The sequence below is a fragment of the Aotus nancymaae genome, unplaced genomic scaffold, assembly GCF_030222135.1.
Source record: "Aotus nancymaae isolate 86718 unplaced genomic scaffold, 86718_ANA_hifiasm-v0.15.2.pri h1tg000348l, whole genome shotgun sequence".
In the NCBI taxonomy this organism is placed as follows: Eukaryota; Metazoa; Chordata; class Mammalia; order Primates; family Aotidae; genus Aotus; species Aotus nancymaae.
In genome coordinates this window covers 733,300-875,417 of record NW_026988763.1, presented here as the reverse complement: position 1 = coordinate 875,417, position 142,118 = coordinate 733,300, and the positions used below count along the sequence as shown (strand labels likewise).

The 142,118-nt window shown below is 51.0% G+C and overlaps 1 protein-coding gene, 1 long non-coding RNA gene and 1 other non-coding gene across 7 annotated transcripts; 2 read left to right on the top strand and 1 right to left on the bottom strand.

Moving 5' to 3' along the window:
• The first annotated feature begins 50,701 nt into the window (after positions 1–50,701).
• Positions 50,702–50,808, top strand: LOC135273195 (U6 spliceosomal RNA). Its single transcript, XR_010341007.1, has one exon. It is a non-coding gene; the product is annotated as a U6 spliceosomal RNA (small nuclear RNA).
• A 2,241-nt stretch (positions 50,809–53,049) lies between these two features.
• On the top strand, positions 53,050–109,226 carry LOC135273192 (uncharacterized). Of its 5 annotated transcripts, none has more exons than XR_010341004.1 (6): positions 53,050–53,096; positions 67,917–67,954; positions 85,349–85,478; positions 87,082–87,165; positions 88,094–88,215; positions 106,812–109,226. It is a non-coding gene; the product is annotated as an uncharacterized LOC135273192 (long non-coding RNA). The 5 variants fall into 5 exon arrangements; XR_010341003.1 differs by lacking the exon at positions 53,050–53,096 and adding an exon at positions 55,142–55,219; XR_010341006.1 differs by lacking the exons at positions 53,050–53,096; positions 85,349–85,478 and adding an exon at positions 54,099–54,129.
• An 8,457-nt stretch (positions 109,227–117,683) lies between these two features.
• On the bottom strand, positions 117,684–136,144 carry LOC135273190 (rho GTPase-activating protein 22-like). Its single transcript, XM_064372106.1, has 8 exons — positions 135,862–136,144; positions 133,300–133,386; positions 130,506–130,713; positions 126,338–126,470; positions 125,481–125,554; positions 124,721–124,842; positions 121,870–122,737; positions 117,684–118,260 (listed from the first exon to the last, which is right to left on the bottom strand). The coding sequence occupies exons 1-8, from the start codon at positions 136,142–136,144 to the stop codon at positions 118,032–118,034; spliced, it is 2,004 nt and encodes a 667-aa protein (XP_064228176.1). The 3' UTR covers positions 117,684–118,031.
• Between the last annotated feature and the right edge of the window lie 5,974 nt (positions 136,145–142,118).

Below are 142,118 nucleotides of genomic sequence, written 5' to 3'. Positions count from 1 at the left end.
CAGTTGTGAGAGGGGCAGTGAAGCCTGGCCTGGTGCCGGGAGCCCAGTGTCCTTCACCTGATGGTCGCGAGCAGCTGCTTCCCCACCCCAGACGCCACTCCAGTGTCACTGTGGAAAGCAGCTGAAAGGGCCTCCCAGGTTCCGCAGTGGTTCTCTGAGCTTCCTGCCTGTCAGGAACCCTCCAAATCTTTCCTCTAGCTGTCTCTGATGCCCCTCGGTTGGGTCGAGGGACCTCCAGAGGCTCGTGGCATGGATGGCAGAGGAGCAGGGCAGGGCTGCAGTTCATCCAGAGCTGGAGTCAGGCAGGGCGAGAGGGCTGCTGCCCGCTCCTTTTAGAAGAAGAGCCTGAAACCAGCCCCTTATCTGTTTACTCAAGGAGGGGGAGCCACTCCCATTTCCCCAAATGAAACACTGTAGCCCGACACTTCTCCCTTGAGTTCACTGCTCAGCATCTCCCCCGGGTTAGGGCCAGACTGAGCAACGTACCGTCTAGAAAGGCTGGGTAGCAGGGCTTTTAGGGGACTGGCAGACAGTGAGCAAGGCCCACGTGCTCAGACTTCACCTGGAGAGGGCTGCCTGGTCTGCACTATCAAGCAGCTGGGGAACCCCACAGGAGCGGGGGGATAGCTCCAACTTCTCTGTTTGCCTCCTGATCGCTTTTCTCTTCTTGTGGGGACAGGGAACTGCTTTTATGTCAGCATGCCAGCAGGACCCCTGGACTCAAGCACCGACCTTTCAGGGGCATTCACGAGCCCCCCCTCTGCCTGACGGCCTCCCTGCAGAGCAGATAGAGCCTCAGCCTCAGCTGCAGGGAGGCAATGGAGATCCAAGACGCCCCAGCCGCTCTCCCCAAAGCCTGGCCCTCAGGGACGAGGGCATGATCTTCCGTACCATCGAGCAGCTCACCCTCAAGCTCAACAGGCTCAAGGTGAGGGAAACAGGGCTTGTCCCTGCAAGACTCCAGTCCGTCACCCCAAAACCATTCCCTATGAGCTCTAGATCCTGTCCTGGCCCAGGGATCTTCCCCCAGCTCACCCAGCCACCCTTAAATCACACCCCCTTCCCTAAGGCCCAGCACAGATCAGAGTGTGACCCCTTCCCCAGGGGCCTTAGCTAGAAATAGAAGGACTTGAGCAGACAATCCCCCGCCGACTCTTCCAGGACATGGAGCTGGCCCACAGAGAGCTGCCCAAGTCCCTTGGGGAGAGTCGTCTGGTGGCAGCACGCCTGTGGGCAGTTTCCACACAGAAGCAGCTCGTTGGACAGATGGCTCCCTCTCACCTCCCACTAAGGAGCCCCTGGCTTCTGACTCCGGGAACAGCCATGAACTGGGGCCCTGCCCTGAGGATGGTGAGTGAAGCCAGGTCCCTCTCGGTACCTACCGTCAGGGAGAAGTCCCCCAATTTGTGAGGACACATTGCCAAGCAGTAAGAGATGGTGGTTCTGAGAGTCTGGTTTCCCCTTGAGTGAAATGAATTCATTCCCTCAGCTTCAGAGAGGGACCCCACAGACGCTTCCCTGCAAAATGGGGAGCTTAGAATTGAGCCCTCTTATTCCTTGTGCTATGGAGGTAACAAACCAGGAGGAGCCTGGTCTCACATCTGAGACCTTTTTCCTTTTCTTAATTATTTTCATTGTGTGTGTGTGTGTGTGTGTGTGTGTGTGTGTGTTTATATAATATTTGAGATACGGGCTTGCAGGTGCACACCGCAGTGCTGGCCTAAGACTCGTGCTTATTAAATGGCACAGAACCATACTGGGTGGGCCAGGCTGTGTTGTAACTCAGGAAGACTTGGCACATACCTACTTGACCTAAGGGCTTTGGGGGCTGATGCAAGTGGAGTTCGGTAGATGGCCCTTTTCAAGCCTTACAAGAAACTAGGGTTTCTGGAGGAGAGGGAAGGTGCTGAAGGAGCTCCTCTCATGAGCCTGAACACTTTCTAGACAAAACGTGGAAGCGGTGGCCTCAGGCTGGCCAGTTCCTCACCTTCATCCTCCCCCTGCAGGCTCTGACACCCCCCTGGAAGAGAGCGCAGCAGCCGCAGCCGCGTCACCAGGACCATAACCGTGCAAACCACCAAATCCCCTGCGTCCCCACTCCTTCAGGGACTGGCCTGAGACCGGACCCAGGGTGGGGGGATCCTAACTGTCCTCACTGTGGAGGAGGCAGTTGGGGAAACTAGGATCCAGCCAAGGCCTTGGGGGAGACCGGCATGTTGCTTGGTCTGCTCAGATCGGAGTCAAGTTTCAGTGTCGTTTCCCTCCCTCAGCCCAACCCTCTAAGGCCTGGTGTCTCCTAAGGATGCTGACAGCATCTGAAAGGCCCCCAATCACCACGGCTGCCCTCACCCCACACACGTGCATACGCGTGCACGCCTGGACGTGTGCTGCCCTCAGACCTGCAAGTGAGAGGAGACGTCTGTGTAAATGCACTTTCTTCCTCCCCTCTTTCTCCACAAGACCCCAGGCGGAGGTGGGTGCCTCCCCTCCCCGTTGTCACTTTGGTCCAATAAATACGTATTTATTGTATGTGCATCTTTGCTGTTGTAAATAACTTTGACCTTTTTTGTTCCTGTTCCTGGAGTACTGGTTACAGTTATGGAAGGAGCTGCTAAGGGAAGAGGGGGTTCACTTGTATCTCCTAGTTAACCCAGCCCCAGGATCAGGACTAAACGGGGAGCCAGGCCTGAGTGTCCCTGTCTCTGTGAGTGAGAAGATCTGGCTCCCCATCCCACCTGGCTCCCCGTCCCACCTGGCTCCCCGTTCCACCTGGCTCCGGAGCCTGCCCTCCACAGCTTGCTGCCGAGCTGCTCCCTCCCTCCCTGGACTCCTGATCTTTGCAAGATCTGACCATGGGAGTTTCTCGCCCCACCTATGTTCTCTCTTCCCCACCCTGTCCCTGTAGAAAACCAGTGAAGCAGGTACGGAGCTGAAGACTGGGCCCCAGGAGGTGGGGAGAGGAGGTCTGAATGCTAGGTCCCTGAATTCACCCAGGACCATCCGAGGGGCCGCTGCAGCATCAGACCCATCACCACGTCCTCACCAACTCTCCCTGATGAATAGAATATACACACTGTGCTAGGTGTATATACACACACATGCATATATATATACACACACACATATATATATAAATATATATACACACACATATATATAAATATATATATACACACATATATGTAAATATATATATATAATATAGATATGGAAATGACTGTTTTGCTGTTAAGATGATGTATACTCTTCTATTTTCTTCCTTTCATGGTTAAGATTTTTTTTTTGAGACGGAATTTTGCTCTTGTTACCCAGGCTGGAGTGCAATGGCATGATCTCGGCTCACTGCAACCTCCGCCTCCTGGGTTCAGGCAATTCTTCTGCCTCAGCCTCCTGAGTAGCTGGGATTACAGGCACACGCCACCATGCCCAGCTAATTTTTTGTATTTTTAGTAGTGATGGAGTTTCACCATGTTGACCAGGATGGTCTCAATCTCTTGACCTCATGATCCACCCTCCTCAGCCTCCCAAAGTGCTGGGATTACAGGCGTGAGCCACCGCGCCCGGCCAAGATTTTTTTTAAGAAAAGTTAAATATTATTCATGGTGGTGTGTGTGTTTCTTGGAATCGCTGTGATAAAAGACACGGTGTTTGTTCCCTGTAAGCCTGGTTAGGATTGGATAGTAGGAACCAGAGGGAGCCCTCCCACCCCTGGACCCTGATCTTGCCTCTTCCCTCCCAGAGCTTCAGATGTGCACTCACTGAACTGGGGGCTGGGCAAACTGAAGTTATACAACCCCATGGAGAAAACCTGACAAAACACTGAACTCAGTTACACACACACACACACACGTGTATATATATATAAAGGAGCTAGTGGACCCCGAATCAAGAGGTCTCATCAGCTGCCCTCAATGAGCTTCAGTACTTTAAAAGCCAAACCTAAGCAGGAGGGTTCCCTCAGGCCCAGCCAGTTCCTCACTGTCATCACCCATCCACATCCCACAGACACAGACACATCACCAAGATTGTAGCCATATCACCTCTGTCTCCCGGCATTCAGTGTTGGATTCCAGTGACAAATTCGCTTCCAGCCCTAAATATCTAATACCCTGACTCTTGTACCTCTCACAATCCTCAGCTGTGTCCTCATTAGGGTACAGTCTAGTTGGGCATCAAAACTGATACAGGAGTCATTACTGGTGAAGGGTGCAGATAAGGATATGGGCTTAGGTGGATACACTAACATTAGACACAATTAACTTTGAGAACTGTTATAAAAGACTACACAGGACATATATATTGTTAAAGAGATTTATTCAGCAGGAAATTATAGAAGTTATAAACATACATTTACTAAACATCAGAACTCCAAAATATACAAAGATAAAGTGAGAGAAATTAAAAGAAGAAATTGATAGGTGTATAATAAATGCTAAAAACTCAAATACTTCACTCTCAAAAATGGCTAAAATAACAATTTTTAAAAAACAGAGGACTTAAATATATAAGCCAGTTGGACCAAACAGACAAATACAGAACACTTCACCCAAAAGGAGCAGAATACACCTTAAAGTTTTCTCAAGAGAACATGGAAGAATACTCTCCAGGATAGACCACATATTAGGCTAGAAACCAAGTTAATATATTTTCAAAGACTAAAATCATACAAAGTACTTTCCCAATCACAATAGAATAAAACTGAAAACCTATACAAATCGGATCTAATTAAACTTAAGAGCTTCTGTACAGCAAAAGAAACAATCATTAGAGTGAACCAGCAACCAACAGAATGGGAAAAAAGTTTTTTGCAAGCTACCCATCTGACAAAGGGCTAATATCCAGAATATACAAAGAACTAAAACAAATTTGCAAGAAAAAAAAAATCCATCAAAAAGTGGGTGAAGGATATGAACAGACTTTTCAAAAGAAGACAATTATGCAGCCAACAACCATATGAAAAAATGCTCATCATCACTGGTCATTAGAGAAATGCAAATCAAAACCACATTGAAATACCATCCTGTGCCAGTTAGAATGGCGATCATTAAACAATCTAGAGACAACAGATGCTGGAGAGGATGTGGAGAAAGAGGAAAGCTTTTACACTGTCAGTAGGAGTGTAAATTAGTTCAACCATTGTGGAGGACAGTGTGGTGATTCCTCATGGATCTAGAAATAGAAATACCATTTGACCCAGCAATCTCATTACTGGGTATATACCCAAAGGATTATAAAACATTCTAACATAAAGACACATGCAGACATATGTTCATTGTGGCACTGTACAATAGCAAAGACTTAGAACCAACCCAAATGCCCATCAATGATAGATTAGATAAAGAAATGTGGCGCATACACACCATGGAATACTATGCAGCCATAAAATAGGATGAGCTCATGTCCTTTGCAGGGACATGGATGAAGCTGGAAACCATCGTTCTCAGCAAACTGACAGAAGAACAGAAAAACCAAACACTGCATGTTCTCACTCATAAGTAGGTATTGAACAATGAGAACACCCGGACACAGGGAGGGGAATGTCATACACTGAGGCCTCTTGCGGGGTGGGGAGCTAGGGGAGAAATAGCAGGAGGTGGGGGGGATGGGAAGGAATAACATTAGGAGAAATACCTAATGTGGGTCACATGGGGATGGATGCAGCAAACCACCATGGCATGTGTATACCTACGTAACAATTCTGCACAATCTACACGTGTACCCCAGAATTTAAAGTATAATTTAAAAAAAGAAAAAAAACCTGTAATCAAATTAAAACTGAAAATTTCACAGATTTGTGGAAATTAAACAATAAATTCTTTTTTTGTTGTTTTGAGATGGAGTTTCACTCTTTTCTTGCCCAGGCTGGAGTGCAAAGGCATGATCTCAGCTCAGAACTCTCTGTCCTGGAGATGAAGGCAGGAAGTATTTATCCATAGTCTTCTTTCACTTCCCTTCACTACCATCATTTGTCAAGTCTGGGCCCATATGCATTGACTCCCCTATGCCTCCCAGTTGTACACATAGAAGCATTCCATGAGTGCCCTGTACTGCAGAATCATAGGAGCCCCAGACCAAAAAGAAAGAGGTATGCAGTGTGGTCCTGCAGAGCAACTTTATCAGGTATCTCCTGTACAAAGCCCATCCAAGCCTGCATGAAAAGGGCCATATGACAGTGTATGAATAAGAGGTAGGGTGGAGAGAATTTGTAGGGATATCCAGGAGGTGTCAGGTACAGTTAATCAGCAAGTCCAAGAAAGATCAGGCTTTGCTATTAATAAAAACAATTAGCAGCATTCTCTCATCCTGAGGACAGACATGAAAGTCAGAGGCATATGGGGAGATATTAGTTGCAATCAGCAGCCATATGGCTTCCCAGCAGATCCATGGCTGATTCAGCACTACGGATGAGGAAATTGAGCTTTCTTGTAGCGTGAGAAAAAAAAATTGGCCGGGGGCAGGGTGTGGGTGTGGGTCTTTAGACAAAACAGCAGAAGAGTAAAATGAGAAAGTCTAGAAGCTAGAATGAGAGCAGTGCTGACGGAGGGAGAGGAGAGAAGTCAAGTGGGTGCATCAGGTCGACACCTAAAGGGCATCTTGAATGAAAGTTCCTCCAAGACATACGGGTCTAGGAAAGACATGAGAGCCTCAGAGCTGAGGTTCAGGTTAGCCAGGTCCTGGGCCTGTTGGCATGGAGGACCGAGAAGCAGAAGTAGGTTGCCTTGGGCCTGATGATCCCACCATACTGGAGACAAGGTGTGCTTAGAATTCCCTTTGTAGGGTCTACAGGGAGCAGGTCTGAGGAGAGGCTTGTGTCCAAGTCTAAAGAAGAGCTCAACTGAGGCAAGTGGCATGATGATGGAAGTGGCCACAGACCAAAGCGAGGTGACTACTTAAACAGGTAGAGAGAGAATTAGATAAGTGAATGTATTAGTTCATTTTCATGCTGCTGACAAAGACATAACCGAGACTGGGCAATTTACAAAAGAAAGAGGTTTAATGGACTTGCAGTTCCACATGGCTGGAGAGGCCTCACAATCATGGCAGAAGACAAGGAGAAGCACATCACATCTTACATGGATGGCAGTAGGCAAAGAGAGAGCTTGTACAGGGGCACTCCTCTTTTTTAAATCAAACAGATCAAAAAACATCAAAAATAATTAAAACTATCAGATCTCATGAGACTTATTCACTATCATGAGAACAGCAGGAGAAAGACCTGCCCCCATGATTCAATTACCTCCCACCGGGTCACTCCCACAACATGTTGGAATTAAAGATGAGAGTTTGGTGGGGACACAGCCAAATCATAGTGGATAAAGTAACAAAAACATCTGTCTCTTGCTAAGCTTTTACAGCTTTTCTCAGCTTTTTTCTCATGAGCCTGCTGCAAGGAAGAATTTCCCCTATAAAAAATGTCCTGGTAGTTCTCAAAGCAGCCTCTGGTGTCTCTTTGTAAATAACATCATCCATCCATCTCTCCACCCTTCCATTTACTCATTTGTTCTACAATTGTCAATTCTCTGAGCAGCTACTACACAGCAGGCATCATGTGAGCATGGAAGGTAGAACAATGGCTAAGCAGAGGAACCTCTAGTGGTGGCTGGCTGGTCCTGGGCTCAAGTTTATTAGAAGTGACACAGCTGTGCAGCCAGCAGGTGCTCTACGAACATTTAAGTAAGAGGAAATAATGAGACCGGGCGCGGTGGCTCACGCCTATAATCCCAGCACTTTGGGAGGCCGAGGTGGGTGGAGCACGAGGTCAAGAGATCGAGACCATCCTGGTCAACATGGTGAAACCCCATCTCTACTAAAAAATACAAAAATTGGCTGGGCATGATGGCGCATGCCTGTAGTCCCAGCTATTTGGGAGGCTGAGGCAGGAGAATTGCTTGAACCTAGGAGGCGGAGGTTGTGGTGAGCCGAGATTGCGCCATTACACTCCAGCCTGAGTAACAAGAGAGAAACACTCCGTCTAAAAAAAAAAAAAAAAAAAGAAATAATGAGGGAGGGACCACTCAACACCTGGATTTCAAGGATACTTTGGCTTCTCCAAAGACCATACTTGCAACAGGTTGCAAACTGCAGGCAGTAAGCTAAGTTTCATCTTATCTTGAGTAGAGTAAACTTTGATACAAGGGCTGAGGGAATCCCAGATCCTTTGTTCCCATGTTGACTGCCAGGGTCTTCAAGGCCTGCTGTCACATTTGACAGAATAAATGGATGGGCTGAAAGGGCCAGATTGCTCCAGAGCTTCCAAATGTGACTATTCTTCCCAGAGTTTCACTGCTTGGAACTCTCCATTGATTGAGGTCTGCCTGCCCTTATGCTGTTTACTCTGAGTTCCTCCTTGGAGAAAAGGCTTTTTAGAACCAAAAGAATCATTTTAGCTTCTTTCCCCAGCCAGGCATGAGTAAACTGAGTGAGGGATTAACAGATATTACTTTTTTACACCTGGGACAATTCAGGTCACCATGCCCTTGGCCTCCCAGAAATATCTATTGTTTATCTCTGCATCCACTTCAAATATTAAATAGCCCCACAAGTGTCACCTGTGCTAAAGATTAGACCCTTCCAGAAGATATGACTGTTTCTGGTTCCGGCAGCCCCAGAATGTCTTCCTTCTCTCTCTTTCAGCCCACACCCTTCCTGTAAACACCACACCTGGGAGCAAAGCGTACTCAGGGGGATAAAGCCCAGGTGACATCCTTGCCAGACAGCAAGGGCCACAAGTTTCATCACAAAAGTTGAGTCAACAGGTGGATGAGGGAAGAGGGGTGAATCATGTCTGACAGCTAAAGAATGAAGGCATAGCAGCCCAAACAGATCCTGTTTCCTTGAGGCAGGGCTTGCTCCCTGCATAAAAAGCCAGTTGGCTGGGAACACTATTCCAGCGTTGAGGGACCATATGGACTATCCCTCTCTGCACACCAGGTGAGTCTCTTTACTTGGAACTCTTTACCATCCATTCTAGGTATTTAATTTCTATTAGTGTCTCATTGGCATTTTTGGTATCTTTTTTTCCCTCATTACTGAATTTGGTCATAGCCATGCAGACTGTTCCATTGAATTATAATCTCTAGGAATATCCTTGTTTTAAAAGTAATCATACTGTGTGCTTGAAGAGACTACAGATATTATCAGTTCTTCTTCATTCATTCTTTCTGTGTCAGCAAGCAGGGGGTTGGTTTGTTCAAGGATTCATAGTACGTTTGTAATAAGACAAGGACTAGAACCCAGGTCCACAGCACTTTCCCTGACATTATAATTCCTTCTTATTTATAATTTTAATACAGAGAATTTTATTTTTTAAACAGATACTTTAGTGAGAGCTTGCTCTATTTGGCAATATGGTTACAAATAAATAATTTAAGCAGCAGAAAATGTACTCTATGACACTACAATTCATTCAGCAAATAAGAGCTAAAATGTAATGTACAATAGTAACTTATCAGTGCCAGGTGATTAGGGCAAGTGCTGTAACCGTTTGGGAATACAGAGATTTCTGGAAGTTTTTCTCTAGAGAAGCCACTAAAAATCCCATATGAAATAATGTGTGGTGGTTGGTTAGTGCTTGAACAGGCAGGAACAAGGAAAACATTTAAGACAGAGGAGCACTTAAGCCAGGCCAGAGGTGGAATTGTGTGGGGTTCTAGAGAGGTCAGAGTTATATAATAGGTGATAAGCCATGCTATGTTTCCGAAATGAGTGGGTAGATTGAATTTATTGTGTTTTTTTTTTTTAATACCCGCACATTTCCAATGATCCAGCATTTCATATTCCTGCTAGAAGCCTGTGCTGTGCTGCGTAGGAAGAAAAAGAGCTCCAGGAGAGACCCTGCTCCAGTGGAACAAGAGCAAATCATCTTTAAGAACCTACCCCGTCCAGAGACAGAGGACCCCTGGCACCTACCACTGTCCAGAGACCCAGGACCCCCCGGCACCTACCCCTGTCCAGAGACCCAGGCCCCCAGCACCTATCCCGTCCAGAGAGCCAGGACCCCTGCACATACCCCTGTCCAGAGGCCCTGGACCCTGGCACCTGCCCCTGTCCAGAGACCCAGGCCCCCCGGCACCTACCCCTGTCCAGAGACCCAGGCACCTGGCACCTACCCCTGTACAGAGACCCAGGCCCACTGGCACCTAACCCTGTCCAGAGACCCAGGCCCCCTGGCACCTACCCTGTCCAGGCCCCTGGCACCTATCCTGTCCAGAGACCCAGGACCACTGGCATCTACCCCTGTCCAGAGACCCGGGCCCCCGGCATCTACCCCTGTCCAGACACCCGCGACCCCGGCATCTACCCTGTCCAGAGACACAAGACCCCCGGGACCTACGCTTGTCCAGAGACCCAGGCCCCCCGACAGCTACCACTGTCCAGAGACCCAGGACCCCGGCACCTACCCCTGTACAGAGAATCAGGCTCCCGACACCTACCCTGTCCAGAGACCCAGGTCCCCCAAAACCTACCCCTGTCCAGAGGCCCAGGTCCCCCAAAACCTACCCTTGTCTAGAGCCCCACACCTACCCCTGTCCAGAGACCCAGGCCCCCAGCACATACCCCATAGAGAGACCCAGGAACCCTGGCACATACCCCTGTCCAGACACCCAGGCCCCCGGTACATACCCCTGTCCAGAGGCCCTGGACCCCGGCACCTATCCCCATCCAGAGACCCATGCCCCCCGGCATCTACGCCCATTCAGAGACCCAGGCCCCCGGTACCAGCCCCTGTACAGAGACCCAGGCCCCCCAGCACCTGCCTCTTGTCTAGAGGCCCTGGACCCCGGCACCTACACAGGAACAGGCCCCTCGGCACCTATCCCTGTCCAGATACCCAGTACCCCGGCACCTACCCTGTCCAGAGACCCTGGACCCCGGCACCTACCCCCATTCAGAGACCCAGGCCCTCCGGCACCGACCCGTGTCCAGAGACCCAGGAGCCCCGGCACCTGCCTCTGTCCAGAGACCCAGGCCCCCCGGCACCTGCCCGTGTCGAGAGGCCCTGGATCCCGGAACCTGCCCCTGTCCAGAGACCGAGGACCCCCGGCACCTGCCCCTGTCCAGAGGCCCTGGACCTCGGCATCTACCCCAGTCCAGAGACCCAGCACACCCCGGCACGTACCCCTGTCCAGACACCCAGGCCCCCCAGCACCTACCCGTGTCCAGAGACCCAGGAGCCCCGGCACCTGTCTCTGTCCAGAGACCCAGGCTCCCCGGCACATGACCATGTCGAGAGGCCCTGGAACCCAGCACCTGCCCCTGTCCAGAGGCCCAGGACCCCACACTACCCCTGTCCAGAGTCCCAGGTCCCCCAACACCTTCCCCTGTATAGAGGCTCAGGACCCTAACACCTATGCCTGTCCAGGACACCGCACATACCCCTGTCCAGAGACACAGGCCCCCGGGACCAACCCCTGTCCAGAGACTCAGGTCCCCTGGCAACTTTCCCTGTCCAGAGACCCAGGACCCCCAACACCTACCCCTGTCCAGAGGCCGAGGTCCCCCAACACCTACCCTTGTCCAGAACCCCACCCCTACCCGTGTCCAGAGACCCAGACCCCCAGCACCTACCCCGTCGAGAGACCCAGGACCCGTGGCACCTACTCCTGTCCAGATGCCCAGGCCCCTGGTACCTACCCCTGTCCAGAGGCCCTGGACCTCGGCACCTATCCCCGCCAAGAGAGCCAGGCACCACAGTATCTATGCCCGTTCAGAGACCCAGGCCCCCGGCTCCTGCCCCTGCACACAGGCCCTGGACCCCGGCACCTACACAGGCCCAGGCTCTCTGGCACCTACCCCTGTCCAGAGACCCAGGACCCCTGGCACTTACCCTGTCCAGAGACCCAGGCCTCTGGCACCTACCCCTGTCCAGAAACCCAGGCCCCCCGGCACCTGCCCCTGTCCAGAGGCCCTGGACCCGGCACCTACCCAAGCCCAGGAACACCGGCACCTACCCCCTTCCAGAGACCCAGGCCCCCCGGCACCTACCCGTGTCCAGAGACCCAGGCCCCCCGGCACCTACGCCTGTCCAGATACCCAGTACCCCGGCACCTACACCGTCCAGAGGCCCTGGACCCCGGCATCTACCCAGGCCCAGGAACTCCGGCACCTACCCCTGTCCAGAGACCCAGTTCCCAAGCACCTGTCCTTGTCCAGAAATCAAGGCCCCCCTGCACCTGCCACTGTGCAGACGCCCTGGACACCGGCACCTACCCAGGCCCAGGCCTCCCGGCACCTACCCCTGTCCAGAGACCCAAGACCCCTAACAACTTCCCCTGTCCAGAGACCCAGGACCCAGGTATCTACACTGTCCAGAGGTCCTTGACTGGGGCACCTACCCCTGTCCAGAGACCCAGGCACCCCGGCACCTGTCCCTTCCAGAGATCCAGGCCACCTGGCACCTACCCCTGCCAGAGACCCAGGCCTCCTGGCACCTGCCCCCACACAGAGGCCCTGGACCTTGGCACCTACCCAGTCCCAGGCGCCCCAGCACCTACCCTTATCCAGAAGCCCAGGTCTCCCAATAGCTACCTCTGTCCAGAGGCCCAGGTACCCCAACACCTACCCCTGTCCAGGAGCCTGCACCTACCCCTGTCCAGAGACCCAGGCCCCCCGGCACCTACCCCTGTCCAGAGACCCAGGTCCCCGGCACCTGTCCCTTCCAGAGACCCAGGCCACCTGGCATCTGCCCCTGTCCAGAGGCCCTGGACCCCGGCACCTACCGAGGCCCAGGCGCACCAGAACCTACCCTAGTCCAGAAGCCCAGGTCTCCCAATAGCTACCCCTGTCCAGAAGCCCAGGTACCCCAACACCTACCCCTGTCCAGGATCCCACACCTACCCCTGTCCAGAGGCCCAGGCTCACAGGCATCTAATCCTATCCTGAGACCCAGGCCCCCGGCACCTACCCCATCCAGAGACCCAGGACCAATGGCATCTACCCTTCTCCAGAGACCCAGGCTCCCGGCACGTACACCTGTCCAGAAGCCCTGGACCCCGGCACCTATCTCTGTCCAGAGACCCAGGCCCCCCAGAACCTACCCCCATTCAGAGCCCACCCCGGCCTGGGAGTCAAGGGGCAAACGGTGCTGTAGGGGCTGGAGGAGACCAGGCATGGTGAGCCAGTCCAGACGGGGGAGTCCAGGGGCAAACGGTGAGGGGGTGGCAGCAGGAGACCAGGGACGGTGAGCCGGCCCCAGCGTGGGAGTCCACGGGCAAACGGTGCGGGGAGGTGGGCAGGAGGAGACCAGGGACGGAGAGCTGGTTCCGGCGGGGTAGTCCAGGGGCAAACGGTGTGGGGGTTGGACAGGAGGAGACCAGGGACGGTGAGCCAGTCCCAGCGTGGGAGTCCAGGGGCAAACGGTGCGGGGGGCGGCAGGAGGAGACCAGGGACGGCGAGCCAGTCCAGGCCGGGAAGTCCAGGAGCAAACGGTCCGGAGGAGTCAGGAGGAGACTAGTGAGGGCGAGACGTTCCCCTGGCGGAGTCCAGGGGCAATCGGTGCGGGGGGCGCAGGAGGAGACCAGGGAAGGCAAGCCCGTCCCAGCGGGGGAGGAGACCAGGCATGGTGAGCAGGTCCCGACAGGGGAGTCCAGCACCATACGGTGCGGTGGGGGGCAGGAGGAGACCAGGCATGGCGAGTGGTCACGGCGGGGGAGTCCAGGGGCAAACGGAGCGGGGGGTGGTGCAGGAGGAAACCAGGGACAGCGAGCCAGTCCCGACGGGCGGGCGAGTCCAGGGACAAATGGTGCGGGGGGGGGCAGGAGGAGTACAGGGACGGCGAGCTGGTCTCGGTGTGGGAGTCCAGGTGCAAACGGTGCAGTGGGGCAGGAGACCAGTAACGGCGAGCCGGTCCCGTCGCGGGAGTCCAGGGGCAAACGGTGCCGGGGGGGCAGGAATAGACCACAGAAGGTTAACCCGTCCCAGCCCGGGAGTCCAGGGGCAAACCGTGCGGGGGGGGGCAGGAGGAGACCAGGGACGGTGAGCCCGTCGCGGCCCAGGAGTCCAGGGACAAATGGTGCGGGGGTGGGGCACAGGAGGAGACCAGGGACGGCGAGCTGATCCCGTCGGGTGAGTCCAGGGGCAAACGGTGCGGGGGTTCAGGAGGAGACCAGGGTCGGCGAGCCGGTCCTGCCGGGGGAGTTCAGGGGCAAATGGTGCCGCGGGGAGTAGGAGGAGCCCAGGGACGGCGAGCTGGTCCCGGCGGGGTGTCCAGGGGCAAACGGTGCGGGAGGGGCAGAAGGAGACCAGGGACGGCTAGCCGTTCCCAGCAGAGGAGTCCAGGGGCAAACGGTGCGGGGGTGGGGCAGGAGGAGACCAGGGACGGCAAGCCGGTCAGGGCGGGCATTCCAGGGGCAAATGGTGAGGTGAGAGGGGCAGGAGGAGACCAGACACGGTGAGCCTGTCCCGACGGGGAAGTCCAGGGGCAAACGGAGCCGGGGGGTTGCAGGAGGAGACCAGGGAGTGCGAGCGGGTCCCGGCGGGGGAGTCCAGGGGCAAACGGTGCGGGGGTGTCAGGAGGAGACCAGGGAGGGCGAGACGTTCCCCCGGCGGAGGCCAGGGGCAATCGGTGCGAGGTGGGCCGGAGGAGACCAGGGTCAGCGAGCCGGTCAAGGCCGGGGAGTCCAGGGGCAAACGGTGCGGGGGTGGCAGGAGGAGACCAGGCAGGGCGAGCCCTTCCCGGCGGGGGAGTCCGGGGGCAAACGGTGTGGGGGGTGGGCAGGAGGAGACCAGGCATGGCGAGCTGGTCCCGGCAGGGCAGTCCAGGGGCAAATCGTGCTTGGGGGGCAGGAGAAGACCAGGGACGGCGAGCCGGTGCCGGCGGGGGAGTCCAGGGGCAAACGGTGCGGAGGGGGCAGGAGAAGACTAGGGACGGTGAGCCCGTCCCAGCCCGGGAGTCCAGGGTCAAACGGTGCGGGGGAGGCAGGAGGACACCAGGGACGGCGAGCCCATCCCGGCCTGGGAGTCCAGGGGCAAACGGTGCAGGGGGGGCAGGAGGAGACCAGGGACTGCGAGCCGGTCCCATTGGGGGAGTCCAGGGGCAATCGGTGCGGGGGCGGGGCACGAGTAGAGCACAGAGGGCGAGTCTGTCCCAGCCCGGGAGTTCAGGGGCGAACGGTTCGGCGGGGAGGGGCCGGATGAGACCAGGGACAGCGAGCCGGTCCCGGCGTAGCAGTCCAAGGGCAAACGGTGCGTGGGGAGCCCAGGTACGGCGAGCAGGTCGTCCAGGGGCAAACGGTGCGGGGGCAGGAGGAGACCAGGCACGGCGAGCCGGTCCCGGCGGGGGAGTCCAGGGGCAAACAGTGCGGGGACAGCAGGAGGAGACCAGGGATGGCGAGCCGGTCCCGGGGGGCGAGTCCAGGGGCAAATGGTGCGGGGGGGGCAGGAGGAGACCAGGGACATCGAGCCGGTCCCGGCGGGGGAGTCCAGGGGCAAACGGTGCTGTGGGGGGCAGGAGGAGACCAGGCATGGCAAGCGGGTCCCGGCGGGGGAGTCCAGGGGCAAACAGAGGTGGGGGTGCAGGAGGAGACCAGGCATGGCGAGCCGGTCCAGACGGGGGAGTCCAGGGGCAAACGATGCGGGGGGAGCAGGAGGAGACCAGGGATGGCGAGACGGTACGGCGGGGGAGTCCAGGGGCAAACGGTGCGGGGGGCGGCAGGAGGAGACCAGGGACGGCGAGACAGTCCAGGCCGGGAAGTCCAGGAGCAAACGGTCCGGGGGGGTCTGGAGGAGACTAGTGAGGGCGAGACGTTCCCCCGGCGGAGTCCAGGGGCAATCGGTGCGCGGGGCGCAGGAGGAGACCAGGGAAGGCAAGCCCGTCCCAGCGGGGGAGGAGACCAGGCATGGTGAGCTGGTCCCGACAGGGGAGTCCAGCACCGTACGGTGCGGTGGGGGCAGGAGGAGACCAGGCATGGCGAGTGGTCACGGCGGGGGAGTCCAGGGGCAAATGGAGTGGGGGGTGGTGCAGGAGGAGACCAGGGACAGCGAGCCGGTCCCGACGGGCGAGTCCAGGGGCAAACGGTGCGGGGGAGGGGCAGAAGGAGTACAGGGACGGCGAGCTGGTCTCGGTGTGGGAGTCCAGGTTCAAACGGTGCAGTGGGGCAGGAGACCATTAACGGCGAGCCGGTCCCGTCGCGGGAGTCCAGGGGCAAACGGTGCCGGGGGGGCAGGAATAGACCACAGAAGGTTAACCCGTCCCAGCCCGGGAGTCCAGGGGCAAACCGTGCGGCGGGGGGCGGGCAGGAGGAGACCAGGGACGGTGAGCCCGTCGTGGCCCAGGAGTCCAGGGACAAATGGTGCGGGGGTGGGGCACAGGAGGAGCCAGGGACGGCGAGCTGGTCCCGTCGGGGGAGTCCAGGGGCAAACGGTGCGGGGGTTCAGGAGGAGACCAGGGTCGGTGAGCCGGTCCTGCCGGGGGAGTTCAGGGGCAAATGGTGCCGCGGGGAGTAGGAGGAGCCCAGGGACGGCGAGCTGGTCCCGGCGGGGTGTCCAGGGGCAAACGGTGCGGGAGGGGCAGAAGGAGACCAGGCATGGCGAGCCGTTCCCAGCAGGGGAGTCCAGGGGCAAACGGTGCGGGGGTGGGGCAGGAGGAGACCAGGGACGGCAAGCCGGTCAGGGCGGGCATTCCAGGGGCAAATGGTGAGGTGAGAGGGGCAGGAGGAGACCAGACACGGTGAGCCTGTCCCGACGGGGGAGTCCAGGGGCAAACGGAGCCGGGGGTTGCAGGAGGAGAACAGGGAGTGCGAGCGGGTCCCAGCGGGGAAGTCCAGGTGCAAACGGTGCGGGGGTGTCAGGAGGAGACCAGGGAGGGCGAGACGTTCCCCCGGCAGAGGCCAGGGGCAATCGGTGCGAGGTGGGCCGGAGGAGACCAGGGTCAGCGAGCCGGTCAAGGCGGGGGAGTCCAGGGGCAAACGGTGCGGGGGTGTCAGGGGGAGACCAGGGAGGGCGAGACGTTCCCCCGGCGGAGGCCAGGGGCAATCGGTGCGAGGTGGGCCGGATGAGACCAGGGACAGCGAGCCGGTCCCGGCGTAGGAGTCCAAGGGCAAACGGTGCCGGGGGAGCAAGAGGAGACCAGGTACTGCGAGCAGGTCGTCCAGGGGCAAACGGTGCGGGGGCAGGAGGAGACCAGGCACGGCGAGCCGGTCCCGGCGGGGGAGTCCAGGGGCAAACGGTGCGGGGGGAGCAGGAGGAGACCAGGGATGGCGAGCCATTCCCGGCGGGCGAGTCCAGGGGCAAATGGTGCGGGGGGGGGGGCAGGAAGAGACCAGGGACATCAAGCCGGTCCCGGAGGGGGAGTCCAGGGGCAAACGGTGCTGTGGGGGGCAGGAGGAGACCAGGCATGGCGAGCGGCTCCCGGCAGGGAAGTTCAGGGGCAAACAGAGGGGGTGGTGCAGGAGGAGACCAGGCATGGCGAGCCGGTCCAGACGGGGGAGTCCAGGGGCAAACGGTGCGGGGGTGGCAGCAGGAGACCAGGGACGGTGAGCCGGTCCCAGCGTGGGAGTCCACGGGCAAACGGTGCTGGAAGGTGGGCAGGAGGAGACCAGGGACGGAGAGCTGGTTCTGGCGGGGGAGTCCAGGGGCAAACGGAGCGGGGGGTGGTGCAGGAGGAGACTAGGGACGTAGAGCTGGTTCCGGCGGGGGAGTCCAGGGGCAAACGGTGCGGGGGTTGGACATGAGGAGACCAGGGACGGCGAGCCAGTCCAGTCCGGGAAGTCCAGGAGCAAACGGTCCTGGGGGGTCTGGAGGAGACTAGTGAGGGCGAGACGTTCCCCCGGCGGAGTCCAGGGGCAATCGGTGCGGGGGGCGCAGGAGGAGACCAGGGACAGCGAGCCGGTCCCGACGGGCGAGTCCAGGGGCAAACTGTGCGTGGGAGGGGCAGGAGGAGTACAGGGACGGCGAGCTGGTCTCGGTGTGGGAGTCCAGGTGCAAACGGTGCAGGGGAGCAGGAGACCAGTAACGGCGAGCCGGTCCCGTCGCGGGAGTCCAGGGGCAAACGGTGCCGGGGGGGGGCAGGAATAGACCACAGAAGGTTAACCCGTCCCAGCCCGGGAGTCCAGGGGCAAACCGTGCAGGGGGGGGGCAGGAGGAGACCAGGTACGGTGAGCCCGTCGCGGCCCAGGTGTCCAGGGACAAATGGTGCGGGGGTGGGGCACAGGAGGAGACCAGGGACGGCGAGCTGATCCCGTCGGGGGAGTCCAGGGGCAAATGGTGCGGGGGTTCAGGAGGAGACCAGGGTCGGCGAGCCAGTCCTGCCGGGGGAGTTCAGGGGCAAATGGTGCCGCGGGGAGTAGGAGGAGCCCAGGGACGGCGAGCTGGTCCCGGCGGGGTGTCCAGGGGCAAACGGTGCGGGAGGGGCAGAAGGAGACCAGGCATGGCGAGCCGTTCCCAGCAGGGGAGTCCAGGGGCAAACGGTGCGGGGGTGGGGCAGGAGGAGACCAGGGACGGCAAGCCGGTCAGGGCGGGCATTCCAGGGGCAAATGGTGAGGTGAGAGGGGCAGGAGGAGACCAGACACGGTGAGCCTGTCCCGACGGGGGAGTCCAGGGGCAAACGGAGCCGGGGGTTGCAGGAGGAGACCAGGGAGTGCGAGCGGTTCCCGGCGGGGGAGTCCAGGGGCAAACGGTGCGGGGGTGTCAGGAGGAGACCAGGGAGGGCGAGACGTTCCCCCGGCGGAGGCCAGGGGCAATCGGTGCGAGGTGGGCCGGAGGAGACCAGGGTCAGCGAGCCAGTCAAGGCGGGGGAGTCCAGGGGCAAACGGTGCGGGGGTGGGCAGGAGGAGACCAGGCAGGGCGAGCCTTTCCCGGCGGGGGAGTCCGGGGGCAAACAGTGAGGGGGGTGGGCAGGAGGAGACCAGGCATGGCGAGCTGGTCCCGGCAGGGCAGTCCAGGGGCAAATCGTGCTTGGGGGGCAGGAGAAGACCAAGGACGGCGAGCCGGTGCCGGCGGGGGAGTCCAGGGGCAAACGGTGCGGAGGGGGCAGGAGAAGACTAGGGACGGTGAGCCCGTCCCAGCCCGGGAGTCCAGGGTCAAACGGTGCGGGGGAGGCAGGAGGACGCCAGGGACGGCGAGCCTGTCCCGGCCTGGGAGTCCAGGGGCAAACGGTGCAGGGGGGGCAGGAGGAGACCAGGGACTGCGAGCCGGTCCCATTGGGGGAGTCCAGGGGCAAACGGTGCGGGGGCGGGGCAGGAGGAGACCAGGGATGGCGAGCCGGTCCCGGCGGGCGAGTCCAGGGGCAAATGGTGCGGGGGGGGGGTGGCAGGAGGAGACCAGGGACATCGAGCCGGTCCCGGCGGGGGAGTCCAGGGGCAAACGGTGCTGTCGGGGGCAGGAGGAGACCAGGCATGGCGAGCGGGTCCTGGCGGGGGAGTCCAGGGGCAAACAGAGGGGGGGTGCAGGAGGAGACCAGGGACGGTGAGCCGGTCCCAGCGTGGGAGTCCACGAGCAAACGGTGCGGGGAGGTGGGCAGGAGGAGACCAGGGACGGAGACCTGGTTCCGGCGGGGGAGTCCAGGGGCAAACGGTGCGGGGGTTGGACAGGAGGAGACCAGGGACGGTGAGTCGGTCCCAGCGTGGGAGTCCAGGGGCAAACGGTGCGGGTGTGCTATAGCTGGCCTGGAGCCAGAACCTGAGCAATGCCATTTTATATGACAAAGATGAATCTCCAAAAATGAGTTATAATAACTGCCCCATTCTCTTTGCAATAACTGCTGACTTGGTTTCTGTAAATAAGACTGCTAGTCTGCTCTGGATAATGTCCACCAGGTGAAGTTGTTTACCTTTCTCATCAGTAACTGACAGAATTGCTGGCCTTTGCTCATCAGAATGCGCAGCCCAAGCTAATCTCATCTTGGCCCCTGTGAACTAAGATCTGTAAATTCCACTGCTACCCAGATAATGTGTAAACTAATGTTTGTCTTGACTTTTGTAAATCATTTATGTAACAATTAGAGTGACAATAAGCCCCCGAGCCCTCGGAATGTCCGGAGGCCCCCACCCCCGTCCCTGCCCAGGAGATGATTTACAGAACCCACCAGCCCTCGGAATGTCTGGAGCCCACTGATCCCCCTCCCCGCTCCTCAACCCCACTTCCAAGGTGGTCTTTCGGGTATAAAAAGCCTTGACACTCTCCCCTCAGGGCCGCGGGTTAGAGAGACGTGAGTCCTCCGCGGTCGCCGGCAATAAAGACCCTGCAATTTGGCATACTTTTGTCTTGGTGAGTTATTTTAATCTCGCATCCCAATACTACACGGGGAGGGGGGCAGGAGGAGACCAGGAACAGCGAATTGGTCCAGGCGGGGGAGTCTAGGGGCGAACGGTTCGGGGGGATCAGGAGGAGTCCAGGGATGGCGAGACGTTCCCCTGGCGGAGTCCACGGGCAATCGGTGCGGGGGGCCAGGAGGAGACCAGGGTTGGCGAACCGGTCCTGTCGTGGGAGTCCAGGGGCAAATGGTGCGGTGGGGAGCCAGAAGGAGACCAGACACGGTCAGCCGGTCCCGTCGGGGGAGTCCAGGGGCAAACGGAGCGGGGGGGGGGGTTACAGGAGGAGACCAGGGAGGGCGAGAAGTTTCCCCGGCGGAGTCCAGTGGCAGTCGGTGCGAGGGGGGCCAGAGGAGATCAGGGTCGGCGAGCCAGTCAAGGCGGGGGAGTCCAGGGGCAAACGGTGCGGGGTGGGGGGCAGCAGGAAACCAGGGAAGGCGAGCGGGTCCCGGTGGGGCTTTCCAGGGGCAAACGGTGCGGGAGGGGCAGTAGGAGACCAGGCACAGCGAGCAGGTCCCGGTGGGGGAGTCCAGGGGCAAACGGTGCGGGAGGGGCAGAAGGAGACCAGGCATGGCGAGCCGGTCCCGGCGCGGGAGTCCAGTGGCAAACGGTGCCGGGGGTGGGCAGGAGGAGACCAGGCACGGGGAGCCCAGAACCGAATTCTGTCAACAACCCAAATTAGCAGGAAAAGGATTTTCCACCTAAACCCTCCAGAAAGAAACATAACCTATTGACACTTTGGTTTTAGTCAAAGAAACCCCTGTTGGTCTTCTGACTTATAGAACTGTGAGAGGATACATTGGTGTTGCCAAAGCCTCTAAGTCATTAGCAATTTGTAATGGCAGCAGAAGAAGCCACTAAGTTGTTAGTAATTTGTAATGGCAGCAAAAGGTGTTTGACTTTGATCTGCTGTTCTCTGCCAAGTAGGCCCAGATTAAATGATATATTTGAAACTTGGATTTCTACATATAAGTAGAAATGTTTTAAAGTAAAAACATCATTTAAAACTGGAGAAATTTAATCGTGAGCCAACTGACGCTGTTACAGCTTTGTAAGAGTCAAGATCCAAAGGCGGAAGTGGAGGGTGAGGGTGGTAATCGCAGAGGAGGGCCTCTCTCTGCTCATGGGAATTTGCAGCAATCTTGTGTCTGAATGTTCCTCCTCCAGACGTGTCTGCAGCATGCCTTCTGCCCACACAGAGGCTATATTCCACTCCTCTTTTGTGGGAAGACTCAATTTTAAAATGGAAGCTCTTCCGAAAATAGAGTCCCATTGGATCTGCAGCTTGGATGTCATGACATTCCCTGAGTACTACTCAATGTGTAACTGTTTCACTTTTGTTGGCTGAAACAAACAACATAAATTCCAAAAAGCTTCATTTCATTTTTCTTAGACTTTCAATCCTTTCCTGTGTTCTTAAGTGTTCTGCCTGGCCTAAAGTAGGAAATCTTAAATTATCTAACTTCAGCAGTTGGAAGCTGCATTTGTAAATATTTTGATTAGCAAGTTTGTTAGACATTGTATGGATAGGCCTAACTTCTAAATTTAACGTTTCCATTTTTTAAAAACAACAAAGCTGTGACTAAATTATACCCGTGCTGTGTGTGCAGATCACATACAGCAGACACAGGTCTGTGCAGATTCAGCACAGTAGTTATGTAGATAAAGGTTTGGTAAAACAGAATACTTCCATGTCACACAGGGTTTGCCATAGTCACTGAGCTTGGCTGAGACTATTAGCTTCTTTCTTCCCACCTATCTTCCTTATTTCCTTTTCCCCTCTTTTATTCATTAGGTATTTATTGAGTCTCCTCCGTCTCATGCACTATGTTAGTGCTAGAAATTCAGTGATTAGAAAAGCATGTAGGGTTCCTATACTAATGGGGCTTAGAATCTAAGCGGTCAGACTTTAAATAATAGCACCAATGTATATAAATCCACTGAAATAAAAGTGCTTAAGGACAGTATGAAGCAGGGAGCCTAGAACTGCTCTGGAAGGTCAGAAAAGCTCCCTAAGGGAAGTAGCCCTAAGCTACACTGTGAAGGATGAGGGGGAGCCAACTAGGAACCAGCAGCTCATGCAAAGTCCTGAAGAGGGAGGACCATGTCAGAGATGTCACTATCTAGGATCAGGGGTGTGGACGTGAGAAGAATTTACCAGGACAGTTGTGGGTAAAGAAAGGCAGATTTATTAGAGAAAGTATGAAAATACGTTGTAAGGGGACAATGAGCTGTTAGGAAGAGAGGTGCTAACTGCAAAGAGACAAAGGCTTGCTGGGGACTTCAGCGAACAGTACTTGTGCTGTGTGCTGAAGAGGGCTTTGTGCAGTACGGATAACACCAAGGTGGCAGGGAACTAACTTGCATTTTTCTATCAGGCAAGGGTCTGATGATAACTGGGTGCAGGAAGACAGTGAGTTATTTGCACAGGAGGGCTACATGTCCTGGACCATGAAGAAAGTCAGACACAGCTTATCTGCTTTTTCTTTTCCTTTTATTTCTTTCTTTTCTTTTCTTTTTTTTTTTTTTTTGAGACGGAGTTTCGCTCTTGATACTCAGGCTGGAGTGCAATGGCGCGATCTCGGCTCACCGCAACCTCCGCCTCCTGGGTTCAGGCAATTCTCCTGCCTCAGCCTCCTGAGTAGCTGGGATTACAGACACGCGCCACCGTGCCCAGCTAATTTTTTGTATTAGTAGAGACGGGGTTTCACCATGTTGACCAGGATGGTCTCGATCTCTTGACCTCGTGATCCACCCGCCTCGGCCTCCCAAAGTGCTGGGATTACAGGCTTGAGCCACCGCGCCGGGCCTCTTTTCTTTTTTTTTCTTTTTTTTTTTTTTTGATGGAGTTTTGATCTTGTTGCCCAGGCTAGAGTGCAATGGCGCAATCTCAGCTCACTGCAACCTCTGCCTCCCAGGTTCCAGTGATTCTCCTGCTTCAGCCTCCCAAGTACCTGGGATTACAGGTGCCTGCCAGCACGTCCAGCTAATTTTTTTTTTTTTTTTTTTTTGTAGAGACAGGGTTTCACCATGTTGGTCAAGCTGGTCTCGAACTTCTGACTGCAGGTGATCCACACACCTCAGCCTCTCAAAGTGCTGGAATTACATGTGTGAACCACCATGCCCAGTCCAATCTTCTTTTTCTTTTTTCTTTCCCTCAGTCTTGCCATCCTGACTCCTTTTCCCTAATTAGGATGCCACAAAAGATTTCCATCATTATCCAGAAAGAAAAGGGAAAACCTGGAAGAGTTTTAAATATAGAAAAGAGAGAGTCAGGTTTTTGAATTTTTAAAAAATCTTTGTGGAGGCAGAAAACAGGCGAGGGAGGGGTAGGGGAAGCAAGAGTGGATTGGGTGAGAAATAGTGGCCTGTGGCTGTAGGATAGAGTGGAGCATGGGGTGGGGAGTGTCCAGACTCCCTCCTACGTCTGGTCTGAACAATGGATGAATTCACCTGTGACATCATTAGGTCTAGGACTTTTTGTAGAGATTTTCTTTTTTTTAGAGATACAGTCTCTCTCACTATGTTGCCCAGGCTGACTTCAAACTCCTAGGCTCAAGTGATTCTCCCACCTCAGCCTCCTGACTCGCTGGGACTTCAGGTGTGCACCACAACTCCTGGCTGGCTGGAGATTTTTGATTATTGATTCAGTCTCCTTACTAGTCATAGGTCTGTTCAGATTTTCCATGTCTTCATGGTTTAGTCTTGGTAGGTTTTGCGTTTCTAGGAATTTGTCCATTTCATCTAACATATCCAATTCATTGGTGTACAGTTGCTCATGGTACTCTCTTACGATCTTTTTTATTTCAGTAAATCCGTAGTCATTGTCTTTTCTTTCTCTCTCTCTCTTTTTCTTTCTTTCCTTCTTTCTCTGTTTCTTTCTTTCTCTTTCTTTCTTTCATTCTTCTTTTTCTTTGGCTGTTGTTTATTGACATACAGCTAGGCTCCTGGAGCGATCCCCACACACCATGTTGACCAGGATGGTCTCGATCTCTTGACCTAGTCTAATTTGTTTTATTGGTAGGAAAGCTTCCTTTAAAGTAGTGGTTCTCAAGATGAGATCCTTAGACCAACAGCAGCAGGTGCTGACCTGGGAACTCACCACACATGCAACTCACAGACCTGACTTCAGACCTGCTGAACCAGACGGTCAAAAGATGAGGCCCTGTAATCTGGTTTGAACATGCCCCCAGGTGATTCAGACACACGCTCAAATTTGAGAATCACTGCCTTAGAGTATGTTGTTTCCTGTTTCCTAGTGGTTCAACTATTTCCTAAATGTAACCTTGGGCCTCTGTGTCCTTCATGGGCCCATTTCCAATCAGCTGGTTCTGAAGAGGAGTGTTTGGTATCATTCCTCTCCTCCTTGCTTTCCTTCTTCTCACCTCTGGCCGGCCTTTTTTGACCCTTAACTGAAGCAGAGAAGTACATACCAGCACTGCCTCAGTGTCACCTCTGTGGGGTGTCTCCACCAGCCCCACTCCACTAATCTGCCTCATTCTTAGACTCTGAATGCCTTCCTCCTCTGGACTGGACTTCTCCTTGCCATCATGGCTTACCTCCTGGCTTCAGATCAATTCGCTTTGGTCACCCACATGTTCGAACCCCCAAAACTGTGAAGTTTCTTTGGCTTCAAGACTCCTTCTCTGTTTTAATTTTTGACAACTGTGGAATTATCAAGACTTGTTGGCCTATTTTTTATACTATGTCTGGAAACATCATCATAGCTGTTGGCAGACTAGCCCAGCTATCCCCACGCTTGAGTGAGAATGCCTCTTTGGAACTCTTCCAAGCTAACCTCCTAAAAAAGCCACACCTTCAAAGCATAGCTTTTACCATGTTATCCTTTCTTACCTCTTGCTTTTAAAAGATTCCAAATCTTTAATCTTCATCACTATCCAAAAAATAATGATCATGACAAAGGTCATGATGATAAAGGTCATGATGGCCAACCTCTAGTACATGCTAGTCATGAACAGCTGTGAGCTACCTGTATGTATGATCTGATTTCATCTTCAAAACAACCCTGTGAGAGGGTGCTATTGCCTCTCTCTAACAGGTGAGAAATCTGGGTAATTTCAAAGTTCAAGTAGCTAATGAGTGACAGCAATAGGACTTGAACCCAGTCTGTAGCCTATAAATGTCCGTAATTCTTATACTGATTCCTATTCTTCTAATGTCTTGACAAGGCATCCAAAGCCCAGTGCAAGCTGGTTGCCTATTACTCTTTTATGGGAATTCTCTGCTCTACTATAGTGGACCCAGCACACCTGCCTCAAAACCCTCGCTAATGCCCAGGAGGCCTTATCCTACCCTTCAGCCTCTCTAAGTCTTAATCCATGCCTCAGAGCCCAGCTTAAGGCTTACCACTTCCAGGGATAAGTGTCCACTTTACATGGATTATACATGCATGGATGAAGGGCTAGGACTGTCAGATAACATAAAAGAAGATACAAAACATCTGGCTCCTGGACACAGAGGTCCTGAATGCCAGTTAATCTGGGTGTGAGGAGGAACAGATGGGGTAGCATTTAGGAAGCTGTATTATTTCAGGTGTGATGTAATAATAGCTAGAGTTAGGGTTTTAGCTCTGGGAGTGACACGAAAGGGATGGGAACCAAGACATATGAAGAGAGAATTCACAGGCCTTAGGATGGACTCAATATGGGGTGGAAATGAAAGGAGAAAGAAGAATTCCCAGTCCTCCAATTCTATAGGTCAAACAAAGCAAGAGCAAAGCCTTTATCCTTACAGCATCCCTACCTGGGTGACAAGGTGGGGATGATGCAAGAAAAAGAGGAAGGGAGTTTCTTGCAGAAGCCTAACAGTGGGGCCAGCCCTGCAACCCATCTCCTGACCTGGGGACCACCTCCAAAGTGCACTTGAATCAAGCACAACCCCAAGAGAGAAAGAGAGATGAAACAGATGGAGAACAAGGCTCAGACCAGGTAACGCAGGTCTCAAAGCACCTAGAAAGGAATTTGTATTGATTTCAAGAGCAACCAGATCCTGGGTCCCAAGTCTGTGGCTCACATTCCCAAGCTCAAAAAGGCAAAGGCTAAAGAACTTGCCACACCAAACTGAGTTGAATGTATACTGCTGAGTTTTCGGTACATAAAAATAATTAAAATAATACAAATTTTCTTCAAAAAAAAAAACCAGCAATCAGAAACCACGGAAAGGTTTTAAGCAAGGGGGTGATGTGATTTACTTATATTTTATAATATTAATAAATTTATATTATCACCCTCCTTCCTTCTGCCAGGTTCTTCTCTTCCTCCTTCCTCTTTTCTTTCACGGTCTGGGATCCAATTCCTTCACATTCCAGGACAGCAGAGAGTGTGAGCATGCCCAAGCCATACCCTCTGCAACCCTAGCTCTAACACAATGTAGTCACATAAAAGATGACCAATAAACACAGGTTTATAAAATGAACAGATAAAAAATGGAATCTGGACATGTCTTTGTTTTACATGTAATTTGCAACAACAAGGTTCTCACAGCCAAAGACGTGGTTAGGAAACATCCTCATTGCTGCTACAGCTCTAAAAATATCCAAGTTGTATTTTCCATCCCCCAACCCCATCCTTGCCCTCCAAGTTTCTAAGTTTCTGCAGAGTTTTCAGCGGGGTTTTTCTTTTTCTTTTTGCTGTCTCATTACTGAGCCCCTCTTCTCCTCCCCATGAACTTTTGTCCTGCCATTCTTTCCCTTTCATTTAGAATTGTCTTTATCCCAAATGTCTCTCTGGTGTTTCATCAGTCTTCACATCCTCCCTTTTTTTGTTTGTTCCAGGAACAAACCCAGTCTTTTTTCTTCAGACACTGTCTGGGAGAGCTATGCCCAACTCTTTAATTTCCCCCCACTGCCGTCCCATAGCCCTCCCATCAACCCTACTCCTTGGCTTGTAATGCAGTTTATGTTTTGTCTTAAAAGGAGTCTTTTGCTTTTTTTTAGAGGTCAAGATCACATTTAACAAGGTACGTTTTACTGCAACTCTGAATATGATAATGCAACAATGCCAAGTTTCCAGTGCTGCTCCTCTGGGGATGCCCTGCCAAGCACTCTGCTCTCCACGTATCTAAGCCCACAGACTCTTTCTAAACCAACCACTGGGCAGAATTATGGGGAGTCCTAGATTCCTGGGTTGCTTGTGAGCAATCAAGGTGGCTCTCCTGCATCTGGCTATGGATGAACCCCCACCCCTTGCCTCACTCAGAGAGGCCAGACGACTGAATGCTAAATCCTACAGATTAGAAAATTGCTCAGGAAATCAGAGAGCTGAAGAGTTGTTCAACCAGCAATATTTAGCCATTTGGTGTATTACTTCCTTTTGAAGGAACATCATGAGGAGCATCATTGTTTTCTGATATGAAAGCCTACATTATTTTCCTGAAAACTCTTTTAATGGTCTCATCATTAGTGCCTACCAGTGTTTCTTCAATCTTTGATATTTAAGGGTATAGCACAATAGATGTTAAATCTATAGATGGCTATTCAGGTGCCAAATGCTTGCTTGTAGAATGAAATGTGGGAAAACAGCTGATTTGCTAAGCTAGAGAGCTCCATGATACAGTTCTATAAAAATTTTTAAATTGTTTTATGAAAATAAGTATATGATATATACATTTTTATTAAACTCTATAAGAGCAGTTTCCTTCCATGGGTAGTCTCCATCTTCTCGCACGGTTGTTTAACAAGGTTAAAAAGAGCATTTTGTGATTTTGTTCCTTAAATAAGATACCCATAGACTGCTTAACTAAATTTGCCAACACCTAAACACTATTTTTTTATTAGTTAAAATATGTTATAAAAAGTAAATAAAACTTAACAATTACAAAAAATTTCCATCTGTCACATTTAGTTGCATTCACTTACATAATTTCCAAGTATTGTTTTCATTCCATTTATTTCTTACTACCCATTTTTTTTTTTTCAAAAAATTGAGCTCAATTTGACCATGCTTTTCTACTTTTCCATCTAACTGATAACCTGTTAAAACATTATTCACTGAGTTCATATATATGAAACATTTTCTGAGACCAAAAAAAAAAAAAAAAAAAGTTGATTGAAACACACTTTCTCTCAAGTAGACTGCCCTATGGTCTGCTTGAAAACAAGGACCAGGCGAACCGATACAGTCCTGGTGAAAGGCAGAAAATGAGGACGGGAACCTGCACTGAAGAGGCTGTAGGAACTATTTGCGAGGAGATGAGTCTTGGGCTTTCAGCAGCGGAATGGGTGGCGTTGGGGCTAAACAGCAGAGGGAATGTCACTGGAAGAGTAGGGAAGAGCAAGACTGCAGGGACAGGAATCTGATTTGACCTTAGAGAAGAATGCAGAGACTAAACTGGCTGAGGCCAAGGGCTCCCTTGTGCAAGTGAGAGGAGGTTAGGCATACTGTGCACAGCTTTGAGTGCCAGATTATTCTCCTGGAAGACAGAAGCCCTAATGTTTCCCCCAAAATGTATAGGGTCATTCTGGCAATTATATGATGGCTTATGAAAGCATGCACTGTGTGACCTTAACTCATTTTCAGGTACTCACTGAAACTCATGAGAGTAAGGCTGCTTAAAACATGAAAACATGGGGCAAGGATATGGGCTCATATCCAAATATTTTTCCACTGTTTTGTATTACCTGAGAAGTGTGGGACAAGAAAAATCAAGTAGCTTGGAGATCAACAACTCTGTCTTTGACTGAGCTGCTGATTTCAAAGCGGATGTTCTGCAAGCAAATCTCGGTAAGGAAGCTGAGAAAGCACAGCTCCTTGGAGAGCTTAAGTGGTTTAGCTTAATTCCTCTGTAAACTGTATTTTAAATGACTATGAAACCACATTTCTGTGACTGGTATTGTTTAAAGAGATGGAAGCCCAGCTAAAATGCTTTGGTTTTCTTTCATAAATATTCAGATTTATTCTAAGACTTTTCTCTTGCAGTATCTGAGAATCAGCCACTTGTAAGCAATGAAGACTGGGCTGCCCACTGTGTGTCCTGAGGACTCTGTTTGTCAAAAGCATTTAATTTTCTTGGAGCCTCATAGACTGTACTCTTTCAGGCTGCTTGATAATGGGGCCTTATATAAATAAAAGAAACAAGAGCAAATGTACTTCACCCTGATTTCCACAAAAATTCACCCACCCCAATAAATATAAGCAGAAAGCTTAAAGGTCTGTTTTTTTGAATGATGAATATAGCAACTAAGTCTCAATCTTGTACCGAAGAAAAAGGCTAATTCTAGCAATAAATGGGAGTGAAAGATAAATCCTTCACCAAGATCAAGGACTCAGTGAGCACAGGGGTGGAAAACAGGTAAAGGTGGTGTTTTTAAGACCCTCAGAAAAGTTTGATTAAAAAACAAGAGCCACAGATTTTTAAAAAAGTAAAAGGCATCAATATGAATCAAACCTCTCATTCTGTGTCAAGTGATCAAGACCCTTTACATACAATATCTCAATATACTGTATATGGTATTTAATTTTTAAAATACCATATACAGTAAATTCTGTTTTCACACTTCCAGATGCAGAAACCATGGCTCTAGGGGATTAAGTAACTTGCTCAAAGTCACAGTTATAAGTGGTGAAATAAGAATGCAAACCCAGGTCTCTCTGGCTCAGAACAGTCCATGCTATATTCATTACACCACAACAAGGAGAAGGCTTCCAGAAATAATAGCAACTTCAAGAAATATATTTTACACATAATTTAAAAGGGCTACTATGTCTATCAGAAAACTGTTCTGTCTTTCCCAGAAAAAATATAGTTCACGCAATAATCTGCAGTGCATCTTCAGTGGGTCCTTACCATTGGGAAGCCCTGTTGCTAAAAAGCATGCCCCCAAGAAGCATGCCCCCAAAAAGCATCCAAGCCAATTGGAGAGCTGATAACACAGAGAGATAAAAAGATAGTGTATACAAAACAGTATATCATTAATACTGAAATGAATGACTATAAACACTACAAAGTGTTCTAGTTAAGATTAGAGAGAGCTACTTTTACATTTGACTTGTCAGTGGAAAGATCAAAGCAAAGGTGAGTGGGGCTTAATCTTGAAAGATGGGCAAAATGTTAACCTGCTCACAGTGTTGACAGGATAATGAAATTCCATATATGAAAAAAAGAGCCCAGACTCAATGGAGTGTTAGCAGAAGTCCAGTCTCTATCTCTGCACCAAGAAAGACAAAATCCCTAGAGAACATCTCATGCAATAAGGTGGAAGATAAATCCTTTGGTATAATCAGGGACCCCACGTGAGTGTGAGGCATAGGTCAGGAAAGAAGAAGGGCAATATTAGCATGAGTCTCTGCATCTATAGTTGCTAAGCTTAGGGGAAAATGACAGTGGCCTTTTTAAGAAAAAAGGGTGCAGATAATATGAGTCTGCAGTTGAGTAGGTGTACAATTCAAAGTACAGAACCTTGTCAGCACTCAGTTTTGTATTCCTGGGAGCTATCCAGGGTACTGACTGATTCTATTCCAATCTCTCTGACGCAGTGGACCAAGGCTTGCCTTAGTGTTTCTGCACATGTAACACGTGAACCTCTTTACTTCATCCACTCTGAAACTACTGCTATTTATGACCTCAATTACTTTGCAAGCCAAACTGCGCTTTGTCTGTTGCCTGTTACGGTTTATAATTGTAGGCCATCAATCTGGCTTCCAATTGCCATTCCAACAGGTAAAGAAAATACTGGAGGCATTATAGGTGAAAATGACACTTTAAACAAGAGTCAGAAACAATAAATTGACCCATTTGCTTGAACTAGAGAACCTATACAGGGAAACTGTAGAAATAAACCTGAAATGTAGGCTGAAACTAGCTTGTGAAAAGTATTGATTCCAATGATAAGGTATTTTGACTTTTTGCATAGGCAACTTCAACATTCTGATACTCTGAACATTTTGTTATTTCCTAACAAAAATAATGTTAGGAAAACCAATATGGAAATAACATGGCAATGGGCCAGAGAAGAAAGAGTCAATTGGCAGTCAGATAGTCCAAAGGAGCTAAAAGTTTTTAGAACATACACTTTACCTGATGAAAATTATTTTCAGGGATTTTGGATTTCAAGGAAAAGGTTCTCCAAGAATTCAAGATCACATTCCCTTCTGCTATTTTCAAAAAGTGTGTTAGTGGGATGTCTGTATATATATTTGTGTGTATATGTGTGTGTGTGTGTATTTGTGTGTATAGACATACACACATATGTATATTTACATATGTATTTTACATATATATGTAAAATGTTCCCAGTACTAATCAATATGCAAATCCTAAAAGATTGCTCTATGATGTCTTGCATCTGTCATTGATGAAAATGTGTCTCTTCATCTCCTAGTCTCCAGTCTCCTCCCATTGTGCTATAAATAATCTGATCGATTTCTCAATGCTGAGTATCTCTTTCACAGAATTAGGCAAAGCACATCACTTAAGGCTTACTAGGGTATATTCTCCTTCTGTCCTGCAGTCTATCCAGCAGTTGCTCTGAAAGTCAGTTGCCTCCATCTTCCACAGATGATGTGGGAAAGAGGAAACAGGATCAAGAACCTGGGGTCTGGCTACAGTCCAGGTCCTTGTTAACAGTACTCTGGAAGTAATGTCATTTAAATTCTGTGATGTTGATGACCTCGTGCTATAACACAGTTGCCAGATTTAGGGCAGTCTAAACCTCTCCATACACCCTAAAATAAAGGGCTAACCAAGCCCATTTACCAGCTGCCTAGTAGCTATGCCTCCAGAAAAATAAGACAAAACTGGACTAGAAATCTTTTCTTTTTTAGATGGAGTCTCACTCTGTCGCCCAGGCTAGAGGAGTGCAGTGTCCCTATCTCAACTCACAGCAACCTCCGCCTCCTGGGTTCAAGCAATTCTTCCACCTCAGCCTCCCAACTAGCTGGGACTACAGGTGTGCACCACTATGCCTGGCTTAGAAATCTTTTGATCTGGCCATAAAATGTTGCCAAGCTGTCAACGCATTCTCAGGACACTGCTGCTCCTCTCCACCCACCTGTCTCTAGGCTCTCTTTGGGAGTCACTTGATGCTCTAAGCCAAGCTCTCCCACAGCAGCATCCACTACTTTCTAGCATTCAACTAAGTACACCCTACCATGATGCACATTCTTATTCTTTGTAGTCAAAACAAATAGAGATTCAAATTCCACTTCTAATAATTATTGGTTGTACCCTCACAGATCACTACAACCTCTGTAAACCTCAGTTTCTTTACCTATCAAAGAGGAATGATTGAACTTGCCCCAGAGAGTTGTCATAAGGATACATTTTAATAAGGGATCCAAAGCACTAAGCAAGGCGTGGAAAATGGAAGCATTCAATAAACTATGAATTGTGATGGTAATAAAATGATGTTATGTTGTTTCTGTTCTTTGCAGAATATTCACAAGACACTTGGTTTTCCCACAGGTTGAAACATTTCAAGCATTAAGTCTCCTCTCTGCCTCTTTGTTTGTGGGTCTATCTTTCATTCCAGTTCCATATATTTTCTTCACATTTACTTCGTCTGGGTTCCAATCCTTGGCATGGATTACCGTCCAGCTACAACTAGCTGCGACTAGCCTTGCCACACCCTGTTGGAGGTAGAAAAGGATGTTTCAGAAAATACCAGATGCCACACTCTTCAATTGAACACTTCCCTACACAAGTTGGAAGCATTTGGGTGAAATGGCACAAAGCACTTTGGAGAAGTGGAGTTTGATCTCAGTGTGCAAAAGGTGTAAAAAGTAGGAGAAGGTAAATATGTTCTTCTTTCCCAACTTCAATATACAGTATTTACTACTAAAACACTAACTATATTAAATTGCCTCACACTTCACATTTCTCCTTAGTGGGGTTAAAGATAGCAAAAAATATTTGCTACCAAGATTTGGCCGTGGAGTACTGTAATATTGTGCATGCCAGATGGGGCTGCACCACTAGGCTATCTCATGCCCATTAACAATTGCACGGGGTTCAACTAAATTAATGAAGTTCCTGAGTCAGCCTGGAAACAGCCAGTGCTTTTTTAAAAACAAAAGCATTGAACCAACTAGAAAGATAGCTTTCATACTGTCCTCCATGGAATAAGATGGGGGTTAAGTTTTCACACGTGAATTAAACTAAACTGAAATAAGATGGGCCATTGTTTTAATAAATTGAGGGCATGTGGCTGGCAGTAATTAGAATGGCCTGAATAAAGAACACATTGAACTCCCTGCTTTGAAGAGAATGCACTTAGAATATTTCATTAGGAGGAGGAGACAAGTGGATTTAAAACATACCATGTTTTTAGATAACTATGTTTCCCATGCATACGAGGCACAGTATAAATAATACTCTAAAAAATGCCATGTTCTTAAAATGCGATGGTTTCCCCAATATATAACACGAATGCAAACAAGATGTCTGCCAAGCATAGCAATAACATATTGCTTAACGCAGCAAACTTATAATATACACCTACTATTCTTGGTTCTCTTAATGAAAGAATCTAAGGACACTGCATAAATTCTTCAACACATGTTTCACTTCTTCAGCTGCCTTGCACTGTAGAACATCATACTAACAAGAAGTGATGCTAACAAGAAGCTAAAACCAGTGTAGCAAATGGGGCATTTAAATATATATAAACACACTGGCATTCACAAAGAAAGGAGCTATTGGAGGGAACTAAACGAATCCCTAGACAGACATATTTTAGTTTAATATTCCATGTATTTTTTCTACATGCTAACTATTTCAGTTCTGCTCAATAGCAGAGAAAAAAAGACTCCACTGGAGAACAAGAAGTCAGCATGCAATATCTCCTGGGCTTATATACTATACACAATTATTTTTTGGGAAAGGAAAAAGACAGCCTCTTGAATTTCACAAACTTTCTTTGGTCACTTTAAAGCCACCCTTAAATACCAATATTTGCAGACAGCAGCTAAAGAAACAAAGATTGCACTGCTTATACTAAACAACTCATCTGGCAGCTCATGTGGATTCAGAAAACTTGGATCATTGTATGCACTGGCACACTAAAGCTGGAGAATCAGTTTCAGCTCTTACTTACTCTCTTAAATATTTGTTCAGCATCACCAGGGAAATCAGTTCTTGTTGTTGACTGAGGCCAAATCTAAAAAGCAGTGATTTCTGGTATATATTCAGAATGAAGAAATGGCTGGTTTTTAGCCTTAATTATCCAGGTGTTTGGCCAACCCTTAAGCAGATGGTGGCCCTCATCTAACCATACTAGGCTTAATTCATCTGTTCACATCCTTCAGATTCCATAGCCTTCATCAATAAGCACTGTCAGTAAGCAATGCTGCTACAGAGAATTGAACATTTTGAAAACGGCATTTTTGGTCAATTAAAGCAAGTTTCACATTAAAAGGAGCAATCGGGACCCTAAAAAGGCAACATATTGAAAGTAGTTCAAAAGCAACACTTAGGTTGGAGGGGAGGGGGATAAGTACAAGTTATTCTTAAAACAGAAAAGAAAAATAACCTGTTGAATTTATAGGTTATTGGAAATGATGTTGGTGTACACTCTGCTTCAGTCTGAAGATTACCGTTTAGCTCTCACTCATTTGTTATTAATTATTCTTTAAACAGATGCAATGATACATTCTACTAGACACTCAGAGAACTCTGCCCCTTTTACTACAGCCTGTACTACACCTCAGGCTCCAGGAAACCAGTCTGATCTTGGTCCAGCTCTCACAGGCTGTCCAAGTTGGTCTGAACCGGTTCCAAAATAATTGTGCTCCAACCTAACTGGGCACTGGTCAATGACTGCAGAGCATCATTTAAACTGAAAGGGATAGTTATCTAGGCCTAAAATCAGCTGGAAACATACAGCTGCCATGTCAGCAGCCTCTCTGTCCTGGAGGCTCCAGCACACTTAGTTGGGATCCTTTATCACCAGTTATTTCCATCCAAGTTGACGTGGTTGCTTAAAAAAGACGATGCCATGTTTGTTCATTTGTCACACTTTATTTCTTCTTCTTCCTCCTCTATATCCAAGAGACAACCAAATAAGAAATTAAAGGATCTTTCAATATTTTCTTCTTATTCCATTTCAATTGGAGAAAATCTTTCATTAAATACACTCAGCTTATTTAGAAGGAACAAAGTCTAAATAATTTGGTATTGTACAACTCATTCCCTATACGTTTTTTAGAATGAAAATCTCATGGGACATACATGATATGCTTCCTCCCAATAAAACTTTCTAATTCCATTTTTACTTAGATTTCTTTGAGAAAGAGATGATGGATGGCAAAGATTAAATACCATAGAACCCCTTTTCCAAATAAACCAGGACATCAAGAAGAGCCCATATCTGTTATGGGATCAAACCCTTGTATTTTGTCTAACTGATATTACTCAAAATGAGTTTTAATGGTGAGAGGATAGCTTCCATGGGGTGACCATTTTCCGCATGGATTTCCAATTTCAAATCTCCTTAGGAATGACCTCAGCTTGACTCCAAATTTAACCATACACATCTAACCTCAAGTGCAGCTTCTCCAGCAAACTCCAGAATGTCCTTATTTTTCTTTCTAAAGCAATGTGTGTATTGTATCCAGGCCATGATGATGTTGATTATTATATTAATAAAGCTACTGTTCCCTGGAGATGTGGCTTTGTGGTTTCCAAAGAGCCTTCTACCCTAGCCAAGAAGGAGGCAAAAATTCTTGTATGGGTTGTTTTGCAATGGTTTGTGGAAAAGAACAGCAGAATGTCACGAGAAGGAAGCAAGAATTAAAGGGGAAGAGAAATTTGAAGACAAATACAGCTAGGATTCCTTTCCAGTGACACACTGAGCAATATCTAGCAGTGCTGAAAATGCAGTAGGATGGACCTTATTAACCATAGAGCCTCGGATGCCCCCTACAGAAGAGCTCCCCAAGCTGTTGCCAGAGAAGGCAGCAGAAATACACATGCAGACCCCTTCTAGGTCATCATCAGGGCAAACTCATGTGCCCCATGGAACAGATACCTCCTTGCATACAAAATACAGGTGAGCACCAACATGGTAATAAGCATATTATTCACCAGCTATTTCTACAAGCTGCTCTAAAATCAGAGGCTTTGGGGAATAAGAAGGCAAAAAGAAACATACAGAGGTAGAATGGAAGTCAGATAACAACGTTAGAAGTTCCTGGAGAATATTCATAGAAAAGAATCAAATATTCAAAACTTACTCTAAGAGCAGAAAAAAAATCTAGTGATGTAATTTTTCTTACCCCCCAAGCTTTAAATATCCTAACATGCAGGAAGCACTGAATGAAAGTGGTGGTTTCTAACACACTCCACATATAGGGTTATCCTTACCTGTGATTTTAAACTAGTTCAGCTCACAATGTGCCTAAAGGGGTGGTGTGCTCTCTCCACTAACTGCTGTTCTCCATTTCCATTTTTCAAGGATTCCTTGACTGTCTCAAGCTAATAAATAAAAAATATCCAGGATGATTCTGACTTGGTGGGACCAACACACCAGACACGGCCATCTGCAGTGGGATGTGCCTGGGATTCAATCTCAAGGGTGACTAGTATGGGGAAAGGCTGACCTCTGACTTGAACATCATTTCAGCCCAAGAGTGGCCAACAGAAGATTGAGATTTCATGGCCCATGGAGGCGTCTTGACATCAGTTTTCTCGCGGTTGTTTTTTAAAGGCCCTCTGGTGATTCCAACATATAAGAAGGGTCAAAATCCCTTATTCAGAGCAAGATTACTGTGCTTGGAAACTCTCTGTCTCCAGATGTAACATGGTCCCTTCCCCATTGCTTTGATATTTTACAAGTCTAGAGGGCTTCCTTTATTCACTTAATAAATATCGATTGAGTATCTATAATTTGTAAGGCACTGTCCTAGATGGTGAGGGTAAGCAAAGTCTCAAAACAAAGTCTGAGACTTGTAGATTTCACATTTTTGAAATATTAAAAACAATATTTTACCAGTACTTGGTAAACCTCAAATTAAAAAAGCCTACCTTCACTTGGTGACAGAACAAAATTTACTTTAAATGCCAGATTGAGTTTGCGATAAAGAATCATTTTTAAAAATATCTTTGTGGTGTGGTTTATAGGATAGGTTTTTTGTTTGTTTTTTGTTTGTTTTAAAAAAGAGATTCCCATTCCCATAATGAAATCTTAGAGTCTAATCACCAGGATAAGTAAAGATAGTCTTTATTGTCCAGGGCATTAAACTTAATCAACCTCTTCTTTAAACTCATGAAAGTTTTTCTTTTACCTGCCTCAAACAGAAAAAAGTCATTTTTAAAGAAGATGAACTCACAATCTAAAAGTAAATAAATAAATTATCTGTGCAATGGCTAGACTGAGGAAAGGTAGTGATTCTTTCCTTTGCAACAAGAAGTAACTTTACGGATTACTTTCAGATATAAAACAACAAAGTAGAATTTTGATCTTTCCACTGCCTACTATTTTACCCACAACTTGAATTTCTGTAGCTGTCTTGGTCCACACATCCGGGAGCAAGTATCTGCTAAGGGCATATTTCAGAACCATTCGTCTTTTATATCCTCAATCACCCCAAGATGTTATATGTAAATAGCATACAGGGGACAGAAGGGATGGAGAAATGGGCTTAAGAAATTAAACATTTTTAGTCATGTTATCTAAACAGATCAGAGTCTTGTTTTAAGATTCTTCACTAGTGAGCTTTGGAACAACGATCTAAATTCAATGGTGAGACAATTGGTTGAAAACTCTATGAAACTTCCTAAATTAACATGAAACCCAGAGGCTGGTTGGATATTCCAATCATTATCATTTGGCATGTGGACTTTCCATTAGAACAAGTTTACCACATGATGGACAATCTGTGTATATTTGCAGATGTGCTGTGCGTGGCCATCTAACCTGTGTGGAGAGAATAATTCCCAGAAATTTCCACCTGACTATTGCTGAAGGCAATGTCCAATCAAAGTGCAGAACTCAGTGAATAAATGAGTTGCTTTGACAGGAAATTCCAACAGCAATTTTAATTCTGATCAGGCTTCAGGAAATGGAAAGAATAAAATCACATCAATTATAGTGACAGGAAGTTTTAAATCACATGGCGAGCAGCTGCTGTCAAAAGATATGTCTGCCAGCTTTGTTAAGGAGCCCAGTATTTTGGTGTGACCAAAATTTTACACCAAAATGTTACAGGCTGACTTCACTCCCTAATTGCATGTTATCTCTCTACAAGGGTAAAGAAAATGACACACTACTGAAAGCATATCATTATTGCAAAAAAAAAAAAAAAAAATCAACTCAACTATAAGGGTTTGGAACACATTTTTAAAAATGAGCACATACGAATATACTGCTCTGCACAGCAAGCAGATCTGCCTGCCAATTAAGTTGCAACCATACATGGCTGATTAAAATCTTGTTTAATCAACATTCAGGGATGACTACTCATTCCACTTCATGACAAAGGGCTAGATTCTTCTTTTGCCTTCTAGGCCTCCTATTGAATAGGCTTCTTCTCCTTAAGTGTATTTCTTAATACTTTTAATCTAGGTCCACAGGAAAGAATGACTAAAAAAAATCATGGGCCATAGAGGACAAGTCAATACAGGACGCGCTACACTGTCTGGGGGAGAGGGAGAGAGATGACTTTCGACATGGTGTATCGAACAGGCCCTACTTTCAAAAGAGTTTTAACTCAGAGTCACTCTAGACAAATTATAACATAAATTCATTTTCCTAGGATTTATAAAGTGCCTTTCTATAAAGTTCAAAGGGAGCTCAGAACTTTCTCTGGTTTGTTGTTTTTCCTGCTTCCTGCTTAGGAACCTGGGGATAGATGTTAATGACCGCGTGCTCATAAACGGGCCGTGGAAGAGGTTATAACTCAAATTTGACTTTTCCTCACCCAATTAAAGGTTTCCCTTTTTCCTAAAATTCCACAGGCCCTGGCATATTCCTCCTCTCTCAGCTGATAAAATCCTGGTTTATCAACTTTCATTGATAAACTAGAGATAAATTTTCTATGTTGGTCTTACAAGTTATAGGTAATGGTAATGAACAAATATTTAAGAGTACAATTTCTACATGATTTTCACTGTTTTCAGTCTAGCAGTGTGAACTAACATTTGACATATTATGGGTTTTATAAATTTAAAAACATGCCCTTCAGTTGGATACAGAATAAATTTTACTTTTTAGCTTTCATATGGGGATAAATAAAACATAAACAGAATTGATGAGAAAGATCACGGATTGACATTCTAGGCTCCTGGAGGGTAAAAGTAATATTTTAGAGTCATTTGTAGTTCCCACAACACACAGCAACACCATGAAGTAAGCAGCAGCTTTCTTTCTGATTTCTCACTGGGCCTTCCTGTGTTTGTTTACAGGTGGCATAGTCTAGGGAAACGAGTGTGGGATTCTGATTCGGACTGAGCTGTGTATGAAACAAGCACTAAATGTGTTTAATAACTGTAACTTTAGGCAAATTTCTTACTCTCTTTTTGTCAGCTATCTTCTCTGAAAATGGGGATAGTAGTAATACTTAACCATAAAGTTGCTGAGAGTATTAAATGAAACACTGAATTTAAAGTAGTCAGTATGACTTGATATCTAGCAAATAGAAACATCAAACAATTTAAGCACACATTATTAGTAATGTTGGTGTTAATAATCCTCGTCAGTTTACCCTTTTGCCTCATACTTTGCCATGATGTTTAAGACACTCTCAAGCTTGGCACATTTCTTCATGAAGACCACCTTCCTTTAGGCTAAACTGACACCAGCTTAACATTTAGGGCTCAGGGCTCTTCACCCTGGTAAGCCTGAGCAGATGGTGCTGCAGGAATGTTCTAGTCTCATCTGAAGCCACTGTATATTGTGTCTGGACTTGCCTAAGAAAGTGACTATCAGCAAGCAAGCTATTGCCAACCCTAGTTACTCTGCAGCAGCCCAACTTCTGCTACAATTAGTCCAGCACCAAGACTTCATAGACTGAAGGCTAAGTGCCTTCTGCTGGCTCTTCTTTCAGATAACTGCCCTAGGAGGGGAAGGGTGGAGAAGGTGGTTTCTCTTGCCTCCCTCAAGCTGACTCTGAACTGAGGGTCCATCATCATTGCCAGGGGGCCCTTCTTTCACTCAGCCCTCGGTTAATTAGTGGTATAAGACAGGACACTATTCGATTGGTGCAAACACAATTGCGGTTTTTGCACTGTCAAAATTTGCCATTTGATATTGGAATACATTCTTAAATAAATGTGGTTATGTTATACATCATCTTAATGGGCACTTCTCACTTTCTTTTTGCTAGCGACTTATTATCTGCTATTTATTTTATATTTATTTTAGACTATGGAAATGATGTTAGACAAAAAGCAAATTCGGACAATTTTCTTATTCAAGTTCAAAATGGGTCGTAAAGCGGTGGAGACAACTCGCAACATCCACAACGCATTTGACCCAGGAACTGCTAATGAACGTACAGTGAGGTGGTGGTTCAAGAAGTTTCGCAAAGTAGAAAAGAGACTTGAAGATGAGGAATATAGTGGCTAGCCATCGGAAGTTGACAATCGTCGAAGCTGATCCTCTTACAACTACATGAGAAACGGCCAAAGAATTCAACATGGGCCCTTCTATGGTTGTTTGGCATTTGAAACAAATTGGAAAAGTGAAAAAGCTTGGTAAGTGGGTGCCTCATGAGCTGAGCAAATATTGAAAATATCATCATTTTGAAGTGTCATCTTCTCTTATTCTACTCAACAACAATGAACTATTTCTCCATCGGATTGTGACATATGATGATAAACAGATTTTATACAACAACCTATGATGACCAGCTCAGTGATTGGATGAAGATGAAGTTCCAAAGCACTTCCCAAAGCCAAACTTGCACCAAAAAAAGGTCATGGTCAGTGTTTGGTGTTCTGCTGGCAGTTTGATCCACTGCAGCTTTTTGAATCCCAGTGAAACCATTACATTTGAGAAGTATGCTCAGCAAATCCATGACATGCACCAAAAACTGCAAATGCAGCCGACCTGGGTCAACAGAAAGGGCCCAATTATTCTCCATGACAACGCCTGTCTGCACATTGCACAACACACAACCAATGCTTCAAAAGTTGAACAAACTGGGCTACGAAGTTTTGCGTCATCCACCATATTCACCTGACCTCTTGCCAACTGACTACCACTTCTTCAAGCATCTCAACAACGTTTTTACAGGGAAAACACTGCCACAACCAGCAGGATGCAGAAAATACTTTCCAAGAGTTCACTGAATCTCGAAGCACAGATTTTTACGCTGCAGAAATAAACAAACTTATTTGGCAAAAATGTGTTGATTGTAAGAGTTTCTATTTTAATTAATAAAGATGTGTTTGAGCCTAGTTATAATGATTTAAAACTGCAACTGTGATTACTTTTGCACCAACCTATTACTAACTAGAGGAATCTATGAAGAAATGGCTAATTCCTAAGTTTGGAAAGAAGATACAAACTCTTACACCCTATGCTTGCAGTGTTAATACAATAGACTAAATGTTTACATCACCCCAAAGTTCAGGTATTGAAATCCTAACCACCAAGGTGAGGGTATTAGACGTGGGTCCTTTAGGAGACAACTGGGGATCAGTGCTCTCATAAGGAGACCCTAGAGAGATCCCTTGCCCCTTCTAACATATCAAGAGACAGAGGAGATGCCTTCTATAAACCAGAATGCCAGCCTTCACCAGACGCCAAATCTACTGGAATCTTCATCTTGGACTTTCCAGCCTTCAGAATTGTGAGACATAAATTTCTATTATTTATAAGCTACCCAGTTCATGGTGTCTCATTATAGCAGTCTAGATCAACTAAAGCAACAAATAATCTTGGATGCTCAAGGATGCTGTGCATGGGTGGATGAGGGAGGGGCAGGTATTTACAATATCACTTGATAGTAGTATAATATAAGCATGTCAAATAGTTAGCAAATTTCTTTGTAAGTAATAGCAGAGGACAAAACCCAAGGCTTCTTCAGAAATTCTACATTATTTGGGAAATGGTTATCCACTGAGGAACCAAATAAATTTTCACATCACTTCAAAATTTTTCTTTCAGTCTTTCACAGGGCAGACTGCGAAGAGATTCCAAAACCAATTCTCAAGTCCCAAACCAGTAAGCACACTCTGGTTTTTCATTTAATATTTTTGTTTCCTGTTCTTTCCAGTTGGCTTTGTTTGACATCTGTCTATATTAACTACATTTTCCACTTACATTACTATCTTTGGCAGCTCAAAGAAACAAACCTTTTGAGTCTGGCTGGGCTATCCTCAGTATTTTCTAGATCTCAAGGTTTTACACCATCAGCAGTCTGTGATACCTAAATCTGTTCACTTGGTAGTTGACATTCATGGAGTGCCAGCAAGAAGATGGACCCTGGATAGGAACAGGAGTAAGGCACATGTTCTCAGCCAAGCAATTTATGTGACTATAAAGCCCAGGCAACATTTCTTGTTACATCAAATTTTAAGAAAGTTACTGGCAGTGATGTTTAAGATATGTCATTTCTAGATTTTCAATAAAAAGGTCTAGACATTTGCAAGCCAAACTGTTTAACACCCAAAGAAACCCCTTCATATAGTATCATTTCTGCTATATAAATATCGTGTGCTTCCCTGTCCTTCCCTTCTATGGAAACCAAGGGAAAAAATGAAGAAATACATGAACAGGACTTTCTTGAGTCACAAATCTATACTGCAAGTGCTAGTGAAAACACTCCTTATTTATATTTCTCAAATTGTCTTCACATAATAGCTGAATTTTCATCTGACTACTCAACATCACAGCCCTTCAGGATGAATAAATGTGTGTCTCTTTGGAAATCAGCCTGTTATGGGAGAGCTCCAAAACATGCTTGTGTTTAGAAGCTATTTTTAACCCTCCCTTTTCAAAGCTTACTGTGCCAAAATATATAAAGACTTATTAAGAAAAGAAGAAAAAAGAAAAAAAATTAAGAAAGGTCACAAGGAAAAGCTTGTGGCAGAATTTGTAATTTATTTATTTCTTTATAATAAAAAGATGGTAATTTTTTCAAGAGGCCATGGAACATGCCACTTTGAGCAACGCATAAAATTATGCAAGTAGTTGTGGATTTCACCTTCTGACTCACTCATGAAAATGGTATTGGGCCTCTTCATTTTCTTCCTCGATAAGATAGCATTTGTATTGCTAATGTTATTCCCATCGCTACTGCCTGGAGAAAATTCTTATAATAAAAATAGTTACAGGGCTAGGTGCGGTGGCTCACACCTGTAATCCCAGCACTTTGGTAGGGCAAAGTGGGCAGATCACCTGAGGTTAAGAGTTTGAGACCAGCCTGGCCAACGTGGTGAAACATGTCTCTACTAAAAATACAAAAATTAGCCAGGTGTGGTGGTACATGCCTGTAATCCCAGCTACTCAGGAGGCTAGGCAGGAGAATTGCTTGAACCCAGAAGTGGAGGTTGCAGTGAGCCAAGATTACACCACTGCACTCTAGACTGTGTGACAGAGCGAGACTCTATCTCAAAATAAATAAATAAATAAAATTAGTCAGGCATGGTGGTGTGTGCCTGTAATCCCAGCTCTTTGGGAGGCTGAGGTAGGAGAATAGCTTGAACGTGGGAGGTGGAGGTTGCAGTGAGCCGAGATCTTGCCACTGCACTCCAGCCTGGGAGAAAGAGTGAGACTGCCGCAAAAAAAAAGTTACAAAAACAAAATTTACCAGAACTTATAACTAAGATGTACCATGTAGGGGACAATAACCACTACAAGACACTTGAGACTGGGGTCACTCACTGAAAGGCATCTAGAGACCAGGCAGGACAAATGAGTGAAGAAGGTGGATATGTGACCAAAGGAAGAGTGAGGATGGAGTACACACACCAAGTCACTTAACTTCAAATTGTGCAAACAGTGAGCAGACCAAATAAAGCACACTCTTTACCCCCACTCTGCATCATGCCTCCTTTCCCCCAGTTTATAACCCCTGTATATTTGGTATACCATTCTTAAAGACACTGAATACGCAAGAACATGAAAATACTCCCTAGGCCACATACTTCATTCTCTTCTTATGGCCTCCTCTTTTCCATGTAGCTTTCTTATTCTCCCACACTGTGAAGCAATCTGACATCATGAGTGTCCCCTGATTAAACATAAAATCGGGTATCTCCTCCAAGCCCAGATGCCCAGAGACATCTACAAAGGCAAAAGTGGACATGAAGTAGAGGTTAAGACTGCATTTTTCTCTGCTTGCTTCTCTTACTTTACCACCAGTTTTGATTTTTACCCTTAGACCAAATACAAAACCACTGAATATGTTTTCTAAATAGCTGTTTTATTTTGAAGTCCACAATCTTTATTAGTTTGTTAGACCCGTAACAGAGGACCACAGACTAGCGAGATCAAACATCAGAAATATATTTCTTTGTAGTCTGGAGGATGGAAATCCAAGTGAAGGTGTCAGCAGAGCTGGTTTCTTCTGAGTCCTCTTTCCTTGACTTGTAGATGACCACCTTCTCCCTGTGTCTTCACATGGGCTTTCCTCTGTGCCTGGGTCCTAATTTCCTCTTCCTATAAGGACACTAGTCATATGCTGGATGAAGGCCCACCCTGATGACCTCTTTTTAACTTAATTACTTCTTTAAGGACCCTATCTTTAAACACATTCACATTCTGAAGTACTGGGGATTAGGACGTCAGCATATGAAATTTGGGGGATACACAATTTAGCACATCGCATCCACTAAAAATCTCTTGTAGGTTTACTTTCTGTTACATCATAGATTTTTTCTAATAAACTATGTTCAGGTAGAATTTAATAAACCAACAGTTTTTAACAGAGAACTCGTTTGAAATGCAAATTTTAGGGACCCATCCCAAACCTTCTGAATCAGAAATTCCGAGGGTGGGGGCTGAGCAGCCTAATTTTTAACATATCTTTCTGGTGACTGCAATGCACACTAAAGTGTGAGAACCTCTGAAATTAATAAATGGTAATTTTAACATACTTTAAAGAGCATTTTGTTAATTTAACTTTATTCTTTAAACTTTTGTTTTAGGTATAACAAACCATCTGAAGGTCTGTTATATAGGTAAATATGTGTCACAGGGGCTTGTTGCACAGATTATTTTCTCACACAAGTACTAAGCCTAGTTCCCAATAGTTATTTTTTCTGATCCTCTCCCTTCCTCCTCCTCTCGCCCTCCACCCTCAAGGAGGCCCCATTGTCTGCTGTTCCCCTCTATGTGTCCATGTATTTTCATCATTTAAGTCCCACTTAAAGTGAGAGCATGTAGTATTTGGTTTTCTGTTCCTGCATTAGTTTGCTAAGGATAATGGCCTCCAGCTTCATCCATGTTCCTGCAAAAGGCATAATCTCATTCTTTTTATGGCTGCATAGTATTCCGTGGTATATACGTACCACATTTTCTTTATCCACTTTGCTACTGATGGGCATTGAGGTTGATTCCATGTATTTGCAACTGTGAAAGGTGCTGCAATGAACATATGCATGCGTGTGCCTTTATGGTAGAATGATTCATTACACGGGGTGTATCAGTAATGGGATTGAATGGCAGCTCTGTTTTAGCTCTTTGAGGAATCACCACACTGCTTTCCACAATGGTTGAACTAATTTACACTCCCGCCAATAGTGTATAAGCATTCTCTTTTCTCCACAACCTTGCCAGCATCTGTTAGTTTTTGACTTTTTAATAATAGACATTCTGACTGGTGTGAGATGGTATCTCATTGTGGTTTTGATTTGCATTTCTCTAATGATCAGTGATATTGAGCTTTTTTCATATGCTTATTGGCCACATGTATGTCTTCTTTTGCAAAGTGTCTATTCATGTCCTTCGCTTACCTTTTAATGGTTTTTGTTTTGTTTTGTTTTTGTTGTTGTTGAAATTTGTCAAAGTTTCTTATAGATGCTGGATATTAGACCTTTGTCAGATGTGTAGTTTGCAAATATTTTCTCCCATTCTGTAGGTTGTCTGTTTGTTCTGCTAATGGTTTCTTTTGCTGTGAAGAAGCTCTTAAGTTTAATCCAATTTGTCAATTTTTGCTTTTGTCACAATTGCTTTTGGTATGAAAATGAAGTCTTTGCCAGTTTCTATGTGCTGAATGGTACTGCTTAGGCTTTTCTTTCAGAATTTTTATAGTTTTGGAATTTACATTTAAGTATTTAATCCATCTTAAGTTGATTTTTGTGTATGGTATAAAATAGGAGTCCAATTTCAGTCTTCTGCATACGTCTAGCCAGTTCTCCCAACACCATTTATTGACTGGGGAGTCCTTTCTAGAAAGAGTATTTTGAATGGAATAATGTGGTAGGTTCTTTTTTAAGGCAAAGAATTCTTTTAAAAATGTGAGTAATCACCTTCTAATTTTTGTATTCTGAAAATTCTGAATTTTACTGCTAACCCTTTTTTTATAAGTAGGCATATCAGCATGTCATTTGATTAAGTCTGATGTTCACACTTTGCAACGATTTTGAGTATACAGTCATATATATGTGAATATATATATTGCTAACTCTTATCTTTATCTTGCTAATTTCCACTAGGCTTACTAGTTAATATCTCTCATGTTCTATTTCAATTTATTCAGGTCAAACCCCAATTGCAGCTTCCTCCAATGACTTGTCCCAAGCATTTTTCCTTCCTTGAAAGGAGATCCCCCAGGCTGAACTGAGCACTGATCAAAATTCCTTGTGTCACACTACTTCAGAACTACCAAAATTACAGATTTAAGTAGAGGTCCTTCCAGTTTTTTCCTCTTACATTCTAGAATTACAAATCAGTTCAATTGAAAAGACAGATGCTTTTCTGGCTATTTTGTGCCCAGAGGTAGAAAAATTACTTCTAACAGCTACTAAGTCTTGTTTTGATTGTTGTTGTTTTAGTCCCAAATATTTCAGCAGCAGATAATTAAACATAAGAAGCTCAGAGGTGGCTTGCCGAAATGAATTTTATTCCTTTCGCAGACAACCAGACCTTTGGCATTTTTTTGTCTATGAAAATCACATTTTGGTAAAACACTCATACAAAACACACACACACACACATACACACACACACATGCATGTGAGCACTTTTCTCTGTGGAGGACAATGGTGGCGAGGACACTATGCATTTGTCACCTAATCAAAATGGGAATTCACACTTTTTCTGAGCCAGTAACAAAAGTACCTTTAATTTTATTTTTCCTTATTTATTATTATTATTTTTCTAAAGGCTAAGTCTCACTCTGTTGCCCAGGCTGGACTGCAATGGCATGATCATGGCTCAGTATAGCCACAACCTCCTGGGCTCAAGCAATCTTCCCACCTCAGCTTCCCAAGTAGCTGCAGCTACATGCTAGCACCACCATGTTCAGCTGGTTTTTTGTATTTTTTGTGGAGATGGGGTTTTGCCATGTTGGCCAGGCTTGTCTTGAACTCCTGGCTCAAGCAATCTGCCCATCTGACCCCCTGAAGTGTTTGGATAACAGGTGTAAGCCACCACTGCTGGCCTCATTTTATTTTTCATTAAAAAATATTTAATCATCCAAATGATAGGTATTATGCTTGATTAGTCTTTAGAATACTAACATTTTCATGAAGGCATTCAACCTAAATGGAGGTGAGGTGGTCTAAAATTATGGCAGAAAGAGAAATGGAAGGCTAGTGACCAGTAAACAGTGTCAAATCAAGACCACTGTCATCACTGAATAATGAGCCTCTGAAGATTCATCTTGTAGGATAGTAGCTTTAACATGTTAATGAATCATAGATGGGTAACTCTGACAATCTGATTAAAGCTATGGAACCTCTCCTGAAAATAATGCACCCAAGCCCATACATACCATTCTAAATACAATACGAGGGGGCTTGCAGGCCCTCATATAAGCATTCTCACTGTTATAGGACAGACCTTGGGCCCAGTCTTGAACTCAAGTCAAACATCATCAGAAATTAAGGTTATTAACTCTTTTTCCCAAAGATCTGTATAAAGATTTTTTTGTAACGTTTGAAATATATGTATTTAATTTTTTATTGAGCCTTTAGTATATAAAATAGTCTGCAAAACCCAGTCCTTGCTCATAGAGAAGGGTGATAGGAAGTAATGACAGGAGATATAAATGCTATAAGAGGGGTGAAAACATTTTTTAAGTTTAAGTGAAAGAGATACTGTGTTCAACTAAAAAGGCGGTGGGGGGGCGGGGAGGAATTAAGAAAAACTTCAAGGCACTGGATAAACGGTTTACAAGATGAAAAGAATTTAAAAGGTATAGTTGGCCAGAGGAGGTGAAAAGGGAGGAGAGAGAAAAGATCTTTCAGGAGAAAGGAAGAACCTTAGCATAAAGTATACAACCAGGAGAATGAAGTAGTTTTTAGAATCCCCTTTGATTACAGCGGTGATACTCAATCCCAGCTGTACATTCTAATTACCTGGAGATTTTTTTTTTTTTTTGAGACGGAGTTTCGTTCTTTGTTACCCAGGCTGGAGTGCAATGGCACGATCTCGGCTCACCGCAACCTCCGCCTCCTGGGTTCAGGCAATTCTCCTGCCTCAGCCTCCTGAGTAGCTGGGATTACAGGCACGCGCCACCATGCCCAGCTAATTTCTTGTAATTTTAGTTCAGACGGGCTTTCCTCATGTTGACCAGGATGGTCTCGATCTCTTGACCTCGTGATCCACCCGCCTCAGCCTCCCAAAGTGCTGGGATTACAGGCGTGAGCCACCGCGCCCCGCAGATTTTGGGTTTCTTTTTTTAATAAGATGGGGTTTCACCATGATGGCCAGGCTGATCTTTAACTATTGACCTGAGGTGATCTACCCACTTCGGCCTCCCAAAGTGCTAGGATTACTGACGTGAGCCACAGCGCCCGGCCCAATCTCTCTGATTTTTAAAAATAAAGTTGGCAGGGCATGGTGGCTGATGCCTGTAATCCAAGCACTTTGGAGACCAAGGTGGGCGGATCACCTGAGGTTGTGGGTTCAAGACCAGCCTCACCAACGCAGTGAAACCCCGTCTTTTAAAAAAAATAATAAATAAATTAAAAAATAAATAAAGTTAAGGCTGGGTGTGAGGCTCACGGCCACAATACATGCACTTTGGGAGACTGAGGTGAGTGGAACACCTGAGGTGAGCAGTTCGAAAGCAGCCTGGCCAACATGATGAAACCCGGTCTCTTCGAAAAATACAAAAAATTAGTTGAGCACGGTGGCCAGGACCTGTAATCTCAGCTACTCTGGAGGCTGAGAGAAGAGGATCACTTGAACCTGGGGGGCAGAGGTTGCAGTGAGCCAAGATCCTGAAACCGTACTGCAGCCTATGCAACAAGAAGAAAACTCTGTCTCAAAAATAAATAAAAAATAAATAATTAAATAATAAAATCCAGACTGGGCACAGTGATTCACCCCTGTAATCTCAGCATTTTGGGAGACTGAGAAAGGAAGATTGTTTGAGGCTAGCAGTTTGAAACCAGCCAGGGTGACAGAACAAGTTCCTATCTCAACAAAAATTTAGCTGGGCATGGTGCTGTGCACCTGTAGTCCTAGCTACTCAGGAAGCTGAGGTGGGAGGATTGCTTAAGACCTAGAAGTGGGAGGCTGCAGTAAGCTACGATTGCACCAATGCACTCCAGCCTGAGGGACAGAGCAAGATCATTTCTGTAAAAAAAAAAAAAACTAAACAAATATAAGCTTCTTTTTTTTGAGACAGACTCTTGCTCTGTCACCCAGGCTGGAGTGCAGTGGCGCGATCTCGGCTCACTGCAACCTCCGCCATCCGGGTTCAAGTGATCCTCCTGCCTCACCCTCCTGAGTAGCTGGGATTACAGACGCACACCACCATATCTGCCAAATTTTTGTATTTTAGTAGAGAGAGGCTTTCACTATGTTGGTCAGGCTGGCCTTGAACTGCTGACCTCGTGATCCACATGTCTCTGCCTCCCAAAGTGTTGGGATTACAGGCGTGACCCACTGCACCGGGCCATAATCTGAATTTTTCAGAAGGTTTTTAGATTAAAAGATTTACAGGGCTGGGCATGGAGGCTCTTGCCTATAATCCCAGCACTTTGTGAGGCACAGGCGGGTGGATCACCTGAAGTCAGGAGTTCAAGACCAGCCGGCCAACGTGGTAAAACCTGGTCTCTAATACAAATACAAAAATTGGCCAGGCATAGAGACTCATGCCTGTCATCCAACCCCTTTGGAGGCCAAGGTAAGCGGATCACCTGAGGTCAGGAGTTCAAGACCAGCCTGACCAACATGGTGAAACCTCGTCTTTAAAAAAAAAACAAAAAACACAAAAATTAAGTTGGACACGGCGGCCCACACCTGTAACCCTGGAACTTTGGAAGTCTGAGGTAGGCGGATCATGAGGCCAGAGGTTCCAGACTAGCCTGACCAACATAGTGAAACCCATTCTCTGTAAAAAAATAAATAAATAAAATTAATTAAAAAATTACCTGGGCATGTGCTCGCTTCGGCAGCACATACACTAAAATTGGAATGATACAGAGAAGATTAGCATGGCCCCTGCGCAAGGATGACATGCAAATTCATGAAGCAGTCCATATTTTTTTTCCTGTTTTTAAAAATCAAATAAAAATAAATTTAAAGTTAAAGTTAAAAAGCAAAGAAAATCAGCTGGGCACGGTGGGGGACACCTGTAAACCCAACTACCTGGGAGGCTGAGGCAGGAGAATCGCTTGAACCAAGGAGGCAGAGGTTGCAAGGAGCCAAGATCGCACCATTGCAGTCCAGCCTGGGTGACAAGAGGGAAACTCTATCTCATAAAAAGGCGGGTCAGGGGGGATTTATCCAGCACCTCGTTTTTGCAATTGTAGACACTGATCTCTCCGTTTTTTTTTTTTTTTTTGAGTGCAATGGCGCGATCTCGACTCACCGCAACCTCCACCCACCGCAACCTCCACCTCCTGGGTTCAGAAAATTCTCCTGCCTCAGCCTCCTGAGTAGCAGGGATTACAGGCACGAGCCACCATGCCCAACTAATTTTTTGTATTTTTAGTAGAGACAGGGTTTCACCATGTTGACCACGATGTTCTTGATCTCTTAAACTCGTGATCCATCCGCCTCAGCCTCCAAAAGTGCTGGGATTACAGGCATGAGCCACAGTGCCTGTAAGATTTTTTTTTTTTTTTTTTTTTTTTTGAGACGGAGTTTCGCACGTTACCCAGGCTGGAGTGCAATGGCGCGATTTCGGCTCACCGCAACTCCGGCCTCCTGGGTTCAATCAATTCTCCTGCCTCAGCCTCCCGAGTAGCTGGAATTACAGGCGTGAGCCACCGCGACCAGAAGATTTTTTTTTTTTTTTTTTTTTTTTTTTTGAGACGGAGTTTCGCTCTTGTTACCCAGGCTGGAGTGCAATGGCACGATCTAGGCTCACCGCAACCTCCGCCTCCTGGGTTCAGGCAATTCTCCTGCCTCAGCCTCCTGAGTATCTGGGATTACAGACACGCGCCACCATGCCCAGCTAATTTTTTTTATTTTTAGTTCAGACGGGGTTTCACCATGTTGACCAGGATGTTCTCAATCTCTTAAACTCTTCATCCACCCACCTTATCCTCCAAGAGTGATGGGATTACATGCGTGAGCATCCGCGCCCTGTAGATTTTTTTTTTTATTTTTAATAAAATGGGGTTTCACCATGATGGCCAGGCTGATCTTTAACTACTGACCTCAGGTGATCTACCCACTTCGGCCTCCCAAAGTGCTAGGAGAGACAATGAGGGGTGGGGAGGGAGCCAGCCTGTGTGCCACATTCCTGGAAACAAGGTATGGGGTGACGCCCACTGAAAACCCCAAACCTCTCCGGAGGAAAGGCCTGCAGCACACAGCTGGGACAGAGAAGGGGAGGCCTACCTGGGGCAGGCCGGTGTCCTCGTCAGCCTTCTGTGGGGTGGTCTCAGGGTCAGGGTCTTCACCCACATCGCTATCGGCCTCGTCCTGGGGGGTGGCCGTCGAGACCTGGCTGTGGAGGGCCGTCTCTGGGTGCGCCCCCCGCACAGTGGGGCCTGGGACAGCCTCTGAGCCCTCCTCACAGGGGAAGGCTCAAAGCCCAGCCCTGAGATCCAGCTTCCTCAGTATTCGCGGTGTGCACCACTCAGGACGACTTACGGCTTAAGTCCCAGGACAAAGGGGGCATGTCCTTTCTTGAAAGTCTTGGCCGGGCGCAGTGGCTCACGCCTGTAATCCAAGCACTTTGGAGGCCAAGGCGGGTGGATCACCTGAGGTCGGGAGTTCAAGACCAGCCTGACTAACATGGTGAAACCCCGTTTTAATACCAAAGAAAAAAAAATCCTACTTCTTGAAAACGAAAACGAAGTCCTGCTCTGGCTGCCTGCCCTCGGGGAGAAGCTGCGCCCCCTCAGGCTCCAGGGCTCTGGCCGCCTGCCGCCGCCCATTCCCGGCGCGCAGCTGGAAGTCCCGAGTTCGGGCCCCGCCTTAGCCGCCCCCTCCATCGCCCCGCCCCACTCCACCGCGCCTGCGCCCCGCTCCACCGCGCCTGCGCCCCGCTCCACCGCGCCTGCGCCCCGCTCCACCGCGCCTGCGCCCCGCTCCAACGCCCCGCCCCGCTCCACCGCGCCTGCGCCCCGCTCCACCGCCCCGCCCCGCTCCACCGCGCCTGCGCCCCGCTCCCCGGCGCCGGCGTAGCGGGCGCCGAGGCTGCAGTTGCAGTCTGTCGGGCGCAGTGCGCGGGTTCGCTGGCGTCTGGGGAGCCGGCGGTGTTCGCGGCGAGGGAGTGGGGTCGGGGAGGCGCCTTCTGGCTCGGGCTGGGGCCGGCGAAAGCCCGAACGAGCGACGGCGGCAACCGTGGGCCTTTGGACGGCGGCCTCAGTGGCCAGCAGGTAAGGTCCACGCGGGGCGAGCATGGGTCGTGCGGGCCCGTGAGGGGGTGCGGGTTGCGAGCGGGCCAGGGGTGCGGCGGCCTGGTCGGGGGCGCAGGTGAGCGCGGCCCGCGCGGGGCCCGGCAGAGCATTTTCTTTCCGGCGGCGTCCGCACCGCGGCCACTGCCGGCCGGGCCGTGGCGGGGACCCGGGTGGGGCGGGCCTGGGCTTCGGAGCGGGCGCGCGCTCCTTTTTCGCCGGCCCGTACTCCTCCGTCGCCGCATCTCCGCCGCCCCCCGCCAACATGGCCGCCACCCTCCTGTCCCCACTTCCCTGGCCGCTGTCTCCATTGCCCTGCAGACTTCCCATTCCTCCTTCCTAACCCAGCTTCCCTGAGTGTGACCCTTTGCCTGCCCAGGCTGGGATGTCCTTGAGATCCACTCTCTTGTTTGACTCAGAGAATGGCTCTGGGAAGCCGTAAACCATCCAGTGGGAAGAACCTGTGCCTGCATCCTCATGGTGGCCCTTTTGAGGCTGTGCCCACCCTGTTTGGTCTCTCCCCAGGTGCTTTGAGAGGCTGGCTGCACACGGCTCTTTTTTGACCTTTTGCTGGACCGTGTTGCTTTGCCCGTTTCCCTCATCCTTCAGGTTTCAGTTCGAGTACCAGGTTCTCAGGAAGGCACCTCCCTGCCCTGTCGCCGCGTTCTCTAGCATCTGCCCTTCCTCCAGAACTGTCTACTGCCAATGACCAGCCAGCCATCTGGACGTCCACTGGGGCAGTGATTCTCCGCCCTCAGCTGGAGCCCAGGAGGCACAAGGGGCTGGCTCTGTGTTGTTTGCCAGGTGCCTGTACACAGGGCGGACACCCCTGTCCTAAAGTGGAGGGCTCTTTTGTCTTGCAGGGTGAACCCTCACCAGCACGCTTTTACTGAGCAGGTGCGGTGGCTGGTGCATTGCGATGCCCATGGTGACCAAGGCTTCAAAGGGCTCAGAGTCTAGTAGGGTGGAGTAGTGAGCGGGAACAGAATCCTGTGTGAGGAGTGCTTTATCAGAGGTATTTACAGGCTCCTTGGGGGCACAGAGGAGGGACAGGCAATTCTCTGGAGGTGGGTGGGGCAGGGAGTGGGGACGTTGTCAGGATGACATTGTCAGGATGATGAGGAACTCAAGGACTGTGTTCTGATCATTTGTTTATGAATCTCTCTGCTCCCCTGGGCTGACTGTCCCTACTAGGATGCAGTGCACTGCTGTCTCTTGGGCATCCTGAGTCTCAGCAAAGGGCCTAGAGTCCAGTAGGTGCACAGGGAATGTAAGTTGTATGACAGTCCAGACGAATTTGTGACCTGGCTCATTGATCTGTTCTGTTCTTCCCTGGCAAATCCATGTAAAATGGCTCCAGCTGTTATTTCCAAAGTTTTTTCGAGAGCAGTTGGAGGTGATGAGTCCTCCACCCTAAGGCCAAACCCAGCCCTACCCTGGGGCTGACTCCCATCCGGGCACTGAGCTCAGCCCTCCCGTCGGACTTGCCCCATCCAGAGAGGTGGCAATATGACAGAATCTTCCAGAAGCTCCCAAAGCGGGAAGAGGCGCCCAGGCCAAATTTCATCTGAATAATTTCTGGTTGGTGGTGGTTATCAGATGGGAAGCAGCCTTTCGCTGCCTCTAAATTCTGCTCCCCTGTCACAAGACAACTCCTTTCTCAGCTGCTTCCACGTGGAATTTACGCGTGGATTTTAACTGAAATCCTTCCTGTTTTCTAACTCTGTGGCTGGGAAGAAGGTCTGGCCCCCTCCCAGATGTTTCTCCACTGTCTGGCTTGTCAGGATTTGAGGTTTTTGCATGCCAGGGACGTCTGGGTTGTGTTAGTTGATTGTGCTGGTGGATTTTGATTTATAAAACTCCCTGAGTACTGTAGCCAAACTCATAAATCCAAGTATTTGTTTTACAGTAACTGTGATCTGGAATTTTATGTTAAGTTGTGGGGTTGTTCTCTGTCGGTTTATTCAGATGGATGTAATGCTGCTCTCTGGGTGCTCACGGTCTGCGTTGGCATGGCGGGGGGAGGAGGCGAGGACAAGTGGCAACTTCTGATTCCATGTCCTCGAAGCCGGGGAAGGGGCAGTGCTGTGCTTCACTGAGTCTGCGTGAGTATCGGCAATCCTGGGACCCTAGTAGGCCTGAAGTGTTAAGACATGTGAGGAGCTCTGTTCCAGAGGATGGGGTCGAAGCCTGGCCTTTGCGGGACTCGGCCAGGTGTGCCCTGGCCTAGGGTGAGCGTGGATGGGCAGGCTCCCCTATCACCCTCGCCCCTCCAGCCGACTCACTGTGGCTAGCATGGGTCAGATGCCTGCTGTGTTAGGTGCTGGGCACCCACACACACATGGACATCTGTCACCAGGCTGCTGGGCCAGTGAGGAACAGACAAGTCCTGGACAGTCACAGGCATGTGTGTGGGGGGACTGGGGTTCTCGGGAGGGTGCTCCTGGTTTACACGGCGATGAGTGGTCCCACTGCCGGGGTCTGCTTACAGAGTCCAGTGGGGGCTTGTTTCCTTCAAAAAACATATTTGAAGTAGACAAGTACTAACAGGATTTCCTGAGTTAGACATCAGATGTTTTTGAGGGATTGGTACCATCTTCTTTCTTTCCTTTCATTTTGCAATGTTCTATAATATGATCCCTTTGAATATCTGATGGAAATGCAGAGATGGTCTCCTTTGCACCCGTGCCTTGTGTTGGAGGATATCTTAAATGGGGAGCAGGTTGACAACAAGGTAGAGACAAGAAGGTACGTCCCCTACATAGATGATGTAAGTAATTATGTTAAGGATGGGAGCTGGCACCTGGGGCAGAGCAGCAGGCCGGGCCCCAGTGGGTCTCACTGTCTCTGGGCTTGATTCTCTGGACTGTGAAGTGGTCAGTGAAGCCTGGCCGGCCCTGCTCACAAGCTGTTAGGAGGAACGTGTGAGTCAAGGGATGTAAAAGGACTCTGTCAGCCCTTGAGTGCTTCACCAATACTACTCATTGCCACAGCTGATTCAGTGTCCTGTTTGTGAAGATTAAGGCCACCTCTATTGGTTGATTGATTGGTCTTTGAGTGACTCAAAGGTTAAGGCTGTGGTCTCCAGAGCCATACAGATGAGAGTTCAGACCTCAGCTCCACTCCTGCTCTGTGCCTCAGTTTCCTTGTCTGCCGCATGAGGACAATAACTGAAACTCATCAAGGGTTGTGTGAGGATCACATTCATGCCTGAGCACGTGAACCGTGCTCATACGTTAAGAACCCCTTGAGGGGGTTAGCAAGTATTACTATTGATTGATTGATTGATTGTCTTTCTTGTAGAGATGGGATCTTGATGTTGCCCAGGCTGTTTTCCAGCTCATAACCTCAAATGATCCTGCCAGCTTCCCCTCCCAAAGTGCTAGGATTACAGACGTCGACCACTGTGCCCGGCCCCAGTGATGATTTTTTGAGAAAAGAAAAGCGTTAATGTGGATAGAATGAGAGAGAAAGAATAAAACTGAATACTGGGGATAAAAACTTGAAGAGTTTTAGGAGCGGTCATCTTGAAGGGCAGCTCAGTGTTCTTGGGCAGATGTGATGTGGGGAGGTGAGGATCTGTGGAGAGAGTGAGAACAGCAAATAGATAAGAGCATGGAGACGGCCGCCCTGTGACATCGGACGGGGGACCCCGTGGACATCGAGTGCTGCCGGTGCAGAGCAGGCACACAGCAAGGGCTGCCCTGGCTGGAATGGGAGCATCTTGGGCCTTGTCCCCATCCCTGAGCAGGTGTCCAACAGAGTGTGGTCTGGGGGCTTTAACCTCCCTCTTGGGAGGCACCTGGCTGAGGAAGTGGTGCTGTGGGAAAGCAGGCTGGGCGTAGCAAGAACCTTGGGGTCTCTGCACTGCCAGTCAACCTGCCACAAAGGCCTGTGCAAGTACTGGAGTTTGTGAGTGACCATCTTGGTTGACTGATTCTTGATTGATTGATTATTGATTGGTTAATGCTCTCAACAATTCATTTTTCTAGCGCTTTTTGGGTGCTTACCTCCCTAAGGCTGTGTGACCCAGCTCCCTGTCACTTTCTTACCCATTTGCTGCCATTTTTCTTCTTGTCCCTTCAGTTTTCTTGACCCGATACAGAACGTGAGTGTTGACCCCTCCCTCTGCCTTCAGGCTCCTGCTCCACTTTCCTGGCATTACTTCCTGGTCCTCGGGTAATCTGATCGAATCCAGGTTTCCTACTGATTTCCCTTTCCTCTTGCTCTGCAGTGTAGATTCATGAACGTTTTCTGTGTTCCCAGTCGTATCCAGTTCCAGACCAGTTTCTGTAGGTACCCAGGACATATTTATAGGCTTACAAAATGTTTCCGTTGTGGATGTTAATGAATACCTGCGGAATTAATGAGGGAATAAAGGGTAGAAGTATTTAGTGTGGTGAGTTTTAACTGGTGGTTAGCTTTGCTTCTTTACAGACATCTGGTTTGTTGGAGGTGGTGAAGGTCCCCTCGGGTGAGCTCTTCCCCTGCCCCTCCCTGACAAGACTTATCTGAGACTTGCCCCGTGGGTGGCTTTCACTGGTGAAGATTGGTAATGACACGTTTTCTGTAGGTTTCTTTTGTCAAGAGTGAGACTGCAGGGTGCTGCGGCTGTGGCCATGGTGAGATGAGTGTAATTTGAAGAGGGGCTTGTGGAGACCATCCAGGAAGACAGCTCAGCAGGGCTTCTGTTGCAAGGTTGAGGATTCTTGTCTTCAGGTGACATTGGCCAGGCTCCAGTAGGACCCATAGAATTGGCACACCCCATGACATTGTGAAGGAAAAAGAGCCTGTGTAACTGTACCAGGCTAAATTGGTATAGAACACATGAACTATATATATTTTTTTCTTTTAGATAGAGTTTTGCTCTTGTTGCCCAGGTTGGAGTGCAGTGGTGTGGTCTTGGCTCACTACAACCTCCACCTCCCGGGTTCAAGTGATTCTCCTGCTTCAGCCTCCCGAGTAGCTGGGATTACAGGTGTGTGCCACCACGCCTGGCTAATTTTTGTATTATTAGTAGAGACAGGGTTTCCCCATGTTGGCCAGGCTGGTCGCAAACTCCTGACCTCAGGTGATCCACCCGCCTGGGCCTCCCAAAATGCTGAGATTACAGGTGTGAGCCACTGCTCCTGGCACACATGAGCTAGATTTTTATTTGTGTATGTCTGTGTATCTTCACAGGAAATTTTTGCTCTTGTCAGCGTATTAGAAGGAGGACGGACCTTGCCCATTTCCTTCCATGCTGCCACATGTGTAGATGGGGCATTAGCAGGGTGGGGGGTGCTGCTTACTGAGTTGGAGCGGGGCATAGTCACTGGGAGTGTAGACGAGGCAGAGGCAGGATGTGGGGACGCTGCTGCTCACTGAGTTGAGATAGGGTCCTGGTAGTCACTGCAAGTGTAGACGAGGTAGAGGCTGGATGTGAGGATGCTGCTCATGGAGTTGAGATGGGGTCCTGGCAGGCACTGCAAGTGTAGATGGGAGCCTATCAGAGTCTGGCATGGACTGCTGTACAGGAGGCTGTAGCCCTGGATAGTTGCACCGTATTTCTGCTCCTCGGTGCTGCAATTTTAACAATTTGTATGTTAGAGTAGTTAATCTCCAGGATCTTCTCTTTCTCAAAACACTACATAGAAATCTACATGGGAGATTCTGGGGAAATCATCTCCCAAAATAGATGATTTCATAGTGTCCTCTACTTATAATTAACATATGTCGTATACATTTGCGTTTCGAACCCTTTGTGTACATGCTACCTAGAGACAACAAGGTATGTGCCTTACATAGATTATGTAAGTAACCATGCATCACAGTGATGTGACATTTTGGTAGACGTATCCTTTCTTTGGCTTATTTCTGGGGAAGCAGCAGAGCATGGTGGAAGTGAGGTGGATGGTGAAGACAACCTGCCGGCGTTTCTGCTCTGCCTCTTTCTGCTTAGAGTCATTGTGAGGAATAGCAGGGTAAATACACATGAAACACAGAGAACACTGAGGAGCTCAAGAAAGTGTTCAGTGGTGTCACTAATGACAACGCTGATGTGATGGTGATGAGGGTGACAGTGGTGACACTGACAATGATGATGTTGTAACCGACGGTGATGGTGGTAACAACGATGATGGGGACGACGATGATGATGATGGCGCAGTGATGCTATGTCAGTGATGATGGTGTTGATGGGGTTGGTGATGACGGTATGATGGTGAAGATGGTGATGGCTGTGATCATGATCGTGATGGTGTAATTGATAGTGATGATGGTAACAATATGATGGTGATGGTGTGGTTGATGGTGACAGTGGCACTGGTGATTATGGTGATAGGGATGATGGTGATGGTGATGATGTTGAGGAATGGTGACAGTGGTGGTGATGATGGTGATGACGGTGATGTGACTGGTGATGGTGACAGTGATGGTGTAGTCGATGGTGAGGGTAACAGTGGCAGTGGTAATGGTTGTGACAAAGATGTTGATTGTGGTGATACTGATGTTGGTGATAGATGGAGAAGAGTTAGGGGCATATTCTGTGATGCAGGCCAGTATTTTTACCCTTCCTTTTCTGCTTATTCTTGGACCTTCAGGCCCCTGACTTTTCACATTTTAACCTCCTATTTAAATGCAAATTTCATATGTGGCTAAGTTGGAAGAAGACGTTTCATGTTTTAAAAACTGTTATGTTAACATGTAAGGGCCCTGCTATCTCTACTGTTGGAACTTGAAGTAAGGGAAAGAAAAGCTAGAAATGACATGGAACAATGGGCTTAAGTGTCCAGTTACGGTTTTTCTTATACTGCTGAAAACCTTGCTGGTGTGCCCGTACCATCAGTTAGGACTCTGAGGTAGCCTGTTCTCACTACATGTCACTGAATTCCCTTGGGTGGCCTAACATGGTTCAGTTGCCACTGATATCCCAAACTGGCTGTATTTCACAGAGGAGAGAGGAAGGCACTGGTAAGTGTGAGTCTTGGCATTCGGGTATCGAGTAGATTGAGCCCCAAGAGTTACAAGTTTTGTGGGACTTGGTCCCTGCAGGAAGGTAGATGCAGGGAGGATCCAGAGTCAGACCATGCAGAAATGCTCCCTTTGTGAGAGATGGTTTTCCTGGATCTAATGGTGGAATCAGTGAGACTAGCATGGAATGAGTGGGATAGGATGGCACAGAATAAAGAAGCGCCACACAAGAGAGACAGCTGCAGGGAAGAGCCCAAAGGAGATGAGAGTTGAGAAAGGAAGCAAGGAGAAAGCTGAGAAGGGAGACCAGAGGGAAAATGGGATGAAGGGAGTTTTGTAAGAAGATTTGGTAATGGGCTATTCCACTCAATTAACCCAACATTATTAAGCACCTGCTGGGAGAGAAAGATGAAAGTGTCGTGTCCTGTCTCTCAGTCCATCACAGTCAGCAATACACTAAGTGATTGCAGATGAAGGTTTGGAAATAGGAGGGCAAGTTGGTAGGTGTGTGTTTTTTAGCACTTGCTTTGAGCCAGGTGCAGTATTAGGATTCCAGAGAACATGATAGTTATTTAAGACTAACAAGGCAACAATGGGGTCACGGGGCCAAGGAGTGAAGGTGGGCATTGGGCAGGCCCTGTCTGGCGGTCCCCCCCTGTGGGTTGGTCACTCCCCTCCTGCCTTGTGGAGCTTGTTACTGGGACACAGAGAGGCTGGCAAACTTGACAGTAGATGTGAGGAGAAGCACAGGGTGACTCACAGGCTTGTTGATAACTTGGTCAATATGTGTAGAGTGTTGTATAAAAGATTCTGACAACCCTGTAAGACAGTGGCCTGGATTCCCAAGGCTCGTGGAGACGTTGTGAAGAATAGCAGTTCCAAGACAACATATAAAAATGTTGGGCGTTTGCAAGCCAGACAGCTCTGGGCTATAACTGCTGCAGCGGGAGCCAGGATTCTTAAACATGAGTCTGGAAACCTTGTCTGACAGGGGAACTGATGTGCAGTTTGCAGATCGTCAGCTGTGGAGCGGAGTGTTCAGGCAAAGCCACCAGAAGGGGCCTGCCACACACCTGCTCAGACGCCGGAGAGTAAGCGGGGCAGGAGAAGGGACAGGCTCCTCACAGGGAGATGCTCTTGGTGGAGCCTGCTTGCATGGAATGTTACCGACTCTCTCACTTGAGATTTTTCAGCTTTTCAGTTTTGCAAGTTGTTGGATGAAAAGTGATGTCTCCTTTTTATTGTGTTTTTCATTCATCTGGTGATTGCATGAGGTTGAACATCTAAAAAGATACACAAAAGCTGCCTGTAGCATTTCTGTTTACTTAACAAAGTAGCCTTTCAAATCCTTTGCTCATTGCTTATTTTACAGTTAGATTATTTTAGGGCGTGGCAAAGGTAGCTTATGCTTGTAATCCCAGCACTTTGGGAGGCTGAGGCGGGAGAATGGATTGAAGCCAGGAGTTAGGGACCAGCCTGGGCAATAAAGCAAGACCCCATCTCTGCAAAAAATTTAAAAATTGACCTACACAGTGGCATGTGCCAGTGGTCCCAGCTACTCTAGAGGCTGAGGCAGGAGGATTGCTTGAGCCTGGGAATTCGAGGCTGCAGTGAGCTATGATCATGCCACTACACTCCAGCCTGGGTGACAGAGTGAGACCTCATCTGTAAATAAACAAACAACTAAAATTTAAAAAATGTAAAAATCAAGTGTTTTAATTTCTATGAATTCACTGTATGATGTATACTAAATCTTATCTGTGATATTGGGCAGAACTTTTGCCAATTTCTAATGACTTTCGTCCTCAGAACAGGTTAGTTTCTTATCTTTCCACTTTGCACATTGCAGACATTCTAGTCAGTTGCTTGTCTAAGTTTGTTTGTGCCCTGTTTGTCATGCAGAAGTTGTGATGTTTGGTTCGTTCAGATCTACCCATCTTTTCATTGAGTTCCCGTTCTTGCTCCTTGTTTTAGAACGCCTGCCCTTCTCCAAGACCACAAAGATGTTCTCTGACATTTTATTCTAATATTCGTTTCTGCTTTTCCGATTCCGAATTCAGTTCTGTGATTGATGCATCTAAAATTCATGTTATTTCTGCCATTATTATTATTTTCATGGGATAACCGGTTTTCCCAGTTTTATTGTCTGGCTCCTCCTTTCTGGTCTGCATTGCCCTGTCTCTCTCCAGTGTTGGTTCTCTCTTACGGATGAGGCCACCGCATGTGTCTGTCTTTCCCAAAGTTTACCACATACAATACAGAGTGCTGTGTGTCTGTCAGCCTTGCCTTTTATAAGAACTTTCCCATGTGAAATAGCTTGACATTATAATTTTTCAATAGCTATCTAATATTTTATTTGTAGAAGTATATATAATTTTATCTTTTTATTGCTTAGGTAAGATTTTTTTTTCACGGCAGAGAGGAATCTTGGCTATCACCCTGTTCTACTCCTAAGTACAAAAGGGGAAATGGGTGTCAGAGGGAACATGACTGGCACGGATACTTGGTGAGAGGATGGGGTGAGCATCGTCCTTTCAGCTCCTCTGCTCCATGGACACCGGATCCTGGTCCTGGTGTAGCTGGTGTAGTTGTTTGCTTTAGTGGCCTCATGCATGTGGAGCCCCAGTTCTTGCACCAGGCAGAGTGCCTTTGCACACCAGCTCTCTGGGTGTTCCAGTCCAGCTCTAGCAGGTGGGCTCTGCCCACGTAGAGCCAGGCTGGCAGCTGATGTCACTACTTGACCTGCTCTGCCACTCAGGGCAGGCAGCTTCCGCTCTGTGCTTCAGTTTGCTGTTCGTACAATGGAGCGAGAATGTGCCTTTCTCTCTGGTCCCTGTGGGAACGGGTGGAATAAGCCATGCAAAGCATATGGAGCTGCGTGGGAGGCACCATGGCAGCCAGTCACGGGGCTGCACAGATGGAGCCTCTTTCAGCCAGCAGGGCATGGGTCTTCTGCTGGGGGCAGGTGTGGTGGCTGGTGGGCTCCGGGCAGTGCACCTGGGCCCTGGTTCAGCAGCCCAAGTTCTCCAGGTTCCTCCTGTGGGTCCAGCTCCGTGCTCAGAGGGGCAGGGTCCAGAGGCTGAGGCATATTCCTTCTCTTGCTTCATTCATAGGAGTGGGGAGGCCTTCGCCAGAAGCCCCTGAGAGAGTTCGCTTACCTTTCTGTTGGTCAAAATTGAGTCCTTACCCCTTTCTGAGAGCCTCAGGCAAGGAGAATGAACGGGGTTGCCCTCGCACTGCGTGTCTCAGGCACCCATTGCGGGGCTGCTGGAAGACCCTAAAGGGTTCCTGTCAGTGTGATTTATATTCATCACCATTTACCCTGTTAGATAAGGGAAACTGATGAATGTTTAAAATATTTAAGCCAGCTAAAGGCAACAGTAATGAACTCATTATATGTTAAAGTGAACATATGCTTAATAAAAAAATGACTGTACGTGTCAAAACAACAAAATGAGAGGAGGGGCATTCTTCTTGTGATCCTGTTATGCAGCCTTAATCAATAGGCTGACTCCTCCTGTGGACTCCTCCTGCATGCAGTCTTTCTGCATAATGCTTGGTTTGAAGTGTTGAAGACTATCTAGCCCCATAAACATACCTACTTGGAAAAGGAAGCATTTTAATAGGCTTTTCAGGCCATCGTGAATATTACATTTTGATTCTACACTAAAACTCAAGTGACAGTTGCTTAAAGTTCAGTTTCACCGTGGAATCTGAAACTGTATGGGTAGAGTTTTTCCTACTCTGTTTTATTAAAATCCACTGACCTGTCTTGCACTCTGAGTGCATCTTTTACCCAGTGTGGAACACCACACACTGGCCATTTGGAAATTATTGGTCCACTGACAATGATGCAGAACTTCTACATGTTGACATGTTTGTTATACAGTCTCAGGAAAATCCCCACATTTGTTAATATGATCATTGATTTTAACAGAAATGTCCTGGGGTTGTTAGGCTCTGGTGATGGGTACAAGTCTTTTTTTTTTTTTTTTTTTTTGAGACAGAATCTCACTCTGTCACCCAGGCTGGAGTGCAGTGGCATGATCTTGGCTCACTGCAATCTCTGCCTCTTGGGTTCAGGCAATTCTTGTGCCTCAGTCTCCTGAGTCGCTGGGATTACAGACATGCACCACTATGCCCAGCTAATTTTTTGAATTTTTAATAGTGACGGGATTTCACCATGTTGGCCAGGCTGGTCTCAAACTCCTGACCTCGGGTGATCTGCCCTTCTCAGCCTCCTAAAGTGTTGGTATTACAGGCGTAAGCCACCATGCCAGGCCTGGGTACAAGTCTTCTAAAATTCTGATTTTCACTTGAAATCTCAAATTTTGACATTGGTTTATGACTACAGACTCATTAAATTTTTGAGAAAATGACAAGCACTTGAGTCTGAATAACTACATTTTGTCTGCTAGGAGTTCTTTCAAATAAAAATGACCTTCCCTGAGAAGGCGGCTGCTTAGCTGCCAGCTCAAACAGGTGGTATTCCAAAAAGGAGGCAAGTCTGTGTGGCTGAGGGTCAAAGTGAATGCATACATTTTGTCTTTTGGGCCTGTGTGCTTTGGAGATGGATTTTGGTGAGAAGTTCCTCGGCTGTTTTGGAGTCTCCTTTGTGGCCAGCACCTTCACAGCCCGGAGTCCCTCATTACCTCATCAGGTAATGGGGTCTCCACAGCACATGGGCCTGCTGGCTATGGGCTTCTGAAAGCAGACCTGGAACAGGTCAGGATTGGCACACGGTTGCTCAGCACATGAATCCTCAGTCTCATCCGTAAACCGCAGTCTCACATTGATAAAACAGGCAAAGACAGGCAGCTTCTTTCCGGGGTGTGGTGGAAATTTGGTAATGCCCTTGCAGTCAAGCTTTTAGGCATTGAGTGCGTCAGCTGCTTGTCACTCCTGTTAGTGCTGCTATTGTGAGATCCCGGTCATGTACAACAGAGACGCCGTCCCTTGATGAGCTTGCAGCCCATCAGGAGAGGTGGACACAGGGAGATCACCATGATGTGACAAGCTATGATGATCCACTGTGATGACCCATCCTGATGGGTCAGTGGCACAGAAGGGTGTGGAGAATTCAGGCACAGAGGCAGCTGAGCTGGGCCCAGGAGGTGGGTGCAGGATGGCGTGAATGAGGAGCTGGGGTTGGCATGGGCAGGGTTAGGGCAGGCAGGGGGCCATCTTCTGTATGTGGCAGGATAGGAAGCTGAGCCTGGGCACTGTCTGATTCTTTTTTTTTGTAATATGTCAGAAAGGCAGGGAGAGTACAACTGGCTGAAAACGCTGAACTTGCACAGACGGGCTGGAGTCCTACCTTCACAGACCATGGCTGCCTGCTTGGCTGAGTCACTCTTACAGTTTCTCCCTGAGAGGTGCTTATGAGGAGCAAGTACAGTAACATACAGGGAAGTATCTCATACACTGCCTGGTGCAGTGCTGACCACAGCTGGACCACGGACAGGTTGACAGTGGACTTGCTACTCTGAGGATCACCCATGCTGCTGGCAGTTGAGTGTAAAGTCCTAGTGCAAACATTTGTAAAACTCTGAGGGTTACTTGCTTACATACCAGAAACAATGGCTCTGCCTCTCAGGATTGTAGTCTTGGCTCATGGGCAGTTGATATGATTTCACTATGGTTATTGAATATAATGATTTTTCTCTACAATGCCGATAGCTGTCTGGTGGCCAAGTAGGATTTATCATACCAGTGCTGCCCTTGCACTGACCAGGGCCCTTTTTTGTGTTTAGTTGGCACGTTATATTCCTGTTGCATGACAAATGACCCCCAAAGTTAGTGCCTTAGCGTAACAGTAGGCATTTGTTTTCTCTCACTGTGTCACTGGATCAGGAATTTGGGACATAGGTGACTGGGCAGTTCTGGCTCAGGGTTTCTGGAGAGGCTGCATCATCTGAAGGCTGGCTGGGGTTGGAGACCAGCTTCTGAGGTGGCACACTTCTGGCTGTTGGTGGGAAGCCTCAGTTCCTCTCCATGGGGGCCTCTCCACAGGGCTGCTTGAGTGTCCTCACACCATGGCGTCTGGCTGTCCTCAGAATGAGTGATCCTGGAGACCAGGGCAGAAGCACGATGCCTTATGGCCACAAAAGTCACACACTGTCCCTTCTGCCAGGTTGTATTGTCACACAGCCCAGCTAATTCACTGTGGGAGGGGGCTGCGCACAGGCATGGTCCTCTGACATGCTGCTAGACATGTGTGGGCAGAATTCTTCCCCTGACTCTCTCTTAGCCAGAGGCCAAAGGCCTGCCCACCGCCCTTTTCTTTATCTCAGTCTTTCTTGCTGGCCTCTGCCGGGGATGGTGTCTGTCTGGACTTTCAATCCTGTGTGGAAGCCCCTTGTGGCGAGTCTCTCTTGATTTGAAAATCATTGATCACTTTTGTGTGTTTTGCCCATTAGAAGGTGTAGGATAAATACATGTTTTTGTGAATAATCTCACAAACCTCAGAGCTATAGAAAGACAGTTCAGCAGTTCAAAAGAATAGATCATACATAGATTAACAACGTAACTGTAACTGGAGTTCGAATAAAAGCCAGGAAGTGGTCAAGTGACCTTATCTGTTTTATCTTCATTCAACCCTACACAAACGTTTTTGACTTTGGTAGGTCATAGAAAACAGAGTGCAGGATGGGGAGTGAGACATTGGTTGAATTCACAGGGCCTTGACACACAGAGCCGGGATGTGCAGTCCCTCTCGCTGACTTCTGAGGCCTTAGTCTCTGGTCCCACACACTTCTGCATGTGGATGTTGCTTTCCAGTTTCAAAGCAGGGTGCCTCGAAGGATTCCTTTTGACCCATGATACCTCTGTGGGAGGAAACAAGAGACCCAGCTAGAGGTGCAGAGCCTGGATTGGCGTCCCCAGTCACTGTTCCCCCAATCCAGGTCTCTTTCCTCCTCCCACAGCTGTCCTTGTGGGCTGGCAAACATGGGGGAAAAGAGGGAATGTTCTGGACCTTTCCTTGGAGCTGGCACAGGAGACCGTGCTGGGACTGTTCGGTGCTGTGGCTTCATTTCTTTCTCCCTGTCCTGCAAGGCCTGCCTGCAGCATGCTGGTGTTGGTGGGGAGGTTTATGCCTCCTCATCACAGCTGCAGCCTCTGGGCGAGAGGGCCTGTGAAATCCACATTGATTCCAGCTCTGCGTGGCATTGTTAGGGCCCCCGAAGGGACACAGGACTCATCCATTCACACAATGGCCCCTGTGGAAGGATTCTCCTGTAGGAATTTAGACATGAATTTATTCTGACAGTCAATTCTCAGGTTGTCCGGAAGTGGAAGCAGTTCCGAAATCATATGCACGACTTTCTCACAAATTTAAAGGCTCCAATCCTGTCTTTCATGGATACTTTAAATTCTTATTCTTAAGGGGCATTTTCCAGTTTCTTTTCTTTTTTTAGGGATCAGCTGTAATTTCTGGGCACACAGGAATGCTTTCTGCTGCTGAAGTTCACTATTCTTCTTTAGGAATCCAGTTTGGCTGGATGCACATACCACTTGAAAAACCAATCTGCTCATGATCCTGCTCCCGAGACATTCCCCCCTGAGATATTCCCACCCGAGACATTCCCACCCGAGACATTCCCACCTGAGCCGTCCGAACTGTTGCTAACAGGCAGCAGTTGTAACTCAGCTCTTGCACACCACGTCCTCACTGCCTTCTGTCCACACTGCCATGCGTCATAAGTAACAATCTCCCTCGTGCCAGAGAGAGGCCACCCATGGGGATCTTCAAGCCAGAGACTGAAGGATTGAGAGGGTTTGGAAATGTAAGAATCCTTGCCAGAGAGACTGCTCCACACACATTCTTTCTCTCTCTCTTTTTTTTTCCAGCCTGCAAGTTTTCCTGCCACAAGAAATGTGAAGCCAAGGTAAGCATTCCGTTGCCTTCCTGTGGGACTCTTTATAGCTGAGTTGGCCTTCATTGAATGATATGTGTTTGCGGGGGGAGGTGCCGCTTTGGACTTCGGCCATGGAAAGAAAACTCTTGAGGAAAGCCGGGGCTGGTAGCTGCTTTTCGATACGGTGTATACTTTTCATCTCAAGAATAAATCAAAGAACTTTGAAATCCATGGTTTCAATTATAGAAAATAAGTCTTAAGAATTTGATTTCAGATAAGAATTAAATAATTTGTCCCCTGGCTACATCAACAGCTCTTTTTCAGTGGTACCGGTCCCTGGTTTCTCACTGCCTTGTCTTACTGCCTCTCAGGGCGGAGACGGCAGGAGTGGGGAGGTCCAGGGCATTCTCCTGGCCTGGGGACTTTTCTGGCCTCATTTTGGAAATGCTTGTGAGTAGATGGATTGGAGTTTTCAGGTGCCGGGGAAACCTGGGAACCCTGGAGTAAGGTTTAGTGATGCTGAGTTTTTTTTTTTTTTTAATTGAACTTTAGGTTCTGGGGTACATGTGCTGATCATGCAGGATTGTTGCATAGGTACATAGTTGGCAAGGTGGTTTACATCCTCCATCCCCCCGTCACCTGTAACTGGCATTTCTCTCCCCATGTTATCCCTCCCAGCCTCTCTGATGCTGAGTTTGTGAGTCCCTGGAGAGGTCAAATAGCCTGATGGCCTCCATGACCGAAGGAGGCTTGGCTATGTCCTTTTAGGTTTATGGTTTCAGTGAGTGGGGAAGTGAGGTGGCCTGGAAGTGCCATGTGGGAAGTGACAGACACCCCAAGGAAGAAGCACATGGTTTTCTACCTTGTCTTGGTGCCTGCACCTTCAGATCTCCTGGGGATGGTGGCTGTACCCATAGAATCCCCAGTCGTGATTTGGGTCTGCAGTGGGGGCTGCAGTGTTTTGCCCCATCTACTGTTCGGCCTTGCCTATGGGGGCTCTGTAGGTGTTCTGACAGGTTGTCTGCATGGCTGTAGGTCCAGGGAGGAGGAGTTTTAGAGTCTTGGGATTTTGCTACTGTTACAGACCTCATGGGTCAGCGTTTTGATCATTTCCAGCCCTGCCTTGGGCTCTGCTGTGCTGGAAGCGGACTTCACGTTACCATGAGCTCACTGCACGTGAGTGTTTTCCATGTGAGGACTAGGGGGGCTGGTTTCCTCGACTCTCCCCATCTCAGGGATATACAAACACACACGTGCATAAATACACAGGCATGCATACACAGAAACACGCACACATGCATATGTGTGCACACAAATACATGCTCATACACACACACAAACACACACACACACACAAAGTTAAAGAACTAGACTAGTACAGTTCTATTTCTTTTTTCCCAAGAGACTTTTCTTTGTAAAGTCTTCATTATGGAGAATGCTGAGCATGTGCAGGAGCAGAGAGGCTGGCACAGGGGCCCTGCTGCCCCCTTCCTCAACTCCAGACCAGCGGCCTCTGTGACCTGGCCACACCTCTTTGCTGGCTGCCTCTGCCAGATGTCATGCGGGGTGCACTTCTCCGGCCTCCTGAAGCCGGAGCGTTTCTGCTCTTGCTTCCTGGCCTGCTCTGGAGAGGGCTTCCCCTTTTCCAGAGGAGGTAGGCGTTTCTTGTTCACACACTCCTAGGCTGTAGCTGATTTCCGACTGTGTATTTGAGGTTTTTTTGTGCACAGGTAGGCTCCTTTCCTGAGGTGCTGTGCCCCTTTAGTGGTGTGGGAGCGGTGCTCCTGAACGCGGTGGTGAGTGGGGAAGATGGCCCCTCTAGGGGAGTATTTCAGACCCGGAGCGGTTCCCCCTCCCCGAGGAGGACTGGAATATGTCCCTCGCCCCTGTTGTGTGGTGGCTGTTGTCCGCGTGGCTTGCACCTTGTGTGGGCTCCGGGGTAGGAGGAGGAGGTGGTGGGCTGCTTGTCTTGACTATGTTGTGGGCCCAGCCACTTTTGAGCCGTAGCTGCAGAGATGAGCCTGCTGTTGTTCCTTCCATGTCTTAAATGGGGCCTGTCGCTGGCTGCTCAAGGGATTGAATTCTTTGGTTTGAAGTGTATTCCAAAAGCCTTACGTATCACTGAATATGGAATTTCTAACGGCAGCAATTGGCAGTTTGCTGAGGGATGGATGAGCTCTTATTCCTATCAGATCACCGTGCAGAGAAATATATCCATGTTCATTTTTTTTTTGATAATTCAGCTTTGAACCGCAGGAGAGAAAGCCCCTGGCAATAACAAGGCACCTTCTTATTCCAAAAATCATGCTGGCGTTGTTGGGGATATGAGGGCCACAGCTCCTCAGCAGCTCCTGCAGGGTACGCGGCCAGGGGAGCGGCTCGGTCTTCCAGGAACTGAATGTGGCTGTGGCTTCTCCCACGTTATTGCACTCGGGTTTTGAGTCTTTGATTACCGTGTTTACATATATCGCCCAATGGGCTCCTTAGACACTGTGCTCAGATTGCTCGGGAGTTCGAAGCCTTGGTTCAACACATAGGGTTGGGTCTCACGCCAGACCTGAGACTGGGTGATAGCGTGTGCTGTGTTAAACCCCCCGACGGTGCTCCCCTCTGTGTGGGAGCACTTGTTCCCGTGTCCACAGGCTCTGCACATGCCCTGCAGCATGTGGCTGGTGTGTGTGGTGCTAAAGGTCACAGCCGTTGATCTGCTGCTGTCAGTGACATGGTTACGGGCTCCTCCGGTCCAGGCCCTTGGAGCTCCTTCTGTGGCACTGAAGATGTAGAGGAACCATCCTGCAGAAATGGGGACTGAGACAGCAGCTGGGGGCTCAGGCAGGGAAGCAGAGCCATTGTTGGAACGTTTTGAGAAACTCCAAAAGAGTGCTGTTACTCTCTTCCTGAGCCGTTAGACAGTGTGTCCTCTCAGGCCAGGCCATGAAGCTCAGTGGGTGGATGGAGGTAGAGACCTGGGCTTGGATCCCAGCAGGGCTTTTGCTCTCCCGAAGCCGTTCTAGTCCCCCTTGCTATGGTCGTGATGTTTATGTCTTCCCCCAAATTCCCGTGTTGAAACCTGACCCCCAAGGTGATGGTAGTTGGGAGTAGAAGCCCTTGGGGAGGTGATCAGGTAATGAGGTGGATACCCATAAACGGGATTAGTGCCTTTATGAAAGGGACCCCAGAGAGATCCCTTATGCCTTCTGCCATGTGCATACATGGTAAGAAGGCATCCTCTATGAACCCTGAAAAGGGCCCACACCAGACACTGAATCTGCTGGTGCCTTGATCTTGGTTCTAGAATTCCCAGCTCTAGAACCATGAGAAATGCATTTCTATTGTTTATAACCTTCCCGGTATTTTGTTTTAGCAGCCTACGTGGACTTAGATAGGCCCTGAGCCTTACTTTCTTCCTGCATAAAAAACGTGGATAATAGTTTTCTTTCTTTTTGTTCTTGTTGCTCGGGCTGGAGTGCAATGGTGTGATCTTGGCTCACTGCAACCTCCGCCTCCCAGGTTCAAGCGATTCTCCTGCCTCAGCCTCCCAAGTAGCTGGCATTACAGGCATGTGCCACCATGCCTGGCTAATTTTTTATTTTTGGTAGAGACGGGATTTCTCCATGTTGATCAGGCTGGTCTCGAACTCCCTACCTCAGATGATCTGTCCGCCTCAGCTTCCCAAAGTGCTGGGATTACAGGCATGAGCCACCAAGCCCAGCCAATAGTTTTCCATAATAAACAGAAAAATGACTTTCTTTTAGCTGTTGGTAATGATAATACTTATTATATAAGTTTTACGGAAGTCAAACAATTTACGTACAGTTACTTGAAAGTTTGGGATTTCAAATATTTTGCTTCCTGGAATGTTGTGCTTATTCATTTGAGCCACATGAGCTGTGTGGGATTCATGACTTGCTTCTTTCTCGGCTATCACTTGACTTAATGGCAAGAGTGAAAAAGGAAGTAGGAGAAATGAAGCCGTTTTAGGAAAGCAGATGTGGGTGAGGGGAGAAGGGGGAGGAAAGGGTGGCAGGTAGGGTCCCCCTAAAGGAAATGAAGGCGAGGTTCTTTGGAGCTTGGGCGAGCAGGTGGAGGCGTGGTAATACCATCCCTGAAACCTGCAAACGTTGCATCTGGTGAGATGCCCCTTCTGCCTCTGCCCACTTGCCGGCATGTCTGCTCCTTAAGAGTTGCACTTTGTGTAGGGTATCGAGTGTCATCTTGAATCACCAGAGTTGGAATGGACCTTCAGATAATGTTTTTGTAAACTTAAGACCCCACATAGGGAACACACACAAGAGTTAGCAAGGGAAACATGCATGGGAGTAATGTTGAGGAGACGCCCTGCAGGGGGTCCCGATGCGCAGTGCCTCCTTTAATCCAGGAAAAACACAGAACCTCCTGCCATCTGGGCTCCCATGCTCTCAGACGCCCTGGCTCATTCATCAGCTTTCACAGCCTGGCTGCGAAGATCCGGCTCGCCGTTCCTGTCTCTGGGCACATCTCAGTTTGCACCATTCTTGGATATAAAGTACAGGAGTGCTGGTGCTGCCTGCCCTTCTTGAGTCTGTAGAAGGGGAATGCAGCAAAAGGAGCGAGGTCCCAGGCTCTCTCCAGCCTCTTGGCTCCTGCAGACGGCCTTTTTTTCCCCTGTCCTGGTGCTCCATCTGGGCAGGCGCCAAGCCAGGAGCCTTCCCTCACTCTCCAGCTTGCCGCTTGAGGGAGAGATCTGTGTGACAGGCTTGCTGCTCTTTTTAAGCCGAGACTACAGGAGGTCCCGGGAAAGTCATTGGAACCCACCGCTGCTCTCCTCGTCCGCTACCCTGGGGGCCTTTGCTGGCCTCTCCTGGCCTCTCCCGTCGGGGATCCCCATGTCCTGGCTGCAGTTGATGCAGGAACCCTGTCACTTCTACCAGACAGGCCTAGGGTAAAGACTTGGTCCTCTGCCATGGTAAACACGGGACCTAAAGTTTATGACTTCTTCAGAAACTGTCTCTAGACATTCATGCTGGGTATCTACAGACGCTCAGTGGCCTGACTAATAAGTGCTAACCATTAACTTCCATCTGGCAGTTAACCTTCATTTCAGACCACTTCTCTTCTCTGCGTAAGAGCCGCTGCTGCCGTGCAGTGGGATACAGGCCTGCTGGGTCCCAGGGACTGACCTGTCCAGCTCCCTCTCCCCATTGTCTGATGAAAAACCTTGAGACCCGGGGAGGTGAAATAACTTACCTATTGTCTTATAGGTTCTGAGGCCCAGAATTCCTCGGTGTTGTATTTCAAACTCTGATTTTTGCTGTTCCCCGTGTTCTTTTTGGTGCTTTCCCATCTTCACTTATCAGAAATGGAGCTGAGGTTCTCATGGGTGACTCTAGCTCACCTTGCTCGTATGCCTACGGAACGTACTGTGCCTCTTGGGAACTGCAGCTCCAGGACCAGCTTCTCTAAAACATGAGTTAAGCGGGATATAAAACATATCCCGCTTGACTTGGGGTTCACTTCTCCTGGGCTGCGTCTCCGTTTCTCTCTCATGAAGGATGCCTGAGAATTCTCTGACTCCCTCATGGCTCAGGTCTCTTCTTCCCCCTGCAGGCTCTGCTCATCCTTCGTTTGTGGCATTTGTCTGAGACTCCCAGCCCTCCCAAGGGACACTGAGCAGGGGCAGTATCTCTCCCCAATTCTCACAGCTCTTTGCAACCCTGCAGGAACCTCAGCTGTCACAGCTGTGTGCTTCTGTGTTGGACCTCCTCACCCATACACAAGGAGGGAGGCTGTGGGAGATGCGGCTTTGCTGACCGTGAGCCCTCGGTTACTGCATTCTCTGGGCCTGTCTCATCTCCCTGTCCAGACCTTACCCTGTCTATGGCCCCAGAGCTTCCACTCTCCAGTGTCCCACCAGCCAGCTGCGCTCTGCTCAGGGCAGGGGCCTGTCTTTCCTGCCAGTGGGATGGCCTTGGAGGCAGGGCCTGGAGGTTGAAAACTCGTCCCCGCCTTCAGCAGGGTTGGTGCTCTCTGGGCTCTTGGTGAAGGGACGGAATCCGGTGAAGCTCATTGCTACAGCATTTAAGGTTGGGGTGTCTGCTTTGACTTCCCAAAAGGTGTAAGTGGTGGGCTCTTTTCATATGGTCTTTCGCTAGGAACGAATGATCTGAATTTGTTAGTAAAAAAGACTAATAAATTTCTATTTATTTATTTATTTATTTACTTATTTATTTTTAGACAGCGTCTCCCTCTGTCACCCAGGCTGGAATACAGTGGTGCAATCTTGGCTCACTGCAACTTCCACCTCCCGCGTTCAAGTGATTTTCCTGCTTCAGCCTCCCAAGTAGCTGGGATTATAGGCATGTGACACCACACTTGGCTAATTTTTTTTTTTTTGTATTTTTAGTAGAGACGGGGCTTCTCCATGTTGGCCAGGCTGGTCTCGAACTCCTGGCCTCAGGTTACCCGTCCGCCTCGGCCTCCTAAAGTGCTGGGATTACAGGTGTGAGCCACTGTGCCCTGCCCATGTCAGTTTTTAACATGAGTGTGCATGTAGTTGTTAGTATGTTCTTTTATTACCTGTTTAGTGACTACAGGATCTGTGGTTCTATGTTCTCTTTCAGTGCTGGCATTCTTAATTTGAATCTCCTCTATTATTTTAGCATCAGCAGATTGTGAAGTTTACTGATTGTATTAAAAGAACAATTTTAAGCTGCGTGCTGACCATCGTAAAGGACTGAGCCTTTCTTCATTCTTTCCCATGGCTCTGATGCACGGTTTCCAGATACCAGTTAGGAAAGAAGTTCCTGAGATGATGGAACTTGTGCTAGTCCCATAGGGCTGCTAGGACAAAGTGACCATAGACTTGGGGGAGCATATTAAAGACAGAAATGCATTAGTCACAGTCTGGGGGCTGGAAGTCCAAGGTTAGGGTCCCAGTGTGGTGAGGTTCTGGTGAGGGCTCTCTTCCTGGCTTGCAGATGGCTGCCTTCTCACTGTGTCCTCGTGTCAGGGAGAAAGAGCTCTGGGGTCTCTGCTTCTTACCAGGGCCCTAATCCCAACATTAGGTCCCCACTCTCATGATCTCCTCTAACCCTGAAGAACTCCCAAAGGCCCCATCTCGAAATACCATCATCTATCCTGGATTAGGGCTTCAGCACAGGAATTGGGCGGGAGAGGGGAACGAACGTTCAGTCTGTCAGAGCCCCCCAGTCGCCCCTATTGTCCCCGTTTAGGGGCAGATTTTAGGCCTCAGGTGGGACACAGAGGTGGAGGAAGCACACGTTCTGCCTCCTGGGAGTGGTTCAACCAAAACAAGGACAGGGACGTGGGGCAGACAACATCCAGTGGGGTAACCAGCAGGAGTCCCGAGGTGTCACTAAGCCGAGGTGTCACTTTCATCTTTAGGTGAGGAAGTTGACTGAGCACCCACACACAGCAGAGTACAGACCACGTTCCCTTCAAACACAGCTCACTTACCATTCCTCAACCCTGCAAAGGGGAGGTGCTACCTCGTCTCCTGAGGATGGTCCTGGAGGTAGAGGAGTCACGGGAGCTGCGCACATCACCCACCAGTGACTCTTCACTCCCCACATTTTCCCCGATGGGCTGATGTGCGCTGAGCTGGGGATGCCTTGCCAAGATAAACTCTTCTTCCCAAAGGCCACAGAGGGCAGGCCTCTGACACTGCCCACATGGAGCAGAAGTGATGGGGCTGAGGGGCATCCATCCAGCTGACTGGTGTATTCTGGGGGAGGATGGGGCCGGAGAGGACCCAAACATGGCTCCCTTTGTCACTCGGCAGAGGGGCCAGACCACCGTGTGCCAGACAGCTGTGCCTCACCAGCTTCTGCTGCCGGGCCAGCCCCTGGCACCATGACCACAGCTCTGCATACAGGCAGTGCTGGGACCAGTGCTCTGGCAGTCACCATGGTCCTGAGCCAACAAGGGCCCTGGGGAGGAATCGGAAGTCAGACAGCGAAGAAGGTATTGGCCAGAAGGGAACCGGGGCGGGTGCCAGGTCCTGTCTGTGCTGGGATCTGAGATTCTGAGAGGTGGATTAGGGGTAAGGGGGTAGAGGTCAGCCACATGGGGTGAGGGGAGTTCAGCAGAGATGAGGAGGACCGGACAATGTGGGAAAGAGCAGAGCATCCTCCCCAGCCTCAGTCCCTCTCCTGATGCAGTCGTCGTCTCACTCTTAGACTCCAGAAGTCTCCCTTCAGCCAACACCTGGCCCCCGAATCCCAGGGCACTTCCCAGACAGCCAGTGCCACATCTCAGGCAACCCCTGCTCTGCCCTTGAGGTCTGTGCCTGGCAGAAGGGCGGCTGACCCTCGGCCCCTCTCGGCCTGGGTCCCAGCTCTCCCTGGCCCTGGGACCAGCAGACATAGCCACCCTGCGCCTGGCAGACTGGCCATGCTTGTACCCGTTTGTGATGGCGGATTGGGAGGGAACTGTTTGAGATACCAGTGTAAATCTGTGTCTGCATCAATTCCACACAAGAGTTGAATTATCATATGGGAAGGGAATCATAGCTGTGGGGGGCTCCATGCAGCACCCCGAGGGCCCCTGAGGCCAGTCCCTGTGGCCACGGCAAGGAGCATCTGCTTCCGCCAGTTGGACAAGATTCTTTCCTGCCCAGAAACCGGCAGAAGGACTTTCTCTGCTCCCCACCCACCGTCGTATCCCAGACACACCCGTGTGGATGGATGCCTTGACATCTCCCCCCAGCCCAGGGCCTGAGCTCTTCCTGATGAGGGTTAAGCAGGAGCGGCCGCCTCTCCCCGTGTCCATGTTGCGGGCAGTTGCCTTCTCCTCAGCTCCCAGGGGGCAGAACAAGAGCCAGCCAGCTCTCAACATCCCAGGATTTTCCAGGGATGCTGATAACTAAAGCAGGCGGGGCCTTGTGAGTGGGTGGTGGGAGGGATCAGGGTTTCCTCAGCATCTGTCAGTCCCTGGAGCATCTGAAGGGGCAGCCTACACCTGGAGGAACGAGTGGGGCTGGCCCCCATGGGTCCCCAGTGCCTGGCATCTCCCGGTCCCTCTGCTCTCCCAGACCCCCTCCACTGAGCAGCACAGCCCTGAGGACAGAGACAGCAGCCCAGAGAGCGTTCCCAACACCACTATATTTATTCCTATTTACATATGAGACCCCCTAGGCATTGCTCCCACCCCCTCCCCCTCCCCCCAGGCCCTCCCTTCTGGTTCAGCCACCCTCTCCTTCCCCTCCCTCCCTCCCCCACCCTTCCCTATCAAGCTAAGGCCCAGCAAATCCGCACTGGGGGAGAAACTTTTATCTGCTTTGGGGCATCAGATGTCAGAGCCCCACCTCGGAGACTGGCACCAGAGAGCCTGCCGTGTCCCCCTACTGGCTGCAAGCCCGCTTCTTCTTCTTCTTCCTGGAGACCACGGGGTCACCCTTTCTCTTTTGAGGCCGCGAGGGGCCAGCCAGCCCCCAAGCCAGGGATTGCGCCCCAGAGACTCTGAGCCCAGGCCCTAGGTGGGGCGTCTGTTGAGCAGAGGATGGGCCTCCGAAGAGAGCTCGCTCCTGGGACTCGGTGGTGGGAGCCGCTGCTGGGCTGAGGCCTCCTCTCTGAGCAGAGGGAGACTGACGAGCTCCCTGGGGACCCTGTCCTTCTGGGCTGAGGTGGCCTTGGGTGGCAGGCAGGGAAGCCTGAGGCAGCTGGGCTTCCTGTCAAAGACAGAGGGTGTGGCTGTGCCGGGCATCCCGTTGGGCCTCACTCCAGTTTGCATCCTGACTCCCCTCCCTGGCTCCTCTCCATCCCGCTCCATCTGAACCTGCACCTCCCCACCTCGGAGTGGCTCCCCAAGAAGCCGAGCATGCCCCGCAGGGTGGGGTAGACAATCAGGTGGGGCTTGTGTGCCGGGTCCCTCCTGCCCCCGGGGTACCTGGGTTCCCCTCCCTCCCTGCTCTACCTGGGCAAGGGTGAGTCCTTCCTCCTGCTCCAGCTCCTGGCTTAGGGCCAAGAGATCCATCTGTGGATCTGGGGAAAGCAGTTCTTCCAGGAATCGGGGGTGAATGATGTCCTCCACCTGGAAACAGAAGGAAGACGGTGAGAGCTACCTGGGCAGGGAGTAACGTGGAGCCAAGGACACCTGGAGGAGATGCAGAAAGCAGCGAGCGCCCTGTCCCCACCCTTCTGGAGCTGTCTCATAGCATGGCGACCACCAGCTCCACACACAGACCACAGACCTGGTAGCATACACACATGCAGACAGAGACACACAAACAGACCCACATATGACACAGGAAAAGACACAGACACAAGTAACGTCCACACTCCACACTCACACCCACGCAGACACACAAAGAAACACAGTAAGAAATGACAGGCACAAACATACAGCAGAGCTTAATTCCAAGGACCTGCGAGTGACCCCCTTACCCACCCCGGAATCCTGCAGACCCCAGCACTTCAGGCCAGCCCACCTTGCTGAGGAAGTCTTCCTGTGAGCACAGCTTTTCAATGTAGCTCAGGAGGCCTGGGTCTTCCCATTGTGCCTCGAGCTCCCCCGTGGCCCCAGCGGGAGGCTCCAGCAGCTCCTCCATGATCTCCATATACTCCTGTACCAGTTCAGGGGGGATCTCCTCGGGGGCCTTGGTGTTCACTGGCCGCCGGGGCGGTAGTAGGTTGGTCTTGGTCTCTGCTGGCCGCTGGGGCCTGGGTGGCGGCAGGCAGGCAGGTGGGGCCTTGGGGCCGGCCTTCCTCGGAAGGTACACTGAGGCAGGGAGGGAGGAGGATGGGTGTGGTGAGGGCTGCTCCTCCTGCCCGCGCCACACGAGGGAGGGCAGGGCTTGGGGACATGAAGTGGGACCCAGCTGGGTCAGGACCACCTGAACCACAGCGCCCCAGAGGAGACGCCGCAGGAGGGGCACATCTGAGACAGCATCGTTTGGGAGGAAGTTTGGAGCCACCGATATGCCGTGTACTCGACCCGCTCGTCCCTGTTCCTGGGTGGATTGTATGTTGAGTTTTGGACAGGCGAGGGGAGAGTAGCTAGGAAACCTGACCAGGTCAATACCCTCCTTGGTGACCATGGGCCGCCCACGAAGTGACCTGGTCAGTACCCAACATATGCCCTTGGGAGCTGTCCTATTGGAGGAGCACATCCCTCTCTTGAAGGAAGGCATGGGGTGTGGGGACAGTGGCCTCCCTCGGCCCCTCTGGCCTTTGCCGTGGCTCCTGTGGGAATGTGGGAAGCCGTACCTGGCTGCTTGACCACCTCAGGGGCCAACGGTTTCTGAGGTTCAAGCCTCGGCAGGGCTGGAGGAGGCAGGCACTGGGGCCCCTTCATCCGCTGTGAGTTCTGAAACCGCGTCTCCTCCTCAGCCTCAAACTCCAGGAACCTGGGGTGAAAAAGGTTACAGGCCGTGTTGAGAGGGTCCAGGCCCCCTGCCCCCAGGACCAGGCAGCAGCCGATGGCAGGGATGGGAAGGCGTGCCGTGGACGGGCTGTCCAGGCCCTGCCTGGGGCCTGTCCCCCAGTCCCAGAGGGAGCTGCTCCCAGAGTTCTGGGCTCTCCCTCCCTCACCCGGCCCCCGCAGAGCCCATGGCATCAACAGGGCTTCCTGACTCAAGTCAGGGCCACGAGGCCCAGGAGGGCACCAGGGGGACCCCTCCTCCTGGCTTCAGCTGGCCAGGGGTGGGGTTTATGGCAGAAGGTGTCAGGAATGTTGCCCAGATGCAGGAGTCCTGAGGTTGGGACTATGGGTCCCTGAAGTATAACCCAGGAGCACGAGGCCTGGGAGACCCCTGGTCAGGAGGAAGCAAAAGCTGGGCCCCTTTCCCCCAAGGCTGCTGTCTTTCTGTCTTAACGGAGGGGACTTCCCAGGAGCAAAGGCAGGGAGGCCAGAGATGGGTCTCATGGCGTCCTGGACGCAGGTGGCCCCTGACCCAGCGCAGGTTTCTCCAATCCTGGCCAGGCCGGGATGGGTGAAAACCGACTCGTGGCCACTGCTGTGAGGAGAGTGCATCCCGCTCTGTCTATAGTCGCCAGCCCCGCTTCTCCCCATCCCCACAGCTGGCGGTGATCTCCTTTGGGCTGTGATGCTGGCTGCTCCCTCCATGACCCCCAGTGTCAAGGCAGGGGTTGGCCCCAGGCCAAGCAGGGCGTGGCTTCCCACCAGGGCAGTATAGAGACCCCAGAGCACTCTAGGAGGGAGGAGCAGTTTCTTGAGGGAGGCAGGGGCCCAGGAGGGCCTGTGTTTGTCCACACCCTCATGCTCCACGCTGAGAAGCCACCATGGCCACCGGGCCTCTGTCACCTTCTCTTACCCTGCCATGCGGGCTCTGCCCCTGCATCCCAGACTCACTTTGCCGCCATCTGGTAATAGATGATCCTGTCAGACTTGCTGATGTGCTGCCATTCCCGCATGGCCCGCCACAGTTGCTCCTCCAGGGTCATGCTGGGCTTTCGCCGGGCCAGGGTTCTGAGAACTGGGCTGTAAGGCGGTGCAGTCAGTCCCAGTCCATAAGCCTACCCTCCATCCCAAGCCCACCTGGTCCCAACACCCAGCCTCTGTCCTCCCCACACCTGTCCTGCCATGTGTCCCCGTCCTGTTTTCCCCCACGTGGGCTCCTCAGCCTCTAGGACACCCCCCCAAGATCAAACATCAACACAAGCCACTGGGTGGCCTCTCCTACTGCCCCTCGAGTCCTCAGTGTTGACAAGTGAACTCAGTACTATGGGTGGAACGTGTGTGTCCCCAGCATTCCTGTGCTGAAGCCCTGAGCCCCAGTGTGTCGGTTCTTGGAGTCAGTCAGGGTTAGAGCAGGTCATGAGGGTGGGTTCCTGTCATGGCATCCGAGCCCCAATAAGGGCAGGAGGAGACAGCAGGGCTGTCCCTCTCAGCCACAAGGGGACACGGCCAGAGGCAGCCCTCTCCAGCCAGGACACCAATCTGCTGTCGCCTTGATCTGGGACTTCCGGCCTCTGGAACTGGGAGACGTGACTGTGTCCTGATGAAGCACCCAGTCTGTAGGATTTGTTATGACAGAGCCCGAACTGACTGAGACAGCGCACACACAGAATGACCGGGGAGCGAGGGTTAACGTGCAGGTTCCAGGGCCCCAGGACTGAGCATTTAAGCAGCTTCCTGGGGACTCTGGAGTAAGGTAGCCCCTGGGGACATAGCCTCAGGGTCCTGAGAGTAGTAGAAACCAGAACCAAAGCAGAGCGGCATCGAAGCCCACTCCACGCCAAGCCTGTGAGCCTGGGGCGACTCCACTCTGAGAATCAGGGTCCCCAGTGCACCGGGACTCAACTCCAAGGGAGAATGCAACCAGTTCCAGGATGTAGGGGCGGCAAGATTTTTGGGAACAATGATGGGGCCTCCTTACACCTACAGCCTGGGCAGGGGACTTGCCTAGGGAGTGGCCAGTGTGTTGCCTGGTGGTTGTGCTCAAGCTCCCGTGGAGTACGGGTTTGCTCATCAGCGGGGGACACAGGGTCACAGAGGCCCTGCAGGATGGAGAGAGGCAGGACTGGGACTGAATCGACAAACCCTCAGATCTGAGGCGTTGCTGCCTCAGTCACCACAGTCCACAGCCCTGAACTGCTGGGCTCGTGGGCTCGTGGACTCGTGGTGCACTGAGAGCCATCACTGGAGCCCGTGGCTTTGGGGAGCGCTGTCCTAGATGGCCTAGTTCTGATAGTGATAGCAATAGGGACAGTAATCATAACAGCTATCATGTAATGTGTCCCAGCATGTGCCGGGCACTGTGCTATGTGCCTCATATGTGAGCTCAAGTCACCTCCTCACCATCCTCTGAATGAAGCATCATTGTCCCTTCTTCTAGAAGGGATCGAGGGCGAAGCTGCAAATACCTGCCCAGCATGGACCCTAGTGCGGGGCCCAAGACCATCCCTTGTGCAGGCTCCACCACCACTGTGCCAGCTGGACCTCAGCAGAACAGTGGGCGTGTGCCGGTTTCCTGCAGCTCCCACCCCCAGCTCCATGTGATGTGCCCCTGGCCTTTGCCACTCAGGTCAAGGGGAGGCACTGGGGTGCACTAAACCCAACCCGTGGCTCATGTTGGACCGGGAACCCTCTCTGATCTGGGTCTTCTGTAAACGTTGTCATGACAATGTTTGAAAGTAAGGATTGGCCGGACTCACAGGACAGTGAGGGGCAGGTGAGATGAGGCCCCTGAGAGTCTGTCCTGAGCGGCAGCCAGATTAATGTTGCTGAAAATGTGCCCTTCCATAGCTCCACCTGTCACCTTTAAGACCACCCTGCAAGCTTCCCTGAACGGCGTGACCTCCCGTCCATCCAGCAGCCTCTTTACGGGTGAGCTGCGAGATGAACTCCGGTGCCCCGAGGACACTCACATAAAGAAGCAGGAAAGCGCTTCCATGTCCGGACTCTGGGGAATGTGCCTCCGGGCCAGGGTCTTGTAGTGCTGCCAGAGTCGGAAGTTGTCATACACGCTCTTGCAGGAGTCGTCTGGTTGGGCCTTGGCCTGGGAGGGAGCCTGGCTGCCCTCTCCATGAGCCCCTTGTGGCCATGGACAAGCATTCCCTGGGGCCATGATGGGGGCCGGCTGGGGAGCCGGTGGTGGTGCTGGAGGAGGAAGGCTCTGGGACCAGCCTCCCTCGCAGGCCCGGGTGCCCCCAATGACGTGGGCAGCCCTAGCGGGCACCGCAGGGGCAGCTGCTAGGGGTCGGGGAGGTGGACAGGTGACACCCGCGCAGAGGGTGCCTGGAGCCTGCCAGACGAGGGGTGCCTGAGTTAGGACCAAGGTCTGTGCCTGAGGGGCCTTCATAGGCCCCGCTTCTGTCTTTATCTGGAGAAGGGCGTTGGAAGCCCCAGCCCAAATCAGGCCTTGGCCATCCTGTCCTGCCACCAGAGGGGTGCTGGGGAAGGCAGACAGCACCAGAGAGCTGCCTGGAGGAACCACTGTAATCACGAGGGTCGGCCCGTGTGCTGGGCTGGGAGCAGGTGTGGTGAAGGGCAGAGCCGTGAACACTGGCATGGAGATGCCAGGGTTCTTGGTCACACTTGGCTCCAGCACTGGGCATGCTGTGGAGACAAAGGAAAGAGGTGAATGAGCTGGGGTCTCCAGGTCCGCACTAGTCACTGGGAATCAGAGGGGTGTCCCAACAGCTGAGGGTGTGGGACAAGGAAACTCTGCAGCTTGTAAGTGTCTGTGAGTGTGTATCGCATGCTCTGTTCCTCCACGGGAGGGTCGCTTCGCTAGAGAGCCTGGCCCTGGCTCCACTAGACTCCCTGACCCCTGTCTGCCAAGAAGCAACAGCCAAGCCTTCGCTGCCTCTGAGGGTCTCCCTGGCAGACCCTGTGAGCCTTACAGGTATCTCCCAAGCCATGGGTCAGGGATGAATCTCTCGCCGGCTTGGTGGCCCTCAGCATGCTCAGCAGCAGGTGAGGGGCCTCCCCCAGGGCGGTGCTATGCGCTCAGAAGGCCTATAGGAAGCCAGAAGATTCCTAATATTACGGTCCTGTCTCCTCTTCAGTCTTCCTTTTCCTGAAGCTCTTGAAAACCCCTTTCTTTCCTAGCTCAGCACAACAAAATAAAACCACTGATTAGAGTGGGTGTGGCGATTCATGCCTGTAATCCCAGCACTTTGGGAGGCCGAGGTGGGCAGATAACCTGAGGTCAGGAGTTGAAGACCAGCTTGGTCAATGTGGTGAAACCATGTCTCTACTAAAATACAAAACTCAGCTGAGCGTGGTAGTGCATGCCTGTAATCCCAGCTACTCAGGAGGCTGAGGCAGGAATATTGCTTGAACCCAGGAGGCAGAGACTACAGTGAGCCGAGATTGCACCACTGCGTTCTGACCTGGGTGACAGAGCAAGACTCTGTTAAAAAAAAAAAGAAAAAAGAAAAAGAAAGAAAGAAAAAGAGAAAGGGAGGAAGGAAGGAAGAAGGAAAGAAGGAAGGAAGGAAATCATTGGAAAGAAATCTGTCCCAAGCCAGCACCCCGTGAACCCTGAAGATAACCCATATGTGTTATGGCCAGTGTGCAAGTGATTGTCCTGGCACCATGCACGGCAAGTGCTAAACAGGGGTCAGATTTGGGCCACCCTTTCCTCAGTGCTCGGTGGTCCTGGCTGCCACTCAGGAAGCTGTGTTCCCAGGGGGCAGGTCTGAGAAGCAGTGGTGGAGTTCCCTGAGATACTTTGATTGCTCAGCCAGCAACAGCTGCACACGATTAGAGCACAGCCAGGAAGCAGTGAGCAGTGGGGCTGTCAGGGGAGGTGTCCAGGAATTTCCACAGCTGCTGGTCATGTTAGAATAGGTCATGGGACAACGAGCCCGTCTCTGGTCCTTTTCCTTTGAGCTCCCAATAACTGAATCTAGTGACCAACCAAGAACCAGAGGTTCTTGGGCCACAGGCCAGGTGTGGCAAAGTTGTCTGGAGCTCATCCCTGTTCACTAGGACCTCATGCAGTCTCCAGTCAAGGGGAATAGGGATACAGCACATGCACCTCATCAGTCAGGACACACATCCTGACTTGAAGGAGAATAATAAGAGGACCGTCTTCCTATTTCTACGCTACTCTCCTTCCTCTACTGAATAGGAAACCAGTCTTTCCAGACCCTTCCACTGAGAACCAGCAAGAGTCCACACCTGACCCCTGTTCATGAGGTAGTAGACATGGAAAAGAGACAAATTCTTCCTGTCCACAGTAACACAAAGTGCAGAGGACAGGCTATGAGCTAGCAGACAAGAGGAAGTGGGTCTGAAGACCTGAGCTTCCACAAAAGGACGAACAATTCAGAACAAGCTGGGAAGCCCAGGCCGTGTTGCCTGATCTTCCCCAACTGCCCCCACCCCTGTTAAATGGGAGCCAACAGCCACCTGAACTGACGGAGAAGCCACCTCTGGGGAGGGAGCTGAGAGGCTGTGGCAGTTACAGTAGCCCCAGCCTCGCCCACCCAGAGGCGGTCACTGCGTGCTCTGTCACAGACAACCCACCCAACAGTTTTCTGGCTGAGCCCACTTCTCCCCACTCTTCCCTAAGATCTAGAAACGTCCAGTCCAAATCCCTCTGAACAATATGGAAGGGCACCTTCCAGGTGCCTGAAGACACACAACACAGGGCTCAGACTTGCCTGTCATCCTCCCTGGGCCACCAGCACAACACGACGATCCCACCACTCCCTACAAAGACACAGCGATGTGACCTGTCCCCCTCTAGAAAGAATCAATACATCCACTCCATCCTTTCCCCTACATGGTGTATTCCCCCGGGCACCTTGGTCCACCTCTAAGGAGCCGTCCTCCCTAACCACAGACTCAGGGTGCCATGGCCCTCCCCAGGTGTGATGTATTTGGGAACATCCAGTGCTCCCTCCCTCCTGGACATCAGCCCTATCAGCTGTCCCCTGGGGCACTGTGAAATTTGAATTCCCAAGGATTTGAAACATGGCAGAGAATTGGATAATGCCCTTGTCCCTACAGACTCACCTCCATTTGAAGCCATCGCCTCAGGCTGGGTGCTGACCACCGCTGTCTGGCAGTTTCTGTGGTGAGAAAAGTCAAGGGCAGGACCCAGAGAGTGACCTGCCTCAACAGATTCTCCTGAGTTCAGGTAGGTCAGGTAAAATTTGAAAGTATGGCAGTTTAGAACATAGGACCCAGACATTCTGCGGAGGGGGAGGGGCGCTGCAGTAAGTACCGGTCGCGGCAGGGGACATTCTGTGCAGGGCTCCAGTCAGTAGGCAAGAGCTGAGCTTCCCTTCCAGCTGGAGGGCAGCAGCGCGGACTGTGTGCGCCTCTTTAGGCAACTTTTAAATTGTCCTTCTGACTCACAGCACAAAGCTTCAACCTGATGTCCCCTTTACTTCCGTTCTTTGTCAACAGACCTACTTTTGTGCCCCTCAACCCATGCTCCTTCCCATTTGGGCTCTTACCCTCTCTTGATGAATCTCAACAGGGGCTGCACTTCCTAAACACAATTTAGGACACTTCCTAAGAAGCCCTGTGTTTGTCAGACGATCCACATCTGGATCCTCTGCCTGGTTCAGGCAGAAAGCCTTTCCTGGAAAGCCTCAGCCTGGGAAAGAGTGGCTCTGCAGCCAGAAAGCCTTTGATTTTGTTTCCCAGCATATTGTGCTTGTATTAAATATTTATTTTTTAGCTTTTAAATGGCTTGAATTTAACCAAGCAATACTTTTGCATGGTTCGAAATTCAAATTGTGCACAGTGGACTAGGCAGTGACCAGTCTTCCTCCCACTTTTTTCCTGTCCACAACATTTTGTTTCCTGTAACAAACGGGTGTTCTGATTCTTTTTCATCTTTCCAGAGATATATTATAGAAACGAAAGGATAATGAAGCTGTTTTTGCTGTCTGCAAATGCTTTCAGGTTTTTTTGGGTGAAAGTTGATATATTAATATTAATATGTTCCAGTATTCTGACACTTCCCGTTGGCACTTAGGAAGCATTTGCCCCTTCCTAAGACAATTGGACTCATGCAGGTAGAGTTGCAAGACAACATAACCGGGGCCACACTGCAGGGAAGGCGGCGGATTGCAAGTGTGAAGCCCAGGTTCTCCCCTCCTTGCTCTGGTTGTGTGAGAAACTCATTTTCTGACTCCTGTCCGATATCCCTCATGAGTTCTCGGTTTGATCCCGATTCTGAATGTGAATGGTCCTTGAGCATTTCTATGAAATGCCTCCACAGTGGCCACTGGGAGGGGAGCGACCTCCACGCAGTGCCTGCCTGTCCGGGTGCTCCCAGGCCTTTTGTCCTCTGAGACAGAGCTGCCTTCTTACACGCAGCCCTCTTCTGCCGTGCAGCTCACCTCGATCTTAGCTGAGAAGATTGGTGGAGAGCAATTGAAGCAAAACGATGGTAAACTTACCAAAACAACGTCCCCAGTAGTGGGGATTCCAGGTGTGCACCACCACACACAGCTAATTTTTGTGTTTTTAGTAAGAGACGGGGTTTCACCATGTTAGCCAGGCTGGTCTCGAACTCCTGACCTCAGGTGGTCTGCCTGCCTTGACCTCCCAAAGTGCTGGGATTATAGGCGTGAGCCACTATGCCTGGCCTGTTAACGCTAACTTCTAAGTTACTCCTTCCCATTTCCTTTTTTGTATTCCTATTTGCAAATGCTTTGTATCCTTATATATCAAGATCATCTGTGATACTGACTGACTTAATTGGCATCTCCCTTTTGTTTTACAAGTGACGGCCAAAAAATGAGCAAACGGAAAAAGAATTATCCAGATCCAGTTTCCATCATCCAGAAGTATGGTGCTGATGCGCGCAGGTACAGACCGGTGCTTTGCCTTGTGTGTCTTTATTGTTTTATATGTAAGCGTCTCCTACACTATTGGTCAGAATTGTTAGGTTTCGTTTATACTTAGGTTTTTAACAACACATCTCTGTTATGATTTGGGTGTTATGTTGGTGTGCTTGTTGATCTTCAACTCCCCAAATAGTTTTCTAGATGATAAAGGCATTTTTCAACCTAGAGGTCCGTTTGGGGAAGAGGACCTCTGTTGGGTGTTGGTCGAGCTGTCCAAGTCCTCCCCAGGCTAGATGTGGATTGCCTCTGCCTTCCTTCCTTTCTAGGTTCCCTGTCTTGTTGGTATTCGAATTCTCTTTCACCATTTATTTTAATTTTGTACCTACAGAGCCATGTGAGATATATCTATGCTGGAGCTAATATGTGTATGCTAGAGGCTGGTTGTGGTGCTGCCAGAGAAACAAAGCAAGACATGAGTTCTGTGTGTGGAGCAGGGACTTAAGATCAAGGAGGATTTTGCAGAGTGGGATAGAACATTCTGGGTAAAATGAACAGCTTTAGCATGGCAGTTCCTTCTCAGTACTCATTTTGAGTTTGTGGACAATCATTCAGTCCTAGACAGTTTTACTGTCCTTCCTTCCTGAGGTTTAAAGGAATTAAACCCTGCACTTTCTGACAAGGTTTTAGAATCTCTCTCAATTCTTAATTACTATTTGGTGCAGAGAAGTAATGTTTTCCTAAACTCTCTTCGGTTCACTCAAAAACATAATCGAGGACTTAATGTCGTACGTTGGTGCTTATGTTGAAAGTATTGCTGAAAATCAGAAATTCACACTGCCAGCAGTGTTTGGGATTTTTGTTATTTGTTTGTTTAAGTGATTGTAAAAGTTTATTTCCTTATAGTAACTTACCCCAATGTGCAAGTGTTTAACTGATTGTTCATTCCTAGGAAGAAGAAATAGAATTTCTCTCCAATGAGAACACAGTTAGAAAAAGCCCCAAAATTGATGGACCAGTGGATCCTGTCCTTCATGCGGTCTCTCATTGGCTTCTTTGAGACTGAAATGGCAGGTGAGTCTCTCTTGGTCTGTCCTCCCAGAACTACTCTCTTTGTAACTGCCCTTTTGGCATGTGTCTGTCTATAAACATAGTGGAAATATTGAGAGAGACAGAAAATTAAATAATTACTTCCTTTCACCTCTCAAATGTAGTTTTGTTAAGGCTTGTTAATTGTCGGGATGTCTTTGTTTCAAGGCCCTGGGGAATTCTGACCTGGCTCGGTGGCTCACACCTGTAATCCTCAGCATTTTGAGAGGCCGAGGCAGGTCACCTGAGGTTAGGAGTTCCAGACTAGCCTGGTAAACATCGGTGAAACCCCGTCTCTACTAAAAATATGTTAAAGAAAAAGTTAGCTTGCGATAGAGCCAGGGAATGTGTAATCCCTGCTATTCAGGAGGCTGAGGCAGGAGAATCGCTTGATGTCTCTGGACAGGGCTTGGTGCCGGGGGGCCTGGATCTCTGGATAGTTGTCGGTGCCGAGGGGCCTGGGACTGGGTAGGTGCCGGGGTCCAGTGCCTCTGGACAGAGGAAGGTCCTGGGGTCCAGTGCCTCTGGACAGAGGCAGGTCCTGGGGAGCCTGGGTCTCTGGACAGGGGTAGGTGTCGCGGGGCCTGCATCTCTGGACAGGGCTAGATGTGGGGTCCTGGACCGGGGTAGGTGTTGGGGTCCTGGGCCTCTGGACAGGGGTAGGTGCCGGGGCCTGGGTCTGTGGACAGGGGTAGGTGCCGAGGGCCTGGGTCTCTGGACGGGGGTAGGTGCTGGGGCCTGGGTCTCAGGACAGGGGTAGGTGCCGGGGTCCAGGGACTCTGCACAGAGCTGGGTGCCAGGGGCCCTGGGTCTCTGGACAGGGGTAGGTGCCGGGGAGCCTGGGTCTCTGGACAGGTGTTGGTGCGGGGGTCCAGGGTCTCTGGACAGGGTAGGTGCCAGGGGCCTGGGTCTCTGGACAGGCGTAGGTGTCAAGAGTCCTGGGTCTCTGTACGGGAGTAGGTGCCAGGGGGCCTGGGCCTGGGTAGGTGCCGGGGTCCAGGGTGTCTGGACAGGGTCAGGTGCCGGTGGGCCTTGATCTCTGGACGGGGCCAGGTGCCGGGGTCCTGGGCCTCTGAACGGGGGTATCTGCCGGAGTCCAGGGCCTCTAGACGGGGTAGGTCCCGGGGGACTGGGTTTCTGGACAGGGGTAGGTGCCAGGGGTCTTGGTCCTCTGGACGGGGTAGGTGCCGGGGGCCTGGGTCTCTTGACAGGGGTAAGTGCCTGGGGGCCTGGGCCTCTGGACAGGAGTAGGTGCCGGGGGGCCTGGGCCTGGGTAGGTGCCGGGGTCCAGGGCCTCTGCACAGGGGCAAGGGCCGGGGGCCCTGGGTCTCCGGACAGGGGCAGGTGCGGGGGCCTGGGTTTCTGAACGACGGGGGTAGGTGCCGGGGTGCCTGGGTCTCTGGACAGGGATAGGTGCCGGGCTCCATGGCCTCTGGATGGGGTAGGTGCAGGGGGCCTGGGTGTCTGGACAGGTGTAGGTGCCGGGGGGCCTTGGACTGGGTAATTGCTGGGGTCCAGGGTGTCTGGACGGGGCAGATGCCGGGGTCCAGGGCCTCTGCACAGGGGTAGGTGCCTGGGGGCCTGGGTCTGTGGACAGGGGTATGTGCCGGGGTCCAGGGCCTCTGGGCAGGGGTAGGTGCCCTCGGAGGCCTGGGTCCCTGGACGGGGTAGGTGCTGGGGGCCTGGTTCTCTGGACAGGGGTAGGTGCTGGGGGGCCTTGGTCTCTGGACAGGGATGGGTGTGTGGTCCTGGAAAGGGTTAGGTGTTAGGGGTCCTCGGCCTCTGGACAGGGGCAGGTGCAGGGGTCGAGGGCCTGTGGACAGGGGCAGGTGCCGAGGGTCTGGGCCTCTGGACAGGCGCAGGTGCCGGGTCGCATGGGTCTTTGGACAGGGGTAGGTGCCGGGGTCCTGAGTCTCTAGAAACTGGTAGGTGCCGGGGTCTGGGTCTCTGAACAGGGGTAGGTGCTGCGGGGCCTGGGTCTCTGGAAGGGGCAGGTGCCTTGGTCTCTGTATAGGGGTAGGTGCTGGGGGGCCTGGGTCTCTGGAAGGGGCAGGTGCCGGGGGCCTAGGTCTCTGAACGGTGGTTGGTGCCAGGGGGCCTGGGTCTCTGGACGGGTAGGTGCCAGGGGTCCTTGGTCTCTGGACGGGGGAAGGTGCCAGGGGGCCTGGGCCTCGGTAGGTGCCGGGTTCCAGGGCCTCTGGACAGGGAAAGGTGCTGGGGGGACTGGGTCTCTGGACAGGGGCTGGTGCCGGGGGCCTGGGTCTCTGAACGGGGATAGGTGCCGGGATCCAGGGCCTCTGGACAGAGGTAGGTGACGGGGGCCTGGGTCTCCGGACAGGGTAGGGGCTGGGCGCCTGGTTCTCTGGAAAGGGTTAGGTGTCGGGGTCCTGGGTCGCTGAACAGGGGTAGGTGCGGGGTCCTGAACAGGGGTAGGTGTTGCGGTCCTGTGCCTCTGGACAGGGGTAGGTATTGGGGGACGTGGGTCTTTAGACAAGGGTAGGTGTGGGGTCCTGGGCCTCTGGACAGGGGCAGGTGCCGGAGTCCAGGGCCTCTCGACAGGGGCACGTGGCGTGGGGCCTGGGTCTCTGAACAGGGGTAGGTGCCGGGGGCCTGGGTCTCTGGACAGGGGCTGGTGCCGGGGGCCTGGGTCTCTCAATGGGGGTAGGTGCCTGGGGCCTGGGTCTCTGGACAGGGACAGGTGCCTGGGGGCCTGGGACTCGACATGGGTAGGTCCCGGGATCCAGGGCCTCTGGATACGGGCAGGTTCCGGGGGGCCTGGGTCTCTTGACAGGGGCAAATGCAGGGGCGCCTGGGTCTCTGGACAGGGATAAGTGCTGGCTGGCCTGGGTCTGCGGACAGGGGTAGGTTCCCGGGGGGCCCGGGTCTCGGGACAGGGGTACGTGCCGGGGTCCAGGGCCTCTGCACAGGGCTAGGTGCCGGGGGCCCTGGGTCTCTGGACAGGGTAGGTGCCGGGGGCCTGGGTCTCTGGACAGGGGTAGGTGCCTGGGGGCCTGGGTCTCTGGACATGGGTAGGTGCGGGGTGCTGGACAGGGGTTGGTGTTGGGGGACCTCGGCCTCTGTACAGGGGTAGGTGTTGGGGGACCTTGGTCTCTGGACAGGGGTAGGTGCGGGGTCCTGGGCTTCTGGACAGAGGCAGCTGCCGGGGGTTGGGGTCTTTCGACAGGGGCAGATGCCGAGGGGCCTAGGCCTTGGTAGGTGCCGGAGTCCAGGGCCTCTGAACAGGGGCAGGTGCCGGGGTTTAGGTCTCTGTACAGGGGCGGGTGCTGGGGGCCTGTGTCTGTGGACAGGGGAAGGTGCCGGGGGGGCTGGGTGTCTGGACAGTGGTAGGTGTCGGAGGGGCTGGGTGTCTGGATAGTGGTAGGTGCCGGGGGGCCTGGGTCTCTGGACAGGGGTAGGTGCCGGGGGGCCTGGTTCTCTGCACAGGGGTATGTGCCGGGGGGCCCGGGTCTCTTGACAGGTACAGGGGCCGGGGGGCCAGGGTATCCGGACAGGGGTACCCTGGCCAGGGTCCAGGGCATCTGGTCATGTTCAGGTGCCGCGGGCATGGGTCTTTACACACGGGCAGATGCCGGGTCGCCTATGTCTCTGGACAGAGGTAGGTGCTGGAGGGCCTGGGTCTCTGGACAGGGGTAGATGCCGGCGTGCCTGGGTCTCTGGACAGGTGTAGGTGCCGGGGGTCCTGAATCTCTGGACAGGGGTAGGTGCCTGGAGCCTGGGTCTCTGGACAGGGGTAGGTGCCGGGGGGCCTGGGACTGTGAACAGGGGTAGATGCCGGGGGGCCTGGGTCTGTGGACAGGGGTAGATGCCGGGGTCCAGGGCCCCTGGACAGGGCTAGGTGCCGGGGGTCCTGAATCTCTGGACACGGGTAGGTGCCCGGAGCCTCGGTCTCTGGACAGGGTAGGTGCCGGGGGGCCTGGGTCTGTGGACAGGGGTAGATGCCGGGATCCAGGGCCTCTGGACAGGGCTAGGTGCCGGGGTGCCTGAGTCTCTGGACAGGGGTAGGTGCCGGGGGACCTGGGTCTCTGGACAGGGGTAGGTGCCGGGGGCCTGGGTCTCTGGACAGGGGTAGGTGTCGGGAGTCCTCGGTCTCTGGACGGGGTAAGTGTCGTGGGCCTGGGTCCCTGGATAGGGGTAGGTGCCAGGGAGCCTGGTTCTCTGGACAGGGGTAGGTGCCGGGGGGCCTGGGTCTCTGGACGGGGGCATGTGCCGGGGGGCCTGTGTCTCTGGACAGGGGTAGCTGCTGGGGGCGGGTGTCTCTGGGCAGGTGTAGGTGCCAGGGGTCCTGAGTCTCTGGACAGGGGAGGTGTCGGGGGCCCGGGTCTCAGGACAGGGGTAGGTGCCGGGGTCCTGAGTCTCTGGACAGGGCTAAGTGCCGGAGGCCTGGGTCTCTGGACAGGTGTAGGTGCCGGGACGCCTTGGTCTTTGGATAGGGGTAGGTGCTGCGGGGCCTGGGTCTCTGGAAGGGGCAGGTGCCTTGGTCTCTGTATAGGGGTAGGTGCTGGGGGGCCTGGGTCTCTGGAAGGGGCAGGTGCCGGGGGCCTAGGTCTCTGAACGGTGGTTGGTGCCAGGGGGCCTGGGTCTCTGGACGGGTAGGTGCCAGGGGTCCTTGGTCTCTGGACGAGGGCAGGTGTCAGGGGGCCTGGGCCTCGGTAGGTGCCGGGTTCCAGGGCCTCTGGACAGGGAAAGGTGCTGGGGGGACTGGGTCTCTGGACAGGGGCTGGTGCCGGGGGCCTGGGTCTCTGAACGGGGATAGGTGCCGGGATCCAGGGCCTCTGGACAGAGGTAGGTGACGGGGGCCTGGGTCTCCGGACAGGGTAGGGGCTGGGCGCCTGGTTCTCTGGAAAGGGTTAGGTGTCGGGGTCCTGGGTCGCTGAACAGGGGTAGGTGCGGGGTCCTGAACAGGGGTAGGTGTTGCGGTCCTGTGCCTCTGGACAGGGGTAGGTATTGGGGGACGTGGGTCTTTAGACAAGGGTAGGTGTGGGGTCCTGGGCCTCTGGACAGGGGCAGGTGCCGGAGTCCAGGGCCTCTCGACAGGGGCACGTGGCGTGGGGCCTGGGTCTCTGAACAGGGGTAGGTGCCGGGGGCCTGGGTCTCTGGACAGGGGCTGGTGCCGGGGGCCTGGGTCTCTCAATGGGGGTAGGTGCCTGGGGCCTGGGTCTCTGGACAGGGACAGGTGCCTGGGGGCCTGGGACTCGACATGGGTAGGTCCCGGGATCCAGGGCCTCTGGATACGGGCAGGTTCCGGGGGGCCTGGGTCTCTTGACAGGGGCAAATGCAGGGGCGCCTGGGTCTCTGGACAGGGATAAGTGCTGGCTGGCCTGGGTCTGGGGACAGGGGTAGGTTCCCGGGGGGCCCGGGTCTCTGGACAGGGGTACGTGCCGGGGTCCAGGGCCTCTGCACAGGGCTAGGTGCCGGGGGCCCTGGGTCTCTGGACAGGGTAGGTGCCGGGGGCCTGGGTCTCTGGACAGGGGTAGGTGCCTGGGGGCCTGGGTCTCTGGACATGGGTAGGTGCGGGGTGCTGGACAGGGGTTGGTGTTGGGGGACCTCGGCCTCTGTACAGGGGTAGGTGTTGGGGGACCTTGGTCTCTGGACAGGGGTAGGTGCGGGGTCCTGGGCTTCTGGACAGAGGCAGCTGCCGGGGGTTGGGGTCTTTCGACAGGGGCAGATGCCGAGGGGCCTAGGCCTTGGTAGGTGCCGGAGTCCAGGGCCTCTGAACAGGGGCAGGTGCCGGGGTTTAGGTCTCTGTACAGGGGCGGGTGCTGGGGGCCTGTGTCTGTGGACAGGGGAAGGTGCCGGGGGGGCTGGGTGTCTGGACAGTGGTAGGTGTCGGAGGGGCTGGGTGTCTGGATAGTGGTAGGTGCCGGGGGGCCTGGGTCTCTGGACAGGGGTAGGTGCCGGGGGGCCTGGTTCTCTGCACAGGGGTATGTGCCGGGGGGCCCGGGTCTCTTGACAGGTACAGGGGCCGGGGGGCCAGGGTATCCGGACAGGGGTACCCTGGCCAGGGTCCAGGGCATCTGGTCATGTTCAGGTGCCGCGGGCATGGGTCTTTACACACGGGCAGATGCCGGGTCGCCTATGTCTCTGGACAGAGGTAGGTGCTGGAGGGCCTGGGTCTCTGGACAGGGGTAGATGCCGGCGTGCCTGGGTCTCTGGACAGGTGTAGGTGCCGGGGGTCCTGAATCTCTGGACAGGGGTAGGTGCCTGGAGCCTGGGTCTCTGGACAGGGGTAGGTGCCGGGGGGCCTGGGACTGTGAACAGGGGTAGATGCCGGGGGGCCTGGGTCTGTGGACAGGGGTAGATGCCGGGGTCCAGGGCCCCTGGACAGGGCTAGGTGCCGGGGGTCCTGAATCTCTGGACACGGGTAGGTGCCCGGAGCCTCGGTCTCTGGACAGGGTAGGTGCCGGGGGGCCTGGGTCTGTGGACAGGGGTAGATGCCGGGATCCAGGGCCTCTGGACAGGGCTAGGTGCCGGGGTGCCTGAGTCTCTGGACAGGGGTAGGTGCCGGGGGACCTGGGTCTCTGGACAGGGGTAGGTGCCGGGGGCCTGGGTCTCTGGACAGGGGTAGGTGTCGGGAGTCCTCGGTCTCTGGACGGGGTAAGTGTCGTGGGCCTGGGTCCCTGGATAGGGGTAGGTGCCAGGGAGCCTGGTTCTCTGGACAGGGGTAGGTGCCGGGGGGCCTGGGTCTCTGGACGGGGGCATGTGCCGGGGGGCCTGTGTCTCTGGACAGGGGTAGCTGCTGGGGGCGGGTGTCTCTGGGCAGGTGTAGGTGCCAGGGGTCCTGAGTCTCTGGACAGGGGAGGTGTCGGGGGCCCGGGTCTCAGGACAGGGGTAGGTGCCGGGGTCCTGAGTCTCTGGACAGGGGTAAGTGCCGGAGGCCTGGGTCTCTGGACAGGTGTAGGTGCCGGGACGCCTTGGTCTTTGGATAGGGGTAGGTGCTGCGGGGCCTGGGTCTCTGGAAGGGGCAGGTGCCTTGGTCTCTGTATAGGGGTAGGTGCTGGGGGGCCTGGGTCTCTGGAAGGGGCAGGTGCCGGGGGCCTAGGTCTCTGAACGGTGGTTGGTGCCAGGGGGCCTGGGTCTCTGGACGGGTAGGTGCCAGGGGTCCTTGGTCTCTGGACGAGGGCAGGTGTCAGGGGGCCTGGGCCTCGGTAGGTGCCGGGTTCCAGGGCCTCTGGACAGGGAAAGGTGCTGGGGGGACTGGGTCTCTGGACAGGGGCTGGTGCCGGGGGCCTGGGTCTCTGAACGGGGATAGGTGCCGGGATCCAGGGCCTCTGGACAGAGGTAGGTGACGGGGGCCTGGGTCTCCGGACAGGGTAGGGGCTGGGGGCCTGGTTCTCTGGAAAGGGTTAGGTGTCGGGGTCCTGGGTCGCTGAACAGGGGTAGGTGTGGGGTCCTGAACAGGGGTAGGTGTTGCGGTCCTGTGCCTCTGGACAGGGGTAGGTATTGGGGGACGTGGGTCTTTAGACAAGGGTAGGTGTGGGGTCCTGGGCCTCTGGACCTGGGCCGGTGCCGGGTTCCAGGGCCTCTCGACAGGGGCACGTGCCGTGGGGCCTGGGTCTCTGAACAGGGGTAGGTGCCGGGGGCCTGGGTCTCTGGACAGGGGCTGGTGCCGGGGGCCTGGGTCTCTCAACGGGGGTAGGTGCCTGGGGCCTGGGTCTCTGGACAGGGACAGGTGCCTGGGGGCCTGGGACTCGACATGGGTAGGTCCCGGGATCCAGGGCCTCTGGATACGGGCAGGTTCCGGGGGGCCTGGGTCTCTTGACAGGGGCAAATGCAGGGGCGCCTGGGTCTCTGGACAGGGATAAGTGCTGGCTGGCCTGGGTCTGGGGACAGGGGTAGGTTCCCGGGGGGCCCGGGTCTCAGGACAGGGGTACGTGCCGGGGTCCAGGGCCTCTGCACAGGGCTAGGTGCCGGGGGCCCTGGGTCTCTGGACAATGTAGGTGCCGGGGGCCTGGGTCTCTGGACAGGGGTAGGTGCCTGGGGGCCTGGGTCTCTGGACATGGGTAGGTGCGGGGTGCTGGACAGGGTTTGGTGTTGGGGGACCTCGGCCTCTGTACAGGGGTAGGTGTTGGGGGACCTTGGTCTCTGGACAGGGGTAGGTGCGGGGTCCTGGGCTTCTGGACAGAGGCAGCTGCCGGGGGTTGGGGTCTTTCGACAGGGGCAGATGCCGAGGGGCCTAGGCCTTGGTAGGTGCCGGAGTCCAGGGCCTCTGAACAGGGGCAGGTGCCGGGGTTTAGGTCTCTGTACAGGGGCAGGTGCCGGGGGCCTGTGTCTGTGGACAGGGGAAGGTGCCGGGGGGCCTGGGTCTCTGGACATGGGTAGGTGCCGGGGGGCCCGGGTCTCTGCACAAGGGTATTTCCCGGGGGGCCTGGGTCTCTGCACAGGGGTAGGTGCCGGGGGGCCTGGGTCTGTGGACAGGGGTAGATGCCGGGGTCCAGGGCCTCTGGACAGGGCTAGGTGCCGGGGGTCCTGAATCTCTGGACACGTGTAGGTGCCCGGAGCCTCGGTCTCTGGACAGGGTAGGTGCCGGGGGGCCTGGGTCTGTGGACAGGGGTAGATGCCGGGATCCAGGGCCTCTGGACAGGGCTAGGTGCCGGGGTGCCTGAGTCTCTGGACAGGGGTAGGTGCCGGGGGGCCTGGGTCTCTGGACAGGGGTAGGTGCCGGGCGTCCTCGGTCTCTGGATGTGGTAAGTGCCATGGGCCTGGGTCTCTGGACAGGGGTAGGTGCCAGGGGTCCTCGGTCTCTGGACAGGGTAAGTGTTGTGGGCCTGAGTCTTCGGATAGTGCTAGGTGCCGGTGAGCCTGGTCCTCTGGACAGGGATAGGTGCCGGGGGGCCTGGGCCTGTGTAGGTGCCGGGGTCCACGGCCTCTGGATAGGGGCAGGTGCCAGGGGGCCTTGGTCTCTGGACAGGGGTAGGTGCCGGGGGGCCTGGGCCTGGGTAGGTGTCGCGGTCCAGGGCCTCTGGACAGGGGCATGTGCCGGGGGGCCTGGGTCTGTGGACAGGGGTAGGTTCCGGGGGACCTGGGTCTCTGGACAGAGGCAGGTGCCGGGGGGCCTGGGTCTCTTGACACAGGTACGTGCCAGGGGTCTTGGGTCTTTGGACAGTGGTAGGTGCCGGGGGGCCTGGGTCTCTGGACAGGGGCAGGTGCTGGGGCCTGGGTCTCTGAACGGGGGTGGGTTCTGGGGGCATGGGTCTCTAGACGATGGTAGGTGCCGGGGGGCCTGGGCCTGGGTAGGTTCCGGGGTCCAGGGCCTCTGGACAGGGCCAGGTACTGGGGGGCCTGGGTCTCTGAACGGGGGTAGGTGCCAGGGGGCCTGGGTCTCTGGACAGGGGTAGGTGCCGGGGGTCCTGGGTCTCTGGACGGGGGTAGGTGCCGGGAGACCTGGGCCTGGGTAGGTGCCAGGGTCCAGGGCCTCTGGACAGGGGCAGGTGCCGGGGTCCTGGGTCTATGGACGGGACACGTGCCAGAGGCCTGGGTCTCTGGACAGGGGTATGTCCAGTCCCGGGGGGGCCTGGGACTGGCTAGGTGCCGGGGGTCCTGGGCCTCTCGACAGGGGCAGGTGCCGGGGGTTTGGGTCTCTCGACAGGGGCAGAGACTGGCTGAGCAGAAGCTCTTTCGTTAGATCCCATTTATCAATTTTGGCTTTTGTTGCAATGGCTTTTGCTGTTTTAGTCATGAAGTCTTTGCCCTTGCCTATGTCCTGGATGAGATTGCTTAGGTTTTCTTCTAGGGTATTTATAGTTTTAGTTTTTATGTTTGCGTCTTTAGTCCATCTTAATTTTTGTGTAAGATGTAAGGAATGGGTCTAGTTTCTGTTTTCTGCATATGGCTAGCCAGTTTTCCCAGCACCATTGATTAAATTGGGAACCCTTTCCCCATTGCTTGTTCTTGACAGATTTGTGGAAGATCAGATGGTTGTGGACGCGTGGTGTTATTTCTGAGGTCTCTGTTCTGTTCCTTTGGTCTACATATTTAGTTCGTACCGGTACCATGCTGTTTTGGTTACTGTGTCTCTTTAGAACAGTCTCAAGTCAGGTAGTGTGATCCCTCTAGCTTTGTTCTTTGGACTTAGGATTGTCTTGGCTATACGGGCTCTTTTTTGGTTTCACGTGAAATTTAAAGTAGTTGTTTCTGGTTTTGTGAAGAAAATCAGTGGTAGCTTGAGGGGAATAGCATTGAATTTACAAATTACTTTGGGCAGTATGGCCATTTTCACGATAATGATTCTTTCGACCCACGAGCATGGAATGTTTTTCCATTTGTTTGTGTCCTCTCTTATTTCTTTGAGCGGTAGCTTGTAGTTCTCCTTGAAGAGGTCCTTCACTTCCCTTGTAAGTTGTCTTCCTAGGTAATTTATTTTCTTTGTAACAATTGTGAATGGGAGGAGTTCACTCAAGGTTTGGCTCTCTGCTTGCCTGAGATGATGGGGTTTTGTAAATATACACTCATGTTGTCTGCAAACAGAGACAATTTGATGTCCTCTCTTCCTGTTTGAATACACTTTGTTTCTTTTTTTTTTGCTTGATTTCTCTGGCCAGAGCTTCCAATACTATGTTGAATAGGAGTGGTGAAAGCCGGCATCCTTGTCTTGTGCTGGATTTAAAGGGAATGATTCCAGCTTTTGCCCATTCATTATGGTACTGGCTATGGGTTTGTCATTAATAGCTCTTACTATTTAGAGATAGTTCTGTCAACACCTAGTTTACGGAGAGTTTTTAGCATGAAAGGGTGTTGAATTTTATCAAAGACCTTTTCTGCATCTATTGAGATAATCACATGTGTTTTTTTTTTTTTTGGTCATTGGCCAGGGATATGTGCCGGGGGCCTGGTTCTCTGCACAGGTTAGGTGCCGGGATCCAGGGCATCTGGACAGGGCTAGGTGCCGGGAGCCCAGGGTCTCTGGACAGAGGTAGTTGCTGGGGCCCTGGGCCTGGGTAGGTGCTAGGGTCCAGTGCCTCTGGACAGGGGCAGGTGCCGGAAGGCCTGGGTCGGTCTCTGGACAGGATTAGGTGCCTGGGGGCCTGGGTCTCTGGACAGGGGTATGTGCCGTGGTCCAGGGCCTCTGGGCAGGGGTAGGTGCTGGGGGCCTGGTTCTCTGGACAGGGGTAGGTGCTGGGGGCCTTGGTCTCTGGACAGGGATACGTGTACGGTCCTGGAAAGGGGTAGGTGTTAGGGGTCCTCGGCCTCTGGACAGGGGCAGGTGCAGGCGTCCAGGGCCTCTGGACAGGGGCAGGTGCCGAGGGTCTGGGCCTCTGGACAGGCGCAGGTGCCGGGGCGCATGGGTCTTTGGACAGGGGTAGGTGCCGGGGGCCTGAGTCTCTAGAAACTGGTAGGTGCCGGGGTCTGGGTCTCTGAACAGGGGTAGGTGCCAGGGCCCTGGGTCTCTGAACAGGGGTAGGTGCCAGGGGCCTGGTCTCTGGACAGGGGCTGGTGCCGAGGAGCCTGGGTCTCTGGACGGGGCCAGGTGCCGAGGTCCAGGGCCTCTGGACAGGGCTAGGTGCTGGAGGCCCTGGGTCTCTGAACCGGGGTAGGTGCCGAGGGGCCTGGGACTTAGTAGGTGCTGGGCTCTAGGGCCTCTGGACAGAGGCAGTTGCCGGGGGGCCTGGGTCTCTAGACAGGGGTAGGTGCCGGGGTCCTGGGTCTCTGGACAGGGGTAGCCGCCAGGGTCCTGGGTCTCTGGACATGGGTATGTGCCGGTGTCCAGGGCCTCTGGGCAGGGGTAGGTGCTGGGGGCCTGGTTCTCTGGACAGGGGTAGGTGCTGGGGGCCTTGATCTCTGGACAGGGATAGGTGTAAGGTCCTGGAAAGGGGTAGGTGTTAGGGGTCCTCGGCCTCTGAACAGGGGCAGGTGCAGGGGTCCAGGGCCTCTGGACAGGGGCAGGTGCCGAGGGTCTCGGCCTCTGGACAGGCGCAGGTGCCGGGGCGCATGGGTCTTTGGACAGGGGTAGGTGCCGGGGGCCTGAGTCTCTAGAAACTGGTAGGTGCCGGGGTCTGGGTCTCTGAACAGGGGTAGGTGCCAGGGCCCTGGGTCTCTGAACAGGGTTCGGTGCCAGGGGCCTGGGTCTCTGGACAGGGGCTGGTGCCGAGGAGCCTGGGTCTCTGGACAGGGGCAGGTGCCGAGGTCCAGGGCCCCTGGACAGGGCTAGGTGCCGGAGTCCCTGGGTCTCTGAACCGGGGTAGGTGCCGAGGGGCCTGGGACTTAGTAGGTGCTGGGCTCTAGGGCCTCTGGACAGAGGCAGTTGCCAGGGGGCCTGTGTCTCTAGACAGGGGTAGGTGCCGGGGTCCTGGGTCTCTGGACAGGGGTAGCTGCCAGGGTCCTGGGTCTCTGGACATGGGTAGGTGCCGGGGGCCTGGGTGTCTGGACAGGGTTAGGTGCCGGGGTCCTGCGTCTCTGGACGGTATAGGGTCCGGGGGCCTGTGTTTGTGGACAGGGGTAGGTGCCGGGGGTTCTGGGTTTCTTGACAGGGGTAGGTCCCGCGGGGCCTGCGTCTCTGAATGGGGATAGGTACCGGGGGCCTGTGTCTCTGGACAGGGGTAGGTTCCAGGATCCAGGACTTCTTGACAGGGGTAGGTCCCGGGGGTTCTGGGTTTCTTGACAGGGGTAGGTCCCGGGGACCCTGCGTCTCTCGACAGGGGTAGGTACCGGGGGCCTGTGTCTCTGGACAGGGGTAGGTGCCGGGGGACCTGATGTCTCTGGACAGGACTTGGTGCCGGGGGGCCTGGATCTCTGGATAGTTGTCGGTGCCGAGGGGCCTAGGACTGATTAGGTGCCGGGGTCCAGTGCCTCTGGACAGAGGCAGGTCCTGGGGTCCAGTGCCTCTGGACAGAGGCAGGTCCTGGGGAGCCTGGGTCTCTTGACAGGGGTAGGTGTCACGAGGCCTGCATCTCTGGATAGGGCTAGATGTGGGGTCCTGGACCGGGGTAGGTGTTGGGGTCCTGGGCCTCTGGACAGGGGTAGGTGCCGGGGCCTGGGTCTGTGGACAGGGGTAGGTGCCGGGGGCCTGGGTCTCTGGACGGGGGTAGGTGCCGGGGCCTGTGTCTCAGGACAGGGGTAGGTGCCGGGGTCCAGGGACTCTGCACAGAGCTGGGTGCCGGGGGCCCTAGGTCTCTGGACAGGGGTAGGTGCCGGGGAGCCTGGGTCTCTGGACAGGTGTTAGTGCCGGGGTCCAGGGTCTCTGGACAGGGTAGGTGCCAGGGGCTTGGGTCTCTGGACGGGCGTAGGTGTCAAGAGTCCTGGGTCTCTGTACGGGAGTAGGTGCCAGGGGGCCTGGGCCTGGGTAGGTGCCGGGGTCCAGGGTGTCTGGACAGGGTCAGGTGCCGGTGGACCTTGATCTCTGGACGGGGCCAGGTGCCGGGGTCCTGGGCCTCTGAACGGGGATATCTGCTGGAGTCCAGGGCCTCTAGACAGGGTAGGTCCCGGGGGACTGGGTTTCTGGACAGGGGTAGGTGCCAGGGGTCTTGGTGTCTGGACGGGGTAGGTGCCGGGGGCCTGGGTTCTCGACAAGGGTAAGTGCCTGGGGTCCTGGGCCTCTGGACAGGGGTAGGTGCCGGGGGGCCTGGGCCTGGGTAGGTGCCGGGGTCCAGGGCCTCTGGACAGGGGCAGGGGCCGGGTGCCCTGGGTCTCCGGACAGGCGCAGGTGCGGGGGGCCTGGGTTTCTGAACGGCGGGGGTAGGTGCCGGGGTGTCTGGGTCTCTGGACAGGGATAGGTGCCGGGCTCCATGGCCTCTGGATGGGGTAGGTGCAGGGGGCCTTGGACTGGGTAATTGCTGGGGTCCAGGGTGTCTGGACGGGGCAGCTGTCGGGGGCCAGGGTCTCTGAACACGGGTAGCTGCCGGGGTCCAGGGCCTCTGCACAGGGGTAGGTGCCTGGGGGCCTGGTTCTCTGGACAGGGGTAGGTGCTGGGGTGCCTTGGTCTCTGGACAGGGATAGGTGCGTGGTCCTGGAAAGGGGTAGGTGTTAGGGGTCCTCGGCCTCTGGACAGGGGCAGGTGCAGGGGTCCAGGGCCTCTGGACAGGGGCAGGTGCCGAGGGTCTGGGCCTCTGGACAGGCGCAGGTGCCGGGGCGCATGGGTCTTTGGACAGGGGTAGGTGCCGGGCGGCCTGAGTCTCTGGAAACTGGTAGATGCCGGGGTCTGGGTCTCTGAACAGGGGTAGGTGCCAGGGGCCTGGGTCTCTGGACAGGGGCTGGTGCCAAGGAGCCTGGGTCTCTTGACAGGGGCAGGTGCCGAGGTCCAGGGCCTCTGGACAGGGCTAGGTGCCGTAGGCCCTGGGTCTCTGACCCGGGGTAGGTGCCTAGGGGCCTGGGACTTAGTAGGTGCTGGGCTCTAGGGCCTCTGGACAGAGGCAGTTGCCGGGGGGCCTGGGTCTCTAGACAGGGGTAGGTGCCGGGGTCCTGGGTTTCTGGACAGGGGTAGCTGCCAGGGTCCTGGGTCTCTGGACATGGGTAGGTGCCGAGGGGCCTGGGACTTAGTAGGTGCTGGGCTCTAGGGCCTCTGGACAGAGGCAGTTGCCGGGGGGCCTGGGTCTCTAGACAGGGGTAGGTGCCGGGGTCCTGGGTTTCTGGACAGGGGTAGCTGCCAGGGTCCTGGGTCTCTGGACATGGGTAGGTGCCGAGGGGCCTGGGACTTAGTAGGTGCTGGGCTCTAGGGCCTCTGGACAGAAGCAGTTGCCGGGGGGCCTGGTCTCTAGACAGGGGTAGGTGCCGTTGTCCTGGGTCTCTGGACAGGGGTAGCTGCCAGGGTCCTTGGTCTCTGGACATGGGTAGGTGCCGGGGGCCTGGGTGTCTGGACAGGATTAGGTGCCGGCGTCCTGCGTCTCTGGACGGGATAGTTGCCGTGGGCCTGTGTCTGTGGACAGGGTTAGGTGCCGGGGGTTCTGGGTTTCTTGACAGGGGTAGGTCCCGGGACGCCTGCGTCTCTGGACAGGGGTAGGTACCGGGGGCCTGTGTAGCTGGACAGGGGTAGGTGCCTGGGTCCAGGGCCTCTGGACAGGGCTAGGTGCCCGGGGACCTGATGTCTCTTGCTGTCTTTCTCTTTTTAATATTATTGATTTGTTGAACTAAGGCAGTAATACTAAAACCATCCCTAGAAAGTACTATTTTTCTAAGAAGAAAACTGGATTTGTAAGAGTTAAAACTTTTTTAAAATCATAAGCTGATTTTATATTTAATGTTAGTACAACTAAAAGTATAAAGAATAGAAGAGAAAAGTTAAATGGCAGGTAATGTACATATTAAGTACATACCACATGACAGACAGTAGTGGTTTATATACTTTATGTCATTCAGCCCCTAGGACCCCAAGGTGTATGATTATTGCATACATGTTATGGATGAGGAAACTGAAGTTCAGAAATTTGAAATAACGTAAGATTCCAAATCTTTTATGTAGATGAACTGATACAGTATCTTCAGAGTGTGTGGTTTTTTCAGCCTCCCGTTTTGTGTCTGGCTGGCAGCAGAGACTTCTCTGGCTACAGAAGTTAGGACAGTTTTATGAAGGAGGTGAAATTTAAGCTGAGCGTTGAAGAGTGAGTAGTATTTCAAAAAATAGGTCTTGAATTTGAAGTAAAACTATGCCATTTTAATTCTTCAGAAACTTTTTACTTTCAAAGAAAAAAAATAGAGGTTGTATCTAGCATCTTGTATATGGGTAAGGTTTTTTAAACCATAGTGATGTTGTATACTAAACATAATTGTTTAAGTCATTTTTTGTGGCTTGCTTTGACATTTTTGGTTATACATTTTAGAGTTGTATATTTTAAATCTTTGATCAGGAATGCAGACTTCCAGATTATAGTATAGATCCTGTTGAAAATATAAGTTGGTTTTGACAGCTTTTACCTATTTTGGAAATGGCCTTTTCTCTACAGTTTACTTATAACAAATTTAAAGCTCTATTATAAATGCTTTGTGTAATTAATTAGCTTTGTATTGCTATATAGTAGTAGTATAACTGAATTGTTCATAATGGAGGATGGGATTTGAAAAGTTTCTTATGTGGGACAGTTTTATACTTTAGCATACTACTATCCAAGTGAGTGGCATAGCTGAAGTGCCAGATGTTTGAGTAAATGTAATAATCTCATGAGTTAGAGTAGTTGTATTTGTTTTTAATTTATAAGTGAATAATTTGAATCCTAGTTCAACACTAGCTTATGGTTGCAAAATAAGTCAGTGGAAAGGATAGGAGTTAAGGTTTCTTGACTTTTTCTGTATTCTCAGTTACAGTTTGCAAAGAAGAGTGTTAGCAAGTGTTATTGAGCTGTTATAAAAATATTCAGCTCTGGCCGGGCGCGGTGGCTCAAGCCTGTAATCCCAGCACTTTGGGAGGCCGAGGCGGGTGGATCACGAGGTCAAGAGATCGAGACCATCCTGGTCAACATGGTGAAACCCCGTCTCTACTAATACAAAAAATTAGCTGGGCACGGTGGCGCGTGCCTGTAATCCCAGCTACTCAGGAGGCTGAGGCGGGAGAATTGCCTGAACCCAGGAGGCGGAGGTTGCGGTGAGCCGAGATCGCGCCATTGCACTCCAGCCTGGGTATCAGGATCGAAACTCCGTCTGAAAAAAAAAAAAAAAAAAAATATTCAGCTCTTAATTATGTACTAAAACAGAAGGAATAGTGTTTGGTAAATCAAAATATCAGATAACCACAGTACCATTTCCACTTGATTTTTAAAATGAATTCTATTATTCTTCCCTACTGAGTGCCTTTCTGTCTTATTTTGATCTGGCTAATAGTAAAGTAAGTTTGCCTGCCTTGAGTGTGTAGACTCACTTGAGAGAAGAATGACTTAGATACCTAGGAATAAATACTTTCCATATTATTACCATTCAGATATTTGAGAATTTACTGTTTTACTTTAAAGAGAAAACAAGTGCCTTTTTTCCCCATAGGTACTTGATTTTTAGATTCAAAAGTTAACAGTGCATTTAAAAGTTAAAGTTAATTTTTATCAAATTAAGACATTTGGATAAAATAATAAGACCCTGAACTAGAGGCATACATAAAAATTGTATATGTTGGAGCCCTTTTATGGTTTGAATGTTTCAGTATAAGTCTTACAAACTAGCCATTGTCTACTATGTATGGGACACAGATATACTGTTCAGTCAGAAAAGACTCATTTCAAGTATTGATTAGACTAAAAAGAATGTGCTATCTCAGTTTCACTCTGGCTGGGAAGCTAATGGACCTTTCTTGGGTCTAGGAGGTTACCACGTCTTTTTCCTCTCATCTCTCAGGCTTGAGATGCTCATCCTGCTTTTCTATTCCATTTCAGCTCCCATCACCTACTTTGTCTCTTGTGGTTCCATTCCTTTCTGTCTCCCAGTACCCTCCCTAAAGATTCTCCTATTCGCACTACATTGCCTATTTTATTGTTGTAGTTGAAGAAAAGCTAGCAGAGGACCTTTCATATTGAATTGCTCTATTGCTCTTCTGGACAGAACGGAGGGATGATCTCAAACGCAGGTGCTGGGTTCAGGAGCAGTGTGGTTTTCAGCCCATTTGGTTTCAGCATCATTGGGTGCCTGAACCTCACCCTCAGAAATTCTGTTCAGTGTTCAGTTTGAAGACCATTGATTTTGTTTCATAAATGTATTGTTGAGAACTTTTAAGTAACTTACATTATTCAAATTTGGAATGATCCTTATTTTAGTATTCATGTGTTTCAAAAGTACTCAGCCTAGTGCATGAGTGACATTTAACTCTTCTCCATCCTCCAGTGTAAGTCATTCCTGTCCCTTTCCTAAACCAACCCTCTTGAGAGGATTTCTGTCTCTAGCTCAGGTATTCCTATTACTTTTTAAAATCTAGGAAATGCTTGTTAGGTATTACTTTTGGCAAAGGAAACTCTTTGCTCCTACTTTATCTGTTCAATAAATCCATATTTATGTTTATCAAGTATTAGAGTAGAAATAAGAAGACCCAAGTTTACTTAACTAGGCCACTTGAGTGATGCTGGCATGTCACATAACCTCATGTAAACTGGGGTAGTGAACTAAGGTTCCTTCCAATTAAAGTTATTTTATTCTTTTTCTTGGCATTTGCTTTAAAACAAGATGTGCCAGAAGTACATCTTGAATCATTTGAATTTTTTTCTTTTAGTGAGACGCTGTGAAGACGTTTTTTGTAGGGAAGTAGTTTTTAACTTTTGTAGTTATACAGTCCTTTACGATCCTCTGTCCAAAAAAGACAGTACAGACAGCTTTGCATGTATTATCAGCAGTATTCACACGTACCCTGGAGCCCATTCATGGATCTTGCTGCATGACAATTTCTAAGTGTGGCTTAGATGTAAAATTCTTGTCTTAAACAGAAAAACACATTCATTGAAAGGATAGGACTCCACGTTTCTAGACATTTTCAGAATTCTCACTTCATAGCTGTCAATGAAGAGTGTTTTTAAGTTAATGTGTTGGATATCATTTGCAATTATTTTTAGTGAACCTTCTAAATCCAAGAGGAAAAATTACCACTGGAGGCAGTCAGTGCAGTGCAAGTAGCTCGATCTGCAACTGTCTGCAACTGATTTGCTGTTTTGTTTCTCATAGCACAGGTGCAGCAGTGATCAATGGCTCTCAGCATCCATCGTCATCGTCGTCCGTCAATGATGTATCTTCAATGTCAACAGATCCGACTTTGGCCTCGGATACAGACAGCAGTCTAGAAGCATCAGCTGGGCCTCTGGGCTGCTGTAGATGACTACTTGGGCCTTGGGGGGGTGGGAGGGACGGGGAGTCGGTTAGTCATTGATAGAACTACTTTGAAAACAATTCAGTGGTCTTATTTTTGAGTGATTTTTCAAAAAATGTAGAATTCATTTTGTAGTAAAGTAGTTTATTTTTTTTTAATTTCAAGTGATGTGATTTAAAACCTAAGTTGTGTTTCAAAACAGCAACAAAACTGTATTGTATTTTTTTGCTGTAATTAACTGTATAATGTAAACCTAATTATTTTATCATGGTTTAAATTTTTTGCATATTTGCTTTATCTTATGCTGCTGATTTTTTTAACTGAATTTGTAAGATTTTGTTTATCAAAGCAACTATTATGTGATGACTTGCCTATATCATGAATTATTTAAGATTTTTATAGTTTTTTTATTAGATTTTATTTCAGATGTTTTGTTCATGATACTATCCTTCAGGGTTATATGCTTATCAATGAAATAACCCCAGAGGAGTGAGGGAAAATAACTTGTAGCCAGTTATATTCAGGAATAACTACTGTAAATGATGAACGTGTTAAGAGACCTCCAATATTTGCTACTTGCCAATCCTAATTTAGTTACAAGAACTGGTAGGCAATCCTACTTAACTTTGGCAAAAGCCCATCATCTAAGTGGCAGAATAACTCAGAGCATGTCTGTGAAGATGCTGGGCGTCTACCACCACCTTATGTCCCCACCCTACCCAACAGAAATCAAGTAAAAAGAATATGGTGTATTCTGCAAATTTGTGGCATGCTCAAAGTTTATGATCACATAAAGTCAAGAGGATACTTCATGAATAATACATTTCAATGCAAATAAACAGATGGTTCACTTCTACTAGCGATGAGCCTGTTTTTGTATACACTGAGTTAATCTATTCAGGCTGTAAGTCCCAGCAGTGTTCTAGAGTCTGGTCTTTCCCTTTCCTGCAGCCTCGGGCCTTTGGACCTTTCCAGTTTCCTATTGGAGTGTCAGTCAGTTGAGCACCAGTTCTTCTGGTGTTTCTGGCCATTTGATTCTACTTGTAGCATAATCGTATTTATACTAGCTGCTGGGAGGTTCCAAAGCCTACTTAGATTTGTGTAGGTGATGTATCAAATGAGCAATATACCGTTCATCTGAAAATAGTAGCACACAGCCATATATAGGATATCATTTTCTAAGGACTGTTTCTTCACATTGATCAGAGCAGGCATAAATGGTGGTTATTAAGTCTGAGTCTTTCATTTTTTTATACCTGATTTTCAACATAACACGCGATGTGGATGTCGAGTAGTGTAAGAATGGTGCTGCTCCTGACAAGGGTATGTTAACTGTTTACATTTTATATCTACAGAATTATTTCTCTATAACTGAATTTTTCCTAAGTAAAATGTCTTTGAAGTCTCGTTATTTCTGAAATACATTGTCTATAATAGACCCAGGCACCTTTCATTATCTCTTGAACGAGGGATTTCATGTAGTGAACTAGGGAATGCATTCTCACATAAGCAGCAAGGTTCTAGGCAGAAAGCCCTTTGGAATTCGTGACCAACAGGAAAGAACAGGTGTGGCTCAACATGAAAGTTTGCTTGGCATTTTATTCATATATTTAGTGCAAAATTCTTTTTGAATGAGATACTTTAGATCGTTGTTAATTGTTAATGTGCAATATTTAAGATTAAAATACATTAGCCTTTTTATATACTTTGAAATGGTATTTGCTTTTGATGATCTAGGGTCATGATTCTCTTTTTCTAACACAACATGGTGCGTTAGATTAGGCAAATCTAATGCACCATGTTGTATTAGAAAATTAATTTGATGAGGCAAATTAAAGTTCAGACTATAACACCTCTTGTAGACAGGAAAGATTGGATTCACAATTTTAGCAGAAATTTGAGAATGAATGTTTTTATATTAATTTGACAATTAGCTTTATTTTCTGCAAGATAGATTATGTCACGGTTGCACTTTCACAGCAGACATGCTTTCAGAAGAGTCTCATATTTTATGTTTGATTTCTGAGAAGCCATCTCTGTTGATACAGATTTTTGGTTAAGTAAGGAAGGAAAAACATGTCTGACTGTATCATTTGTTTTAAATGCCAGCTGCCGCTTGCCAACCATCAGTTCAATTCAAAGAAAACAAACTCATATTACTTAGCATAAACTAAGATACTTAACAATTATATCCTAAATACAAGGTCTCTCTGTTAAATGTGTGCCCTAGGTTTTAAATTACTACATCTAAATACAATTTTCCTCTTAAATTTATAAAGCTAAATATGTATTGGTTCTTTTTATTTGGGGATCCTTAAAGCATCTTAAACATTTTTTTTTTCCGAGAGAAATTATAAATAACATTTCTATCAGGTAGTACTTGTGTAAAGCCACCTTTCTTCTATAATTTTGGTTTTTCAGTTTTATATATTTAATATACTCTCTGTCTTACTTTCAGACAGTTATTTTGACCAAGATTTTTATTATTCATCCTCATAGATTGAGAAAGCGATGCTAATTCTTTACCCATGTCTTCCTGGTTACTATTCTCTTAGCCTCCAATATATACTGGCCATTTGTAAAACCATTGTGTTGTTGGGCTCACTTAGTTATACTTCATGCAAATAGAGCATCTCAACTCTGTCCTACTGTTTGCTGAACAGTTTTCAGTGTGTCCTGTACCTTTGGCTGCTGATTGTTCTTGGTGTACACTTTTCCAAGTTGGTAAAGGCACAGTGTGTTCATACCAGACTTGCGAAGAGAAACACCAGCCTCTTAAATGAGAAGCCTACACGCAACCCCCTTAACAATCCAGAGAAGCTTGACGGTATGCAAAGAAGCTCTCTTCTCTGCCAGCCTTGTCATTGTTCTGTTCTATGCTAATCTTGCTATGTTGTCTAAAAGATGGAGGGAAGAGGACATCAGTGTCTAATAGTGAAATCAGCAGCGGGAAAGTGAAGCTCTTTCCTTGGTTACAGATAAGACTTGGTTGACACTCTTGGCCAGTATCTGCTACACATATGAAGACTTAACTCTTAGTGTTGCCTAGGCACTAGCCTGCACAACATTTTGAGGTTAAAACATAGTATGTTTTCAAAAATACTGTAGTAGTTTGTGAGTGTTGTTCATTATTCACACATTAGCTGTAGAGTGGATGCATGAACCATGACACCAGTAAACTTCTCTTACCAGTAGAAAAACCAAACACCACCATTCTGTCATTAGCAGCCCTCTCAAATGTTACCTCTCCGTATCCTGTTGCATTTTTGTGTGCATTGTGTTTCTACTGATCTCTCTTAGGTTTTTCCGGAATCAAAGGAAACTAATTGTTCCTTACTAGCAAGAAAGATGAAGAGGTAAAGGGCATTGAAGCAGAAATGTATAGTTTGGGGTACGGTTAGAAAACTTGTAAGGAAAACAAAAGTCCTAATTAATTTCAAACCGACTGCTCTTCATTAAGTGCTCTTAAGGAGAGTCTAGTAAGAGTAACACTTTCTGGCCATTTCTGGTTTCGATTCTCTTAGTTACTGAAACTTTTGAGAAACATTACCTGTGGATTAATTTTGCACAATGTTCTATTCTCTCAATGACTTACAAATTAAACTAGGTTTTTATTGAACTACCTCACACTAATTTTCTATGCTTTCCCAAGTAAGCTGTTGCCCTGACTGTTAGATCTTTACTGAGTGTGAATTATAAATGTTACTTTTTAGCCAGTGTTGACACAATACCAGTAAGTATGTAAAGTATATACCTTACATCAGTAAGAGACACGTGTAAAATCTTTCACTGTGTATCTTGGAAAATTGTGTTAGATGTGCTTGTTGACATTCTTACTGTTTTTGTAAGTAGAAACCTGCTCGTGATATCAGTCCATTCTTTACATTTTACAAAAGGAGTAAATCTTAGTAAATTTTACGAAGAAATAAATTACTTTTGTAGGCCCAATATTTGGTATATTTTTGAGAAGCTGTTAATCTTTTAACTGAATAATGAAGTTAGACTGAATTAGGTGTCTTCCTGGACTGTGACATCTATTTTCTCATTACAGTTTATCCTGGTCAACAGGGTGTCACACCTGGAAACCTGAGTATGATAACTGACATTTGATTTTTCTCCCTCTGCGATGCCATTCCTCCTTCATTCCTCTCCTTCCCCGTGTTCTGTTCCCTCTCCTCTAGACAAAACAAAATGGGGCACTTTGTAGGGAATGCTGAGATCCTTATTGTGGTTTTTCATCATTCATGCCCTAGTCATTAAACATGCACCACTGGAATGTAAACAATGTTATCTAGTTTGTCAATTGGTTATAATATTTTAAATAAAAAAGAAAAAAGTGGTATGAAAGTTATGACATTAAGAGTTTTTTCATTGAAAACAATCTGTTTGTGGTAGTTTTTCTTGGCAATTTTAGGATTGCCCGTGGATTGGGATAAAAGGGGTATTGCTAGGGCTGGTTCTCAGATTTGGATTTTATACAGATTGTGAAGAGCCTAAACTATCACCCTGGTTATCTGGTTGATCTGGTCTTGTGCATTTTTGGTGTTTGAAATTGCTGGATAAACTTTATCTAAAAAAGAAACTTCGCTTCAATGCCCTTAACCTAGTTCTTGGTAAACATGTGAGAGAACAACCCTCATGACCTCTTGGCAAAAATAAGTACTTAAAATTGGGGTCTGTTTCAAAACAAGCAAGAGATTTTAGCTTTGAGTGTTTCCAGCTTTCCAGCCGCTGTGATGACACCACTCCATCTTGCTCAGTTCTTGCTCCAGATGACCCTTGTACCGTGCTGTCTCTGCCCTCCCCTGAACTCACACTGCCCTTCTCTGAGCGGAGAGGAAGAGGCTGCCCTCTAGCGGCCTGTGGCTGCTGAGCTGTTTCATCGCTGTCATAGACACGCCTCCCAGGAGAAACTGGGTGGCAAAAGCAAGTGTCAAGAGTGTTGAGTATAAACTTATTTTTTTCATTTTCACCAGTTGTATAGCAGAGTAATTCATCCTTGTTAATTTAGGTACTTTTTTTTTTAAGTATTGTTCCTAAAAAGATATTAACTTGATGTAAGTGAAGATTGATTTGTAGTGATTTTGTGGTTTTTAGCTGTTACAGGTTATAGACCGGTATTTCTCTGGACTTCATTTGAAACCAAAAGATAATTTCAAATATGCTTTGTAAAGTTTAGGTTTCTGTCTAACATGTACTTTACTAATTTCATTAATTAATGGAAGCATAGGTCTAACACCTGGGCTGGAAGCTGGGAGCAGGAAATAGAAAATGGATGACAGAGCCTTGAAATGGTGCATATGGAGGAACAAGGACCTGGCCACAGGGATTGATTAGAGGAAATGAGAGGGGTTTCACAGAGAAGCTGCATTTTGAGCCTTGGCATAAATAAGGGGAAGGGAAGGCAAGCAGATTTAAGTGAGTGCATGAGCAAACAGTAAGGAATGGCCTGGCTTTGGTGTGGGAACAGGGAGAAATGGAGGAAAGACACATTGTGGTTTGGAATTGAAACAAGCTGAGGATCCGACCTGAAAACATGAGGAATGGTCTGATGTTTTTACCCAGAAGAGTTTGACGGTGATAGGAACCCGTGGTAGTTTGTGAGGAGGAAAAGGAGTATTATGACCCGACCCTTGTTTTAGGGCCGTCACTGCCAAGAGAAGCAAATCCAGTTAGGCTGGAGGTGTGGAGATTGGTGACTGAAGCCCAAGATACCCAGGTGAGAGCCGCAGAAATGAAGGAGAGGGACTCATTTAGATGTATTGCCGTGACACAGGTGAAGTCGCCAAGATTAGGGTTTGGAGCTGGGGGAAGGCTGTGAGCCCTAGCGATTGGGCAGCACACAAGAGATGGTGCAAGGAAAAAAATATGCAATGTGTTTTGCAATTTGTATATCTCAGTTTGAAGTGTCCATGACAGAATGCATGTCAGGTATGGTATCAACTCCCAACTTAACAGGAGTGGGAGGAAGGGAAATATGGGTGTGCTCCCTCACCTGCCTGTAGACCTCTTCAATCTGGTAGTTTCTTTCCTTGTGAGGTCTGTGTCATTTGCTTGTATGGCCCTTGCACCGTATTTGTTAGCATCATTTTGTGGACAGAGGAAGATAGTGGAAAGATTCCTCTTGTATATACCACATGGAAGACGTTAGACCTGGATAGGTGCGAGTGGGGCCTAATTCAAGTGAGTGAGTGGCAAAGCAGGTGGTGAAAAGGACTGGAAAACTTGGTTGGAAATGTAAAGAAGAAATCATGACTGTCTTGAGAGAAGTGAGGGGTAGACTGAGGAGTTTAAAGGGAGAAGCCAAAGGCACATGTATCTTTATGGGACAGGGTCCTGGAAGGGTTGCGATCTACGGGATCATGCAGGTCCAGGTGAGCTTAGTCAAGACAGAATTTAGGTCACCTCAGACAAGTGTCAGTCTGGCTGAGCCATGCCTCTACTGTTACTTGATAGCATCCTGTGTTCTCATCTTCTGATGCCTCACTCTGGGGTCCCCTGGATGGAAGAGGCTGCCCTACTGGAGATAATGCCTGGTGAGAAGGTGTTCCATAAATGGTGGGCTGGGTAAGCTAATCACTAGAGCCTATCTTTTACACCATCTCTGTCCTCTGAAAATGCAATATTCATGGTCCTCAAAGTGTGGCATAAGGACACTGCATGCAACACTGTAATACTACAGTTATGTGGGCATGGACTCTGGTGCCAGATACCCAGATAGCATCCTGCCCTCACTGGCTGCTTCACTGCCCGCAAGTGCCTCAGCTCTGGGGCTGTGCTCTGTCATCTGTCCTGTGGGAAGCCTAATGTCACCTGGCAGTGTTGCTGGGAGGATTCAGCATGTGCATGCAGGGCCAAGGCTGGCGAGCGCTCAGTGAGTGCTGGCTGCCGCGGTCATCCTGACTGGCACCAGAATCAGTTCAGCACCCTGGTGTGCAGGTTCCTCAAGCAGCTGTCCCTCGTGTCTGAATGGAGCTCTGTCTCTAGGCAAACATACTCAGAAGAGTGATGTGAACCAAAGGCTGTGTTTCCATTTGATGTGCTGCAAGGAAAAGATGTTCTAGAACCTGGAGCCGCCTCACTCCCTGGCTCCAGTGTACAGCGGAACCAATGAACCCACGTGCTGACCCTGAGGCTCCCCATCCCTACGGCCACGGCTACTACCACCACCAGGCCTGGGCGCAGGGACGTGCTTTACTCCTCAGCCCCCCGTGGCCCAGATGCTGCCCCTTGTCTCCTTTTACCACACAGGACAGACATTTATCAAAAGCTCACTGAAAGAAGGGAAAGGAAATAATTACAGAAAAATGCGTCTCTACCAGGCATTTTGGTCCAGCTGCTGCCAGTTTTCAAACCTGGTGAGTTTTTTAACCAGCTGTGGGGTGAGTGCAGGGGCTTGGGATTTATGAAACCATTGGGTTGTCTTAAGACCCAATGTCCAGATAGCACAGAGATTTAGCTGTCTTGGAGTGGGGTCATCAAGCCAGCTTGTGGCATGTGGTGGGGCAGGATCCACATCTTGGCAGGTGGGCCCCAGGGCCTTCGCTTGAAAACTGCTGTACTAGCCCAGTGTGGTGGCTCATGTCTGTAATCCCAGCACTTTGGGAGGCTGAGGCGGGTGGATCATGAGATCAGGAGTTTGAGACCAGCCTGGACAAGATGTTGAAACTCCGTCTCTACTAAAAATACAAACAAATTAGCTGGGTGCGGTGGCATGCGCCTGTAATCCCAGCTAGTCAGGAGGCTGAGGCAAAAGAATCGCTTGAACCTGGGAGGCGGGGGTTGCAGTGAGCCGAGATTGCGCCATTGCACTCCAGCCTGGGTGACAGAGTGAGACTCTGTCTCAAAAAAAAAAAGAAAAGAAAAGAAAAGAAAAGAAAACTGCTGTGCTCTACTGCTTGAGCAGCTTTATGGGAATAAAAGCATCTCCTGCTCAAAAGCTCCTGGGACGCCATGTAAGGTAAGCATGTTTGCAGTTTTGTCCGCAACTCTCTCCCTATCCTTTGGGTCATGCTCAGCAGTGTAGAGACATGCTCAAGAGTTTCCATCTTTCAAAAGCTCTCCCTTGCCCCCTTCCACTATTAAAATGGAACTCAATTCATGTGAGTTAATGTAAAGCTTTCAAATACTTGCCTATCTCCTTAGAATAAAAATAGCCTCTCACCAGGGGTGACAGGCCCTGAGTATCTGGCTCCTGCTGGGCTTTTCATGACCCCATCCTGTCCTACCAGCTTCTTCACAGACTGCAACACTTTGTGAGGCCCCTGTGCTCAAAGTGTTGCGGGGCTTGCTGTGGGAGCTAGAAGTAGTAACAGTGTGGCTGGTAGAAAAGGACAGCAATCCTGGCATGGGTGGGGGTTCTTAGTAGAGGCAGGAGTACAGAGAGGCAGCAGCAGTGTGTGTCAATGTCACAGCTACTTAGCTGGGAACTCAGGACACCGTGAGAGAACTACTTAAGATATGAGGCGGGCTCTGCAGGGCCCTGGGGTGCTGCATCAAAAGGAGAGGGAGAGAATCCATGAAACCTTGTTGTAACTTGACCCCATTTTTACCCACAGACCAGGGCAACATGGATATATGAGTTCCATTCCAAAATTATTTCAGGAATATGATTCAGTCCTGGTCCATCACTCAAAAGCCAATTAAGACAAGGAATCTTCCTCTTCTCTCTTCCTATTTCTGTTTCTCTCACACACATACCCTTAAAATTGTATTTTAACTTTAAAGAACATGTACATTCATGTTATTCTTTTAATAAAAGCCAACTCTTTTTTTGTTATGAGACATTCACAATTTCCAGTATTTCTTTAAAGTCGAACACAAGTTTTACATGTCTCACTCATCCATACTTAATTTGAGAACATTTTTTAGCAGCGTGCTTCTACTGAGTCTGTCTAAAGCATTCCAGGGTTTCAATGAATCAGTTCCCTGCCATTTCATGTTCATAATTCATGGGTCTACTTCATATTAAATGATATCATTACAGTAGCACAGTGGGAATCTATCAGTTTGGGAACAGATTCAGCAAATGTAACTCAATTGAGAGAAGGGGGTAGGGGTGGGGATACTAGAGCCTCCCCCAACCCCGACCAGCCCCGAAGGCCTCAGTCACTCAGTGTGCCTGACAGTCAAGTCAGATGTTTTGCAGACAAGGTGCCTGGTGCTGGTTACCTAGAGATTGGAAAACAGAACTGAGTCACTTCAATTCATTTTGAGATAAGAACTGCATTTGCAGATCCTACTGGGCCAGCAGGTGGCAGACGTGGCTCAGGCGTTCATGAGCTCCTATCCCTACTGTAAACTCGGCAGGAGCCTGAGCCTTTGCCAGGATTAGTGGCTGAGCCAGACAAGCTTCCTTTCATCATGGGAAACCCATTTCGGTCTCCTCTGCTCCTTTGATAGCCTGGTGGCATTTTCTCTCCAGGTCAAAATCAGAATTCCAGGGCTGGGGCGAGAAAACTCAACAGGGTCATCAGAACGCACCTCTGTACCCACCTGATTTCTCCAAGCCTCAGTTTCTCCTCTAAATACAGAGAATAGGGCCAATTTCCTACTTTGCTGGGTTGCTGTGAGGACTCAAAGTCACCTCGTATTCTCTTCTCTCTACTTGAATAGAGGGGAGGGCAGCATCTCAACCCCAGGGGAAAATCTCATCACCCAGACAGCTGGCTCGCCATGGCAGTAGCTGAGCAAAGACAGACGCCGCTCTCCCCAGCCCCTCCCAAGCTCCAGCACCCAGATCTCGACGCTGCTGAGGGCCCCAGGCAGATGCCTACCTCCTGGTAGCTGCCCGGAGACGGTGGGTAGCTGGCCACACTGTGGGAGCCACCCTGTCTTGCACGGTGGGAAACCAGCATTTCCTGGGAGCACTGAACCCCTGGCATTTGAAGCATCAGCCTGTGTGGGCAAAGTTTATACCTGATTCTAGGGTGGGGCTGGTTGGGCCTGAGTGACGTTTCTAGGGCCTGTGGTCAGAAACTGGGCGCTTTGGTGACCACCACTCCCCGAACAAACCCCTACAGGTTACTTCTGAGGGGCGGCATGGGGCCAGCCACACATCCGGACACCGTGAGGGGAACAGGTGACTGAGTGCAGAGGCACTGCTGCACTGCCTCCTGAAGCACAGCCCGGGAGCTCCAGCCGAGCCGGGCCTGGCCTGGGTGCCCTGTGGATGGGAAAGGCTTTCTGGAGGGATTTGCCCTAACGGTGCCTTCAAGTCTGAGGACGAACTAGAGGAGGAAGGTGAACAGCAGGGAAGGGGGATCTGGAAGGGAGCTGTGCAGGGGCCCAGGGTGAGGCGTGGGCACCTGGAGGACCAGGAACAGGTGCTTCCCATGGCCTTAGCTCAGCCCTCCTGCAGGGTAGCCACACTTGCCCACACCTCGTTCAGGCACAGCACTGGCACTGGGCGCCCACTCAGGCTGTGGCCCTGGAGCAGAGCTGGGGCCATGGTGGAAGGCCCAGGGGACCTCCTAAGACAGAAACTAGCTGCAGAGGTCCAGAAGGCTGGGGGCAGGGAGAGTGAGGAAAGGCGTCCTGCCTTCAGTGCCCAGACAAGAGAGCTGAAAGCACAAGGCTGCTGCCCCTTGGGGGCTTCATATCCATTTCAGGATGCCTTTGCTGTTCCACCCACGGGCATGCTTCAGGGTGCTCCCAGCCCTTGGAGAAACAGGAGCAGTCACCTGAGAAGCCCTGTATTGTGTGGCATGAGAAATGAGCCAGGTAGCAAGGCACCATGCTTTGTGAGCACATTTAATAAAGAAAGCTAACTGTTGCTGGCAGCTGCCTGGATCCTGGGTGCCCTCCATTTCTGTGGCCATGAGGGACATTTCCTGGGTAAGGGCTAAGCACTGCTCTTGGTACCGTCCCCTTCTGACCCTCACTGGGAGCTGCACGGTTGGAGCAGCATCTAGATCCCACCTGGTCTGTGTGGGGTCCTGACAGTCCCCACAGGAGTATCAGGATCTCTCTCTCTCCAGCTGGCTCTGGAGCACCTGACCCCTCCGGAGACTCAGAGGCTTCTGACTCCGAGCATGGCTGGAGATCAGCAGATGTGGCACAGAAGTGAGCTCTGCCATTCCTTTTACTTTGGGGCCCTGGCACCTTTTGCCCCAACAGTCAAGTTTCCTAGGGTAGAAAAAAACTCCTCCATCTCCTTCTGCAACAGCTGGTTCCTCCTCTCTGCGTCCTCCCGCGCCCGCTCAGAGTTCCGCAGCTTTATTTCCAGCATGATGTACTTTTTCTTTTCCTGGTCCAGTTCTTCTTCTAACCGGGACATTCGTTTTCTCAGGTCCGCACTCCCTTCTTCCATTCTGAAAAGTCAAGGAGAGACGCTGTTTGAGACTCTGTGGGCTGGGTTCACTGTCACAGGGGTGTAGCCCTGCTTGTGCTCACTGTGGGGTGAGGGGGGCTCAGGCTAGGCCATGGCAGTGGAGGACACCGCAGCTCAGTGGGGGAGGATACCCCAACTCATCTGCTCCTCACAAGAACCCCAGTATTTCACCTGTGAGCAAACTGCCCCCTTCCATAGCTCCCTTAGGCCTGTGATCCTGAAATCACCATGAGGACCCATGCCTTCAGAGCCTCCCTGAGTCCGCATTTGCTCCTCCAGTGCAGTATGGGATGGCCTGCCAGCTGGCCAGAACAGCACGCCCTGCACGGGGAGGGTTGGGACTTAGGCTGTCCCCTAGCCTTTGCTCCTGTGCTGCGGCCTCCCCTCCCACAGCTCCCTGCAGCTCCCACACCGTCCCCACAGTCCATCCACACGTGGCAACCCACAGGAGATCCTGCAGGGTGGTCACTTCCATTCCTGCTCACCCATCACGTTCAGCTCAAGCGCCCCCTCCACGATGCTGCTTCCTGTGGTCCTCCCCAGCAGGTCACAGTGGTGCATCTCTGCGCCACCAGAGCCAATACCACACACATCCATGCAGGTTCACCCTGCAGTGTGCAAGGTTGGCACAGGTATCTGTTTGACCAGATGACCAGCTTATGTCTGTCCAAAGGGACACCTGAGCCCAGCCCCTGAGAACACATGCTGGAGTTTAGGGCCCAGCCTGGTGACCACTGAGCCACATGACTGTGGGAAGGACACAGGCACACTGAAATGCAGAAGGTGACCGCTCCTCAGAGCACCAGTAACCATGGACTGAAAGGCACCAGGGACCCAGCCTGGCGGCTGGTACACGGTGCATGAGAAACAAATACAGATTCCCCGCCCCACCAGAATGAGGCCTCCATCCTCATCACTTAGCTGGAAGCATGGCCTGAGCCCTCCCCGCCAGGAGCACAGGCAGCTGTCAGAGAGAAGTCCCCTTCCTCCCCACTGCTTCTTCTGGTCTCAGGCCTGAAGCCCTCCTCTTCCTTCTCTGCCAGGCTCAAGCCTTCAGGCCCCAATTACACACTGATGACTCTGAACCATTTCTTCAGCATCTCCAACTCAAAGGGTCAGAACTGAGCTCCTGACCCTCATCTCCAGACCACTCTCTCGTAGCCCTGGTGCACTCTCTTGGTGAACGCCTTCCTCCAGCTGCTCAGCTGAATGATGATATCCTCCCCTAAGCCTATTATTTTTCTGGGCCCCATATCTGATCAGTTAGCAAAGCCTTTTGGCTCTACCTTCAAAATATGCTCAGCACCTGGCCGCTTCCCCCACCTCCACCGGTTGCCCCTCAGGGCCATGCACCCCACAGATCAGGCCTGGACCCCCACGCCTCCTAATTGGTCTGTTCTGTCCTTGTCCCCTGGCAAGCTCTGCTCGGCATGGCACCCAGGTGCACCTGTCAAAGTGCCCAAAGTGCCAAGACCATCAGCTTCTCACTTCATTCTCATCTCAGGAAAAACCAAAGCATTGCCCAGGCCAAAAGACCCCGCCCATTGGCCCACCTCACACACCTCCAGTTCCCAGCCCCTGACTCTTCCCCGCTTGTCTGGGTCTTGGGTTCAGTGCTGGCTGCAGCTCTGGGGTCTCCTCCTCCAACCCTCTACCCTGAGGCTCCTCTCCACTCCCCTCCACATTGCTCTATGTTCTCCTCCTTCATCTCCCTTTTAACACAACTTGCATTTTTCGAAATGTAGCATGCCTATCAGGTCTTTGTCTCCCTGCAACCCAAATAAGAATGCAGGCAGAAATTTTGATCAGTTTTGGCCACAGCTGTGGCCACCTGCACAGCATCTGGTACTTCACAGACAACCGACTCTCTTTTGGGAATGCATGAAGGAAGGTGACTCCCCAGAAGGGCCCTGGGGAAGGGATCCGACTGGGGTCCTCAGAGTCAGGACAAAGGCCAGCCTCACTCTACCTCCCGATGGCTCCATACATGCAGACAACAGGATGCACATTCCCAGTCCCCTGCTGGACGGGACAGGTGCTGATGCCCTTACCTGCCTTTCTGTGCTCAGAGACCCTCCTCACTCTAGACCCTCCCTCTAACCAAGAGAACAGCCCAGACCACTTTGCTATCGAGGACAGTCACTGCACAAGGGCTATCACTGCTGTCCCTCTGCCTCTGGGAACCTCATCTTACCTCCAGCCCAGCAGGCAGGAGTTAATGCAAGCAGCAAAGGCTCCTGAGTGCTCCCATCCACTGTGAGTCACTTAACACTCAGGACAAACAGGCGTGGTCACACCGGGGCCCAGAGATCCTGCCGGGGACACTCAGCCAATCCCTGGTGGAGCTGGGACTAGAACCCAGGGAGTCTGACCCAGAGTCCAACAGTCCTGCATCTCCCTTGAGAAACCACACCTTGGAGCAGGCCAGAAGAGCTCCAGGCACTCTGCACACGACAGGTGCAGCTGGTGCAGCCCAGCCTTCTGCATGGGAAGAGTTCCCACGTGCCCTGTAGTTTGGCCTGTGAGCTCATCCAAAGCAGTCAGCATCTTCCACTATATTTCTGGAGGCCCGTGGGTTTTACTGATGCTATTTTCTTTCTCGGCTCCATCCTATGGGTCCTTCCAGCCCTGACTCAGGCACTGCCTGCTGTGACCTCCCCCATGGCAGAGGCCTCTGCGCTCAAGGTCCCTCTCCCATATCTTCCTGTTGCAGACACAGTGCCTGTACATGCCTGGCACTCTCCAGCACCCAGGGGACAGCTGTCAGCAGAGCAAAAGGGCAAGGGCTGTCATTGCAGCTCCCAGTAGAAATCACAGGCTCAGTGGGCAGCAGGACTGCCTCCCACCTCCATCCACTGCCTCTGATGGAAAAAGGAAGCCCCTGCTAGTGTGTGGGACCCAGGTGTACAGGTCAACCAGCTAACAGGGACCTGCAGCCCGACGGGCCAAGAAATCTGAGATGCTGAGGGAAGCCCCCAGCGCTGAGAACCCGGCCTCCAAGAGCTGAGGTTCCTCACTGCAGAGGGGAACCCCAGTCATCATGGGAGGCAGGAACTCCACCCCTTTATGAATGAGCTTGCAAGCCTCAGGGTGCAGCATAACAATCCCGTGACCAGGGCAGGCACAAGGGCTTGGTTTAGCAGGGAAATTGGATTCTGATCCCACCCAGGAAGGGGTCTTCACTTCCCGCCTAGCTGGCCTGGGGCCTGGGCACTTTCCAGGGCCCAGCATCCAGGCTATGGGCCCCTGTACTGGGACACAACTGGGACCTGCCTCCAGGGGCCACCTCTCCCTGGCTGCGGACTGCACAATGACTCTGCTCCCACCTCTGCAGCAAAGTTCCCCTGGCTGGGCGGGCATTCCCACTCGCGTGAAATCAGCAGGTCTCCACAGCGCTGACTGCGTGCCAAGCTGACGGCATGCCAAGCCTGCCAGCCCCAGGGCTTTCCCAGAGCTAGGATTCCCCTCTCTGAGGCTGGCTTCCAGGGCCAGCGGCTGGGAGGTCAGGGGCTGACGCCCACGTGCCAAGAACACAGCTCTCCGGCAGGCTCCACCCGGTCAGAAGAAGCTCCACGTGGCAGCAAGTTACCTTTTCACACTCCTCTCGTACTCAGTCCGCTGGCAGCACAGCTCGGCCCTGAGCTCTGCGATCAGCCCCTGCAGGGCCTCGGAGCGGCGCGCATGCTCCCGAGTGGGGCTGCCCGGCTCGCTGTTGCTGGCACCCGTCCCCGCCTCGTCCAGGCTGTGGCCCAGGTCCAGGGACTTGGGGTCCTCGCTGCTGCTGGGGAGTGGAGAGGGCTCCAGGGCCCATTCGGTGTGCAAGGAGCTGCGGGAGGAGTCGCTGGCACGGCAGGCCGTGCAGCTGCTGAGCGAACCCCCCGCCGACGACTCGCTGGACGAGGCCCCCGACCACGTCATGCTGGCCACGCTGGGCGTGCCAGGAACCAGGCCCGCAGGGGGCACATTGTCGTAGGTGGAGAGTCTCTGCACAGAGCCCGAGTCCTTGAGCCGGTCTCCCGACGAGGCTCGGCGGTGGCCGCGCAGGGAGGACGGCCCGTTCATGAGCCAGTTCCCGCCAGAGGAGATGATGGGCACCTCCAGGGACGAGCCGCCCCCCTTCGGGCTTCCGGACCGGGACCCTGGCTGCTGGAATGAGGACTTCCAACTGGGCAGGGTCTGTACCTTCTTCCCAGGGCTGCACCGGCTCCCCGGCCCCGTGGGGGCGGTTCTGGAGAGCACCGCCACGGCCGCCCCATCCAGGGAAGAGGTCCTGTGCGTGGGCAGGCCGGGGCCACCGGGCTCTCCCTGGCTGTCCCTGGTGACCTCCTCGGAGCCCCACCCCACTGCGCACTGCTGGCCTCCGCGCGGGGAGGTGGGCTCTTCCGGGGTGGGCGCCGTGAAGAGCTGGCTGTGTTTGCGGATGAGGACGGTCATCAGGTGCTGGATGAGGGAAGTGCCTGCGGGAAGAGAGGCGGAGAGAGGCCTTGCTGCCAGCGGCCCGGCCCAGGGTCGCTCTGCCAGTCATGGGGAAGCTGCAGCTTTGTGGGAGCTCGTCCTGTTCCCAGAGCCAGGCTGCCCCTCAAAGGAGCCTTCATCCGCCCAGAGGAAAGGACCACGCACCCTCCAACTCCAGGCAGGACAGCAGGATGGGGCTACAGAACCACCTTCCTCAGGCACAGTGCTGCAAGCAGGGAGGAAACACTGCCCGCACCCACGCCCTCCAGCTGGGGTGGGGTGAGGGGGCAGGGCCCAGGGCTTCAGGATGAGCAGGTGGCAGGTTGGAACTGGAAACTGGGAGTTGAGATGCCAGAGCTCTCTCGGCTGCCCCATGTTACCACTCCCGCCCCCGGGCCCCCATACTGCTGACAACCGCCATGCCTGAATGTCCACACTCTGGGAGCACAGGGCTCTGGGACAGGGAATAGAGCCTTTCCTGTGTGGGGCACACATACCATTGCACACACAGTATACCCACCCACCCCCAAAAATCCCTCCCCCAACAATCACACATACGGTGCACCCCACCCACCCCCAAAGTCACACACACACATACAATTGCACAAACAATGCACCCACCCAGCCTCCCCAAATGCCCCAACACACAATCACACATACAATGCCTACTCCCCAAAATCCCACACACACATACACAACACACCCTCCCTAGCCTCCCCAAAGTGCACCCTGCCCACCGCCTAGAATCCCACACACATAGAATCTCTCACACACACAATCCCGCATCTCTAGGCCAAGGCCCCTGCGATGCAGCCCCCAGTCCTGGGGACTCAGTTCTTGTGGTGGTGGGGTGGGGGCCTGCAGTGGAGGTGGGCAGTGCAGGAAGGACCATAGTATCTACCCAGCTGCCTCATTCCCTCCCAACACCCTCACCACAAAGACCAGATGCTAGGAGGTCCCCTGGGTGGGAGGAATGGCTGAGTGCCAGGGTGGACTCTCCCATTGAAGTTGACTAGGAATCCTGGAAGAAGTCAAGGAAAGAATTCTGAGGCCAAGAACTTAGGTGATGCAGGAATTCCATGAAGCAGGCAGGGCAGGCCTCCCCCTTGAGCATCTATTACCACCAAGCAGGGGAGAGCTTGTGTTTTCCTGGCCTGGTGGGGTCCTAGGGTGGGAGACCCAGCCAGGGCAGGCCAAAGACAGGACTTAGTAAAAGCACCCCATCATGTCCTTGGACATGGGATAGGGGCCAGAACAGCCTCAGCTGTGAGCTTCCTGTCTGAACAGCACGTCTCTCTGCATCCTCCACAGGGGACAGTGTTCCATGGGCCCTATGAGGTGTGCTCTCTTTTCCATGGCAGCCTACCTCTGTGCCCTTTGCTAAGTCTAGCTGACTGGCCTCTGGTGAGTGTCCTCACCTCTCCTGGCCTCAGTTTCCTCATCTGTAAAGTTGGGGCCGATTACCACATCCCAGGCTGGTTGTAAAGCGTGAAATGAGGAGATGCCAACAAAGCACTTAGTAGAAGCTTACTGAAAGCAGCTGCTGTTGCTGCTATTTTTAATCACTTATTGTTACTTATCATAGAGAAATTCTCCAGGGTTTGCAAAGCCGACATCTAGGAACCTATGACAATTGCGTGATTATAAAAGGAAAGCAAACATGTCTGTATGTGTTCAAGTGCAAGAATGCTGGCCTGTCCCATCCCTCCAGCCTCTTCTATCCACAGAAACCCCTGGCCATTCTAATTATACCCGGTGACCTGCTGCTGCAAAATTCCTTTTTGTCTTACAGCTGGACCTTATGAGGGTGGCGGGGTGAGGTCTGCAGAGGCTCCTGCCAAGTCCCCAGAGATGGAGATGTGCTGTCTGAGCCACCCCTCCTGCTGGCCTGGCCCTGGGCTGACCTGGTTCCAAGGACTTGCCCCAGACCAAGATGAGCCCAGACCCAGCAGCACCCAGGGACACCAGGTACACCTCCCCCTTACCTTCCATGATGGTTATTGGGTCCTCAACCTGTGGCTGCAGAATGTTAGGTCCAAAGACGGTCGCCAGGTTCTGGACACTCATCTTGTTGACATTTGAGTACGCTTGAACTTCATCCAGAAACCTGCAAAGTAAGGAAGCAGCAGTCATCAAAGAAGCAAGTTCTGACGCCCAGTCTCCTGGGAGCAGCCGGGACGCCCCGCCCCACCCCTGCTGAGCCTTGCTACCTGCAGGCTTTTGCCCACTGGGTGCAGCCTGCCTCTCTGCCAGGCTCGATAAGGGCAGGTTTCCCCCGGGGCCCGAGAGGGCCATCAGAAGCAAAGGTCACTGGGACAAGGGCCCACCGCTATTTGTGTGGAAGGAGGACACGTGACTCTCCACACTGCAGTGGGTGCAGATTCTGGGAAGTCCCAGACCCTAGTCAGCACCAGCCCTACATGCCCCTTCTCAGGGTCCAGGATAGGGATACATGAAGGGTTGGGGTCAAGAGGCAGATGGCTGGGGGAACAGGATGGTAAGAGGCACCCAGGAGGGACAGAGGGTATGTCCCTTCTGGAATTATCTACCCAGGACTGTTTAAAACCACCTGCTCAGGGTCTGCGCTTTTCCACTCCCTGCTGCATCCACACTAGGTGTGGCTCTGCAGCGGGGGTGGGGGAGGGCCCCCCCAACAAGGAAGAGTTGTGTGTCTCACAGTGGGGTTGGGGGATGATCGCAGAGCCAGTGCAGGAAAGCCTGGTTCCCTCCTGCCACGCCACTTACTTGCAGATGTATCTGAGCAGGTTGTAATTGGCCTGAGGAAGGTTGCTCACTTGTTTAGCCAACTCCAGAGTGCCCTTAGGAATGAAGAAGAGAATTTCAAACAAACACCAGGAATGAGGCCCTGGGCCTTCTCTGACTTCGAGGAGGTGTAAGCAAGGAGAAGGGAGGTGGGGGCTACGGTGACCCAGCCCCAGTGAACCAGAGGGCTCCACCACCTCCCCCTCCCCTCAAGGAGTGGCCAGGGCCCAGCTGTGACCTCCTGGGAAGCTAACTTGCTTCCAAGGAGCTGGTGTGAGGGGTGAGCCTATGCTGGCCGCTGTGGAGGAATGTCAGGGCCAGCACTCAGCTCACTTATCAAGACACAAATATTTGCCAGATAATGAGCCCTCATCTCCCACATGGCCTCGGGGAGGTGAACAGTCCTTAGCTGGCCCTGAGCCACCTGGGGCTGCAGACTAGCACCTGCAGGGGCGGGGACAGGGGGGCTGGCCCATCTGTCTTGGGAGCTAGTTCAAATTCTTTTGGGAAGGAAACGAGACATAAATAAAAGATCTCCCTGTTTCTGAGCCCATGACAGGCCTGAGTGGCCTGAGTGTGGGGAGTGTGAGCGGCCAGAGCTGGGCACCCCGGGACCTGGGCAGCATACAGGTATGGCTCCAGACAGACAGCAGGATGCCCTGGCCCCTCCCCAACCCAAGCAGGATGCTCCAGGCCCCCACCACACCCCCCACACAAAGCAGGCCTCCACAGGATCCATGGACCATGAAAATTCATGAAAATTAGAGTCTGTGTCCTGACTCTACAGGCTGCCACCCAGCCAGCCCATCTCCCAGGACCTATCCCTAGGAGCCACTGACCTCCCCCTCGTCCTTGGTGAGCAGCTGGGCGCAGCTGAGGAAGTCCTCGTACCTGGCGAAGGGGACCACGGGCTCGGGGAGCTCCCGCAGGTACAGCTTCAGCAGGGAGGCCACCGTGTGCACGTCTGTTGTGCTGGGGAGTTGGGGGGAAGAAGAGGACAGGTGTGTGAGGCCTGAGATGGCAGGAAATCTCAGGAGTGACTGGCACCCCCTCGTTGCCAAGGGGCAGCCTCGGTCTCAGGTGCATGCTTAGGCACACTGAGGCTGCATCTGCGGTCAGCTGCCCTGGTGAAGGAAAGGCCCATGCTCCTTCTGGGAGCAGTAGATAGAGCTGGGGGAGGGGCAACTAAGGATCCATGGCCAGGAGTTCCAGCTCAGGGACAACCCACCATGCCCAGACACCCATTCAGAACCCCTGAGTTTCATGTCTGTGTCAGTCCGTCCAGGACCTGCTCCTGTCCTGCATAGACTGCATGGGACTCCAGGGGCTGCAAAGCCACAGGGCCCTGCAAAGCACAGCTGCTCCACCCTAGCAGCTGCCCTGGACCAGAGGAATCAAGTGTGATGTAGGTCAGGTTGCACAGGGGAGGGCCTTGGGACACAGGCTGGGGGCCCCTTCTACAGGCCTGGTGGCCATCCCAAGGTCTCCTGCAGGACGATGTGGGAGCCTGGGAGCCGCCAGCTCTCCAGTAGGAATAGCTGTCTTGCAGGCCCTCTGTAGGTGCTGCCAGCCCCAGCCCAAGCTTGCCCACCCTGCTGTACTTGACCTTGGCTGGAGTGGGCGGAGCTGCATCAAAGCTCCCACCAAGCAGGGCTGCTGGCTTCTTGTCAGGGAGCAGTTATCCAGGGACCAACAGCAGGAGCAGGTCAGAGGTCAGGCCCTTTCCTCTCTTCCTGTCCACAATGGGGACACCTAGCCTTCTAAGCTCATTACCCCCTCTCCAGTGCCCCAAGAGTCCACTCCAGGCCTCAGTCTCCTGCTCTGGCTCGGAGGTGCCAAGGCTGAAGTAGACCAGCTGTGGGTGGTGGTGGCACTAGGCCTGGCACAGTCCTTTCCTGGGTCCCATGTGGGGTCTGCAGTCGAGGTCCTATACAAGAGCCTTGGTATCTCCTCAGAGCTTGCATTCCAAGCAGTATACAGGCCCCAGGTAGTTCATCTACTTGCCTAGGGCCCTGGACTTAAGCCCTGGACTGTATTTCCAGCAGGAAAGATGAGCCCAGGGCCAGGAGACTGTGGCTGTGCCTTTATGCTATCACCTGGCCCTGGCTGAATCCCAGGCTGGGCTCACTCAGATAAGTGCCTTCTGGCCCTCATATTTGGAATTCTGGTGTTCCATGTGTCCATATGCATCCCAAATACACCTGGGGCCCCTCGTTGCCTGAGGCTCAGTGGCTCTTGGTCTGGCTGGGTCCGGGCAGCCCCCACTCCACCCCTGCTTCCCTCTCCAGCCAGGCTTGCTGCTGCCACACGCTCGGTGGCCTTCTCCTGGGCCACGTTCCTGGCCAACTGCCCTGGGTACCCAGGCTTGAGCCCAGCAGCCCCTTCTCCACTGGGGCCCCATGCCTTCAATGGCAGCCTGAGTAGAGCAAGAGAGATTGGGGGAGGGTCAGGAGGCAGGGAAGTGTGGCTGGGAGCCAGCCCACGTCTTCCCCTTTTCTGCAACTGGAGGGATGGGAGAGCTTCTGCCCTGGGCAAGTGGAGAGGCTGCCCCTCCTCTGCAGACCTCCCGAGTTGCATCCCTGCCCCGCAAGGTCTTGCTGTTCAGCCCTGTCCAGCCTCCCATCCGATCATCACCACTCTTACTTCCTTTCCATGCCCCTCCCTCCCTCCCCTCTTCCTCCTTCCCCATTGCAGTACTTTTAACAGCTGTTTCCAGGCCTTTTCTTGAGACTTTTCCGTAAACTGCTGTCCCCTTCCCTCCTCTAACAAGCACCCAAGGAGAACTCTGCACAGCCTGTGGCCCTGTGGGTGCCCCTGCACAGCCTGTGGCCCTCCCAGCACGCATTGACACTACTGCAGGCAGAGGTGGGGGTTGTGAGGCAGAGAGGGCAGCAGTTGGTCAGCAGATGAAGTGCGTGCCCTGGGGGCAAACTGGTCCTGGTGGTCAGGGCAGCCCGCACTGAGGCAACCCTCCATCTGCAGGTTCCTTATCACCTCTTCCTTCTCAGGGACCCCCTCCTGCCCACATTTAACACCAGCATCCATCCAGAAAGGATAGCAGCTGAGGGTGTTAGAAGAGCCTGGCAGCCAGGAGTCCATGCAGCCCCAGGCTCCGGCACAGAGGAGGCTGTCCTCAGCACTCAGCAGCAGGTGGCAGCCTGCGAGACGGACAGCCCAGTGTGCAGGAAGGGACAGGTATGGGGCAGGGAAGGGACAGGTATGGGGCAGCTCCAGGCACTGAGGCTTCCAGGCCTGGTAAAGCTTTAACGGGAGACAAGCCCAGGACCTGGGGCTAAAGGGTACCTTCTTATAGAGATGAGCAGGAAAGTGAGGAGGGGGCTTTGTGGAGAAGGTGCAGGATAGAAGCCAACACCCCAGTAAGCAGGCAGGCTATGGCCTGGGGGAGGGAGCTCCCTCCTAAGAGCCTCTGTCAGAAGTGGGTGAGGAGGGGCTCCTCTGTTGGGGGTGGGTGGGAAGGGGGCCCTCTGCCAGAGAGGTGGGGGCAGGGAGGGGGTCCTCCAGCTGGGGGACGTGGTGGGGAGGGGCCCTCCGTGGGTACAGATGCAGAGCCAGAGGAGCTGCCATGGTAATGGCAGAAAGCAGGAAGGATGGCCTCAGATACCCAAGGAGGAGTCTCTAAAGGGAGAGGGACCCAAAGCCCAGGGCCACCATGGCAGTATGGGGTCACGCAGAGATGGGGGTGGAGGAACAAGGCTAACATGTCCACCATGGAGATGGCCCTCCAGAGACAATTCCAGAAACAGCATAGAAGCAGACAGAGAGGGAGAAGGCAGACAGAGAGGACCTCCAAGACACAGGGAAGGCTGCCCCAGGCTGCTGGGAGGCTGAGAGTCAGGTCTGCGTGGAACACACCCTGCGGGCACCAGCTACCTTTCCAGGGGAATTCAGCAGACAGGCCAAGTGGGGAAAGGAGGCTGAGCACGCCAGGAATCACACCTTGGGAGAGCAGGTGTGCCCAGATGGAAACCCGGCAGGGTGGGTGAGGCTCGGATGGCCTACGCCACTCCAGGGAGCCCCAGCAGAGTTTGAGTAGGGGAGTGTCGAGGTCTGCAGAAGCCCCTCAGGTAGCATCAGGCACTAGGGCAGCAGAGCATCTGATCCTGGAGAGCTTCCAAAAGTCCCGGTTCCCAGGCTCTACCCAGGTGACATTATTTGAAGCAATCTCCAACCCTAATACTAGGCCACATAAGACAGGATGGAAGAGGCCTGGCTGGCAGAGGTTCAGAATGGACCACAAGCTCACTGAACTCAGCATTGGGATGGAGCTTCATAAAGCTCTGGATGAAGGATCCCCCGTACCTCCCTGGGCAGAGCATCTCTGGGGAACAGTGGTCAGTCCTCTCCATCTAAGGAGAGGAGCTGACACCTCCCCTGGTCGCAGTGACGGGCCTGGGAAGAAGATGAGGGGCTGAGTGTTCTGTCCCCAGAGGAGAAGCCCTGGGAGGCCAGGGCTGCCTGTGGGTCCTGGGGCAGATCCAAGAAGACACGGTGGAAGCCCGTGGAGGGTAGGTTTTCTTGATGCAGGAAGAACTCTATGAAAAACTGCCCCATGATGGGTGGGCGCACTGTCAGGGGAAACAGAGTCCCCAAACAGTCCTGAGCTGGGGGATAGTTGACTCCACCCAGGGTGATCCAGGGCCTGGGTAAGCCCCCATGATGGGTAGGATGGACATGGTCCCAGGGCAGGTGCAGAAGACTTGCTCCCCTGTCCCTGGAACCCAAGAGGAAGGAAGCCGAGCTGCTACGCCATCTTGCCACCAACAGAGCCTGGCGGTAGGTCAACGGAGGAAGCATGGCCAAGAGACAGATCCTGAGAGGGGACCCCTGGCTGGCAGAGTGAGGGTGTGCCCTACACTCTGCCACTGGGAGGGCTGGCCCACCATCCAGTCACCAGCCCACCCTGCCACTAGAGCTGGTGTCCTGGGCAGGAGCCCCTGCAGGAGGAATGAACAAGTGGCTCTACATCACCCCTGATCATGAGCTCACCTGTCAAACAGTGGCTTCTCCCCACAGTCGAAGGAATCCTGCAGGTCCCTCACCAGGTTGGCCTGGCCCGGCATGCGGAACAGCCCCTCCTCAGTGAGCCCACGCTCCCGGATGAAGTCCACACACTGCTCCACCAGCAGGGGTGCCAGGCGGGGGCCATACTTCCGCTCGTGGTGGACTGTGTCCTCCAGACACTGCCCAAAGATCCCTGAGCACAGAGAGGAGCTAGTCACACCCTCCACCACCCAGCTCAGTGGTTCGTGCTTGGGACGATGGAGGGCAGGTGCACTGTTAGGGCTAAAAGTGGCTCCTCCCCAGGAAACAAATTAGACACTGGGAGGACGCACACCAGAAGGCTGGGCCCTGGGCTGCCTGTGGACAGACAGCAGGAGGGAGCAGTGGGCTGGTGGCATGACCTGGCCCCTGGAGCTTGCGCAAGCCAGGAGCAAATGGCCCTCAGGGAGCTGCATTATGCATGTCATTGATTGGTTTTGCACCATTCCAAATGAGAAGTCATCCAATGTCCATCAACAGCAGAACCAGTATATCTCCTGTATTCTGTTCTTACCATGGAACACTGTGCAGCAATGATAATAAATGAGGCACAGCTCACCGGACAAGACAGACACAGTAATACGAAAACCACAGTCATCACTCAGCATCAATCATCATCAGAAAAACACAAATCCAAAGCACTATCTGTTCCCACCTCACTAGGACGGCTACTGTCAAAAGAACAGATAGTCACAAGTGTTGGCGAGGAGGTGGAGAAACCCTTCCTTGTGCACTGCTGGAAGGATGATGAGATGGCAGTTGCTGTGGAAAACAGTATGGCAGTTCCTCAAAAAATTAAAACTAGAATCACCAGTAATCCCTCCCCTGGGTATATACCTAAAATAATTAAAAGTAAGGTCTCAAAGAGATACTTGCACACTCAGGTTCACAGCGGCATTATTCACAGTAGCTGAAACACAGAAGCAAGCCATGTGTCTGTCAGTGAATACATGGAGAAGCAAGACATGGTATTTGCATACAGTGGAAACTGATTCGGCCTTAAAAAGGAGGGAAATTCAGACACATGCTACGACATGGGTGGACCTGGAGAACATCATGTGTAAATCATTCACAAAAGGACAAATACTGTGTGATTTCTCTTACATGTGGAGCCTGGAGTAGTCAAATTCACAGAGACAGAAAGTAGAATGGCGGCTAAAGGGGCTGGGGGCAGGGGAGATGGAAGTTAGAATTGAATGGGCAGAGTCTCAGCTTTGCAAGATGGAAAGTGTTCTGGAGATGGAGAGTGCTGGTGGCTGCACAATAATTTGAATGAACATAATGCTGCTGAACTGTGAGTTTTAAAAATGATGAAGTTAGGATGTTTTATGTTAGGTGTATTTTATGAAAATTTTAAAAAATTAGAAAACAAAAAACATCATCAGAAACAAAAGAAGCCAAACCCCAGAGTGCACACTGCATGACTCCATTTATGTAAAGTTAAAGATAGGCCAGACTCATCTGTGCTATTAGGCCAGGACACGGTTACCTTGGTGGGTCAGTGACTGGAAGGGGCTCAAAGGCTTCTGGGGTTGTGGTAACGCTGTGTCTCCCCCGGCACGGTTTACCCAGTTATGTCCCACTTGAGAAAGTTCACTGAACTGTATACTTATGACTTGTATACTTTTCTGCATGCTACTCTTAAGTAACATTAGCAAAAAGAAAGAAAAGAAATCAGAGAGAGAATGATCTAAAATGATACATGACAAGACACCAGATGAGGAATAGAGGGAGAGGGGAAGGAGGCAGAGAACTTCAGAGAAAATCTATGAAAGCTAAATTTGTCACTAGCCTAAGAGGTTCCTGGCAGCCCAGGCAAAGAAAGGAAGGAGTTGAGAGCCATAAAGCTGTCTATACCATGGTACAGTAACAGGAGAAACAGACTTCTGCCAGTCTCTAAGCTTTCAAGCTGAGTTCTTGACTCTTTGGAGTGCCTGACATTATTCACACCCCCTGTGCAGAGACCTTCCCAACAGGGCGGCTTGTGGGCTGTTCCAGGGGCAAGATGCCAAAGCTCCATGTCCAGGCATGGGACTTCCCAGGGACGTGGGCACTGAGCCAGCTAAAAGTGGGGCTCTATTTGTCCTACTTAGCTCCCCAACACAGGGGCTATTTTGGAATAAGATACATCAGTCCCTGATACAGTGCCTGGCACAGAGCAGGACACAGTAAATGCTCCTCCTCACCCTGCTTGACCCAAAAACTAAGTGTATAAAACCTGAAAGGTAAAGACTCTTCCTTTGAGAAAACATGCCCACGTGGGCTGCACCTGCTGGATGCCAGCAATGCTTTAGCGAGAAGTGTGTGTGCGCATGTGTGCATGTAGTGTGGGTTTGTATGTGCACATGTGTGCATATGCGCTGGGTGTGGGCTTGCAAATGTATGTGCATATGTATGCATGTGGGCTTGTGTGTGCACGAGCATGCACAGGTGGGGGGCGTGTGAGAGTGAGGAGAGTGCCAATGTAGCTACACACGGTGCTGTGCTGCCAGGTGCTGTTCCGAGCATTTTACACCCATCAGCACATTTAATCCTTCCCATCTTGCTAACCCAGGGACTGTCACTACCACTGTAACCATCGTCATCATTATCTTGACTTTTGCCTGTTCAGCTTGTGGGGTGTTTGAACTGAGAGGCATGGGGGCTTAAGAATGTACACAAGTTCACTCAGCATACACGACAGGGACAAGGTTCCAACCCAGGCAGTCTGGCTCCAGGTACAGAGAATGCACTTGGTCACGTGACTGCTTGGCACCCATGCTGGTCCGGAGATACCTATGTGAGGCATCCCCCAACTCAGCACCAGCCGTTCCTGAGAATGTGGGTCCTGTGGAGGGACAACAGGCAGAGGTCACAATACTAACACGAAGGGAAAGCTGCTGCCGCCTGGGACCCGGTGGGCGAGACCAGTCGCCCCTGACCATAAGTGGGGCCCAAGGGGCCATTCATGAGCCTTGAGCACAGGGGGTGACCCTGCTGCAAGCTTGGCCTGCTAGCTGCCTGGGGCACCTCTGAGAAGCCAGTCTGAGGAGGCTCTGGGGCTCACCACTGACAGTGTCCTGGCCTTTCCACCAGCCCAAGTGTGGCCTGGGCTGGTCCAGGGACACTGAGCCCCTGCTCTCCCTCACCTCAGTCAGGGCTCAACAACTGATGCCCAACAATGGGCCACATAGGTCCACAGATGTGCCTGTGTAGCTCGTATGATGTTTGAACCATTTTTAAATTAGTTATTTACAATCAAGAGATTTTATACATAAATCTGGATTCCCAGCTTCTCTTAAAAAATCCGGACGTGGTGACACCAGGCCTGAGTTCCATAAAAGCAACAGTTGCAGAGCGCAGTGGCATCTGTGATAGCGCACACACGGCCAGTTCTCCGCAGTCCCCACCATCCCCTATCACTTCCAACCTAGCCCATGCTCCACTCATGTGGTCTTGCCAGGTATTCGTTCAGCTCTTCTGCTTTGACCTCTAGGGCACAGACTTGCCCCAAGGACACTGGGGCCAGGATAAGTAGGAAAGGTAGCAATGGGAAGTCACACCTTTTGGGACCAGAGGCCTCTGCTGGGACCTCAAATGGGCAGGCAGAGGGCACCCGGGAGGAAATGCCCACAGGCATACAGTCCCGTGAGGGGAGGGGCTGGCCTGACAGTGCACCTGGTGCCTGCTGCCTGCCTCCTGCCTCCATCCGCACACACACACACGTCACCTTTTCTCCAGCTCTGCCCACTGCTTGAGTGGCATGAATCCGTCTGCCTTCGTGGGGCTGGAGTGGGCGGGGCCTTCTCCCTAGTACCGCTTTCCTCTTTAGTCTGGGCAAATTTCTTACTAGCCCTCAGAAGAAAACTCAGAAGTCCTCCTATGTGAGCTGCCCCAGACCCTCCCTTCACCTTTCCCTCCACTGTCACAGCCCTGACTGCCGCTACTCCAGACAGCATGAGGACACTCCCCCCTGCCGGGTTGCTGGCCTGCCCAGGGTCACATGCTGGGCTTGCAGCAGAGGCCAAAGAGAACCAGTGAAGGAGGGGACCACACTCTCCAGGGCCGCCTCCCATCCCGACTCACAGCTTTCAGCTCCACCCTCAGCTCACAGCTGACTGAAGGCCACAGTCAAGGAAGATACTCCAGGGAAAAATTCCAAAATTCTCTCTGGAGGCCTGTGGAGCATGGGTAATTCCACCTAGCCATCTCTTGACTCCAGCCCTGCCTGCTGTCCCATCTCCTGCCCCTAGGACCCCTGCTGTTGGTCTGTTTATCCACCTTTCCATCAACCCTGTACTTTGTGCCTGGCCCTGCTTTAGGAATTAGAGAGCTGCCCCGAGGGCCATAAACATATAAATCCCCCTGGGGCCTCCCCTGCTGCCTTTAACACCATTCTCAGGATAAAGCCTAAACTTGGCAGGCAGGCAAGGCCCTGCCCCACTCCCTCCTCCAGCCTCTAGGGGTGCAGAGCCTGGGCCAGCCTGCTGTTCACACAGTGCCAGCACATCCAGGCAGCTCCCAGCCCCAACACAACCACTAACTCTCTGCTGCCCCATGGCGCCTTCCTGACCACTTTCCCAAAACAGGGCTGGAAGAGCCAGGAAAGGGGCATCCACAAGGTCCTGGGCACTTCTAGAGAGAACAGGTTCAGGAGGAGGTGATGTCTGAAATCAACGTCTTAAAGATGAGCAGGAGGCAGGCAGGCAGGCGGGGTTGCAGGGCACATGACAGAGGATCATGGGGGTGGGAGGGCAGGGGTGAGGGGGCATGGTTGGCAGCACCCTCCCCGGGCATGGTGGGGCTTGGGTAGGGACACAGGCAAGTAGATGATGTTCAAGGCCAAAGGTCACAGAGACAAAGATTCTGGATCTGCACCAGTATTGGTCTGCTGCATATCCTGGCTAACCCACTGAGGAGCGGAGTTGCCTCCCTCTCCTGGGGCTCAGTCTCTGCATCTATGAAATCTATAAAATGGGATGATCACACCTGTCTTTAGGGGGTGCTTTGAAGGTGAGACTTCCCTGAGGCCCAGCCCTCAGGCACCACCAGGCCGCAGACTGGCCCCACATTCCCAGCTGGCCACTGGGAACCCATGGAAAGGAGCTGTCAGGAGCTGTGGGAAAGGCCTCATTCCAGCTCGGCCTCCCAAGAGGCTTCCTTCCCTGCAGCCCTCCTGCGGAAGGCACCAGGTCCTGGGGCTTCTGGGCCTGGCCTCCACATCAAGGGCCCCACCACCCCTCCCCCCAACCAGAGTCTCTCCAGGGGAGGCTGGCAGGGCCTGCCCCCTCCTGGGTGAACTCCCTCAGCCCTCCTGGCACACTCGGAGGGGAGCCTTGCCAAGAACTAGTTCTAGTAGGTTTGTCAGCTCTCTGGAACCCAGCCTTCGTGTGGGTTCCTCGAGGTCCCAGCCCATGCTCTTCACAGAGCACTGGCTCTGCCACTGCAGGCAAAACTGGCAGAGACTGCCTCTCCTCTTGATGAACCTGCTGCTGGGCATCCTCTGCCAGCATCCCCCTGGCAAAGCCATCCCTCACTCCCCTCCCCCAGAATCCCACACGGGAGAGGAAGCCCAGGCAGAGCAGTCTGCTGGCTGCAATCCTCATCCTCTATGACCCTGGACACTGTCCCTAGCCTCTCTGAGCCGGGTTTCGCCACCTCCCAGGGTGTGAGTGTCCACAGGAGATCTACCACACTAGGCACCGGGCAGCAGGTGCTTTGAAATGTGGCTTTCTCCGGAGAGAGATCCAAGATGGCTGATTACTAGCAGCTCAGGATCGTAGCTCCCAATGAAAGCGCAGAGAATGAGAGGATGCCACACTTTCAGACGAATTTTTGTTGCTCACAGACCAGGAGATTCCCAGCAGAGGAGCCCCACAGGTCACCAGGGTGACTCTTGTGGCTGGTGCGGCAGTTTTGCTGGCACCTCAGCGTGGCAGTTCTTGGTGCAGAGTCTAGAGATTCCCGGGCAGAAAAGCACCATCAATCTTCACACCGCTGTTTTGGCCGGCACAGTGGATTGCTCAGATTTCAGCACTGGGAATCAACAAGTTGGACATCCGCTCAGAGACCTAGTTAGAAAGTTGGTAATTACAAAGATGACAGAGGGATAAATATATAATGAAGGGAAGAAACCAGCCTAAAAAGGCAGAGAATACTCAAAATCAGAATGCCTCTCCCTCTACAGGGGATCGCAGTTCCTCATCAGCAACGGAACAAGGCTTAATGGAGAACGAGTGTGTTCCATTATCAGAAGCAGGTTTCAAAAGGTGGGTGATAAGAAACTTTTGTGAATTAAAAGAACTTGTTCAAACCCAATGCAAAGAAACTAAGAACCTTGAAAAAAGGCTTGACAAAATGCTAACAAGAATGGACAATTTAGAGAGGAATATAAGTGAATTGATGGAGCTGAAAAACACAACACGAGAACGTCACGAAGTATGCACAAGTTTAAACAGTCGAATTGATCAAGCAGAAGAAAGGATATCAGATGTCGAGGATCAGCTTAGTGAAATGAAACGAGAAGACAAGATTGGAGAAAAAAGGATAAAAAGGAATGAGCAAAGTCTCCAGGAAATATGGGACTATGTGAAAAGACCTAATTTACATTTGATAGGTGTACCTGAATGTGACGAAGAGAATGAATCCAAGTTGGAAAATACTTTTCAGGATATCATTCAGGAAAACTTTCCCAACCTAGCAAGGCAGGGTAGCATTCAAGTCCAGGAAATACAGAGAACACCACAAAGATATTCTTCAAGAAGACCAACCCCAAGGCGCATAATTGCCAGATTTATTAGGGTTGAAATGAAGGAGAAAATACTAAGGGCAGCCAGAGAGAAAGGTCAGGTTACCCACAAAGGGAAACCTGTCAGACTTATAGCAGATCTCTCAGCAGAAACCCTACAAGCCAGAAAAGAGTGGGGACCAATATTTAACATCCTTAAAGAAAAGAACTTTCAATGCAGAATTTCATATCCAGCCAAACTAAGCTTTACAAGTGAAGGAAAAATTAAATCTTTTGCGAACAAGCAAGTACTTAGAGACTTCACCACCACCAGGCCTGCTTTACAAGAGCTTCTGAAAGAAACACTATACATATAAAGGAACAACCAATATCAGCCTTTCCAAAAATATATCAGAAAGCAAAGAGCATCAACACAATGAAAAATTTACACTAACTAATGGGCAAAACAGCCAGCTAGCATCAAATGGCAGTATTAAACTCATATATATTCAAATTGGATAAAAAGCCAAAACCCATCGGTATGCTGCATCCAGACCCATCTCACATGCAACGATACACAAAGACTCAAAACAAAGGGATGGAGGAAGATTTACCAACCAAACAGAGAGCAAAAATAAACAAATAAATAAAAAGTAGGAGATGCAATTCTCACCTCTGATAAAATAGACTTTAAAGCAACAAAGATCAAAAGAGGCAAAGAAGGACATTACATAATGGCAAAAGGATCAATGTAACAAGAAGAGCTAACGATTCTACAGATCAACGAGACAGAAAATTAACAAGGACATCCAGGACTTGAACTCAGACCTGGAACAAGTAAACTTAATAAACATTTATAGAACTCTCCACTTCAATACACAAAACACACATTCTTATCAGTACCATATCACACCTATTCCAAAAGTGACTACATAATTGGAAGTAAATCACTCCTCAATAATTGCATAGCATTTCATAGGTTTAAATGAAATATTGGTTGGTTGCTTGTTTGTTATTTTCTTCCCTTATTCCTTCCTGTCTACATCATTAAGTATAATTATTGGTATAAAAGAGATTTTCAATACCCATTACTAAACTGCATTCTAGCCTGGGCAAGAAAGCAATACTCCCATTCTCTCTCTCTCTTTCTCTTCCTCTTCTTAATTCTTTTTTTTTCTTTCTTTCTTTCCTCAAAAAAAAAGAATTGCTTAAGATGTTTTTTAGATCCTTAATTCCAGGGGAAGAAGTCATGCCAAACAGTTTAAAGACTCCTGACCAGGTCTGGTGGCTCATGCACAAAAAAAAAAAAGAACGAAAGAAAGAAAGAAAGAAAAAATGAAGATATTTCCTTTGACTACTTACCAAACCCATCATTACACAGATGAGAAAAAGAGACCCAGAGAAGCTAATGACTGCAGAGGTGGCCAATTAAACCAATAGCCAAAAGAGACTCCATAAAAAGACCCATACCAAGCTGTATTACACTACCTCTAGTGGTGGCTGCTAAAAACTGAAATGCTGGGTAGCTCACGCCTGTAATCCCAGCACTTTGGGAGGTTGAGGCAGGCGGGTCACCTGAGATCAGGAGTTCAAGTCCAGCCTGGCCAACATGGTGAAACACATCTCTACTAAAAATACAAAAATTAGCCAGGCATGGTGGCAGGTGCCTGTAATCCCAGCTACTCAGGAGGCTGAGGCAGGAGAATCACTTGAACCCAGGAGGCAGAGGTTGTAGTGATCCTGTACAAAAGCAAGACTTTGTCTCCAAAACAAAACAAAACAAAACAAAACAAGAATACAAACATAGACATACATGCTGTGCCTATTAAAAACTGTGTAACTTCAGCTCTGGGCTTCTTTTGCAACACAGACCATCAAAAAAAAAAAAAAAGAAAAACTGTGTAACAAACTGTTAACGTTTGTTTCAGTGTAAGGGAATTTACTTTTCACTGTTAATAGGGGCATTGGCTAGTCATCAGAGGCACCTAAAAAGCCACAGAAAAAACACGGCACATCTTCTTAAATGAGCAAATCTTTACTCAAAGATTTAAAGGTAAAAATTATTTTTTTAAAACAGTTAAGGTCAGGTGCTATGGCTCACGCCTGTAATCCCAGCACTTTGGGAGGCTGGGGCGAGCAGATTACTTGAGGTCAATAATTTGAGACCAGCCTGGCAAAATGGTGAAACCCCTTCTCTACTAACAATACAAAAATTAGCCATGAGTGATGATACACACCTGTTATCCCAGCTACTCAGGAGGCTGTGGCAAGAGAATCACTTGAACCCGGCTGGAAGAGGCTGCAGTAAGCCAAGAACACACCACTGCACTCAGCCTGGGCGACAGAGTGAGACTCCGTCTGGGGGGCGGGGGTAGGAAACCAAAAAACAGTTAAATGTAACCCAAAACATCTTATACTTTATAAAGCATACCTATAAAATTCAAAATTTGGCATGGTGTGGTGGCTCACGCCTATAATCCCAGCACTTGGGAGGCCGAGGTGGGCAGATCACCTGAAGTCAGGAGTTCAAGACCAGCCTGACCAACATGGTGAAACCCCATCTCTAAAATAAAAAATAAAAAAATATATAAAATTTTGATGCAATTTTAAAGATAAAACACTAAAAACAATTTCAAAAGTACTACGCAGTTTGGCCCACTACACAGAACCATCCATGTTATCCCAACCTTCCCCTAACCCCCACCAACACAGCCTGTGGGGAGCTTCCCAGCCAACTGCCACAGCTTATCTGCACATCAAGGAACTTGTTTGCTTGCTCCCTGGCCTCTTGCTGAAGCTACCCATCTCTGCCCCACCCTTGCAGCACAATAGGAAAGACACCACACACCCCAGCCACTCCTCAACCTTGGGCCTCCCTTAGGGATGGCAATTAACTCTTCAAACTAGAGACACATACCCCCGGAGGTATACAAAGGCCTTCCAAATATAGGTACAACTGCGTTTTAAGGAAATTCACTTCTAAATCCCCAACCTCCAGGTGTATATTATTCCAAAAACTGATGTGCCAACCCACCTGGGATTAACCAATCACTCTTCTCCCAATATGCTATTACAAGTATCAGTAACAGCATATTGCTCTCCTGTCCCTAATCTTATGTGGTACATTCCTCCAACCCTTCACATGACCTATAAAGAAATAATGTGATAGATTGTTGGTTTCTGTACTTCATAAATAAGTAAAACTTTCCTGTGTGGGTAACAAATCCCTTGGATGTCAGGTGGTTTCCAATTAATTGCATCTCACAAAATCAAAAAGACCTAACAAATTGATTCATTATTCCAATGAATTTTTATGATTACCACATGCTTTGTGGCACACAGGAATTCAACTAATAGGACGGGCAAGGTGGTTCATCCTGTAACCCCAGCACTTCGGGAGGCCAAGGCAGGTAGATCACCTGAGGTCAGGAATTCGAGACCATCCTGGACAGCATGGTGAAATCCCATCTCTACCAAAAATATGGTGGCAGGCATCAATAATCCCAACTACTCGGGAGGTTGAGGTAGGAAAATTGCTTGAACCCAGAAGGTGGAGGTTGCAGTGAGCTGAGATCGTTCCACTGCACTCCAGCCTTGGTGAAAAGAGCAAAACTCCATCTCAAAAAAAAAAAAAAAAAAAAAAAAAAAAAAAACAGAATTCAAATAATAGAAACCGCTATAACGAAACTCTTGCCATTCTTATCTTTATTTTGTTAATTTATGGCTTCTCAACATTCACACATATTAAAAAGTTGAAATAGGAATAATAGGGACATAGTAGTACACACTTGTAGTCCCACCCAGAGCTACCCAGGGCACTGTGGCCAACAGTTCATTTGAGGCCAGGAGTCTGAGGCTGCAGTGTTGTGATCACACTTGTGAGTAGCACACCAGCCTGAGCAACAGCGAGGCTCCATCTCAACAACAATAAACAAAAAATAGGAATAAAATTGATGCCAAAAATATTTTTTCCAAAACCTTTATATATGCTAGCAACAATATTCATTCAGATTCAGATATATATAAACTAATTGAAAAAGGCCCACTCATCTCTTAAAAGGTAAATTTCCAATAAATTTTATCTTTTTTTTTTGAAACAGTCTCGCTCTGTCACCAGGCTGGATTTCAGTGGTGTGATCTCAAGTCACTGCAACCTCCATCTCCCAGGTTCAAGTGAGTTTCCTGCCTCAGTCTCCCGAGTAGCTGGGATTACAAAGATGGGGTTTCACTAGTTGGCCAGGATGGTATCAAACTCCTGACCTCGTGATCCGCCCGCCGTGGCCTCCCAAAGTGCTGGGATTACAGGCGTGAGCCACCGTGCCCAGCCTAATTTTGTCTTTATATATAGCATTTGGCCAGGCACGGTGGCTCATGCCTGTAATCCCAGCACTTTGGGAGGCTGAGGCAGGCCAATCACCTGAAGTCAGGAGTTCAAGGCCAGCCTGGCCAACATGGCAAAACCCTGTCTCTACTAAAAATACAAAACTTAGCCAGGCATGGTGGTGGGCACCTGTAATCCCAGTTACTCAGGAGGCTGAGGCAGGAAAATCGCTTGAAGACAGGAGGCAGAGAGGCTGCAATGAGGTGAGATTACACCATTGCACTCCAGCCTAAGCAACAGAGTGAGATTCCATCTCCAAAATATATATACATATATTTATATATAATTCAAGTTTGATTATAGCATTCAAGCTTGATCAAATATTCTGCTGAGAGAGAGCATTTGATTAACAAAATAAAAGTTTGCACTGATAACTGTGATCACGATGTAGTACAGAATCATTTTTATTTTTATTTTTGAGACGGAGTTTCGCTCTTGTTACCCAGGCTGGAGTGCAATGGCGCGATTACAA

Coding starts and splice junctions, on each gene's coding strand:
- LOC135273190 (XM_064372106.1), bottom strand. CDS start 136,144: ATGAGGATTGCAGCCAGCAGACTGCTCTGCCTGGGCTTCCTCTCCCGT. Junction 126,471..130,505: donor GAGAAGCCACTGTTTGACAG/GTGAGCTCATGA, acceptor CCAACTCCCCAG/CACAACAGACGTGCACACGG. Junction 124,843..125,480: donor CTGCTCAGATACATCTGCAA/GTAAGTGGCGTG, acceptor CTTACTTTGCAG/GTTTCTGGATGAAGTTCAAG.